The sequence below is a fragment of the Pinus tabuliformis genome, chromosome 5_2 (assembly GCF_031772625.1).
Source record: "Pinus tabuliformis cultivar Carrire ecotype Pingquan chromosome 5_2, CPIR1, whole genome shotgun sequence".
Classification (NCBI taxonomy): domain Eukaryota; kingdom Viridiplantae; phylum Streptophyta; class Pinopsida; order Pinales; family Pinaceae; genus Pinus; species Pinus tabuliformis.
The window spans coordinates 651,643,586-651,787,764 of NC_142306.1; the positions used below are offsets into that span (position 1 = coordinate 651,643,586).

Consider the following 144,179-nt stretch of genomic DNA (forward strand, 5'->3'; position numbering starts at 1 on the left):
TCTGCAATCCTGCATAAGATTCAATGCGCCCCCTAGCCTTCCAGTACAACAAGTCATTAGAGAAATTGAGTAAATGAGCTTACCAACCATAGAGCACAGGTGGGGAATTCATAATGGTCTACCCTTCCACAATGGGCTTCGGGATGTGCCAATGTCTCCCAAACTCCAAATGTGGTTAACCAAGTATCATATTAAGTGGTTTCTACTTCTAAAGGGGATAATATGTTCAAGGTACATGCTTTAAAAGGTGGTGGTATGTGATAGATAAGTGAATGAAATACGGGATGAAAAGGCGCAGCTCTGGGCCATATGCTAGGGTGCAAGGGTAGCTAATAAAAGGAAAGCTCGTACTTAGGTTTATAATGTATAGGAGAGAGAAATCGTGGTACATGAGGTGCCCCGACCTTGATTTTTCCACCCTTCTTTATATGCCTTTTGCTTTTTTATGATTTTTATTTTATTAATTGCTCGAAGTTCAAGGGGTAAGAGCATGATGTGTGAGATATAGCAGTGAATACCCCATTTTTAAGGTAGGGAGGTTCATTACCCACCAGGGGTTGGGACAGTGATGGGTTCCTATATGATGAAGGAGGCTCATAGAACTTGTAGGAACCAAGGTGATGGCCATGACGATAGGGTAAAGCTCATGTATTAAGTTTTTCCCATGTGCTAAATGTGTTTGTCCCAGCCATATTTTGTTTTTTTTGTGGTACATTTTCCTGTTGAATGTAGCCAATTATATTTTATCTTTCTTTTTAGCTGCATCAACCTCTGGAGCATCATTCCAAGCCTAACCCAAGGTGTGGGCAAGGGGAAGGGGAAAGCTAACCTTATGTGAACCCAGTGGAGGAATGTGGACCCAGGTGGGAAAAATGATGAATGGGGTAATAATGAGTGGAAAGGGGGGAATATGTGTGAATGAGGAAGCGGGCCCAGGCAACCAAAATCAGGGTTTCCCGTGAAATACCATCCCTAAAGCCAAATGGTCAGTAAAAGATATCCCACGGGACTAGAATCCAAGGTTTATATCCAAAAGGGGTCTAGGGGACAAGAGCACAGACCTAGCCCATTCTTTCCGCAGAATCCCCCCATTAATCCATGCCCAGAAGTGTCCATTATAAGCAAACTACAATACTCAATTACCAAATGACAAGGTATGCCTTTAGATTCGAGAGGCCCACCTTCAAACATGCAATCATGGCAGATGGGAGAGGGACCACATCGCTGACTCGGGTGGCAGAGAAATGGCACAATGAGCTAGCTAGTGGCTCGTGGCTGCCAACTGAGAACCATCTTGGAGAAAAAAATTCTCCTAGGGGTATCACCCACAAAATGGTGTGGTACAAGCATATAGCCAGAGACAACCATACCCAAACTCAAATCTGTAGGCAGAGACATAGAAGCCCCTAAGCATGCCTTTGGTTGGTGGCCTTCCTTAAACCACCGCAGGTTGCAGACCTCCCTTTTCTAGGTTGAAGGTCTCCCTCTTCAAAGCATTAAAGAGCACTTCCTCTAACATAAGACTTCAACTTCTTGCTAGATTTGGAAGAGTTCAGGGAATCGCACTCAGCATTCCTTTGGTTGGTGGCCTTCTTTAAACTGTAGACATTCCTTCTTGCAAGTTGAAGGTCTCCCTCTTCAAAGCATTAAAGAGCACTTCCTCTAGCAGAAGGCTTTAGCTTCTTGCTAGATCTACAAGACTTCCGAGAACTGCACTAAGCGTTCCAATGTCGGTGCTCATCATCGGTTGAGACCTCAAGTTCTCCCACCTTATATCTTCATTTCAGAGAGCTCATTCAACATATTTCCATCATGCATTATTGTATTTTTTATTATAGCTCTCTTCTTGGAGGGAAATACACCTTTGGATTAAGGGGGAAAATGTTGAACACCTAATTCGTTAAGAGTTACGGTGTGGAAGTTGAATAGTCAAAAGAAGTCCAAGAGACCTTGGAAAATGAATCCAAGAGTCATATCAATGTATTATAAATGTACATCAATGTAAATAATAAATGCAATTTCATGTTTTATCTTTCATAGTTTGTCTTCTACATGTGTGCTTAACACGTATCCATCATAGGATTACATGCAACAAATTTCATTATTCATGTGTTTATAAGGTTTCAAAGTATCTTTAAGGTTTCACATGTAAGTGGTTTCTATGGTTCGATAGAAAGATAAAGGAAATGCTAGTGGACTAGATAATATTTATTTTGAATAAATTTCAAATATTACAGATTATGATAAAAAGACCTTCACTATGTCAATGGAAGTTAAAAGCCCATGTGGTGCTACTAACAAATTTTCATTGAACACATTCATGAAGGTATCAAATAATGACTGTCCAAAAATTGAATCAAGAAAACACAAGTTGCAATGGCAACTTATCTAACACTCTAACCACATAAGCCATTATTGCAACTCATCTAACACTCTAACCACATAAGCCATCATATATAACTATAAGCTTAATAGGTTCAACACCACTAAAAACAAAACTTAGTTTATATTTCAGAATATCGTAGCTCCAATGGGGCTTGTTTCCAGAAGCAAACTGAGATTTACAGTTTAAAAACTCAATCATATCTCTGATAATACAATTTTGAAAACAATCTAAAAGGGATGTAGCCTTTTACAATGCAACACTATTGTTTGAATGTCTTATTGCGTCATTTCGTCAAACAATGCAACATCAAAAGTAGCTCATCAAGTAAATGAATCACATTGTTAAATGGAAATGTAACCTTCCTCTAACCATGCTTTAAGGAGAGGCCACAATGCATATAAAATACATTACATAATAATAACAACAATATATTCAGAAGTCATATATTTTGAGTGTGACCATCAATGTACGTATAATGCTATATGTATTGTACAAGACATCATTCATTCATTATTCATTAACAGATACATGGTCATTCTCTGTTTCATGGAAACCAGTCCCGACCTCTATTATATTTGTTCCCAACATTCTCGCGTTCCGGAGCTTGGGAACGGGTACAAAACATTCAAAATCAGGCGAGAACAGTTCTAGGAAGTGGAAGCTAAATTGGAACATCCAACCTCTGAACTTGGGAGCTTGGGAAAGGAATTTGAGGTGTTTCCTTCATTGGAAGCTTATACAATTATCTATAACTTCTACAACATGCTCTCGTATCATATCAATCAATTTTAGATTTCATGATTCAAGACTATCGAGGATTAAAGGAGGTGCTAATCAGTTTGCTGTCCAACTTAGCAGAGCCCATCCAATATTTAGGATGCTGGACTAGTAGTAAGACCTTTCCTGCCTAGTTGTCTCGGTTGGCCAACTATCCTCCTTGCCACTATTGGTATCTCTATGGCCCATGATGACTTATTTTCCTTGGATGAAGGGTGAATGCTCAGTCGAGCTAACCCATCCATCCACTGTAAGGAATTGATACAAAGGATTAGGCGCAATAACCTATGAATGTCAGCCAACATGATCCATGGGCAGTCCTACTATTCTTCCATTGGGATAAACCCTCACATAGCTATATCATATTTATCCTATACAAATACTTCACTCCATTCTGATTCATAACAGTTCATGTGCAGGTGGGCAGACGGTTGACTCCCAACTCAATAGAAATGAAGGGAAGAGGCAGTGGTCAACCTCAAAGATCAAAAGGTGAGCACCTGAAATAGACAAAGTAACTAGCCGGACCACTGAGGTTAAGCAGCTTTCCGCAAATCTCACGTCACACCATGTGATTTATACAAAGGCTTCGATTTGATTGTTATTGCACTTTGTATTAATACCCTTCAAACAGTCCTTCACATTTAGTTCTTTCTAGATTTAGTACGTGTGACTTTTTATTATTAAATATTTCATCTTAAACTATTTATAATACATATTTATCTGTAATACATGTCTATTTTTATATTTGATATGTTTTTTCAATTATATCATTGATGCTATTTCTCCGTAATACAAGACTATTTTCATAATTTTTTGTGTTTTCAATATACCCTATTGCCACACCCAATCTGTCATTCCCTGCAAATTTAGGAGAAGCTTTTCGTCATATCAGATACTTGTACTCACATACCCAACGTACCAGCATTCCAGAAAGTCGTGCAACATAGCTTTTATCCTTTATGGAGTTCACCTATTTGTCCTACTTGTGTTGGATACTTTTTGCTTAATGGATGAGTAATTTCATTTCAATCTGATCCCTTCCCGGAAGGGGTGATTGACTCCCATATAAAATTGCACTAGAATTATCAACAAATAATGCTAAAGTTAATATATTTCTAGCTTTTGAAAGTGCTTCAAATAAACTTGACAGAAGCATTACAACTCATCCAAAAGCATTACCTCTGGTTTGAAAGCATTACAATTGGCCTAAAGAGATCAATGGCCACAAGCAACCCAGTTGCATGGGTGCAATGAAACTCAAGGGCGAATTGCTGACCTCAAGCACTTCTGTTCAGCTAGGTGGCTGTGAGAGGGGGTACTATTCCATCAATAGCAATCAGAGGAAGTGCATACTGCTGTCGCCAGCTGATGATAATATACATTGTACAAAAAGCTTTTTTCTACACAATTTATCCATTAACCGGTTTTGGTCCGGAGTCGAGTCTTTAAAGTTTATCGCCTCAACACAAAATCAGCTTCCAATGACTATTATCAATTTGAAGGAACAACTCATAATATAGATTTCCATATCCTTCCCGTATTACATCTCATATATTTCTGGTAAAATGTCTTCTCTTCTGTTACAAATAATAGATAAAAATCTAAAGAAAAGGGCCAGCAATAAGCATAAAAATATATTTTTTAAGATAAGGGAAAGCTAGAACCTTAAAAATTACAAATTAATATCAAGACGTCACAAGACCAACTCAGAATAGTTTTGCCAGGAATATGCTTTCCACAGATGGAATATAATCTATCAAGAATTGGCAACATGTGAATAAGAATTGATTGTAGCAACTTAACGCCAAATGGATAGAGGCATTGAAATTGGTCTCTGTAAAAGAAAGAGTAAAATGAACTCCATCTTCTTAAAACGTCTATCATACATGCTGCAACTGAACAACGATACAGCAGGAGAAAAGCTTCCAATTATCATCTGAAAATTGTGGGCTATAGCACAATATACAGAAAAGGGATTACAAAGAGCCTAACGTATTCAGCTATGTTGAACATGAACTTCTGAGAAAAAGATAGAAAATGTTGCAAATCATTTTGTATTATTGTACATTAGCTCTGGTTGAAAACCTATGTGGGTGCATGATATTCATGAGTGACTTCATTTCACCTTGTGCAAAAGAAGTAAAGACAGGGAGTCCACCATGCACTTGGTATGCCTTATTTCACTTACATATGATGAAGATGTGATATGGTAATCAGCTTTGTTACGTCCTGGGATGATCTTATTGGCAACGACTAGAAAATGAAGCCAGCCCTAAAGCGTTCCGTCACCTTTCTGCAGAACAATTTACTCATATGCATACAACATAAGAGCTCCATATCATCTGTAATTCGAGTGATGAATCATCAGAACTGTAAACAAGATGCATGGCTGTATGTACAGTTAGTAGTTTCATATTAAACACACTATCAAGATTACCAATGATTAAGTATCATTCCAATCATCATCATCCTCATAATCTTCATCACTTCCAGCAAAAGCCTGAAATTCACAAGGCAAGAAAATTCAAGGTCAACACAAATAGCAACTAAAGGATTTACAGAGCTGAAAGTATTTAGCAAAACAAAACTGGCACAAGGAACACCATAAATATCTTCCATCTCACCTGCCGTATTGCATTTGCTTTTTCCAAAATAGCAGCCACATTAATGTTTGTTTGAGGCCTAGGAATATTCTGCTTTACCACAGAAGTGCGTCTCAAGTTGAATGACTGACAATCAGTACAATACCATATCAGCTAAAAGTTGAAACACCAAAAAGGGAACTTACCAACATAAGTTAAAGATAAATTCTGGTGTGTATATAGAAGGATACTGATACGAACCCGGGTCCTTATTTGCTCAAGCAGAACTTCTCTTTCATCTAAGGGCTTGGCACTTATCGAACGGATCTCTTTTGGAACTTTCTTAAGCTGCAGATGACATTTAAAATGATATAAGAAAGCAACCTGTAGGAATGATACATTTGTGTATAGCATCCAGACTCTAGACTCAAAAGCAGTACTAAAATAAAGGCCAGCTATGGAAAAGGAATTTTTACCATGCTTTTGTCATGTGAAGCAATGGCTTCAATGAGTGAATCCTTTCGTTCAATGGGGCCTTTTCGTATGACAGGCACCGAATGTGGAGTTGCTGCATCCTGCATAGAACTCTCAGTCCTTGACAGGGGAGGAAGTGCCGGAGGAACTGGAGGCTCAACTGCTTCAATGGGGCCTTTTCGTATGACAGGCACCAAACGTGGAGTTGTTGCTTCCTGCATAGAACTCTCAGCACTTGACAGGGGAGGAAGTGCCAGAGGAATTGGAGGCTCAACTGCTTCAATGGGGCCCTTTTCATTGAGAGGCACCAAATGTGGACTGGCTGCATCTTGCATAGAACCCTCGGCCATTGATGGAGGAGAAAGTGCAGGAGGAGCTGCAGGCTCAACTCCTTCCAATAGTAATAAGGAAGACTTCTCACGGGGCTTCATAATCCGCCACTCTAAAGGAGGAAGAGGAGGTGGTGGTGGCATCTCATGCAAATCACTTCCTTGACTAGGTTCTAATGTTGAAGTGGTTGCAACTAATACGCCAGTCTCTAAAGCAGTTGATTGGCTGCTGGAAAGATACTGAATTTCCTGATGAGTTTCTTCAACAGACACAGGGGAGTAGGGTCCACTAAATATGGGAGACCTTGGGGATGACCCTATAGATATACTGCGCGAGTGTGATGAACTTGATCCTGCCTCTGCACTGCTGCCTTTGAGGTTCAATAAAGAATTCTTAGTCTCTGGACTTAATGAGCTTGACATAAAGGTTCTGGATGAATCTCCTAGAGAACCTGTGTCTACATCACTGACATCATTCCTGCCAGAAAATACTGCTAATTCTTCAGTAGGTTCAAGAGGTTGATTAAAAAATTCATGAGAAAAATTTGGAGAGCACTTCCTGAATTCCACCAAATCTCCATTTTCAGAATCATCACTTGTATTTATCATTTTCGAGAGCATTTCATCCGAGTTGTTTACAGGGGCCTTCCTCTGTCTATGTAATGACAAGGAACCCATAATCCCAAAGTTCTGATCTTCATCTGCTTGTTGCAATGGAATTGCAGGTTCAGGTAATAAATGGAAAGAAGATAACAGGTCATCTGTTTTGCTTTCAAACTGCTGACACTTTTCAGGACATGAAGACTCTGAAACATGATCAGTGCTTGTAGACGACATAGAGAGCGGCGAATCAGCACTTGGTTGGAAGGATATCTTGATATGCTCAAGAGGAGGTGAAGGAGGTTCGTCTTCAATCACTTCTTTGTTGGAAATGTTTGATGGTGACTCTGAAGATGGGATAGCACCAGCAGGCTCAAGAGGAGGTGAAGGAGGTTCACCTTCAACCACTTCTTTGTTGGAAATGTTTGATTGTGACTCTGCAGGTAGGATAGCACCAGCAGGCTTTGTTGGTCGTATAACATTTAGAAGTTCTGTGCCTGGGAGGAAATCTGCATTAGTTTTATCAACGAATAAATTTACAGGAGATGGAACATTGAACACTTCGGCAGGTGTTCCAGCAATCTGTTCTTTGTGGGACTCCATATCATTAATGTTTTCAAATGATCCAGCATCAAGTTCAGGAGACGAGGAAAGCTGGAAGGTAGCAGGAAGCACTATGTTAGTAATGCAATCCTGTGTAGCAAGAAAACTATATGATTGAGCTTCAGTAAGTTCATTAGATAGCCCTTCTTTCTTAGCATTATCTGGTACAGTGGCAGGAAAAGGCAATTCAACAGTGGTATCACCAGCAGGTACAACCTGTTCTGAATGAGTGGATGCTTCCTTCAAAGTGATATCATCTTTGGAATTCGTCTTGAGCACATTTGAGCTTTGAAAACTATCAATCAAATTATCTCCTGCGAAATCAAGAGATGATTTTATGATTGAATCCTTTGCAGGTAACGTGTCAATTGAGTAAGCCTGAGTCATTTGCTCTGTTTCATCATCATATGACGCACTCAACTTAGTAGGGATATCCAAGAGTCTTGCATCAGATATTGATTCAGTGCATTTAGTGTCTGCAAGATCATCACTCTCTTGCAAATCTACTATGGATTCAGTGCACGTATGTTCTCTATGTCCTTCATTTTCTTGTGTGTCCGTTGCTGATTTTAAAGCTATGACACCATCAATCCAAGTGTCTATACAACCTTGGTTGTCCATTAACATGGCATCCATGCTAGGTTCAATGAATTCAGAATGTACAGAATCTTGGGGCATGCTTTGAGTGGTATAATCACCATGTCCAATAAATGTGTTAGATTCAACAGATATTTGTCCAACTGACTTTGGAGATGAAAAACTAGTCAGCATTTCAGCATGCTGAAAATATGAAGCTTCAATCATTGCAGGTTCAGGTACTCCATTTTCTACATTATTAGTTTGTGACTCAATGTCTTCATCATCATCTTGCACTACAGCATTCTCAATGCCAGCATCCAACTCAGAGATAACTGCTGACTCATTTATATTAGAACCAGAAAGGAACAAATGCAACTCAGGAGAGGACATTTGTGACTTAGCACCAACCACAATCTCCTCAAAGGCTTCATCCTTGGTCACTGGTTCTTCATATGGAGTTGTGAGCAATTTTACATCAGGGCCAAAAAGAGATGATTGTGGAGTTGGGACTCTCGCATCCACTGCTCCATTGTCAACTCCAGCAGAAGATGCAGCATTTACAAAACTATCCATGTTAGCAACATTTTCAAACTCTGAGAATGACTTTCTTTTTACACCATTTGTCTCAATGCTGTCAATCATTTCATGGGATATGACATCTTCAGCAACTGGAGGCAGCATATCAGTATTAAGCACCTCCTCATTTGCAGGCATACCAGTGCCACTCTGCATCCTCTCATTTACAAGTATCTGGCCATTCTCAAGACCTTCAGAGGACAACAATTTTAATATGCCATGGTTGAAATCAGCAAATACTTCCTCCTTGGATCCTCCAACAGGCATGGACACAGAATCAAGCCTTCTATGTAGATCCACATTCACAGAATCACATTGTGATGTCGCATGATTCTCAGTGTGTGCTGTTGATTCTACATTAGAAATAACATTTACTGGATGGTTATTCAAAAGCCTCGATGAAGTCTCTAATTTCAAAGATTCATCAGATGAGTCAGAGTTGTAAAAGGCAGTAGCTTCAGCATCAGCAAGGTCAGAACACTGACCATCCTTCTCATGTAACTGTCCTGTTGTTTCAATACCTGTTTCCTTATGTTCTGAATTGAAATCTGAATCAAAATCATGTTTGGCCCTGCCATCCGAATCTGTTTCCATTTCTGATTCCATGGTAGTAAGAGCATCCATATAATTGTCTACCTCACTAGCTACATCATCATTCTCATCCTTAAATGCATGGACTTCTGGTCTGCTTTCACCATTGACTGACAAGTCCTTTTGTTCCACTTGAATAAAATTCTCAGAAATTCTCTCTGCATCCTTATCTGCAGTGACCCTCGGTGAATGAGAATGAGTTTCTGGAGTAGAGGCTGTGGTAAGATTATCCATCAACTTAACTCCCTTGACATTTCTTACTGCAGGCTTTTCCTCCCACTCTTGAGAAAATGAATTATGTGTATCTTCCTTAAATAATGATGATTTGTAAGGGACCTGCACATAGTGACTTCCCATTACTTGATCCTGGAGAGGAGATGTATTCTTTTGTTTAGAGTTCAATGTTTCATCCAAAGTACTTGATAAATTCTCAAGCACATGCTCATCTTCTTTAGACAAAGACATATTTAATGGAGCGTGCCTAAACTTTCTTCCACTGGCTTGATTCAGAAAAGGAGATTCATGCACCTGTTTAGACTTCAACTTTTGATTCAAAGTGTTCATAGTGACTTCAGGAACATAGTTTGGACGATCAAGATCCAGAGATGAATACCTAACCCTGCACTTAAACAAACCAAAACCAATTAACTTTAACATGTGATCAGTAAACTGAACAATTCCCTTTAAAATATAATTAACATAAAATGGACCAGGATAGAGCTGTAAAGATGCCGTACACAATTATCTGTGCTGAGACATGGCCAAAAACCAACAAAACTATCATGTAATGAACAATATCCGATTAAATAGACTTAAAATTAAAATACGCCGTGTAAAGCTGTAATGGTACCATAAAAAGATGTATGCTCATACACACCATTTTACTACCTTGTCTATGACATTTGAAAGAGAAACAAAATTCATACCTAGCATTCATTGGAGTAACATCTGGGGTTTCACCATTCCTTCGCCTCCGTCCCTTTTTCTGATATTTCAAAATAAAGGAAGGAAAACTAAGATGATTTGCATTTGGAGGAGGAACAAATAACTTCAAGAAAAAATAGGAATCCTACAGAAGAACAATATCAATAGGAAAAGTTAAACTGACTAATTCCTACTATCTCGTGAAGAACGATGTGATGGTCACTCAATAACTTGCAAGTATTATTAAAATTGAGGACTGATATGTACAGGTATCAAATTCAGAGTGTGGACAGTGTTACCCATCAATCTGGCATGGGTTTTAATGTGGAAAATGTTGGATGGTTTGATGACATTCAATTGGATACTGCAATCAAGAAGAGTGCTAAGAAATTGCTAGTATCTCCATTTGATATTGGTAAAGCTGATATTGTGCCAAATTCACAGTTGAGAGCTAGTTTAAATCATGCAGTTATCAAGAAAACAAAAGGGCTTTAAAAGACATGGAATGTGCAAAGTCTTCAGGTTTGCAAACCCTTGGTAGGAGTTACCCAGGAGAAGAAAATCATAACATTGAGACAAGATTGTCTGATGAAGTAGTACCAACTGACAAAAGGTGTAAAGTTTCTGAGATTGCGGGAGCATTGCCGAAGAATTTATGGATGCACGCGTGGGGTTCCTATACTCAGCAGACTTATAAAGTCAGTAATTCTTTTCCTTTCAAATGGATCAGTAAAAGTGGAAGGAGGGATCTTATGATATATCAGTGACAACTGCTGGGGGTCTATTGGGTGAAGTCATGTCTCGAAATGCAGGGTTCTCAGATCAGGTTGTGGAACTTGATTTTATCTGAGTGAAGGCATTCATAGACATTGAGAGAATGGTTATAGGATAACTGTCACTGCTGCAACCTGTGATCAAACTGCTCTCATCCTGAGTCTGCCAAAGACAAAACTAACAGATGAAACACAAGAAACACTTTGAACATCAGCTTTTCCTAGTACCCATGTAAAGGAGAAACGGTCCAAGAATCTTTATATTGCTGCAGTATGTTATGGACACAGTATCCTGGTCCTATTTATTTCATTGGATGTTGTATCCCGATTCCCTTTAGTAATTTGTGAAGCAATGCACTGCCAAAAACATAAATAGTAGGCTGGTTGTAAATTCTTAGAAGACCATGGGCAGGTTGCCTAGGCAAGATTACCAGCTACAATGAATTTTCAAACTACCAGGGCTACTAGATCTAGCGCTTTTGTTGATAATATTGATATGAAAGTAATGTGTTGATGTCATCTCATGATGCTATTACAGGCATTGCAGATTTGCAAGCCATTGGTGTTAGAAGCAATGAATCTATAGGGAAGGTGAAGAAGGCGAGGTGCCCAAAGAACTTCAGCATGCTAAGTTACAAAATGAGATGGGCAAGGATTTGCAAGAACTAGACAAACACCTAGAGTAGAAAGGGGCAGAAATGAAATTGTTTGACAAGGCTGACACTACACTGCTCAAGCCACGTTATGAGGAAAGTCTATGAAGCTTGAAGAAGATGAATCCAATAGCAAACTCATTTTGGCACGGTCAGAAGAAAGTTGGGGTGCTTACTATTTCTACTTTGGACAGCAGATCATATATATATATTCTTAGACGCTTGAGCCAACTTTTGTGAGTTTTGATGTTGAAATGGATTTGAGGGGCACCTCTTGAGTTGTTTGTTGGAAATTTTCCACCATTTGTAAGGCTACATGTAATTTGAAGGCCCACATATCCACATATGGAGGAAGATTTCGAGGATTACTTCACTTCATTCCATGGCACGTGGCACAAACAACCCTTCTTTAAGTATTTTGAATTAATTAATTAGAGAAGAGTGTTTTACCCAGTGTTTTTAAAACCGGAACCGGTGACCGGACCGGTCCACCTAATGAACCGGTTTACCGACCGGAACCGGTCTAACCGGGACTGGTTTGGTCTAAACGAACCGGTTTTAGAAAATACATTAAATAATTATTTTTTAATGAAAAAAACTATTTTTAAGATTTAAAACCATGATTCCAAGCCAATAGAGACAAAATATGCAAAGATTGCTCATTGATATACCATGTAAAGCCTTAAAGGTGAATATATCAAAATGGCACCGAGTGCAATACATATCATCGACAAAATACATAAGCAATGAGGCTCTAAATGGCCACTAGAGTGCAAAAATAAAGCCTACAAACTATGGGGCCAGTGGCCTACTACAAGACTTCAGTCTAGACTCTACATATATGATAATAGTAATACTATAATAGTGATCAACATTATCACTTGAAGTTGAAACTTCTCATGAGTCTCAGTCATCATGATCAAACTCAGTTGGTTGAGTCTCGACTCCCAAACTGTGTAGCCACAAACTTCTCTATTGGTTCAGTGACTTGAGTCTCAAACTTCTGAAGGTATTCTGCCCTAATATGCCCTATTATTTCATTTGGTGCTCCACATGGCTTTACATGGCCTCCTATCCCAGCCAAGTGTTGCTTGAACCCGTTAATACCCCCTCCTTGAATGGATTTTTGGCAATATTTGCAGATCATTTTGCCATCAATCATATCACAATGAGCCCATGCAGTATCTTCGGCTTTTGGAGGCATGATGACTCCCTGGATGGTAGATCATAGAAGTGAGAAGTTTATAACACAAAAAAAAAAATCATGGACAGCAGACTCAAATGAGGAATTATCAAGTGCAAATCCTTACCTGGAAATGCAAACTAGCTCCCTTAGCCTCCTCTTGAAGATGGCAACTCCACTGACAGCTACACACTATCTCCAAAATAGCTCCAACTCCAACTCCAAGATGACTACTTCAGCAAAAACTCCACACTCTCCAAGCTCACAAACAAACTCACAAACACTCCAAATCAGTTGTGTGAGACAAATGAGAGTGAGAGGGGTCTCTTATAGCAAGTGTGAGGGTGCTTTTGGAGGGAAAATACCTTTCCCTCACCCCCAAAACCCCTAAACCACAAAACCACAGTGCTTTTTGTCATAATTCGGCGGGCTGTCCATAAACCAGCCGGTTTAGGACGGAACCGGCCGTTTTGCTACAAACCGGCTGGTTCCGCCCTAAACCGGCCGGTTTTGACCGGTTAGGACCAGATTTCGGTCACATGAGGCATCTAACCCGGTTTTTAGGCCGGTTCGGACCGGCCAGGCCTCTAACCGGCCGGTTAGACCGGTTACCGGTTTTTGTGGCCGGTTTTTAAAACTATGGTTTTACCCCTCCATAGGTTAGTTTACGGCTTTTTCTTAAACTATTAATATTTTATTGTAAAGGAAGTTGAGTTTCTCTCTATAACTAGAGCTGCACTTCCTCATTATTTTTCACAGTTGGATTGGGAGAGAAATATTTAGCAAATTCTGAAATTTCAGAAATTTTGATGGAGATCTTCTGTTCTTTAATTGGAGCTATGGAAGGAAGAATAAATGCACCTCATTGAGGAGATGATTTGTTGATGATTATGCAACTCTATGAATTTTCATGGCTAGGGTTTATGGGTGAACAATGGTTTCTTAGCTAAGTGTTCTCTCTAAGTCTTGTGGATATATTTATGAATGTTATTAAGTGTAAATGTACGTATACAGTGGTAAGGGTGCATTCTCTTTATATTATTCTTCGATAGATCCTTTCTTTTAATCCATAGGAAGATTTCTAGTGGGAAATCTTCCCTCAAAATTTATCTTGAAGCTTGTGAAAGTATTAGGTGGATCTTCTAGGGTTTGTAGTGGACAACCCTAGCAATCACCCTAGATCCACTTATAATTTATATCTTTTCAAGGGAGATTTTAGTTGACCCCGTGTCCCCAGTGAAAAGGCACTAGCATCTGGTCTTGCCATCACTCTATCTTTTTGAACAAACTTCAAACCACTCTTCATATAACCTTGAAACTTATTGCCTTAAATCCCAACAATCTTAACGTAGGGAATCCCCCCTTGAGCCAAAGAAGAGCCAGCCTAAAGTGAAGAAGAGGGTTCGTGAAGTGGCAGTGGTCTCCTGCTTAGTTTCACTCAAACGCACTTAAGTTTTTGGACTTAATCTCAAGAGGTGTGAGTTTGTTTGATAACAAGCATGACACCATTTATCTACTAGAAAAGAGTGAATAAAGAAGATGAGTTGAAGATATGAGAATGAGGTTTATAAAATTTCCTTGCAATTTGCCTCTAGTTTACTCAAGTTTGACCTTAAGTAGAGTAAAAGGATAAAATGGAGGTATCTTGGGTTCAGAATTAAATTTTAAGACATTTTGCATGGGTTCCTCTATCCTCCCTATCCATAGCCATATCTGCCATACCACTAATGACCTCCTCCTTTAGAAAGGAAAATAACCATACCCTGCACACATAGTTCAATTTTTATTCTTATCATGTGATATCCAAAGTGTTAAATTATGGTATGTTCTATGCTTAGAGCAGTTTACTTCTTTTCTTCTTATTAGCCACAAATTAGCAATCACATATACATTAAGTAAAGTGCAGATAGAACATTAAACGATCAACAGAAAACAAGCCAAGGCAAGAGACACAAGATGTGGCAGCTAGCCAGGGACAAACCCCAATGTGGGGAAACCCTTTGATCAAATCTTCTTTTATCTTCAATAGTTCAGTAGAGATAAATAGTACAAAATCAGAATTCTGTAATTTTATATCAGCAGCAGCAAACCCTAGATCAGTGAAGTCAAACTTGGTCAAACGAGTTGTAATTGACTTCCAATATACTTGGTCAATTTCCGGTCAACTAGCCCTCGAACAACCTGAAGAAACAGTCCTTGAACAGCCCCAAAAACACAGTCAAAATGCTGTTGACTGAAGTCAACCTGCTGCCCAAAACTAGGGCAGTCAATGCTGGTCAAACCTGTGGACAGATTGCCCCAATTTTTGTGCCAAAATCTGCAGCCTGCCTAGGAGAGGCAGCCATACCAAAACCACACCCTTGATGGGTCAACACAGGTCAAAGAGACCTTCAGCAGCTTGCATCCTCCTTTCAGCGTCCTTGCCCTAATGCGTCCTCCTTCTTCCCACATGTGAGCTGCTCCTTGTATAACCCAAACCTAAGGAGAGAGAGAGAAGAATGAGTGAGATGAGATGATGAGAAAATGAATCAACCTCTCTTGTATTTATATGATTCACTGGGCATGTGTGCCACACATTTCACTGTTGACCGACCTTGACAATTTGTCCAATAAATACAAATAAATTCATATCTCCATAAATACTTGTTGGAATTGGATGATCTTTAGATCAATCCTACACGTCTCGACAAGAGGGATCTAGGAAAAATATCAGCTGCCATAAATGAGGTGACCCACATGGAGTTTGGCCCTAGTTTCCAACTTTAACACTCCCTCTCAACTAGAGAGAACTCCATCTGTCTGACCGGCACTACTATCCCAGCCATCAAATGCACTGCCCTGCACTACTTAGCCCTGCTTTGCTCTGCTCGAACTATGAAGAAGATGAAATGATCAAGGATGTATCATACCATCCTCCACTGACCCGAAGTCAGTTTCAGAGTGTGTCATACCACTCTCACTAATCCCAGATCAATGGAGGTCATCCTAGCATAGGGAGTCCCAGAATGCATGGGTAGGATGCCTCGACAGGAGAACTAATCATCCTGTCCACAGGAGAACGAATCATCCTGTCCAACAATGGCCACAGGAGAACCAATCATCCTGGCCCACAGGAGAACTAATCATCCTGTTCCACAATCACCACGCAGAACTAATCATCCTAGCCCACAGGAGACCTAATCATCATGTCCTACAGTCGCCACGGGGTGTCACAGGGGAAGGTTGAACTTTTCACCCTGTACATAGTGCACCACCAGGGGATGGTGAGTGGCCCTGTGGCCGCATGTTGCTCCAAGAAGTACCTCGCGCCCCCCTGGAGCTCCCAGAACTCAATACATCATACTCAACCCTCATAAGAGGGTCTCTGAATGACACCAAGTCATTCTCGAAAAGTCAAGAATTTGACCTTTCCCAGGGGCTTCGTCAAAATGTCGGTGACCTGTTCATCTATATCGATATGTTGGAGCCTTATTGCTCCCCACTGCACCATATCCCGAATATAGTGGTACCTAATATCAATATGCTTAGAGCGATCATGAAATACGAGATTCTCTGATAAATGAATCCCACTCTGGTTGTCACACAGGATCACGATGGCATCCAATGTAAATCCAAACAACTCACTGAACAGCTTTCACAACTAGACCACCTCACAAGAGGCCATACTAGTAGCAATGTACTCTACCTCAGCAGTGCTCAAGCCACTAACTTCTACTTCCGGCTCATCCAGGATATCGAGGTAGATCCCAAAGAGAAACAACACCTGGAAGTGCTCTTTCAGTCCACCACACTGCCCGCCCAATCAGCATCGGTACATCCAAGTAGTCTCACATCTTCAGCAGTGTATCTCAACCCCTGAGTGATTGTGCCACGAAGATATCTCAACAGATTCTTGGCACCAATCCAATGTGTGTGGTGAGGCTCAACCATATGTTGACTCAACATGTTGACTGCAAAGCATATATCCGGACAAGAGTTCGCCAAGAACACCAATGCTCCGACGAGTTGACGATACTCGGTAGCATTTCGTAAAACAAGTCCGGCAGCACTACCGCTTAACTTCTTGAAGTCAAGCTCCATCGGGGTAGTCACGCGCTTGCAGTCCACCATACCGAATCTCTCCAATATTTTCACCACGTATTTTCCTTGAGATAGAAAAATCTCCCCTGGTTTCTTCCAGTCCTAGGAAATAGTGCATCAGTCCTAGGTCTTTCATCTCGAACTCGGAAGCCAACTCCCTCTTACATTTGAGAATGAGAGGGTCTGCACCTATTAGAAAGAGGTCGTCAACATACAGCACCAGTATGAGAGGATTGTCATCTTCAACCTTAAAGTAAACGTTAGGGTCGGCTTCACTCCTAGTGAACCCCAGCTTCATCAAGTAGCTATCGATCCTCTCATAGCACGCTCAGAGTGCTTGCTTCAGCCCTTCTTCAACCTGCACACATGAGATTCTCGATCATGAATCTCAAATCCTTCGAGTTGCTCCACATAGACCTCCTCTTTGATCGAACCATGCAAGAACGCAGTCTTGAAATCCATCTGATGTAGGTTCCATCCTTGCGAAGCAGCAAGGGCTATGATCAAGCGAATGGTGGTATATCCGAAAACAGGTGCAAATATCTCATCATAGTTTATACCTTCCTTCTGAGAGAAGCCACGAGCAACAAAACAAGCCTTATACTTTTCCACACTTCCATCAATTGCATGCTTTATCTTGTAAAGCCATTTCGAAGTAACAACTGCTTTGTCCTGGGGTCTGGAGACCACATCCCAGACATCGTTTTTCATGATGGACTCATATTCCTCAGTCATAGCATCCTTCCATACTTAATGCTTGACAGCTTCTGCGAATGACGAAGGATCATTTTGGATGATCGTGCTCATGACGGTCAAGTATCCCTGATACCTGGTCGGCTTCTTACTTTCCTAGAAGGTTCTCCTTGGTGCAACGTGCCCTTCAGCATCATCAAGTGTCCCCCTAAGCCATGAAGACTCGAAGGCTCTTGCGGAGGGGGATCAATAGAATTCATAGGTTCTTCCACATCAGGCATCGTCTCATCTTCCTTTCCCTTGGGTTCCCTAGTGTCAGCTTCTTTAGATCCCCTTTGAATAGGAAGATTGTCAACTTTGCTAAGAGCCATATCTTCATCAAAGGTCACATCATGGCTAATCTCGATTTCCCTTTGACCAGCCACATAGATTCTATAGCCCTTAGTGTTTTCGCTACAGCCCACGAAGATTGCACCCAATTTGTTCCTCTTCTCCTTCGGCACATGAAAATATATCGGACTTTCAAAAATTCTAAAATGAGATACATTAGGTTTCTTACCAGTGAACATCTCCTCGGGAGTCTTGGAACCCAATGCTTGATAAGGGCATCGGTTTTGCACATATACGGCGGTATCCGCAACTTCGGCCCAAAGAAACTTCGGAAGTCTTTGATCATGAAGCATAGCACGGACAGCTTCCACAATCGTACGATTCTTCCTTTCCGCCACACCATTCTGCTCAGGAGTATATGGTGTTGCAGTCTCCCTCTTAATGCCAGCCTCTTTGCAAAATTCATGGAACTCATTGGATTCATACTCAGTCCCATTATTATTCCTTAAGATCTTGATCTTATTTTCGGTTTGATTCTCGACCAAGGCTTTGAAGTGATGAAACCAAGTGAACACTTCATCCTTCTTTCTCAAGATGTATATCCAAGTCTTGCGAGAATAATCATCTGTAAAAGTGAGGTAATATAAATATCCTCCCAAAGAGTTCACAGGCATCATACTAGATATGTCTAAGTGAACCAACTGCATTATATCGAAGGTCTTGCTTTGGCTTGAGGGGAATGGTCCCCTTTTGAGCTTTCCTTCGGCACATCCAGGACATACACCTTCTTGCTCTACTTGGAATTCGGGCATCCCTGTCACCATTTGTCTTGCATTGGGTAGAGCTCTATAATGAAGCTGAGCAAACCTCCAATGCCATAGTTCAGACTAAAGTGATGTGTCACAAGACATGACACCCAACGGACTTCCTCTGACCTGATATAATGAATCGACTCGAAATCCAAGAGTGAAAGCTTCCTTAAAATTCTTTTTCCATACACGTACATTGCCATCGATGAAGGTTACCTTGTAGCCTTTGTCCTCCATAGCCGAAACGGACACCAGGTTCTTTTGTAGATCAGGTACATATAGGACTTCTTGCAAATGAATTGTATTACCCTGATTCAATTGAAGGGTGACATTCCCTACGCCTTTCACGGGATATTTTGTGTTGTCCTCAAGAACAATTTCCAAGTTGGTCTCCTTTTCTATCAAATTGGAGAGAGCTTCTTTGTAACCAGTGAAGTGCCTTGAGGCACCACTATCAATAAGCCAATTTCCCAGCGAGTCTGGGGGAGCAGCAATAGAGAGGGCCGCTGATGGACATTATTCATCTTGCTTGTTGTTAACAACATTAGATTCATACCTGGAGTTTCTTGCCTTCTTGAAGGGTTGTTCTCTTCCTTGATTTACGACATTTCTTTTACCTCTACCATTGGACCTGCCATTCCTTTGATTGCCTTGAGAGTGATTTTGGTCATCGTCATGGTGTAGTCCCTTTTATCAGGGCACTCCCTCGCATAGTGGCCCATTTTGTTGCAATTGTACCAACGACCTTTTCTTCCACCCTTTGGTTCAGCCTTTCCTTTGGATTTAGCCCCAGAATTGTTTCTTCTTTTAGCATGAGAAGAAAAGGCAAAGGGATGGCCTTTAAGTGCAGGCATTTCTTGCTCTTCTATCCTTGTCTCTTCTTGAATACATCTAGCCATCAATTCCTCAAATCTTGGGATGACATTATTGTTGAGAAGAGTAGTCCTGAATATGTACCATTCAGGTGGCAGTTCTCCAAGAGTTGTGATAGTCATTTCCCTGTCAAGAACTACTTCACCAATAGATAGGAGATCATTCTTGATCTCGGTGATCCTTAAGAAATATGCTTGCATACTCTCATCTTTGCGCTTCTTAATTTCCTTAAGCTTATTTCTAAGGAACGGAACTTAATTTGCATCATTAACTTTAAAAAAATTCACCAGTCTATCGTAGATTTCCTTGGAGGTTGTTAGCTCGGAAACATAGGCCACCAGGCGCTTGTCAATAGAGCCTTGGATGATCTTCCTTGCTTTGACTTCTCCCTTGGACCACTTGCTTTTGGCAGCGACGGATGCATTTGATGGAGGCGCAACAATATTGCCTCTCACATGGTCCAACACTTCCTAATCTTCTAAAGTCAGATCGAGAGACATCTTCCATCCGTGATAGTCAAACTTCTCACAGAGCTTGTCTTCGGCAGGGAAGAGTGTTGAGGACCCCATGAAGTTTTTATGATAGCCTTGCCAACCTTCTCCTCAGTGATTTCTCTTGCTCTTTCTTGGGCTTTGTCTTCACCTCAGCTCTGATACCATGTTAAATTATGGTATGTTCTATGCTTAGAGCAGTTTACTTCTTTTTTACTTATTAGCCACAGATTAGCAATCACGTATACATTAAGTAAAGTGCAGATAGAACATTAAAAGATCAACAAAAAACAAGCCAAGACAAGAGACACAAGATGTGGCGGCTAGCCAAGGACAAACCCCAATGCGGGGAAACCCTTTGATCAAATCTTCTTTTATCTTCAATAGTTCAGTAGAAAGAAAGTACAAAATCAGAATTCTGTAATTTTATATCAGCAGCAGCAAACCCTAGATCAGCGAAGTCAAACTTGGTCAAACAAGTTGGAATTGACCTCCAATATGATTGGTCAATTTCCAGTCAACTAGCCCCTGAATAGGCTGAGGAAACAGCCCTTGAACAGCCCCAAAAACACAGTCAAGCTGTTGTTCACTGAAGTCAACCTGCTGCCCAAAACTAGGGCAGTCAACATTGGTCAAACCTGTGGACGGATTGCCTTGATTTTTGTGCCAAAATCTGCGGCCTGCCTAGGAGAGGCAGCCACACCAAAACCGCACCCTTGATGAGTCAACGCTTGGTCAACGCAGGTCAAAGAGACCTTCAGCAGCTTCTGCGTCCTCCTTTCAGCGTCCTCCTTGCCCTAATGTGTCCTCCTCCTTCCCACGTGTGAGTTGCTCCTTGTATAGCCCAAAGCTAAGGAGAGAGAGAGAGGAATGAGTGAGATGAGATGATGAAAAAATGAATCAGCCTCTCTTGTATTTATATGATTCACTGGGCATGTGTGCCACACATTTAATTGTTGGCCGACATTGACAATTTTTGTCAAGTAAATACAAATAAATTCATATCTCCATAAATACTTGTCGGAATTGGATGATCTTTAGATCAATCCTACACCTCTCAACATGAGGGATCTAGTAAAAATATCAGCTGCCATAAATGAGGTGACCCACATGGAGTTTGGCCCTAGTTGCCAATTTTAACACAAAGACACACACACACCCATACGGAGAACCATACAACATGGTTTTCAAATAATTCCATCACAGTTCCAAAGTATCTAGGGTCATGGTTCATCTCTTTTTGCATTGTGACTTGCTCGTGTGATAAAATTTGAAGGTTGATACCAATATGCCATGTTACTTTGCATATATGTTGACACAGCTCTATTGGTCAAATGATTATTAATAGCAATCTGCTGCTTCCTGTTGTTGAAATATGGGCAGCTATGGGACGAATTTTCGATAGCCCTAAAAGAAGCCTATCATGCCCCAACTAGAATGATCAAATATATATTATTATTGAAGGGAAAATTTATTTGGGCGAATAATTTCAAAGGGGATTGTCAATTGTATTTGAATAATAATTGAATTTGACTCTACAAATCGGTTTTCATATTGCTCACGTCGGCCTCCCTAATGGATGCGACTTTTCACATATTGAAACAACTAAATTTCCCATCAATATGCCTCATTTGAACACAAGGCTCTGCAATTTATATGTTCTATTTTTTGTGGTAATTCGCATATGGGTTTTATTGGCTCAGTTCTATGGCACACATTCTATGGATTAGTTCTGTGGCACGCTTTCTATGGATTGTTACTATGGCTTGTAGCTCGCACTCTATGGTTTAGTTTTGTGGCTTGCTCCTCATTACAATATGGTTGCATACATTATAGCAGTGTTGATAATATCGCAGATATTTGAAAATATCGCTATATTTTCGGCAAAACAATATATCACAGAGTAAATATCACCGATATATTGCCAAAATATCGCACAACAATGTAAAATATCATCGAGCGCGCAGGGGCCGAGCTACAAAAGTGTTTTTTGTGGTTTTTTTTGTCGTTTTGCTTTGTTGGTCTTGGAGAAGGAAGGGGAAGAGCTTTGTTGTGGTTTTCAAGGAGGGTTGAAGATCAAACAACCATTATCATCACCAACCAAAAAAAATTGTGGGTCAAAGATTCAAGAACAGTGAGACAAACTTCATTTTTTCCATTAACAGGTATGTTCTTAAAAACCCATATGTTAAATATTTTTTTCATAGATTTAGGGTTATGCTTGCTTGCCTCTTTGCCTACCAACATTTTGCTTCATTGTTCAATTGCTATGATTTTCATGCCCATGAGCCAATGCAAGGGTTTTCTCCATATTTGGACAACAAGCTTAATTTTTCATTTTTTAACTTTCTTATGCACCCTCTTATTGCCATTATTCATTGCAAGTAATGTAGTAAAAAATATATATTTTTTAAATGAGGTGGTTGTTATTTTTTAATGCCAATTTTTTTTGGTGCCCTAGGTTTGAATTAATCCACTACAAATATGCCAAAGCCCTTGGACCTATTTTGGGAGTATGGGGAACCTGATGGTGGGACAAATCGGGCATATCTAACATGCAAATTGTGTGGGGACAAGATGACAGGAGGGGTTACGCAATTGAAATACCATCTGGCTAGACTCCCTGGACATGAAGTTGGGCTTTGTTTGGAATCTAGTGCGGAGCTTATACAAAAATCTCTTCAAGCAATTGAGGAAAAAGATAGAAAGAAAGAAGAGGCAGAAAGAAACAAGGTTGAACGTGCAGGTAAATCTTTTGGGATATCTCCTTCCAATTTTGAGGTTGAGGGTAGTGGGATGGGCTCCACAGTGTTACCTGCTAGTGCTAATGTTACTGGGAGTGGGAGGTCATCCTTATTTGTTCCACGAACTGAACATGGAGCACAACCTTCCATAAAATCAGTTGTTAAAAAACAACAGAAGCAAGAAGAAAATAGAGTTATGGGGAGGTGTCTTTTTTGGAGCGACTTGCCTCTCAGCATCACCAAAACCAATCCATTTTGGCAACCAATGTGTAATGCTATTTCTATTGTGGGCCCAGGGTCCAAAAGTTCTACATATGAGGAGTTGCGGGGGCCAATCCTTCAAGCAGAAAAGCAAGACATCAACTCTAGATTGGCGGAGTTGAAATAGACATGGGAGGTGTCTGGAAGCACAGTGTTGTATGATGGTTGGATAGATAGGAAGGGTAGGACCCTCCTAAATTTCTTGGTACATCGTCCTAAAGGTACCATGTTTATTAAATCAGTGGATGCATCAAATGAAACAATGATATGTGAGTTGTTAGATGGGTTCATCCAAGAGATTGGTGTGCAGAATGTGGTGCAAGTCGTAACAAATAATGCAGCTAATTATGTGTATGCCGGCAGGATGCATAAGGGGAGGCACCGCACATTGTTCTGGACTCCATGTGCACCACATTGTATCAATTTGTTTCTTGAGGATATGGGGAAACCATACTTCATCAAGGAGGTCATTGATATGGCTAGGAGCGTCCCCAAGTTTATATATAACCATGCTTTTGTTCTTAGCCTCATGAGGGGATACACTAGAGACAAGGAGTTGCGGCATCCTACAATCACATGTTTTTCCACCAACTTTATTACTCTTCAGTCTTTGCCTCGATGCCAGTTTGAGTTGAAGCAAATGTTTATTTTTTATGAGTGACATGATTGTAGATACAACAAGAGACAGAAAGGGAGAGTAAATGCAAAAGTGGTGTACACTGACATGTTTTGGCATGCAGTAGAAGAAGTGTGCTCAATTAGTGAAACTATAGTAAAGGTTTTGAGATTGGTAGATGGGGACAAGCCTGTAATGGCTTATTTGTATGAGGCCATGGATAGGGCCAAGGAGGTCATTCGTGCTTATTATGCATACAAGGGTTTTGTTGGGTTTAATAGACAAATGATGTTATGGGATGTGATTGATAGACGTTGGACAGGGATGCTTCATCGACCCATTCATGCAGCAACTCTCTATCCCAACCTCGCATTTTCATACAAATGCGGCTTCGATTTTGGTGGCGAGGTGATGGAAGGGCTCCATTCCTATATTCATAGGATGGTACCTAACCCTGAGCTTCGTAACAAAATCAATCGCGAGATACGGTTTTATCGAGATTGTGTTGGCCTATTTGGCTTTAATGATGCTATTAGGGAAAGGACACTCTTCATGCCACGTAAGTGACAAGTCATGACTCACTAGAATTTTCAATTTAGAATTACTTTTTTATAATTCTAGATTTTTAAAATTCAATTATGTTTTATTTGGAAGTTTAATTATATTTTAACTTTTTAACTTTTTATTTCTTTATTTTGTTGTAGATATTTGGTGGCTAAGTTATGGTGCAAGGGCACCAAATTTGCAAAAATTGACCATAAGAATCCTGAGTCAAACATGTAGCTCTTTAAGGTGTGAGCGCAATTGGAGTGTATTTGAGAAAATCACTCAAAAGAGAGCAATAGGTATAACTTTGAGCTCCAACCTTCAATTGAGCAATTACATTTATTGTAATTTTAATTTATGACCCTCAAGTGTCAAGAGTCAAGACTCGTTAGTTTTTTTAACACCCTTACAGGTTGGAATTCTCATGCGTCAATGATTTAGTGTATGTGCATTACAATATCTGACTTTGAGTGAAGCAAATAGAAAAACCAATGGATCTAGATGTCATTTCCTTAGGTAATATTGATGTATTGTCCCAGTGGAGGGTGGAGTCTGCGGTGCCCATCTTGGAGGAGTCACCTACATGGTTAGAGGAACCATTAGAATAATGGAAACAAGAGGAGGAGGACTCGATGGAGGAGCAACATGAGGAGGAGGAGCAAGAGGAAGAGGAGGAGGAGGAGGACACTATGGGAGTGTCAACGTCAACACTATCTGCTATAGATATAGGAGAGCACAATCACATACCCAACAATCATTATTTGACATTAGGTTCAGGATCAGGACCTTCTACTGCTAGGGGCAGGCGTAGCAAACAGCCCATCATGTTCTCCCATAAAAGGGGGAGCGGGAGCTGATCTCAGATAGCTAGCTGCTAGTTTTATTTGTTTTATTACATATCACTCATGATGATGAGATACTTTTATATATGTGATGTTATTTTGTATTGGTTCTCTACATTTGAGTCCTTGATTGGACAATTATCAAGGATCAACGGGATTTGGTATCCCCTTTGATCAATGTTCCACGGGGACGCGTCCCCCAGGGTCGGGTACGCGCACCCCTCGCACCCGGGACGGGGGGACGTCTGGGGAAACATTTCCCCACGTCCCCCTTTTGGGGAGACGCGAGGAGACACAGGGGGGATGTTTCCCTAGTGTGGGGGACGCCTGGGCGTCCCTCCTCAATATGGGTTATGCGTCCCCTGTTAAATTTACTTGTAAACAATGATTTATGACAGGGAAAACCTAGTATTTGACCATATTTCCCTACAAATGCTATGCAATTCATGGTAATGTTAAATTCTTAACGTAAAAGTGACATTCTCCTTTATCTTTCATTTTCATCCTTTTACTTAAATTTTTAACATTACCATGAAATGACTCAGGATGTTTGAGAGTGGTTCCGAACTCATTGGATTTCATATGGAGAAAGTAGAATTTTAGATCTCACTCAAAATCCAGCGGACTTAACAGTTTTTCAAGAATTCAAGATTCGATGGATTGCAATGTTTCCATTGCATTTTGTCATGTACAAGGGTATGGATTTAGTATTTAATCAAGAGCACCAAGCCCTCTTTGTACTTTAGAGTGACTTTTAGACTCATCACTCCACTGTTTTTGAGTTTTAGTTATATCAATTTACTATTCCAGTATTCAGATTTCAGTATCTATTATAGTCTATTTTGTTTAGTACTAATTAGATTCTAGAATGATGAATGATGAGTTCTAATGTTAAATCAATTTAGAATCTAGAATGACGAATGATGAATTTAATTTTTAAATCAATGTAGATTCTAGAATGGTGAATAATGAATATGGATTGGAGTATTTCACATTGAATCTCGTGGTCTATGGATGAATCATGTATGTATTAGTAAGGATGATGAGCATGGATCAATGTATTTCATTATTTAATTCAATTATGTATGTATCATTACATTTATGCTTTCATTATTGATTATGAATTTGAAATATATATATATATATATATATATATATATATATATATATATATTAAAAAGGAAAAATTATATATATACCCTGAAGTCCCCCCATCCCCCTTAAATTTCCCTAAAATTTGAGCGTACTCCCACACGTCCCCCTTGTGCGTCTCCCCACACCCGCGTCTCCCCGTCCCGGAGTCTTGGTGGAACATTGCCTTTGATGTATCATTTTTATTTTACATCCACTATATCATATATATATTAGTGCTTTCTTCATATTTATGTGCCAGTCTGTTTATTTCATGTTGATATTGCTTTATATGTTTAAAAAACTAAAACAAAATGAATATATTATGCATTTTTATGTTGATATTTTGTCGATATTTTCGCCGATAAGATGTTTTCAGGACCCCCCCCCCCCCCATATTTTGCCTATACTAATATTTTCAACACTGCATTATAGTATGGCTCTTATATATTACAGTATGGTCGTATATATTATGGTATGGCTTGCACACATTTCAGTTTGACCCGCAACATTACAGTATGGTCACATACATTATAGTATGGCTCATATATATTACAGTATGGTTGCATACATTATAGTATGGCTCGTATATATTACAGTATGGTCACATATATATGGTACATCTCGCACACATTTCAGTTTGACCTACAACATTAAAGTATTGTTGCATATAATATGGTATGGCTCGCACAAATTTCAATTTGACACACAACATTACAAAATGGTCGCATCTATTACAGTATGGCTAGCAATTATTTGTAATTCATATTCTATTAGATAACACATATCACAATGGATCATAGATGGCTCACGTGTAATAATCTAGGGCAATTTTTTGCACAAGATAATAGGGTTTTTTTACCCAATTTTTCCCAATATGCAATAATTCATCGCAATTAATAGAATTCTACAGTTAATCCTCTTATTGGTGCGACAGACTGAACAAACCTTAATTAAATGACAAAATGAACAGATCAATATGACACATGAGGAATTCAAATTTTTCAATAATCTTACATAAACATAATATCGTCCCCACAGTTATGAAGCGTCGATCTGCTAAATATATTTCAAGACAAATGTTTGATTTCCTAACCAAACTCCTAACACAAGTAATTCTACATCTAAGTTATTTCGACTATCACGTACTGGGCCTTTTGATACTAGCTATTCCGTTCAAGAAGTTCGTAGTGCGCATTGCTTCAGCAAAGTGTTGACTTGGTTGACCACAAACTAATGCCCATCATCGTCCACACTAGGCCACAGAAATTAATCTCAATTTGACCAAGAATTCAACTTCAAGGATTTTCATTCTCCCGTAATATGTGAAGCGGATTTCACGGATTCCTTATGGACTTCACAGCGTTTATGAATTGGACAACCTGCAACCCAAAGACAGAGATCTTCAAATACCTTAGAGGAATTTGATTCTTCAACAGGTTGCCCTTTTTACCATGCGAATACCGAGATTGTGTTTCAAAATGCAACTGAACTGTCATAAAGCCCTTCGGAATTCCTCTTCCTTCAATTTGGATAACAACCTGTAGCGAGAACAAAGATCAAATAATGATACCCTTCACTACCTGAAGCAGAGAGTTCATGCGGTCAGATAAGATCAACAAAAGGCTTTGCTAACTTTTCAAGGAGCGTCCTGTGCCAAAAACCAAAATCCAGATCCCATAAAAATTTCGTTGTTTTTCCAGATGATATTTCCTATGATTAGAGCAAAGAGAAAAGGCAAAATGTTGTCAACTAGGGTGGAATCTTTCACCACTGAAATTGACAAGAAGATAGGGGTCTTAAAACCCTCACAGCTAATGTGCAAAAACAAAATAAGATGATCACACTTGATGTCCCAAAAAGAAGCCAATCCTCCTTTATCTATAAGCTTCCTTGAGGGGTTTCATCTTCATAAACGGTTGAGTAAATCTTACTCAAAACCCCAATTCTTGGGTTTTCCCCCTAGCTACCCCAAAACTTGCCCAACAATGGGTAATTTTGGGGGTTTTCCCCATTTTAGGTGGACTATAGCCTACAGGGAAGGATAGGCTAATGAGTCTTATTTTGTCCTCAATTCGTTGAGGATATCACAGTCCCCCCTGCCCGAAATTGCTTTCCCTCAAGCAATTGCAAGTTCGAGTGCTGCAAAATCCGCTCTCCTTCCCATGTCACATCCTCCTTTGGTAAATTCTTCCATCTGATGAGATATTTTGGAATTACTCTTCCCCTTAACTTCTTTTCCCTCATGGCCATGATTGTTTCCAGAATCAGTTCCAGTTGACCCTCTTCATCTAATGGTGGCAATTCGACAAAGGTGCTGACCTATTGACCCACTACCTTCTTGAGGAATGATACAAGGAATACATTGTGGATTTTGCTGTCACTTGGTAGCTCCAACTCATATGCCATCTCGCCCACTCTACAGATAACTTTGTAAGGCCCATAAAACCTCAACTTCAATTTTTGTGCTCCACTCTTCTTGAGAGTAGACTATCTATAGGGCTACAATCGGAAGAAAACAAGATCTCCTATCTCAAAGTTGTACTTTGTTCTATGTTAGTCGACGTACAACTTCTGCCAATTTTGAGCAACTTGTATGTTTTCCTTGAGTACCCTAAGAATATCCTGACTCTCCTACATCCAGTCTTTGGCAAGAGGTTCTTTGTTGTCTCCAAAAATTTTGTTGATGAAAAATGGTGCATCATATCCATATAGAGCTTTGAAGGGAGTCATCCCAATGGATAAGTGGTAGGTGGCATTGTAACAACGCTCCCCAAGGTACGACCACTTAATCCATGCCTTTTGCTGACTAGTCACATAGTTGTGTAAGTACCCTTCAATCCACTTATCCACAATTTTTGCCTAACCGTCAATTTGAGGGTGATAGCTAGTGCTAGGGGTCAGTTCAGTTCCCACTTAGCCTGAAAACCTCTTGCCAAAATGCGCCCATAAGTCTACTGTCAGGATCCCTGACTATATCCTTTGGCATCCCATGCAGTGCAAAGACTTCTTTGGAAACAATTATGCCACTTGTTTGGTCGAATAATCAACAGAGATGGAAAAAAAGTGTGCAAATTTAGTAAGCCTGCCTACCACTATATAAATGCAGTCCTTCCCTTGCGTTTTGGGTAACCCTGTGATGAAATCCATCAAGATGTTGCCCCATTTTTGTTACGGGATTGGTAGGTGTTGGAGAAGACTTGCAGGGTGTGTATGCTCAACCTTATCTCGTTGGCATTTCATGCATTTCTTGACGTATTTCATCACATCTTCCTTGAGCCCTTTCCATGAGAATCGTTCCCAAATTTGTTGATATGTCTTGAAAAATCATTGTTGCCCAGCCAAAGGAAAATCATGTGTAGCCTTCAAAATCTTTTCCTTAAGTGTAGATTCAGGAACCAAGTATATCATGTCTTTATAATAAATGACTCCATCAATTATTTTGTATCTATCATCCCAAATGATCTCATCGATTAGTGTGCAAGCAAACTGGTTATTGGCATATTCTCTATGAGGTGTGCCTTCCAATCTTCTGTGAGTTCCATGAGGGCACATGCAACTGCTTCCTGGAAAGTGCATCGGCCACAACATTCTTCTTTCCCTTCACATACTCAATATTAAAGTCATAAGCTTGGATCTTTCTTACCCATTTCTGTTGTCGCTCGTTAAGGTCCTTTTGCCCCAAGAAATGACACAAGTTGTTGTGGTCTATCTTGAGTATGAACCTATTTCCAACCAAATATTGTCTGAACTTTGCCAAAGCATGCATGATAGCCAACATCTCCTTGTCATATATGGATTAAAGTTTGTCTGTGTCCTGAAGCTTCCGACTTTCGAATGCGATAGGGTAACCATTTTTCATTAAGACAACCCCTATTCCTTCCCTCGACGCATTGCATTCCAATGTGAATGGTTGACAAAAGTTAAGAAGAGCCAAGACTGGACATGAGCTCATTATTTCTTTGAACTAGTTAAACATCTTGTCAGATTCTTCAGTCCACCTAAATGCTCCTCTTTTGGTTAATCCTGTCAAGGGTGCACTTAACTAAGAGAAACCCTTAATGAATTGTCGGTAGTAGCTGCAAATCCCAAGGAATTCATGTAATTCTGTTAGGGTTTTGGGTGTGGGCCAATACAATATTGCCTAAATTTTCTCCTGATGAACTTGTACTTCCATTGCACTGATTATGTGTCCTAAATAAAGAATCTTCGTCAACCCAAACTCACATTTTGACACCTTGGCATAGAGAGATGGCTCCCGCACAATGCTCAAAATTGTATCCAAATGCCTCAAATGATCATCCCATGTCTTGCTGTAAATGAGAAGGTTGTCAAAGAACACTAATAAAAACTTCCTTAGTTGTGTTATGAATATAATTCATATAATAATAATAATTAATAATTAATTAACTAATGGTTAGTTAGTTAGTAATGAAGAGGCATGTCTTAGAGACATGACCATTCATGAAATGGCACTTGCCTAGGGTATATAAGCAGGCCCTCGGTCTCATTTGTAATCATCTCATATCTTACATCAATTCAATATACAATATACAATATACAGTTACATGTCTTACAATGGACATTTACGTCTTTAAAGTATTTTAAAGATTTTTGTTGTGTTTACGACTTTTGGTCATTATATTGGTATCAGAGTTGTTTGATCCTCTGGACACTCAACCGCTAAAGAGAACCAGTTTGATCCGGCCTTTGGCCATTAATCCTTCGCCAACCTTGTTGTCGTCACAATTGAAGCGTTTCACTACACAAAGTTGGAGTTTCTCTATTTCGCCAGTTTTGTAAAAAAAAAGAAATAAAAAAAGAAGACAGTCAAAGAAAGCCTTTCCAAAGTAAGCCAATTAGAAGGGAAGGAACTAATTTGGGCGCTAAAACCAGCTATGCTTGCTCTCATACAACCCAAATTCTTGGAGGAAACATGTGAAGGGATTAGACTTCCCGTTGCATCTTGTCTCAGTAACATCATGAGACTAACCACCCCTATAGTGCCTTACACTAATTGTGTTATGAGGAGAGTGTTCAGGCTGATAGTAGAAACTTTCCAGGACTTGGACCACAGTGCAATCTCTACCTTTGGGAAGAAGCTTGATATTCTAGGTGGCATGGCTATGACTAGAACTTATGAGATCTTGTTTGATCTGGAGTATGACGATTTGATCTTGCAGATGTTCCAATGCTTCTTCAGCATTAGGAAACATCATCCTGACAGAGTCATAGCACACATGCAGTCCATCTTGTCTTCATGTATGAGAGGTTGTGATGCCATCTGTCGAGAGTTGCAGTCTCGATTGTTGTTTGTTTGGAGGAGAGAGCAGTTGGTCTCACTTGTTGCTTATGCTCTAGCTAAGAGGTTGGTTGAGAAGAACATTGGGTTGTTCAGGAGACAGTTGACCAGGGAGGAGCAGCTCAGTTTTGGAGGCTCATGCAGCAAGAATGAGATGAGGAGGAAGGGACTTTACTTCATTTGCAAAGGACCTTGGGGACCCGACCACTCATGCTTGAGTGACACTGAGGAGATGACAACAGTAGAACAGGGAGACATTCTTTTTGTTTGTCAGGATGAGGATTCTTCGTTGGACGAGTCCATAGGTTCATACGATGATACCTTAGAGGAGCACGAGCAATCATATGGAGTTGATGACAGTAGCCCAGATATGCATCCATGTGTGGTAAAGGAGTACAAGGAGCGGCTGATGATTCAACATAGAGAGCACATAAAGGAGCTTGAGTCATGGTGATTCATTAACATCAGGCCAGACTCATATAGAGACATTCAAGATAGTGTGTCACAAGTGATGAGTCAGCATGAGCAGCATATGATGGAGCATGGGTCAGCTAAGGAGGATGAGGCGCACAGTATGCATGATGAGCCTTTTTGGGAGATCCAGCTGGAGGTTCATATTGAACCCATGATGATGGAGGATGAACAACCACCCTTGGGGTCAGTCGTTGATGAGGAGCAAATAGATGTACAGACAACTAGCAAGGTGACGATGCTCGCGATGCTGGAGTATGACAGGACAATTTGGCAAGAGATTAGTGGATTGGAAGAGCGTGGAGTTTCCTATCACGCGAGGGAGATGGCAGTGCATCCATCTTTGGGTCTACCCATTGATAAGGTGCAAACAGATGTTGTGACAGCAAGCCGAGCTGTAGCATTTTCAAGCAACAACCTTCTCCAGGAGTACATAGACAAGACTTGCAACAAATTTTGGCCACGTGTACCCATTATAGGGAGAGAGGCAGGCTTTTCTCAATGGATGTTGTTGACCCACCAAGTAGAGCAGGTAACCACGCCTTATTTCACTAATTTTACAAGAAAAAGCCCTAAAATTGTTTACTTGAGCATTCAACTAGGTCAAAGGTCACACGCCGACCTTGAAATAGCTTTAAAACATAACAAAATGCCATAAATAGCCCACACATGTGGGAGAAAAATGGTCTTCGTCATGATGTCATCCTCCAAAATAGGCAATGAGACATCAAGAAACTAGGGCAAGGGTCCATGAGTGCTCCTCACTCCAAGAAAGTCTCAAATTGTGTGCGTACATCTCCAAAAGGTCCTTCCTTCACCATGACAACGTCCAAGAGAGGCCCTACATCACCATTTGCATGCATATCCTAGTGACATGGCACCTCTAAAGGCAAGTGTTGGCATCAAAGATGGGCATGCTAGCCCTCTCAACTCATCTTAGTGATAACCATCCTCATTTGGGCTTCAGAACAAGGTATCATACAACAAATAGGGTTAAGGCCAACTTGGGGGCATCTTGGGTCCATCTGAGCACAACATCAAATAGTCCAACACCCAAGCATTCAAGCTCATCGTTTCAACATCTAGAGGCTCAGCGAAAATTGTAATATCATGTGGAAGCTACTCAAGGCCTAATGCTCATCTTTGAAGGGGTAATGTTGGGGCCACAAGGTCATGTCTATATAGTCTATATGTCATTTCGTGTTTTTCTATATTGTATTCATTTTTCTCTCCTATTAGGAATGCCACATCCAGCACATATTTTTGCTATAAATACTTTCTCTACTCAGTCCCTTTGACTTGTTAGCACCCAAAGTGGATTTTCCCAAAATCCATCTGGGTCACTCATCAAAGATGGGTTGTGGGCATATTAGCAGAGGGATTGATTGGTCAATCCATCATTGGACGTTGACAATTTATAAGCGGCACATTAGGGGAGGGAATCGGGATTGGTTGGTTCATCCATCATTTGGCATTGACAATTTGTGAGTGACATCCAGACTTGGCACTTGATCACAGTTTTTTATACGTTAGAGTGTTAACAGTTGGAAATGTTTTAGGGAAAGAAGTTCACAAACAAGTATACCTAGAGCACATGCCACAATTATATTTTCATGTCAATTAAGCAGGTTTTCAGTGGCAATAGGTGCCGCATACCAACAAATTCATTGTACCATTATGGGTAGGTATGGAAGGTCAAAGACCCCTAAATGGAAGTGGTCAGATCAATGTCTTCTTCACTTTCTTGATTTCAAAATTTGATTCCTTGAAATCATCTTCTTCTGAATCTAATCATATATTTGGTGACCCATTATGAAGATAGGCATGTGGTTCAAATTTGAGGAAAATAAGAGAAGTTACTATTTTTAAATAAAAAATCTATTTTCTGAGCATTTCTTATTTAGAAATTGGTCCAAATGGCAAGGTAGTTACATTTTAATTTTTTGGAGACCTAGAAATGGAGATATGTTCAAGGCTCAAATTGCAATAGAATCCGAGGCCATGGCATATTTTTAGCATTCCATTTTTAGCAAGGTGATCATATTTTGGGAAGACTAGTATGCATACAGTATCAATGTCAAATTTTAGATCATTACAAAATGTTTGATTTTCAGGGTCCTGATTTGCTCTTGAAACCTCTTGACAGTTCTTGGTGGGTCTTGCAGATGGTGCACTTATTACTTTTGGAAACATAAGGCACATGAGCCTAGAAGGCTTCAACAGGTCAATATGGGCTTTGATCTAAAGGTGCTTTTGTAAAGGAAGCTTCCTCACACTCTCTTATGGCTCTCTTCAATAATATTTCTAACCTAGGAGATTGCAAAGATTTCAACATAGATTCAATGCAATTGAAAAGTGAACCAATTATGTAATGATGTGAAAAAACAAAGAAAGTAATTACATGATCTCTGTTTATAATTAATGCACCAACTTGTTGGAAAACCTTAGAAAGAATGCAATAAGATTAATATACACATGGATGTTCCTTCTGATAAGGAGGATTAGACAAGGAAAATTCAAAAAGTCGAACTAGGTTTTCTTTAAAGTAAGCAAGTCAACAAAGTCCAAACCTATCACCAGGTAGACACAATACGGCACTAAGCCTGACAAGTCAGACATTTTTTATCTTTTCAATGGAGGGTGTCATAGCTGGAAAATAAAGTTAATGCTGAGGATAGGAAACACAAATTTCTGGAAAATAATGTCAAATTGTTTACTAGGAGTATATCTTTTTCAAGAGCAACGATCATTGTCGGAATGCGAAAACAAATACTGTATAAATCACTGCTACTTCCTATCAAACATCAACAGTGAGTGCAGAAACTGTTTGATCGAGTTCTTCCATATAGAAACTAGTACCTTCACTTTGCGTGCTTTCTTTTCTCTTTGAGCTTTTTCAGCTTTAATCAGTTCGGAGCTAGCCCATTCCATTTTAAAAAAAGAAGGGTCTGTGTATCTTTTCAAACAAGCTCCAGCACCAGCAACATCAAACCTGAAAGTATACAAAAACGCCCACTTGTTTAAGTACTTGTGGTAAGCCAAACTCAGTGCCATTAACATGCACATTAAAGAGACTTTGTCCATAAAATGGTAAATTTTTAAGAGAAACGTATCTATAAGAATGAATATAACATCATACTTGTCCAATAAAAATAGTCGTGGAGGCCCTCTACATTCCTCATATGAGTTGAGAATAAATCGGGGCAAGTCACCTTGAGTTAGATGATTCTGATCATTACGAATACTAGCATGCCAGTCAACACCTGCAAGTCAAGCATTTACATTGGTCGTCAAACCTGAATAGTATTTCCCAAGGAACATAAGAACAATTTGCTAAGAATCTGATTTCAAAAACATAAGATAAGTCTGTTTTCACCACAAAGTATCAACTCATCTTGAACCAATTGTAAGGATTTATTACTCATAAAGATTGGATTATTTTGACTGTATTAAGGTTCAAAAAAACAAGGAAATGCTTTTGCACATACATAAGTGTACAGAATTAACAAAATAATAATATTTATTGTGTTCAATGAAACGTAATATTCAAAGTTGCAGGATATGGCAGCATTTAAGAAGAGAATGCAAGAGATGCTTTATCAAGGAGCTTCAACTGTGAACAAATTGCATCATCACGCCCTAAATTGAAAAGAGTTTCTATGTCTCAATACTCAAAAGTGGTCAAATATCAGTAGTCAGGCCAACAAAAATGTTCAGAATTCCTGTCTTATGTATTTCCATTCTTGCTTGAGTGGATTTGAACATAACCAATCATATTCAAGATAATGAATTTTCGGATCATATTCAAGATAATGAGGTTTTCGATCATATTTCAAACAAAAAAGACTATTGATATGACTTCTCATTAAAACTTAATGTTTATCCATTCATTATTCCTAATAACTTATCATACTCAATGTACCCTCATGTATTTAAAAAAAGCCATGATATAATGTCATATGTGCTTAAGTATTCTTGATGGTTATCCATGTGTCATACAATGGACAACATGCGTCTTACATGCATGAATGAAAGTTTGTATAAAAATAGTGTATGTCATATACCACTTCTGAATTTATTGTGGAGTTGACTAATCAAAATTTTGTATTTGTATATGGTAAGACTAATTTACCAGTCCATGGGAATGTGGTCTAGCAGCAAGCAGCAAGGTGATTGAGCATATATTTAACACACAGAATCATGTCCAAAACCTGCCAAGTGGATGTCAATGAGGCCAGGTCCATGTCATGGGTGATTATGATGGCATAGAAACACTCCTCAACAGGCAACAGCTTACCCAAAGGGACAGCTGTAAGTTAATGCAGTATTCCACCCTCCCAAAAAATCTACACGCCAACCCTTGTTGATCGTGTGTATATGCCATTTCTAGCTCTTTTTTCCCACATTCTGCTGTAAGAGCCTAATTGAGACAAGTAGGTTTATAGCCCAACACAAACACGAAGGTCAGTGCTAGAGGTCAACATTCCACTTTAGATTCGTATAGGCACTAGTGAGGGCCACACCATCAAGAGAAGAGACGTTTCAGGAGGAGGTCATGGTCACATAAAGACATGAAGAGGTTTGAGGGTCATTACAGGCCACAGTCTGCCTGTGACTGGAATCAGCACAATGTCATACCACAATACAAGGCCTGCTACAGGATGATTCATAGGGTTAGGAGCAAAGCCACGGCAAGCTGTATATTGGGACGCAGGTTCTTAATACAAGCGACTGGCCAAAATAAAGCTGCAATAGCTGTACAGGTTAAGAATATGCATTTCTTCTTCCCTATACAATCTTCATAATGGCTAATGTAAACAATTTACTTAATTCCTCAACAGAAAAACTTGTGGCCACTGAAAATTATGGCACTTGGAAACATGAGGTTAGAAATCTAAAGATGTTGCAAGATCTTTGGAGTTTGTTGATGGTACTTTGGTAACAACCACCACTCATATTGCAGCTCATGCGGATTATGATTAAAAGAAAAGCAGGACTGCGCTAACATTGCTAAATTTGTTTGTTGGATGAAATTTTACTCATAATGTTCAATACAAAGAATCCTAGTGAACCATGGCTGTCAGTTACAGCATTATATGAAAACACGAATGATGCTATGGTCTTAATGCGGCAGAATCAGCATTACAGCCTTCAGTTATCAAGTTCAACATCTGAACATGTCCAAATGATGCAAGGATCGAGAATCAGCTTTCCAAAATGGGAGAAACAGCCTCAAACAAAGAGCTGATCATAGAAAACCCCCAGAGCTTGCCTGAATCCTACAAAAACTTTGCTACAAGTTTTACACTAACTTGGAAGATTAGGACAGTGACCTACAATGTGCAACACACCCAGCCTTTTAATGACCTATTAAGGCTGCAGGGTATCCAAACCCAACCCCCAAGGTAACTTTATGGAGATGGGAGTTACCAAATTTCCTCTTTCTTTACCCACCTCAAAACTTATTTATGACATTGTCATCATCTTCTGCTCATCAAGAGCTTTCCAACAATATAAATTTCATCCCTATCTGAGTCTTGTTGTCGCTCAAATTGTACAGGCACCACGACAACGACTCAGGACGGGGGTTGTCACTCTGATCACCGCCCACTCCGTTCTAGCAGTCTCCCAACAGCAAGCTATAGGGGTTAGACCCTATGAAAATGAGAAGATGAAAGACAAGTTGGGAACCAACTTATCCGTGTTGAGAAATCTAGGGCATTAGGATTAGGTGATTTCTCTTCAAGATGATCACTGCTTTTGAATGCTTTTTACTTATTTAGATTAGGTTCTTGTCTGTGCTTAGATTATTATAGTGTTCTTCATCATCAAACAGCAACCAAAGCATAAACAGTAAGGAAACAAGACACACAGAATGTAGGCGATCAGCCAGGGCCAAAACCTCTCCAACTTGAGAGGAAAACCCAAAACGAATTCTTCTTCTTATAGAGACTTCAAATGACGAATACCAAGACCAAGACCCTTGACACAACAACCTCTCCAAGACCAAGTCACAAGCCTTCTAAGTTCGACTCCTTCCTTGAGTTAACGATGGTTAAACTTCCTCCTCTTCCCACTATCTCAGCTATCCTTCAAATTTTCGTCCCTTGGTTCAGATTTGCAACTCTTGGTCCTTCTTCAGAAACCCTAGTTGCAGCATGAGAGAGAGATTAACACCTTGATTCCCTTCGCTAGGATGTAGTCATCCCTTTCTGCAATTCGGCTTGTATTATTGACTTGGTTTTCTCCTTAATTCGGTCTTCTAAGTTGACTGTGATGACTTCGGCTTCCTGCAATAGATGACACCTATTTTTCCGCACGTGTGAAGGATATCTTGCCCAAAAATAGATCAATACAATTCGTCTCCTTGACTTCCTTCTCCTTGCTTGATGTGAGGCTTCTTCTCCTAGGTTTCTCGCACCTTCTCTTCTATTTTAGATCCTTGATCGAGTTGTTCCCTAAGTGAGGCCGAACTACCCTATATATAGTGGTTTGTCCATCAAAATAAGTCGGCTTCTAATTGTGCAAGGCCGACATGCCTTTCCAAAATCATCCATAGGCCGACTTCAAGGAGAACTTCTGACATGGTCTTGGAGCGTTAACAAATTTTCTCTTACCATGAATTACATGCCCAAATGGGTCTTCAATTTTTGGCATTGACTCAATAGACTTTATGATGATTAACTAAAAAAATAAAATTATTTGATCATGAAACCCATGATTCAAGCATTACAAAAATAATTTTATTTTCTTCTTTACATCAACTAAATAAAATCATAGCTACACAAGTCATTATGAAGATCGAACCTAGTTACACTTTTCAACAATCCAAGAGACAGTTGAGTGGCCTAGCTACTCTATTTAATTTAGCAAGACTTATGGATCGATTAGATGTAGAAACGAGACCAGTGTCTTATGGAGTCCAAATTCTTGCTTAGTACAAAACAAGCCCAAGTAACCGGATGGACAACTACTGCTTAAATGATCAACAAACCTGCATGAGATGCAAGTCCTAGAAACTAGATGTAATGCAAGGATCTTAGTTAATTTTAAATTATATGCCTAGTCTAAATGGAACCTCCCTCTTAAAATGTTTTGAGATCAGTCTTTAGGTTGTGGGATGGAAGCCAACATGAAGCAAGCAGAGGCTTGATTACCGATACCTCCCCCAGTGTTCCAACCACCCAGTGCCTCCGGCACTATAGAGACTGTGGCTCTGACAACTGCAATGTCACTGTGTTAACCACTAGAAAGGGTTGAATCTCTCAAGCTAGATGAGAAAAGGAGTCTATCAACCAAAATTATGCCTGGAGGTAAGTTATTAGTGCAATTTAAGCCTAGAATGCTTATGCAATGATTGTGAGTGAGGTTCTTAGTTAAGATTGCTAAAAGTTCAAGTACTTAAGTTTATGATGAATCTTTAGAGACAAGAGTACTTGTAAATCAAAATGCAATCTTACAACCAAGAAAGTGTCGATTTATTTAGTGCCAATATCAAATCCACAAGATACCAATTACTCAAGATATTCAATTTAACAATCTTATGTTCTTAGACAATGCCAAAAAAAATCTCAATTAAAATAAAATGCCAATTGCTCAAGATAGACAATAGAATTAAACCAAGGCACAAGATTATGAGCTTAACTTAGAGCACTTATTCCACAATGCTTCAACCACAATATTAATTAGATCTTAAATGCCCAAAGTGACTTAGTTCAGCAACAAGGTTAGGAGATATGGAAATTAGATGTTTGAGTGATTTTAATGCCAAGTTAACAAATTCTCAAATCTAACATAAAACAAGCAATTGTTAGAACTTAACATAAACCACCATGAACCAAATAAATCATGAAAGAGTTCCTTGTGATGAAACTAGGACAGCAGTAAGTATATCACTTTAAACCAAGGAACTAATGAGCATGTGAAACTGAAAATGTCCAACAAGCAATCCAATGACTTGCCAATGTAAATATGTGAATTTTAGACCTCTTAAGATGTTATGTTCAATATATATCAGATCTGAAATCAATTGTTACAGCAGTGAAAAAATTAATAACCAATGAGCTAAGTCACATGACACGAGGACACGAGACACGAAGAACACGTAAATACGAGTATTCGACAAGAGACACAAGGACCTTAGAAACAAGACACGAGGGACACATTTTATATACACGAGGACACGAGACACGGAGAACACGTAAATATGAGTATTCGACAAGAGACACAAGGACCCCAGAAACAAGACACGAGTGACACGTTTTATATATATCGTGTCATGTGACTTATCTATATATATATATATATTAAAAAAATATTGAAATATAGTGCCTGATCCATATAGATATGAATCATGATGATATCTATTTAGTATTTAGTATACACTATTTACTATTTAGTAATTTACTAGTTTGTTTATTATCTTCTTACATAAGTGATGTTCACAGTTCAATGCTCATTGTTCATGTTATAACTTTCGTTATTAACTTCATATAGGTTCGATCATGTTCAAACTTCACATAAGGCAGTTTATAAATTATAAATTTATATGTGTTCAAACTTCACTATTGACCAGAGTGTTAATCGAGCTTTCCCTCCCTTTAGACCTTGAAGGTGTAGTGAGTAGTGAGCACATGATGGGGAGCCGGGCTTTTTATTTCAACACACAATCTATACATGGTCACTGGTGTATAATAAAGTTAAGTTCCATAGGCTATAACACAACTTACAGGAAATTTAACTGCTCCAAACTCTCAACAAAGCACGTGAACACTCTTCTCCTGCATCTCCAGGTCCAGGTCGATGTGAAGTTGTGCACTATGCTCTCAGTGTGAAGTTGTGAGCATTGTGCTTGAATTTGATGGAATTCCTCACACTGCACAACAAATTTGATTTCGGCAGCGAGCAAACTTGACTTCGCTAACGAACAATGACAAAATAACCCAAAAATAAACCATGTTGCAGGTTTTAAATGTCACTTTTCATGGGACGTGTCCTAAGAGCTAAAAACGTCAAGGCAAGTTTTCGCCAAGTCCAAAACATGTGTCTTGATTGGAGGACACGAAGAAAAACGTTTTTGACACATTTTAGGGCACATTTAGTGTCTGACACGTGAAATACGGGACACAAGACCCTGAGGGACGTGTCCTGTGACTTAGCCAATGAGCTATTAATGCAATAACATGTGACAAAAAGTGTCCAATACTTATCAAATGTTAGAACCAGTTTTCCAAACTAAAAAATTAAAATTAAAAAAAATACCAAAAAAAAATGATTCTTAAGCTCTTTATGATGCAATATTCAGAAAATATCAAATCTGATTATTCAGTCATGCAAAGATATTCCAGCAAGCTAACAAGTAGATCTAGGCTAGATATTTAATACCCAAGTGGCCAAAACACTAGCAAATTTTATCCATGAAATTATTAAAGTGTTAAGACTACTTAGATGTGATTTTAGGGAACTTATATCACTGCTATGAGTAATTTATTACAGCTGAAGTAAGACAGAAACGAAGTGAGGGTTTGGAGAGCAAACCCTAGGTCTAAGGCCTTGTAGCACACTTGCCACTTTGCCAAAATTTCTTTAATGATTTTTCCACCTGAAAACAGCAACTTAGGGCCAAATTTCCTGCAAAACACACCAAGTTTCAATCCCAAAAAATTTCAGAGATGAAGAGAGGTCAATTTAGGGCCAAGAGAGGGCCACGCTAAGCCCAGTAGGGCTAGCATTGGGCAAGAGAGGGGCTAGAAGGCCAAGGAAGAGGCAAAGGAGGCGGGAAAAGGCCAAGAAGGCTTGACGTTGGAGGGAGGAATCCCTCTAAGGGCTAGTAGCTAGGGTTTGAGGTTGAAAGAGGACTAAAAAGGGCCAAAAGGAGGGCCGAAAAGGAAATCGAAGAGCAGAAAGGGAGGATGCAGGAAGCTGAGAAGAGGACGGAGGAGGAAGAGGGCTTAAAATCCCACGGCAAGCCCCCTAGGGTAGCCGTCTAGGGTAAAGGAGTGTGGTCAAGGCCTCCTAGGCCCACAGTCAGACCTCAAAAGGCCTAAAAAATGGCATTGTGGCCTCTAAGGCTGACGCAGGGGCTAGAGAGGGAAACACTAGCCTTGGAAAGGCTAGATCCGAGCCCAGGAGGGCTAACACTTGAGATCCTTGCTTCAGAAAAAAATAATTTGCTTCAGATCTAAATTTTACTACAAATTCTTCAATGGTTGGCCATGCGACAAAAAAATTGAGGCTAGATCTTACCCTCAAGGGCCTAGATCTAGCTCTATTCCAGCTCTTCTTGCTTGATCACACCTGCAAAAATAAATTCATAAGTACCCAAAACCCCAATATATACAAAAATTCTCAAAACCCCAAAACTGCAATTAGAAAAATTATTTACAAATATACAAGGCTTTTGAAAGAAATTTTGAGAAATATTTCTTTCTAGAAATTTTTTGATAAATGGCTAAGTGTATTTCTAAGAATAGATGCAAGCTATAGCCTTAGCGAAATTAAATAAACCATATAAATATTCGGAGTCCAAACAAGGTCAGCCTACGTCCACAGTTTGTGAACTTGGAGCCCAAGGACTAGGGATCCTACAAACACTATATATTTTCGTCGAGAACGCTTGTTAGACATGGAAAATCAAATCACCTAAGATAAACCCAAAATCTACCAATAGAATGATCTTATCCCCATCTAATGAAGAACAAACTTTAAAAATATTAAGCACAATATAGGAATGTCCGTACCAAGCATGTACCACAAATCAGTAGATAATAAACACCATGAACTGCACCCCAAAGTCTTTATTATGATTCAAATAATGTTCCCAGTGGGACAATAGCATTACATCAGTGTTTCTGCAGAATTTCTTTAGCCAAACATTTGATAGCTTGAGACTCAAATGACTCTCTAATTTATAAATAAACCCTCCAAGTGGAAAAATAACAGCTAGTTGGTTTGATCCTCGTCAAATTAATCTCGGTCGTTGATTAATCTTTGATGATCTTTTAATCTCTACTGCTAAAATAATTGTTTTTGAGGAATGTTCGAATTTCTCATTAAACCCATTTTTTATTAGCTCAAAATTAATTATTTTGAGCTAATTTCCTCAAAATTTTGTCTTTGACTTAACCACCAAGGTCCAAGGGTCCACTTTTTCTTAAATTTCCAATATTCCCTCGGTGGAGGACCTCCAAAATTTAATTCCTTCGAGACCCACGAATTTTTCCACTTGAAAAATTTAATTTCTCTTGACATTTAATTTTAACTCTAAATAATTAAATCTGGCTTAGGATTTTAATTTATTCTTTGCCAGAAAATTTAATTAATTGACACTTGAGGGGATTAATAATTTTTCCACCCTCTAATATTTTAGCCATGGTGTCTAAATATGATGGATCATGCACTAAAATATTATTTAAATAAGATTTTACAATTCAACCCTCAAAGGTGATACACCCATTCGGTATAGTCCATCAAATTACATACCCAACTTTGCGATACAATATGATCTTGCAGATAAGTGATTTGTAATAAAATAATTTGGCCAACTAGCTTAAATTATTCCTAAATCACTTTTACATAAGACTTGACTAAAACACTAGGACTCACCTAAAATTTTGATGAATAATTCCACCCTAGCTTTGAGGTAAGGTTGGATGGAAAAACTTTGTCGACCATCTGTGTTTAGAAAAACAGATGAGTCAGTGAGACGAAAAACCTCCTATACGATGAAACTCTTGTCAAAATAATAGGCTTACCTATGTTGTTACATACATATACAGTCTTTCGAGCATCATTTACATTAAAAATTTACAAAATGGGTTTACAATGACACAAAATGCCAACAGTTGATGACCTCGATCCTTCGAAAAAATAGGTACATCTGCTTCCTCGGAACTTTGACAAAATGTGTGCAACAAGTCCTAGAGACGATGATATGCCCATTTGAAGATTGTCCTCCAAATGCAACGTAGCATCATTTGTTGAAATTGGCAACTACAGGATGAATTTACCCAAGAGGAAGCCCAACTACCCCAAAGAAGAACCACTTCTCTTCAAAAAAAAAAATGGTCAAAGAAAATTTATATTTTAAGTTTGACAGATTGGACTAATGAAAGTACAAGTCGGCCCCACTATGAGTAATTGGTCCTCCTAAAACACATATAGGTACATCATCATTGACTCCTCATTTAGCATCATCCATCACATCACATGAGTTTGATCTGATCTAAAATTCACAGGTTGATTTCACACATGCAAAGGAGGAGAAAGAGACAGAGTTCGGACCTGCTTTAACTTTTTTGTTTTGTGACTGTTTTGACCAACATTGACCTACTTTGACTTAGGTTGTTGTTCTTCTATTTGACTGAGATTTTTTGTTTGGCTGTAGGCCGAAATTTGTAGGAGAGTTTGACTATGTTTGGCCACCGAATTTTGGGCCATTGACTGAGGTTGACCACTGGTCCAGTCTAGGGTTTTGACTACGGAGTTGACTGGTATCTTTGACCAATATTTTGCTATTGTTTTGACTGGCCTTGACTAAACAAGGAAAGCCAAGTTTTCTGTTGGGTTGACTGAAATTTTTTGGGCAGGTCGACCATTGACTTTAACTAGTTAGGGAAGACCATTCACTGTTGTTGAAAGCTCCTTCATAGGCCAAAAAATGCAGCCTTATTTATTTGACTAGATTTGACTTTACGTCTTTTTATCTATTGTTTTGGATTGGTTGACTTGTTGAGTCAAAGCCTGACTTTGATTGGTTATTGGATGTACTACTGCTCTGATGTGTCTCATGTTGAACATTGATTTAATAGGAGAAGAAGAATTGATTAAAGGGTTTTCCTTCTTGTGAGGGTTTTCCCTAGTCTTTGACCAAATCTGTGTGTCTCGGTGTGCTTGGCTATCTTCTATTGTGCATTTATTGTTTATTGTTCTATCTATAATTGCTTATATGTTATTGAGGTGATTGAAATTGGAAGAATTTGTTTAAAGTGATTATAACAACATAGAACACTGTGAAAATTAACATCGTATCAAAGCTGAGGTGAAGGTTAGCCTAAGGAGAGCAAAGAGCACCCCTTGAGACAGTCTTTTTACTGATTGGTGATCTAATTTTGGGCAAGATGACTACATCCTATTTCAAGATTGAAGAAAAGTCGAATGATGCCTCCAACTTTGCAACTTGGAGGGCTAGATTGGATCACGCAATGGAAGATATTGATGTGATGGAATATGTGCAGGGTTAAGTAGTTTAGCCTACTGAGAATGCTAGACTGCCAGTGCCAAAAACAAGTACAAGAAGAGTGCAATCAAGGCCAAGAAAATCATCATTAACTCTCTTAGAGATCATCTCATCACCTATGTGTCTAAGATGAAGAAGTCAAAGGAGATGTATGACAAATTGATTGGAATGTATGAATACAGCAATCTAAGCCAAGTCATCTCTTTGAAGAATCAACTCAATGACATCAGGATGAACAAGTCTGAACCTATTACAGCCCACTTCATGAGGACCTTTCAAATAAGAGATCAACTTCTTTCGATTAGAGAAGTCATACCTGATAGAGAGCTTGTGCAGATGACTCTTGGAGGGCTCCCCATGTCTTGGGAGACATTCATCACAAGCATTAGTTGCTAGAAAGAGCTCCCTACTTTTGATAAGCTTTTGGGTGATTGTACTCAAGAGGAATCTAGACTCATCTCTAGAGGGAGAGTCCAAAGACAAGAAGAAGGAGAGCCTATAGCCTTTGTAGCCAATGTGAAGAAGGGAAAATAAAAAGGAAAAGGGAAACCTTTCAAGAGAAGTCAAAGAAACCAACCCCACCATTCAACAACAATCGAAGGGACTATTCAAGAGTCGAATGCTACAAGTGTGACAAATTTGGCCACATTGCTCGAGATTGTCCTGATAGAAGAAACGCTCAAATGCCTAATAGCAATAACTACAATGGTAAGAACAACTTCAATAATATAAGGTGAGGAAAAGATCTTGCATCCCATGCAAGTTTTGAAGAGCCCCAACGCCCTCAAAAGAGAATCAGAAACACAAGGTATGCTAATAATGTTGCAAGCTCTCAATCTAAATATGTTCTTGTTGTTGCTCTTTCTAGCTCTTTTTCAAATAGCATTGATACTTGGCTAGTGGATAGTGGGGCATCCACACATTTTACAGGGTATTGTGAAGTCCTCACAAATTTGGCTAAGAGGGGGACCAATTTGAAAATTTTACTTGGGGATAACTCTTCTCATGATGTTAAAGGGTCTGGCTCTACTTCTTTTCATTTGAACTTTGTTCAAGCCATTCATCTACATGATGTATTATATGTGCCAAGTTTGAAGAAGAATCTTGTCTCCACATCTACCATGGAAGACAAGGGATTTAGATTTGCATTCATAAATGGAAGTCCTTGCTTGGCCAAGGGGATCTTCACTGTTGGTATTAGAAAATCAAGGCCTTTACAAGGTTTGTGGACGACCAATTCAAGCATTAGTCCATGACACTACCAATCGTTGTGAACTTTAGCACTGGAGATTTTCTCACTTCATTACAAAGCCTTACCTGACTTGAGCAGGGTACTTACAGGGATAGCCAGGATTTGGGTGGATCATGAAGGTGTATGTCAAGGATGTGCTAGTGGAAAGAACATCAAGGGTAGTAGCAACAAATCTAAGGAGATTCTTCATCTTATTCATTATGATCTTTGTGGGCACATGTCGGTGAAATCTCTTGGAGGATATTTATACTATACAATCTTTGTTGATGACTCTGCTCGCAAAACTTGGATCGTATACTTCAAGACCAAGGATCAGGTTTTCAATGTGTTCAGGGATTTCAAGGCTCTTGTGGAAAATCAAACAGGAAAGAAGATCAAGATCCTGAGGACAAATAATGGAGGAGAATATACTTCAAATGAGTTTAAATATTTCTGCAGAGAGACTAGGATTAAGAGGGAGGTCATGGCTCCATACAATCCACAAGAAAATGGAGTTGTTGAGATGAAGAACAGGTCCATCATGGAAGCAGACAAACCATGATTCATGATCAAAAGCTTCCTATGTTCCTGTGGGGAGAAGCTACGAATATTGTAGTATATGTCCCAAAGAAGAGTCCTCATCATGCCTTGGGAGGCATGACTCCTAAAAAAGCATTTACATGTGTGCAACTAAAAGTTGGACACTTGAGAATCTTTGGCTACCTTGTCTACTTTCATGTACCGAAGGAAAAGAGGTAAAAGTTGGAGGCTTCAGCAAAGAAAGGTACATTTGTTGGTTACTATGAAAATTCTAAGGCTTACGAGATATATGTGCCAAGTCAGAGGAACATTGATTTTAGTCGGGATGCGACTTTTGATGAGGATGTTGCTTTTGGGAAAGCCAGGGACTCTCCCATCCGTACCATCTCTGAGAGAAGAGATGATACTATGGATGTAAATGTTGAGCCATCCCTACCCGAGTCGGACCTGGCAAATGAGCCTATGGCACCCATGGATCCTTTGGATCCTCCTCCATGTGATCCTCCCCATGGAAGAGACCTCTCTAGCTTCGTGATACATTACAAGATGCAAAGAGACATTTAGCCCCAAGGGGCACTTTCAAAGAGAGAAAGTAGCCACGCAGATATCAAGGATATGTTGCCTTGATTAGTGACATCATATAGTCTGGACTCTGAACCTTGTAGCTTTGAAGATGCAGCGAAGGAACAAATTTGGAAAGACGCCATGGTCGAAGAGTATGAGTCCATCATGAAAAATGATGTATGGGAGGTGGTTCTGAGACCCAAAGGGAAGTCTATTATGACTTCCAAGTGGTTATACAAAACCAAACATGCAGTTGATAGTAGCATTGAGAAGTTCAAGGTGAGATTTGTGGCTAGAGGATTCTCCCAAAAAGAGGGGAAAATTATAACGAAATATTTGCACCTGTTGCTCGATACACTACCATCTGGTCCATCATTGCTCTTGTGATAATTAGGGTTGGAGTCTTCACCAGATGGATGTGAAGACAACCTTTCTTCATGGCATACTTAAGGGAGAGGTGTACCTGGAACAACCACATGGCTTTGAGGAGCATGATAGGGAAACCCATGTTTGCAGATTGAAGAAAGCCCTCTATGGTTTGAAGCAAGCCCCCAAGGTTTGGTATGCTCGAATCGATGGATACCTGGTGAAGTTGGGATTCACTAGAAGTAGTGTCAATCCGAACCTCTATTCAAATTTGTCCAAGGTATGCCTTTGATTTTGGTTTTATATGTTGATGATTTATTCTTGACAGGAGAAAAGCCTCTGATCAAACAATGTAAGATCTTGTGTTAATGCACTACTTCCTGGGATTAGAGGTGTGGTAGAGACCTGGTGAGATTTTCCTTAACGAAGGAATATATGTTGTCACAATCTTGGAGAGATTTGGGATAGTGGATTGCAAATCGATGGCCACACCAATGGAGGCAAACTTCAAGAAGTTATGTGGTCAAGATGCGGAACCAACTCTAGCAAATCCTTCTATGTACCAGCAGCTAATTGGGGCTCTGATGTTTATGGTAAACACAAGACCAGACATATGTTTTGCTATTAACACCTCGAGCTAGTTCATGGTGGAACCTTTGCATGCTCATGGTGGCAATGTGGTTGCAGAAACTCTTTGCAGAGGTGTTTGAGCAAGTGCTTGATACGATTGTGATATACAATGACAATCAAAGCAGGATCCGACTTTTAGAGAATCCAGTATTCCCTGACAGGTTGAGGCACATCGAGATAAAGTACCACCTTATCAAAGATATGGTACTACGAGGAGCAGTGAGGCTCCAACACATCTCAACAGGTGAGTAGGTTGCAAACATTCTCACCAAGTCGTTGCGAAAAGCAAAGTTCATATTCTTCAGAGTGTAACTTGGAGAGCGAGAGAATGTATCCCTGCCTGAGAGGGAAAACTGTTGATCGAGAACACTGAGCTATGCTCAGGCCCCCAGTATGTTGACTAGCCATGGACTTGGTAAGGGGGGAAGAGCATGAGAGCTCCTGGGTAAGGGTACTCCTTAAAGCCATGGACTTGGTTGAGTACATACCCCAGTATGCATCCTACCCACAAGTCACCCTTATATAGGGGTCATGGACTCAGTTAAGCTTGTTGGGATTGCCTCCCATATTGGCCACATGGGAGAGGAGACTTAGGTGTGTGTGATATTTACCAAGGGCAAACGCGCCTACCATGGACTTGGTTGTGGTAAACTGATCTACCCTAAGTATTGGATGGAGGTGTTCTACCACTGGATTAGTGAGGATCAAGTTGGGAGAGGGTCAATTAGTGGCAATAGGGAATGTGATCTTTACCAAGGTCGTTTATGAATGCCATGGACTTGGTTGTGGTAAATCGATCTCCCCTATTGTCGTGTGGATCATTCTTCTTCTTCTAAGGATTGAGTCATCAATTGTTCAGTTGAAATGAGATGAGATAAAACGAGATGGGCTTCTCCTATGTTGAGACATGTACATCTAAGATGTATCTTATGGTGCAGCTGGAAATTCCTCCCTAGCTAAGAGGTAGTGTTAAAATTGGCAGCTACAAGATGAAATTGCCCAAGAAGAAGCCTAGTTACCCCAAAGAAGAACCAATTCTCTTCAAAAGAAATTTCAAATTGGTCAAAGAAAATATATATTTTAAGTTTGACAAGTCAGCCCAATGAAAGTACAAGTCGGCCCCACCATGGGTAATTGGTCCTAATATACATACACATATAAGTAGACCATAGTATTGGATGCAGGTGTTCAGACACTTAATTAGTGAGGATCACGTTGGGAGAGGGTCAATTAGAGGCAATACGGAGTGTGATCTTTACCAAGGTCGTTTATGAATGCCATAGACTTGGTTGTGGTAAATCGATTTCCCATATTGTCGTGTGGATCATTCTTCTTATTATAAGGATTGAGTCATCAATTGTGTTGAAATTTCTAAGTCTATCCGTTATAAATTTAATCTGTATTCTTCTGGTTTATTTCTTCTAATTGTTAAATTTGAACAAGTTATTTAAAACATATAAATAACGAAATAAACACAATACAATCTCAACATCTACAAATCATCAGCTGAAAGAAAACAAACACACAAGTGACACCGTCATTTTTGAACAAATGTCCCCGGAAAAAACCAATGCGGGAAAACTAGTGCAGTTATTCTGAAGGTTTACTATTATACAGTATTTCCTCGAGTACAACTAGGTGCCAAACTAGCTCACCCAACAGAGAAAAAATAATTGGCAGCAATACCTCTCTATTCGGAAACAGGGATTCAAAAAACTTGTCCCACGAAACCCTCTCCAGCAACTCTGAAGCACTGCGCTTGCCCTTCTGGCCTCTGCGTCAACCCTCTAAGGCACTAAGCAGCCTCTGGGACCCTCTACATCACTCCAGCTGCTCTCTGCATGGATGCGCAATCCCTCTGGCCTCTGCATTGTCTCTGTTGGGCTCTGTGTGGCCTACTTTGACTGCTGCTTCTCGCTCTCTGCCTCTTCGCTGGTCTCTTGGCACTATCTCTGCCTCTCTATCCAGTACTCACTACCCTTCATTGCTGATCATTGATTTGACTTTGCTTAGCAACCCCGCTCTAGCAAATCAAATGACTGATCACTTTGGTGTGTTCTCCAACTGACCCTCAAGCCCCCTCTTATACTTTTCTTGATGATCCTTCCACGGCCAAGATTAAATCTATAATCAACGGCTAAGATTAGATTGGGCTTGATCCATGACTTTTGGAACCTTCTAGCCCAGTTTTATATTAATACCCATTAATATTTTATTTTTCCTAAGTTTAGACTTAGGAACTCCATTAAAAATATTAATTATTTTAATATCTCCCAACCCGGGTACAATCTGTCCAAACCATTTATGGGCCTTGGAGATCTCATGTGCTTTAGTCTCTCCACCAATTTTCTTGGCTAGAGCACATCTGATGCTACCCCAAATCAACAAATTGTTCAGTTGAGATGAGATGAGATAAAACGAAATGAGCTTCTCCTATGTTGAGACATGTACATCTAAGATGAGACTTATGGTGCAGCTGGAAATTCCTCCCAAGCTAAGAGGGAGTGTTAAAATTGGCAGCTACAGGATGAATTTGCCCAAGAAGAAGCCTAGTTACTCCAAAGAAGAACCAATTCTCCTCAAAAGAAATTTCAAAATTGGTCAAGGAAAGTACAAGTCGGCCCCACCATGAGTAATTGGTCCTAATATACATACACATATAAGTAGACCATAGTTTTCATTTGGCATCATCCATCACAGCACGAGTTTGATTTGATCTAAAATTCACATGTTGACTTCACACATGCAAAGGAGAGAGAGAGTTCGGACCTACTTTGACTCTTCTATTTTTGGACTATTTTGACTAGCATTGACCTACTTTGACTTGGGTTGTTCTTATGTTTGACCGAGATTTTCCTATTTGGTTTGAGGCCAAAATTTGTAAGAGTTTGACTATGTTTGAAAACCGAATTATGGGTTGTTGACTAAGCTTGACCGCGAGTCTAGTCTAGGGTTTTGAGTTTTGACCACAGAGTTGACTAGCATCTTTGATGGAGATTTTGCTATTTTTTTATTGGGTTTGACTGAGCAAGGAAGGTTGAGTTTTCTGCTAGGTTGCCCAAACTTTTCTAGGCATGTTGACCATTGACTTTGACTAATTAGGGTAGACTGATGATTATTATTGATTGTTCCTTCACAAGCCGAAAATTGCAAACTAATCTATTTGACGAGATTTGATTTTATCTCTCTTTAGCTATTATTTTTGGATTGGTTGACTTGGTGAGTAAAAGCTTGACTTTGACTAGTTATTGGGTGTACTACTGAATTGATGTATCTCATGTTGAACATTGATTGACTAATAGAAGAAGAATTGACCAAGGAGTTTCCCCCTTGTGGAGTTTTTCCCTGGTCTTTAACCAAATCTTTGTGTCTCATTATGCTTGGCTATCTTCTACTGTGCATTTATTGTTTATTGTTCTAGCTATAATTGATTATATGTTATTAGGGTGATTGAAATTGGAAGAATTCTTTTACAGTGATTATAACAACATGAAACACCGGAAAATTAACATCAATACCACTTCCACATGGAAAACATGTGGCATCCCTTGCCCATGTGTCATCATTGTGTGAAACAATGTCACTAGCACATGGTAGCCCTCACCATGTCATCGGCCACCTGAGATGCCACATCAAGGTTCTTATCGGGTTTTGGCAAATTGGGGAAAAAGACCTAATAGAATTGCTTCAACCTCCCAACAGGGCTTCATTTTCTGTTAGTATCAGGAGGTAAAGCCCAATACGAAGGTCTTTTAAAATTGGCAACTAGGGCCAAACTCCACATGGGTCATCTTATTTATGACAGCTAATATTTTTCTTGGATTCCTCTCTTCGAGAGGTGTAGGATTGATCTAAATATCATCTGATTCTGACATGTACAAATGAAGTTATGAATTTATTTTGATTATGATCAAATTGTCAAGGTCGGCCAACAAACTTATGTAGGATTAGAAGCCCAACAGTGACGTTTATTCATCCTCAATGTTGCATATAAATAGAAGGTGACTTAGCCTCATTTGGACACACTCATCTTCACACTTCTCTCTCTCTCTCCCCTCATTGATTAGGTACAAATTTCTGGGCCTCTCTCTCCACACGTCTGAAATTTCAAGAGAGCGAAATTTCAAGAGGCTGAAATTTCACGAGAGCGAAATTTCAGGAGGCCGAAATTCAGGAGGCCGAAATTTCAGGAGACTGAATTTTTGGACAATTTGACCAAGAGTTGACCAGCATTTTTAACCTCCTTTGACTGTGTTTTTGTGAAGGCTATCTCTGTTTGGGAAGGCCACATTTTTGGGCACAAAAATCGAGGCTAAACGTTGACTGTTGACAAATGTTGATTGCAATTGGGGCTGACCACAGGTGGGTTATTTGACCAAACTTTGACTGGCTGAATTTGATTGTTTTGAGGGTTGCTTTATCTTGTTGTTTGGAGGCCGAAGTTGACTGAAGTTGATCGATTTGTTGAGGGTCAAATCTGCCTTGTTGACCAGCGTTGATTTTTCTAGTTAGGGCTCTTTTGCTGCTATTATAAATTATCAGATTTGTAAATTGTACTATCTCTCTCTGTTGAACTGTTGAAGACTAAAAGAAGATTTGATCAAGGGTTTCCCCACATTCGGGTTTGTCCCTGGTTGGTGCCACATCTTGTGTCCTCTTGTCTTGGCTTGTCTTCTACTGTTTATGTTTATGTTCTATCCGCATTTTACTATCATGTTGATGTGATTGCTAATCTGAATATTGATGTTCGGCTAATAAAGAAACTAAAGTAAAATTGCTCTAAAGCATAGAACATACCATTGTTGCCAAAAATTAACATGGTATCAGAGCTGAGGTGAAGACAAAGCCCAAGCAAGAGTGAAAGAGAAATCACCAAAGACAGTTGGACAAGGACAAAAGGTTCAACGGGTTCCTCATCCTACTTCCCGGTTGAAGACAAGCTCCATGATAAATCTGAGTATCATGGATGGAAGATGTCTCTTGATTTGACCTTGGAAGAAAAAGTGATGGACTATGTGCAGGGTAAAATCCCTGAATCTCCTTCAAATGCACCGGTTGCTGCGAAGACCAAGTACAATAGGGTTGAAGTAAGCAAAGAAGATTATCAGGGATTCCATTGACAAGCATCTGGTGGCCTACATCTCCGAATTGAAGACCTCCAAAGAGATCTACGACAGTTGGTCAGCATGTACAAGGTTAGTAATGCTAATCAAATTCTATTTCTCAATAATAAGTTGAAGAATATTAAGAAGGGCAAGAGCAAGGATATTCAATCCTATTTCTTGAGGATTACTAAGATCAAGAATTATCTACTCTCGATTAGAGAAGTCATTCCTAACAGGGAACTTACTCTCACCACCCTTGGAGGACTCCCACCTGAGTGGTATGTATTTAGAACCATCATCCTCAACAATGATCGAATTGCAAGGTTTGAAGAATTGATGTCGAGATGCATTCAAGAAGAAACAAGAATGGTGGAGCAAGAAATGTCTTCTAATAGAAGCAACCCCACTGCATTCTCCGCTCATGCCAAAAGGAGAATAATGCAGGGTCTAAAGGTTATTTCCATGGAAAGCCTGGATCTAAGGGAGGAAGGAAGTGCAAGTGCTTTGTTTGCAATAAGTTTGGCCACTATGCAAGGGAGTGTCCAAATAGAAGGGAAACATCGCATGATGATGATCACAATCATTACAAGGAAAACTTCAACAACAACGATCAAAAGAATGACATGTCCAATGGCAAAGGAAAAAGGAATGAGGAACACCAAGGAAATGGTCAACCCTCCAAGAAATCAAGGAACTCTAGATATGAAGAATCAAATGTTGTTAACAATAAGAAAAAAGAGTACTATCTTCTATCGGCCCTCTCCACTGCCTCTACTCCGGACACTTGGGGAAATTGGCTGATTGATAGTGGTGCCTCAAGGCACTTCACCGGATACAAGGAAGCCCTCTCTAATCTAATAGAAAAGGAGACAAACTTGGAGATCATCCTTGGAGACGATGCCACCTATCCCGCGAAGGGAATAAGGAATGTTACCCTTTAATTGAATCAAGGTAACACTATTCATTTGCAAGAAGTACTATATGTACTTGATCTCCAGAAGAACCTGGTGTCCATTTCAGCCATGGAGGACAAAGGATTCAAGGCAGCATTCATCGACGGAAAGGTACGTGTTTGGAAAAGAAATTTTAAAGATGCTTTTACTCTTGGGTTCAGGGTTTACAATTTGTATCAAGTTAGAGGAAGGCCATTGGGAGCCATGTCTTGCGACATATCTCTACAATCTGAACTAAGCACCGGAGGTTTGCACATCTTCATTATAAGGCCCTACCGAATGTGAGACAGATGGTGACAAGTATGCCTGAGTTCAAAGTAGAGCATGAAGGTATATGACCGGGATGTGCCGAAGGAAAACTTACAAAGGGGCCATTCCCCTCAAGTAATAGCAAGACCACAGATGTATTACAATTTATCCACTCTAATATATCTGGTATGATGCCCGTAAACTCTTTGGGAGGATACTTATATTATCTCACCTTTACGGATGATTATTCTTGCAAGACCTAGATCTACTTCTTGAAGAAGGATGAAGTGTTCAACTGACTGTAATACTTCAAAGCCTTGATCGAAAACCAATCCGAGAAGAAAATCAAGATATTGAGGACTGATAATGGGACCGAGTACAAATCCAATGAATTCCAAGATTATTGTAGAGAAGTTAACATTAAGAGGGAGACTACAATGCCATACACTCCTTAGCAGAATGGCGTGGCTGAAAGGAAGAATTGCTCTATCGTAGAAGCAGTCTGTGCCATGTTTCATGATCAAGGCCTTCCAAAGTTCCTATGGGCTAGTTTGGGAAATTGGTTGATTGATAGTGGTGCCTCAAGGCACTTCACCAGGTACAAGGAAGCTCTTTCAAATCTGATAGAGAAGGATACAAATTTGGAAATTATCCTTGGAGATAATACCACCTATCTCGTGAAAGGAATTGGGAATGTTACCCTTCAATTGAATCAATGTAACACCGTTCATCTTCAAGAAGTACTATATGTACCTGATCTAAAGAAGAATCTAGTGTCTATCTCGGCGATGGAAGACAAAGGATTCAAGATGGCATTCATCAGTGGCTCTACCCGATGCAAGGAAGATGGTTACACGTATGCCCGAATTCAAAATAGAGCATCAAGGTGTATGTCAGGGATGTGCAGAGGGAAAACATACAAGGGGACCATTCCCCTCAAGTGATAGCAAGGCCACAGACATTTTGCAATTGGTTCATTCTGATCCATCCGGTATGTTGCCTGTAACATCATTAGGAGGATATTTATATTATGCTGTCTTTGTGGATGACTTCTCTCGCAAAACTTGGATATATTTCTTGAAGAAGAAGGACGAAATATTCTCATGGTTTCGTGCCTTCAAAGCCTTGGTGGATAATCAAACAGGGAAGAAGATCAAGATATTGAGGATCGATAATGGAACCAAGAATGAGTTAGATTGTGCCCAAACCATTTATGGGTCTTGGATATCTCATGTGCTATAGCCTCTCCACCAATTTTCGTGGCTAGAGCACATTCGACGCTACCCCAAATCAACAATGTTAACTAGTCTAGGCCATTCTTTTATAGCTTTGATCTTATTAGGATCTACTTTTACTCCTTCCTTGGATATTATGTGTCTGATGTACTCTACCTCTCCCTTTCCAAAGGTGCACTTGGACATCTTTGCATAGAACTGATGTTCTTCTAATATAGTGAGAACTTGCTCCAGATGTTGTAGATGCTCCTTTCATGTTTTATTATAAATTAGAATATCATTAAAGAACACTAACATGAACTTCTTTAGATATGCATGGAATACCTCATTCATGTTAGCCTGGAAGGTTGTTGGAGCATATGCTAATCCGAAGGGCATTACCTTAAATTTATAATGACCTTCATGTGTTCAAAAGTCAGTGTTCGCTATGTCCTCTAGCCTTATTCTGATTTGGTAATAACCGGATCTCAAGTCCAATTTTGAAAAATATTGGGCTCCATGAAGATCATCTAGAATTTCGTCTAGAACGAGAAACAGAAACTTATTCTTAATCACTATCTTGTTTAGCCCTCGATAATCTACGTATAACATAAATGATCCATCTTTCTTTCGGACTAGAACCAACGAAGCCACAAAAGGGCTTCTACTTTTTGTGATGATACCACACTTTAAAAGATCTTGGACTAATCTTTCGATTTCAATTTTTTGATGATGTGGATACCTATTGATGCTGACAAGGTTTGACCTTGATTTGACTTTGATTATGTGCTCGATTTCTCTTTCAGGAGGCATCTCCATTGGAAGATATTGGAACACCTTTTTGTGTTTTTGAATTAGTTCCTGAACTTCAGGTGGTACTTCGCTAACCAATTTCGAGGCCAGCGTTTCCACTTGATGTCACTGCACTACATATGTTGGTCCTCCTTTTCGAATCAGCTTCATCATCCAATAGGATGATACAATTTGATTTTGAGGTGCTTCATCACTTGTATTTCTGCCCCTCCCATCTAAACTTTCTAAATTGTTTTTAACGGTTGGCAGAATATGTGCCTAGGGTTTGTAGCCATTAGATACCTAGGACCACATCGACTCCTCCCAACGGCACAGTGTAGAATGGGGATTCTAGATTGTAGTCTTGAATCTGCAATTTGACCTTACAGCATTTTCCTACTTTTTCAATTTTCTTTCCATCAGCTACTATCACTTTCACATTAGGCACTGGATATGGGAAGATGTTGAGCCTTTTTGCAATATTTGAGTCCAAAAAGTTTTAACAATTATGTTGCTCTTTTTGATATGTCCTTTTAACTTTAATGTCTGGCACTGAGATATTCTTGTCAGGGTTGATAATGATACTTGCAGAATATTTTTGTCATCTGAATCTGGGGTAAAATGTGGAGAATCTTCAACTTCTTATATGTCTGATTCTTCATTATCTGAATCATTGGTTGATTCACATGTATACAAGTTCTTGGTCTCTTTTCCTTTAACACATTTATGTTTAGAATCCCATTTTTCGCCACAATGTTTGCACTTACCCTCTTTCATTCTTTGCATTTCCAAATTAGTTTTTCCTCCTTCACATAGTTGTGGTAGAACATACTTTGTATTCTCCATGTTAGTAGTTTGGGGAAATCTTCACCTCAAATATACTCTTTTAACTTTTGGCAGTTGTATTCTTTTGAGCTTCTTTCTTGTGGCTTTTGCTTTCTGTCTTGCTTCTTCTATAGAGGTGATGTCATGAAGCTTAAGCTCATCCTGGAGATGTGGTTCAACTCCTATGACGTATGATTGAATAAGACGAGTTTTTGATAACCCAGTTACTCATGTAGCTAGAGTTTCCCATTCTCTAGTATATCCGTCCACATCTCCTTTTTGTTGTAGCCTAGTGAGTGTCGTGAAGAACTCTTCTTCTTTTACTCTTCTTGAATGGGCACAACTGCAAGTTGCTAAGAAGAAATCCGATTTGACGTTTCTCAAAAGATGTAGGGATGCATCATTGATTCCAGTGTTTGCCTGTATCTAATTTTACACGGCTAACCCTGAACAATGATGCATCCATGCTATTTATTCTCTCAGATCGATTGATTTCTCACCTTGTCCCGAGGATGAACCACATTAGTTGGTTCGAAACGTCGACCCAATCCTACCGATGTGATTAATTCGAAAGACTGATTTCTACATTATGGATCACAAAAGTCTTAGATCTAACCTTGGAACCTCTTAAAGAATGCATTTCTAAGTTTCCTCCAACTGATAACATGTGTCGTTTTCTTCCACCACATATACTAATTATATGTTTTGCCTTCCATTTGCAAGGATGCATAATTGATTCTTTCATCGTCATTGTCAATACCGTAAATCTCGAAATATTCTTCTACTTTATTAAACCATACAACATTGTATTGCTCTTTACTATCAAATTTAGAAAGCTCAAGTTTTGCTCTTTATTAATATGTAGCAATCAGTGGAGCGAAGAAAGGGTATTGGGTCGAGAGTTGTATATTTTGAAAATTTGTGTTACTATTTTGTGGGTTGGGTATGTACAATGCTTTTGGAGATTCAGGGATATAATGTTAGTCTAATGAGTTTGATGAATTTCAAGGATTTGGGTGTTGAGTAGCTCCATTTTTATGGGGAAGTTGATCAACTATAATTTTCAACTTTTCACAAATAAAGTTTGGCGCCACCATTGCATCATTATGATTTCGATCAACCTTATTTGAAAGGGCTGAATGTTCCATTTTAAATTCGTTATGATTTTGCTCGAGTTGATTCTTTATTCTCTTTGTCATGCCCTCGAGCTCCTTGATTTCTTCGGCATGTCCGGTGACCTTATTCTCAAATTCTATCAATTTTTTACTAAAGTCGCTCATCGTCATTGACGACGACATTGATCGAGTGTGTGGTGGTGTATATTTATCCATCTTAACTTGAAAAAAAATTATTTACTTATTATCATTATTATTATTTATAATATATATTTCTTTTACGCTTTATGTTAAATATAATAGGTTAACTATATAATGAGGTATTATATAATTTAATATAATGAAATATATAAATTATATAATAATAACTATATAATTACTATTATGTATTAATAGGCCTACATGATATGGGTGAAACACTGTGCGTTTTGACTTGGCACGAGGCCCAAAGAAGTAGTGTCAGGGAAGGCATCGGTTGGACAGTCGAGGCGGCGTCTGGTAGTGGAGAAGAAGCACGTGGAAACAACAATGGAGGTCAGCAAGTCATAGAGATATTTGGATGAGCAATTGGTTTTGATTATCCAACAGAACGTGGGCACTAAGGAACATGGTTGGGGATGAAAACAAGGCACAAACAAGACGATGAGCAAGGGAAGAAGCAAACAGCATAGTTGTTGCAAGATGGTGGTCGATGAGTCAGCAAGCAACGTGGATGCAGTCAATCGAGGGAATGAGGGGCAATTGATACGATGGATGAGGCATGGAGTAAGCAGCAGCGTACAAAAGATGAGCAACAATGGAATGTACGAGCTGTGATAGAATTGACACAATGTGCAGCAGTTGCCAGAGGTCTGAGAGGCTCTAATACCAGATGGAGCAAATAATCAGCTCTATAATTGATAGATACAAATATATATATTTATTAAGAATTAAATGACGAAATATAATGGTGGAAGCCCTGGCTTAAATACAGCTTGGGTGCCATTACATGACAGGGCATAATCTCTGATCGTGCCCCTTAATTTAAACATTAAATTAAATTAATTTTATACATAACAAAACCCTAATGGCATCTCAATCATCTCTATCAACGTCAAACTCTAAATCAATAACTCTACTCAACATACATATTATGAAGGTGCCAAAAACTCTCACAGCATCATTACATCAAGCTGCCAAGCCCTAGGTACTCAATGACAAACCCTAGCAGTTGCTTCAACCATATTAGTCATCAAGAACAAGTCAACAAACAACCTTTCTTAGACTGTAATACATGTGTTGAACCTTAGTACATGTAATTGCATCAACAACTTAGAGCAACTTGGTCAATGCAACATACCCAAAAATTATCTAATGTGTATAATATTATTGACATGCAAACAATTTCCTCTTTTTAGTAGTGTCTATTTTTAGGCATACTATATATGGCAAGGTTCCCCTATCTATTCTAGACATTTTTTTCTTATCTTTTAGGGGCCTACTATTTTTGGCATGTCTATTTATAGCAGTATAACATGTGGCAATCTTAAAGGTTGACATGTTGCAACTGTTGAATGTAGGTCTTAACCCTGTATAGAAATTACCTGCAAACGAATTCTTAAAACAGAAAATATATAATGGCGAGAACATAAAACAAATATACACAAAGATTTCCCCTAGATCCCAAAACCGGGACTACCAAATTGATTTTTCATTATATTCTTTTTAATGTTACAATACATATATATATACATGTCAAAGCATTCATATACCCCAATCCACTAACCCTAGATTAGAACATAACTGTATTTCCTTTGACCTCTACAAAATACGAGGGCAGAAAACGATCATGCCCAAAACCCATGCACAAAACCATGGGTAGTTCCTCCCACCGTCTTTGGGTCTGCCCCCCATCATTGGGTCTGCCCAACTATTATTGGGTCCACATAAAAAAAATCTCAGGGCGCTACCCCGAACCCTGTTCAAGGGGGCTACCACCCCCCTGCAAACCCCCCAACAAGGGGGCCTGTCGCACCCCCTGTGACCCCCCCACTACATCCGGCGCAACGTACAACAACTATTTCTAGTCATGGAAAGAATATAACACATACCCAACACTGAAGTGGACAAATGGTGATGCGTCATCAAAGATGTGGCAAAGCACATTAGTAATTTGCTTGCATGGAAGGAGGTGCATTGTGGCACTTATGATAATTTATTTTGATTCCCTCCACTCTATTTTCTCTCTCCGAATGCACATCACCAAAAAATTACGAAAGGATATTTTTAATCCAATTCAAATTATCCAAAATTACCTAAGGATATTTTTATCTTGTTCAAATTACCCGAGGATATTTTTATCAAGTCGACTTTGCCAAATTACTCCAGAGATATTTTTATATTAGGTCGAATTTACTCAAAATACTCAAAGATAATTTTTACCCAAGTCGAATTTGCTAAAATTATGCTCAAAGATATTTTGATCTCACAACTCAAAACTAGTTTAGTGGAACTCAAACATGTGCCACTTACACTCAATTTTTTCCTCCAGCTAAGTTCAGTTCAATTAGATGGCAAGTCAACTCTACCTCAATATTTTGATCTCACAAATCAAAACTAGTTTAATGGAACTCAAGCATGTGCCACTTACACTCAATTTTTCCCTCCAGCTAAATTCAGTTCAATTAGATGGCAAGTCAACTCTACCTCAATAACTTAGTGCACATTGGTTTTCCTTTTGAGAAGTTCAACCTCCTATTTTCTTAGTATGCATTGGAGGAAATAAGGGTGGGAGAGGATTATAAATACAGGTGGAAGCTATGGTTTCAAATCGAATTGTCTTGAGTAACAGCAGCATTACTATCTCTCTCTTGTCTCCATTTCTTTCCTCTTCTAGCTTACACTCTATTGTGTCTGAGTATCCTTGTCAATGGTTCTGTAGTCGGATCATCTTGGCACAGCCAACCTTCTGGCCTTTGCAGAATAAAGCTCAGTTTTGATTTATACTATCTCTCTGGGTTGTTCGATGTCTTAATGTATGTTTTACGCGATATTGTAAAAGTTTCCGAGCCATTTTCACTGGTTTAAATCTGCCATTTTAATGCACTTTCTGTATATTTTATTTTCCATTAAAAAACAGATGCTAGAGAATATTCCACTATTTAAAACACAGGATTTTATAAACTCATTCGGCCACTAACTTGCTGGTCAAACAGCCATTGCATTATTGTTTTTTCTATTTTGCATATTTTTAGGTGGAAACAGTACATGCTAGACCAGGGACACTCCCCTGTAACTGGCAAGCACCAGCCTAAACGGACAGGGTGATTGATTTGCAAGTGACACGAAGGGCAAATTTTCCTATATGTTGCCCGGAATTTTATTATCTCAGGTTCATCAGATAATTTAATTTTTGAAGGAGTAAATATCTATGCAAACAAGTCTAAAAGATGCATGCTCTAAAATTTGAAATCTGTTTATGAATCTGCAATGCAAGTTTGAGGATGTGTGGTATATAAATACTAAATCTGATCTTAACACTCAAACTCAGCAATCAGCATAATAATTTCATATGGCCTTTTCTTGTATACTATTTCATTTTCGTTTCTGATATCTAAAACCTGCAATCGTGGTGAACAATCACTATTAGCATTAGATTGTGATATCTGCATTCACCACAACATTTTCGCTGCCACTTTTGCCAAGCAAATCATGCATCTACGTGGCCAACAGATATTCTACATATTAACTGCTATGTATTTTAAAGATTTCACTAGTGACAAGAATGCATAAACAGCACTGCCATACAAGATAAAAACACCTAGAAAAATGTAGTTCCTTGAAAGCCGTCTTAACAAGGCACCATTAGATAAGCAAGAAATTAATCTCGTCACCATGGCAAGGTCAGGTTGTTATTATCTCCTTGCAGTTGCAGCTTGCTAATAAATATCTAGAAAAGAAGGGAGCCACTAGTATGTTACTTGAGTTTCTCTTCATTTATCCAGTATATAATTAACCTGTTGTATATGCAAAACGAACTTGATTAGTTTCAGACATCAGAGCCTTCTCAACTGAAGGAAACTCAGCTTCAAGTTGTTGAACACGTATCATGAGTCCATGCCCTCTTGCAGCAGTTGCCATGACTTCTTCATGCAAATCATGAAAGACCTCAGCAGCAAACCTGTCATATTTCAAGAACTGCTTTTAGAAGCAGAATCACATTATAAAAATAAAGATAAGATTAATTGAACAGCAGTAGCAAAAGGGGAATTCAATGTCCATAAGGAACTTTGGACAAACATACAAATATAGTGCAAGAACACTGACTTCGAGGAAGAGAATTTTTATAGCATTGAGGAAAACATTAAATCATCTTGTTGTTCACTGTTGGAGATGATTAAGTTCATCTCAAAAGAAAAGAAAGGCATTATAATGATGTCCATGAATGACCAATGTTGTTCAATGGAACTCAAAATTACATCCAGCAGAATAGAAAATAGTTAACCAATAAGATATTTGGGCACAATATGTTGAAGGATGTAACTAGTGTCAGTTTTCATAATTGTACTTGTCAATATAAAATTACTATTAAAGAAAAATATCTTATTAAAGCATGGGTTTCATGCTTGGATCAATGTTTTCTAAGTCAAAGCCTCCATTGAAGGCTTCTAGGTTTTATGTTGAGTCATTAGAGTCATTGTCATTTTTATTAGACCCTTCTTGGGCTTTTGTGTCATGTAAAAAGAATTATTTTTGAGTCAAAAAGGTTATTTGTCATCTCCACACCAAGTTAGCCCTATCGCCATGAAGTCGACCTACATTAGGGCAATTCGACCCAGCAGAAAGGCTATATAAGGAGAGGCAATTCGACCTATTTGGAGCATTCACTCAACAAGTTCGATCTTCAAGGAAGAGAGGCAGAAAAGAGAGCAAAGTAGCTGGAGAAGGACGAAATTTGTTGGGAAGACCTAATTCGAGTTTCTGGGCTATCTATCTCTCACACGTGCAAAGTTTCTGGGCAGTTGCTGGGGCTAAAATTCTGTGTCTACTGCAGTTCCAAAATTCTGTTGCTTGGGGTCGAAGTTTTGCTGCTGGGGGGCCGAAATTCTAGACTGAAGCTGTTGTTTGGGAGCTGTCACTTGGAGACTTTGACAGGGATCATCTATTGAAGGGAAGGGCTGACTTGGTGGTTGGAGGAGGTCTTTGTCTAGGTCTAAAAAGTTTGGAAGTGTCTCATCTTGATTTGAATCTACTGAAGGATGAATTTGACTGGATTTTCCCCTTGTAGGGGTTTTGCCCTGGCTGAGCACCTACATCTTGTGTCTCTTGTTCTTGTGGTCTTCATATACATATAATTTGGTAATTGCTTGAAAGATAAACTAATAAAGAAGTAAATGAAGCCAACATAATTCACAAGTAATTATCAAGAAAGAGGAATCAAACCCTAACTCCTATAAGCATTTATTTCTCAACACAACAAAGAGTGGAACATGTAATTATGTAGCTTCAGTCTATATATTTGCTCAGTAAAGTCCTTGATAAGAATGGGCATTAATTATCTCGCAGTATCGCTGAACTACATTTAGGTGTCATAGAAGACCAGGTAAAACAACAATATACATAGACAAGCAGGTAATGTCCTAGTAGCTTTACTAATACAAGTGATTTCAGCTCATCTCTTAAAGAAGTTGCAGAAGGTGTTTCAGATTCGAATTTCTTTATGCACAATAATTTCCATTATCCTAATCAGTGTTACATATATTGTCAATATATCCCCTGTATGCGATATATCATGACTGGTTCCCCAAGCTAATATTATTAGTGGTAAATATCACGATATTTCAAGCAAATATTGCAAGTAAATAGAATATATCACCCTGTCTCCACCAACTTCTTCTTGTAACAGGAATTTCAGTCTTTTGATCTTCATTTTGCAAAAAGGAGTTAGGGGATTGAACTCTAAGGAGATTGTTACCATTTTCCATCAAGCAAAAGGGGAAAACCAGTGTTTTCATTGCCGTTAGCCAAGCCATTGTCAAGTGGGAATTTATTCTGATCTACAAGATCCATATTCCCAGGTATGTATAAAATTTTATCAATGCATTCTCTTCATTTTTCAAGATTTAGTATAGGGTTTGCAATGTCCATTAGATATACCTCTTTTTATTCCTTTTTAATGTGGGATTTAACACTTATCTAGCTGTCAGCATTCTTTTGTGTTGATTTCCCCATGTGCTTTGTCTTAGATGTTTAATCAATGCCCTACAAAAATCCAAAGCCATTGGACCTGTTACCATGCAACCCAGCATTTGGACCCAAATAGGCATTCCTTCATATTTATGTGATTAATTCACTACATCAAAGAAAGGGGGGCCCCTCCTAAAGCTTACATCATGCATATTGTAAAACGTATTTTCAGCCTTAATAGTCAGGGGCACAAGGGCACCAACTAAGGAGGGGCAGCGATCCCATTGGGACCCACCATTGAGTTTATCTTGGTCACTAAAAAAGAAAAGGGTGCAGTTGTGTTTAGGGCCCCACAAAAAGTTAGTTTAATGTAATATTTTCAGGGACACTTTCTAGTGGACCCAACTTTGAGAAAAAACTGGGCCCAATTTTCCATGAATGTAGCTGATAGAAATTGACTGTTGGTGGGGTGCGAGGGGGGGGGGGGGGGGGTGTTTGAAGTTGGGCTTCTTTATTCAGCTCGCCTTGCCATTATTATGGTTGTTGAAGGAGATAAAACTAGAACTCTGCATTTTTTCCCTCTGATTTTCTGAGTACAAAGCTTGTGGATGGTCTCTATGTGCACCTTACAAGCTGAGTTCACCCTTCTCTTGTGCTCATAATTTCTGGAAAGCTTTCATCAGTGGTTGTACATCAAATTTCACTGGTAAAGCTGATTTAAATATTACAGATGTTTAATAAATTGGAATGATTTCTCGTCTTTTCTCTCAGCTCATGGTGATAAAAAGTAGAACTATTTCTTGATTGTGTTCAAATTGTATAATCATTTCTCCTTGTCTATCTTAGCAAAGAAATATGGTGAAAGATCTCTAGGTTTCTTGTTGAAATATAGGAAAGGGCTGTTCTTTGTATTTATTTCTCAACAGGGGCCCCCTTTTCCTTCATTGGAGCAATCTCCCTTCTTGGTGCCAAAGAGCCCATTTGACCAAGAAACTTCAAAGCACTGGTAAACTTCTTCAACATAGATTTTACTTTTTAACTCAGGTTTTTCCGGACATAGATTTGGAGGTCACCCAGCTTGTAAAACTATAAGAAATCTGTTGTCTTGAAGCCTAGCCCCTGCCCTGTCATAGTTACAAATCTGAAGGCACTGGCACCTTTAATCATGGCACTGGTCTAAGACCATACTTACAGCAGATCTGAAAGGAAGAAAAATCATCCTACACCTACAGTCACAATTTTTTGATGGGTGATATTGGTACTGTGTTTCCATAAGTCTGTTTGGAATTGATGTTTACTAATTTTTCTTGCAGCAGTGGCATGTTTAAAATGCATATTTCTGAGTTGACTCTCATAAACATTACTTACAAATCCACACTAAGAAAACCATAAAATGCTGCCCATACGCTAATGGATATGAGGATGTTCACTAACTGTATGCATGAGTAAAAAAATTTGCATCAGCATAACAGTGATTGATTTTTATATTGCATTTTGTGTTGGACTCACAACTGTAAGCCAGGAAACATTGTTTTAGTCTAGGTTGCATGAAAGGACGGAACATTTCAGAGTTTCCGAAACGGGTACATTTAGAAATGTCACCTCCCAAAAATGGAAACATCAGCCGAAACGTTAGCTGAAACATCATATATGTATATAAACATATACATTTTTTATAAATAAGTGAATAACACATTATCTTGCAAGAAAAAGGGGAATAACACCCATAGAAGACAATTTGAAGGAAAACCAAGTCTATATTAACTCTCATATGATGGTCGAGTTTCGGCTGAGTTTCAGTGGAGTTTCAGAGTTTCGGGTACGGGTATGACCCAAAACGCTGGGTTACTAGAAGTTTCGTGTAACATAGGTTTTAGTGCTTGAAAATCATGGCATATCAACACAAGGTATACGTCCTAATACCCGTGATCCTAATCCTAAGAATCTGAGTTCTGTTCCAGTCTGCACACAAATTGTTTGAATCAGTGTTGCACACATCGCGATCGGGATTTAATCGGCGCCGGGAAAAAAGCGGAAAAAATCGTTAAAATCGGGAAAAAATCGGAAAAAAGCGGGAAAAAATCGTTTGGCACAAAAATATTCATTTTTTTTCAATTTTTTTCAATTTTTTTAATATCTAAACCATCTACAACATAAAATAAATACATTGACACATAAATATGATAAAAAAACTAATATATAAGATGTTTAATATCATTTCTAGCGCTAAAATCACACATAACATTGAATCATGTCCTGAATAGTAAGTCCTGAGTCCCAAGTCCAACTCAGCCTCAAAATATCAACAAAAAATATGATAATGTATCTCATCATGTCATAATGTCATATACAATAAAATGAAAGTCTAATCCTATTGATTTCCTCTGCCCCTCTTGCGAGAAAATGGCACAACTTTCTCTTTCCCTCTAGATGTAGAAGCTGGTGCCTGTGGTGGTGGAAATGGCAGTGGAGTCTGACGTGCTCTAGAAGCTGAAGAACTAGTAGTAGCAGCTATAGGAGGCTGAGGTGGACGGAGACCACGTCCTCTACTGGTGGTAGTGGTAGCCCGGGTAGCCCGGGTAGGCGGTGTCACCTCCTCCTCCTGCTCCTCCAACTCCTCCTCCTCCTGCTCCTGCTCCTGCTCCTCCTCCTCCTCCTCCTCCCCCTCCTCCTCCCCCTCATCCTACACTAACCAATCCTCAGTGGGATCCATGAGAGGCCTCTCGGTCTCAACCCTCCATTCAGCAGTGGTGTCAATCCCATCCAATGAGATGGCTTCCGTATCAGGTGTCTTCTCTAGTTGTTTCACCCACAATCGAAGATTGTAGTAGACATAGACCATGTCATTAAGTCTATGGGACTCCAACCTGTACAAAGTTCATGAAATAATAAATTAATAATTAATAATTAATATTATAAAAAAAATATTGTTTAAAACTTTAATGAATTCAAAAATTTATTTGGAAATTTGCAATATTTTAAATGTTTAAGTGTTAACCTATTGCGCTTCTTGTTGTGCATTTTTTCAAATACACTCCAATTGCGCTCACATCCCGAGGAGCTGCATGTTTGGCTGAGGATGCGTATGGCAAGATTTTGCAAAAGGGGTACTCTGCCACCATACATCTTCCACCATGCGTCTACAACAAAATTACAAATAAAATTTTAAATAAACATAAGAAAAAAATGGAATTTGAAGAAACAATGAAATTTGAAACAAAGTTACAAAGTACATACTGCAAACTAAAAAATACCTGGCATTTTAACCGTCCTATCAATGACAGCCATATCAAAGCCAAATAAGCCACCTGACAACTTATATTGCTCAATTTGTCTAGAGATCTCCATACGTTCTTCTGAAGATCTCACCATCTTCTGGACACAGGTTAATAATCCTTCCACGACCTCAACATCAAAATTAAACCCACATGCATAAGAAAATGCAGGGTTCAGGAAAAGCCCAGCAGCATGAATGGGACGATGGAGTGTGTTGTTCCATCGCTCATCAATGACCTTCCATAGAAGGAGTTGTCTCTGGAACCCATCATCTCCCTTGTCATCATAGTAGGACCGAATGGCTTCTTTGGCCCTGTCCATGGCTTCATACAAATAGCCCATTGCGGGCTTCTCACCATCTACCAACCGAAGAACCTTTACCAAAGGTTCAGTGACAGCGCACACCTCCTGCACTCCCGCCCAGAAGTCTTCTTGGTATGAAACAAGTCTGCAGACGGCCTCTCCTTCTGGTTTGTGGCTCATTGGCGAAGAACGCCACTCCTCTGAAACAAACATTCTCTTCAAATCCCACATAGAATTCAAGAGGGATTGAAGAGATATGAAACTCGTCGCAAACCGTGTAATGGCGGGGCGCACCAACTCTTTGTTGTTGGTGCATTTTCTCATCAAGCTAAGCACAGATGTGTGATTGTAAATAAATTTTGTGATGGTTTTTGATGAGTCAACAGCCTCTTTGACAAAGGGAATTTTCCCTATGTCCTCTAACATCAAATCAATACAATGGGCAGCACAAGGTGTCCAAAATAAAGTAGGATGCCTGTCCATAAGCATTCTACCAGCAGCAACATAATTTGCAGCGTTGTCCGTTATGACTTGGACAACATTTTCTGCACCCACCTCCAAAATAAACACATCCAGCAAATCACATAAATTTTTTGCATCTTTGATTTGATGAGTTGCATCAACAGATTTGATAAACATAGTCCCCAAGGGACAACTAACCAAGAAGTTTATAAGGGTTCTCCCCTTTTGGTCAGTCCAACCATCTGACATAACAGTGCATCCTGTTTGTGCCCATGATGCCCTAAAATCCTCCAATCTTTGGGTGCAGTCACGCTTTTCATCTTGAAGAAGCCGGCCTCTGAAATCATGAAGAGAAGGGAGTTTGTACCCCGGGCCAACACTGGCAACAGCATCAAGAGTAGGTTGGAAAAATGGATTATTCCTTATAATGCTGAAAGGAATATCACTCCAGAGGAGAAATTTTGTCATCAACTTGTCAGCTTTTTCTTTTTCAGTTCTTTTCATCATTGAACCGATAGTTGGTTGTGAACCAGGTGTGGTTCGAGGAACAAAATATGATGATGCAGCAAACGGATTGACTGACGCTGCAGTAGAACCTATGCCACTTGGCCCACTTCCTTCAACTGACCTTTTTAGTTGCCTTTTGAGTTCTTCTTTGGCGTCTCTAGTGTGCTCTAATTCTCCCAATGCTCTCATGGCTTTTTGGATAATTTCAGCATTTGTCTTTAGACAGGGCCCCACATCACGTCCAGGGATTTGTGCAAGGTGGAACTTCAACCTGTACACCCCCCCGAATATTTCCTTTCCACACAACTTGCAATACAAGTTTTGTCTATCATTCGGAGTTTTAGGGTCACCATATTCCCAGAAAGGATCCAATTTCCTTGGCATGTTTGTTTTTGAATTTTGAATTTGCAAACCTATGGAAAAATAAGGATTAGGAAATAGGAATTTAGGATTACATAAATGATAATAGTAAATACAAATTACAATTTAGCATTTGCAAAATTACAAGCTAATTATTTCCAAAATCCCAATTTCTAAACCCAAGTCACCCAACCAAATGCCAAAAAACAATGAAAAATCAAAAAAAATAAACAACGTTTAAAGAAAATGAGAAAATAAAAATCAAAAATTGGTTCTCATAGTCATAACAAATAACCCATCCCAAATCAATGAAAAATTTCCAAAAATTCTTTAAAAACAATGAAAAACAAAGTTTTTATTGAACCAAAACAAAAAAAAATTAATCTACATACCTGGTTTATGGACAAATTGGCGATCTTGGCTTGGATTCCTCCTAAAATCGCTTCGATTCGCTCCCACAACCGACGGCAACCCTCTCCCTCCCTTCTTCTCCTTCTCCTCCGCGGCGGACTGCTGAATGAATAAAAAAAAAATCGTTTTTTCCATATAAAACCCCGCTGCCCGCGCCCCCCGCGATTTTAACCGAAAAAATCGCGATTTTTTCAAAAAATCGCGATTTTTTCGATAAAAATCGCTATAAAAAAAATGGGCGATTTTTTCGATAAAAATCGCGCTTTGAATCGGCAAATTTAAAAAATCGCGATTTTCCAATTTTATCGCGATTTTATCGCGATGTGTGCAACACTGGTTTGAATAAATGCTTCTATGGAAATTTTCTAAAATGATCTAACAGCCTCGGTATTTTCCATGTACATTGCTGGTCTTGAAGTACATCAGCAAGTCAGAATTTGGCTGCATGCAAACTGTTCGAAGGAATTCCTCAATGAAGTTCTATATACACATACAGCAGCCCTCACTTCTGTCCATTGCAAGTTGGTCACAGACTCACATGTGATAGATGGATGTATCGTTTGTGCCCAGATTTACAAGGTACTGTAACGTAAGAAGCATCAACATCAGATATGGTTTATAGTCTCATAATTTTGAGTCTGGTTTCAAGCTTTCAGGCTGTCACACAACTCTTTGACTAAATGACTAAATGGGATTTCTCATATTTCTTTGATAGATTCTATATTTTTGCTTGCATATTGGCTTATAGATTGTGATTGTAAGAAGGGAGAACTATGATTAATAGTTATATGATTTTCACATCCCAGATTTGTGTATGAGGAAACCTTCCTGTGTATTACAAGGTGGAAACAAACACACAACAATCCATTATAATACCCACAGTAATGCAGGCTGAGGTGACATCCCTTACCAATGAAATTAATGTCATTGTGAGATCAACCAGATTTGAAGCATGTTGAGTCTATCCCTGATCCATATGCTGGAAATACACAAATAAATGAGACCGGTTATGTGTGCTTAAGAGCTGTCATCTCCAATCTCTAGCTTAACCAGAACTCATAAAAGAGCAGTCTAGTAACACTTTGAAAGCTCCTATTTAATAGTCCTGTAGTCTAGCTAGGAAAAATTCCGTTTGTGTGGGGAAAGGAGAACCATGAACTTCTGAGGTGTAATCTGATGTATGCCAGAATGCAACATGATGGTCCACTGAAGATATGTATTGGTGGATAATTTTAGATATGTATTACTGCTTTTTTGTATGTTGTCTAAATGCTGATTGCAAAGCTGTGATTGTGAGTGAAAAGGTTTGCTTATCATTCTTGAAAGCTCATGTTTGTAATTTCACCCAAGAAATCCCTATTTCTTGAAATGAGGCAGTGACAAGGAAAACTCCTCAAATTTTCCTTTCGAGCTTGCCAACATTTCACAATTGATGTTGTTGCAACCACCTGCGTCGCTTTCTTCGTCTTCTTCTTGTATGGACACTGCCTCACTTAATGACCAGTCTTGTGACATGCAAAGCATTTCACTTTACTCATGTCCTTCTTAGAAGCAAATCACCCACTTCCCTTTACCTTGCTTTTGCCCTTTGCAGCAATAGCAACATTCTGCAAATCATCCCCACCATCGTGTTGGTCTGCATTTTTGGAACATCTCCTAGTATCTTCCTATTCGAAATCATCCCACACTCTATCCAAACTAGGAAAATTTTCCTGTGCAACAATCCCATCAACAAAGACATCCCATTTTGGAAGAAAACCACTCAAAGTTGATCTGACCAACTCTTCACTATCAATGGTTTACCCCACTCCTGCCAAATCATCTCTAATCTAAGTGATATTGGTTAGGTATGATGCAACTGCGTCAATTTCAAACATCTTGGTGTTTCTCAGTTTCTCGTTCAACACCATGTTTCCGTTTTGGTTTGGACTCTGGTATAACTTGGTTATAAATGTCCACATCTCAAAGGCATTCTTCTTCCTTGTCACATGAGAGAAAATATGGTCTTTAATGGAGTAGAGGATTATTCTCTTGGCCTTCATGTTCCCTTTATTAAGCTTAGCCAACTGAGTAGAATCTGTAGGAATAATGACAACCTTCTCTACAATGTCCCACAACTCCTACTCCTTAAACAGCAAAACAATTTGCTCCTTCCACGGGCTATATTTTCTTGCCCCATACAACCTATCCTCATAAAGCAACCCAATATCCATCACAAACCCCACCAACAGTAACTCTGCTATCACTTTTCCTATTACAACCGGTTAGTTGCACAGATTCTCGTGACTGCACCCCTGTTGCCTCTACACTCACTTGCATGTTGATTTGTCGATCAATCCCGACGCACCATGATCCTGATCCATTAGCCTGATCTTTGTGGTTTGTAGCCTTGCCACATTGTTGGCCTCTAGTGTTTGTGCACTAATATTCTCAATGGCTATGTCGGCCACTCCGGCTGGCTCTACGCATTCGACTTCTCTCTGGATTATCGGCATGCGTCTCACCTCTATTGCCTCCACTTGCTTGTAATCTCGATCGGCTTCAACTGATGTTTTCTTGTGTGTTGATCGTAGATCACTCAAAACTGCGACTCACAACTACACTTCCTTACCGATTTTGTGTGGCAGCTCTGTTCACCACCCATTTGTGCTTGCCCCGTTAGCTAAGATTTGTCGCATAGTCGCTAATGGTTGTCTATGTGACTATGCTTGAGCCCACAGCCCACCTGCACATAGTCCAGAACCTACAATTGTGTTCAGCCCCAACTTTGCAAGACGTTTGTGCCTACCACCCCAAACAACCTCTGTCTCACTGGTATCCTCGCAGGCGGCTGAGATATTGTGCGGCCCATCGATTTGTCTGCAACCCAACCGTGTTTACCACTATTGCGCCATCCAACCCGCATGAGCTTCAGACCACTTCGCTTGTTCCCTACTGTGTGGAACGTCGACTGGCTTGGTAGAGGTTGTTGGGCTCAAGCCTGTCGGCCACGACCCCACCCCCTTTTTTGAGAAAATTTTGTGCCCTCACTAAACAAACTCAACCCAAACAAAAATAATAATAATAATTTGGTTTGTCAATCCCAGCCAAACTTGGCTCTGACGATCTAATATGAACCCAGAATCCAGTGTTTACTTCTTAGTAGTTAATAATTGAACAAATACACGATTAAGTTCCTAACACAAAAAATTCAGTGGAAGAAAAATTCAATCTAAATCACATAAACATAAACAAATTTTTGCCCAAATAAATCAGTTCTTCATTAATAAGAATTTTGAACTTACTTGGGCTCCCATCCTGGGATAATGGCCCAACTGAGGAATTACAAATTACAAAACTCTAGATATGATCCAGCAGATCTGCTCTCCCTCACAGATCTAGATCTCCAACCCCTTTGCACTCTCTCGACCCCAGCACATGCTCACTGAGATGTCGCTCTCAATATTGTGTTGTTGTTGTGTCTTCTCCTCACCTGAGCCTTGCATTTATAATTTTAAGTAGACCCAAAACCCTAACCCTAACCCTACTCCTAAGCTCAAAGTGATTGATGGACGAGATTAGATCTCACCTCACTTGAGATCGATGACAAAGATTAAAATTTATGAAAGTAAATAATTCGTTTTTTCTACGTTTTACTTTAGCTCAACAATCCAACATATTAATGTGTTTTTCCTAAGTTGAACCTAGGCTAAGTTATGTTGGAACTCGGGAATATTGTAGCCATGGTCAATATTTTCATCATGTGAAGAAATTGTGAAATTGAAAATTTGAATTTATGATTTGCCTCCAAAAAACTTCAAAGTCGGCTTCACGATATTCCAAGTTGGCTAGGCCCCAAAAGGCACCCATTGGACCTCCATCAAAAGTCTATATAAAGGAGACCTCTCCCTCTCATTTGCACACATTGATTGGTCTTGCTCACCTCTGATCCAGCGAAGAAGGAAGTCTGAAATGGAGGGTTGAAAAATCAGGAGGGTTTGGGATTTCATCTTGGTCTTGAATATCGATTTGGCTATTCTCTTGATATTGTTTTTGATCTATTGATGAACTATGTAAACCTGTGTTTCACGGGTACCCGCACCCGGGGGTGGGGTTCTCGAACCCGTCCCGGGTTCCCGCACCCAAGTACCGGATTCGAGTACGGGTTCTTCCCAAATGAACCCAGAAGAACCGGGTTCTTCCATGAAGAACCGGGTTCTTCAAAAAAAAAATTAGGTTCTTTTCCTTTAACGGGTTCTTGGGTTCTTCGGGTGCTTGGGTTCTTGGGTTCTTCGGGTTCTTCGGGTTGGGTTCTTTGGGTTCTTTGGGTTCTTCATAAAAAAACTATATTAAAAATTTAATTTTCAAATAATTTTTTTTTATTGAAATTTAAAAAATAACTTATAACAAAGGTAAAACTTATAACAAAACCTAAAAAACCCTAAATCAATTTTTGTAAATCAATTTGGAATGAAACATTCTTCCATGGTCCTTACCATCAAAACTTGTGTTGCATGGGTACCCGCACCTGGTTTTTTAAGTTTTTTACAAGTCTTGTTTTTTAAGAATTCTTGTAAATCAATTTGGAATGAAACATTCATTCCCGAGCCAAATAACCATCAAATTATAAACTGTAAATGCACACATACAGGTTCAGACATTTTCCGTCAAATAGAAAGTAGGATTGAGACCAGCCATAAGCTGTAATCAGCTAATGTTGTTAAATGGCGAAGGGCTATTTTGGACAATGGCTAAATTAAGTATCAAAATCTGCCAATTTCTCACAGCATTCTGATAACATCATGTTAAGATTAAAACTAGGAAAACATGCCTAAATCATATATGGTCTCTACAGACTTGTACACCAAGTAATCTCTAAAAACTGCGAAGATGTTTTATGTTTAGATAATTAATATTCAGGCAAAGCTTTGCACTCAAAGACAAACTATCCCTCAAGCCATCAGATGGCTGCTGTGCATTTTATTGGGAAACAAAGACTGATAAGCGTGTTTTGTGGAAGGGTAAGGCTGGCACTGTTTTTGGGATTGCTTTACCACAGAGCACACCATGCATGGGGCAGGTGGATGATTAGACATCAAGAAAATTCTAGACCACTATCAGGTTGAGAAGAGTCTCCTATGAAAAAATTGTGTTTTTATATGGAAGAGACTAAACATTCAAAGCAAAGTTACAAGCTCAAGCTCCAGCCAGAATGAGCAATTTCAATAAGGAGAGAAGTTGTCTTGAAATTAGAGCAGGAGGCAGAAATGCTAACACTCCTTGGTTGTGTAGGAGGAAGGGTCTTTACAACCACAGCCTGATTCATTGATAGGCATCCTTGCAAATGAACCTAAGCTGCATAGTTATTTTAAAGCCTGTGTGTGACAAAATCTGTCCCAAGTTTCACTAAAATAGCTGAGTCTAGCATTTATCCTAGTATGTATTTTGAATTTTCAGTTTTAGTAGTAGCCTTGAGCTCTCTCACATAGCTGTCACAGTGTCATGGTTACATGGAAAAGATTCAAAAGAACAGTTTTTTGGTGATAAATTTTGAAATTTCAATGTCAATGTTGAATGTTCAATGATGTGCATGTTTAAATGATTATCATTAAAGTTTTCTTGTTTAAAGTTGAAAAAATATACAAATTCAAATTTCATATATATTATTAATTATAAATTTATAATTTATAAAATATAATTATTAAAATTTAATATTATTATATTACCCGACGAACCCACGCACCCTGTTTCCAAAAATGTCGTCCCCGTCCCCATCCCCGCACCCACGTTTCCTAGCAACATAGATGTAAACTCTCTCTCTCATAAGGAAGAATTTCTGGATTTTCCCCTTGTGGGTTTTGCCTTGGCCTCAAGCCTAATTTTTGTGTCTCTTGTCTCATGGTTTCATGGTTATTTTTCACCGCTCTTTCATGGTTTTAATGGTTGAATTCTCTTCTGTAGGATACTTCCACTTATTTCTGCCCTTCAAACTGTCCCAAAAACGAAACCTTTCCTTGCCAAAACAAGCACACAAGATGATAACCTAGTCTCAATCTGCTACCGCATGTGTGGATAGACTTCTTGCTATTTCAAATGGTAAAACAGACTCCTTTTTCTTGCTAACCTGCGGCTCCTTGTCTTGACCATTTCCTTGCACCTTGATCTCTGATTTTGACCGAGTTCTTGAGTATGAGAGAGTGACCGAATTGATATCCTTGACTGAGGTAATAGGGGTCCTTTTATAGTCTTCTTGTGATGCCTCATTAGGCCGACTTGATATCTATCCCTAAGCCGACTTGAAACCTGCCTTGAAGCCATCTTCTATCAATGCATGTGTAAGCCTTCTTTGTGCCAAATTAATAGCTCTTTTGCCTTACTTTTGGAGGAGGAATTTTACATGGTTATTGCCCTTGATCTTCGAGACACAACTTCTCATTTTGACATATTATTTACAAGTGTAACAATTACAATAATGACACAATCCTATCACCTAGCCTAGAGTTCACAATGGGAGCTACTAAAACAATTTTGAGCAAGAAACCCATGACGCAAATTTTACAAAATAATTTGGTAGATACAAATTTACATCATGTGTCATTATAAATACCGAACCTAGTTACACTTTCTTCAACATTGCCTCTTGACTAGGGAGATATTTATACATACATGGTACTTGGACAATTTTTCAAGTTCTCAAAAGAATTCTCATAAGAAGATCGGATTTTCAATCCATTTGTTATAGCGTCATTTCAACCAACATTGTTTTCATTTAGCAAGGCCTTGACTAACAGCTCTATCTCTCACTTCGATCAGAGCACACAATGTTGGCGAGACCAATGACTGATAGACACGCATCATCATTGTCTCTCTTAGGGTCATACCCACCCGGGTGTTCTCCGAGTATGCCCTACTAAGACTATTCTCAACTTGGGTTCCCAGCCCTCAAGAGTATCGGCCCTCTTGCCCACTCTTGTCTTGGATGCCCTACCACATCCTCAAAGTCTGTCGGAGGCCAAATGACTACAAAATCCTCCATTCTTTTTTCCAAACTGAAGACAATAATGTCGTGTCTAACTCTCCCTCTTAACCAGGGATGAGTTCCAAGTTTCACCTTACTCAAAAACTTGTTCAATTTCCTTTCCTCATAGAAGCTTTCCAGAGCTCCCTCTCAAACAGGGACTCTTTCATCAGCACTTTATAGGGTCTTATAGTTGCTTGATGATCCATAACCTTGATGTCATCACTTTCTTCATAATGTAGGGTCCAACCATCCATCACTTTCCTTCATCATGTCATTCCTTCTTTCCCGGAAAGTATCCTTCTTGGCTTTATATCTGGAGCTTTCTTCATATGGCCAACTATCTTCGCTTTTCCTTCAACGGTGATTGCTTTAAATCAGTGTTGCACACATCGCGATCGGGATTTAATCGGCGCCGGGAAAAAAGCGGAAAAAATCGTTAAAATCGGGAAAAAATCGGAAAAAAGCGGGAAAAAATCGTTTGGCACAAAAATATTCATTTTTTAAAAAAAATTGAAAAAAATTGAAAAAAAATGAATATTTTTGTGCCAAACGATTTTTTCCCGCTTTTTCCGATTTTTTCCCGATTTTAACGATTTTTTCCCGATTTTAACGATTTTTTCCCGCTTTTTTCCGATTTTTTCAAAAAATCGCGATTTTTTCGATAAAAATCGTTATAAAAAAAAGTGGCGATTTTTATGTATAAAAATCGCGATTTTTATGTATAAAAATCGCGATTTGAATCGGCTAAATGAAAAAATCGCGCTTTTACGATAAAATCGCGATTTTATCGCGATTTTAACAACACTGCTTTAAATCATAAGGAACATGGTTGTCCTTCACAACTCTTCTTGCCATGGCCTTACAAACATGTACAGACCTTCTCCAAGAAGTCAGAAACCAAAACAAATCACATATTACCTTTTGGTGATGACCTTTTCTAGAGACATCTTGTACCAATATCCTGCATGCTCCTATCTCCAAGGTTGTTCAAGTGTCAAAGGGTCTTCTTCTTCTTTTACAGTGCTTCATGCCTTCTATCGGGAGATGTCATATTTCTTGGATATTGAATTCTTAAGATCATGGTATCTTCTTGGATCTCTTTCTTCCTCTTTACTACAGAGCTCCACCTCATGTCTCAAATGAGGCCATATGTTCACCTGCACAAACTAGAGAAAGAGATCTTCTATACCAAAAACAACTGACATGATATCTTAAAATACAATAACATACATACCTTATCAATCTTGAATCATACCATGATTCTTGCAGCAGACTTCTTGAAGGATCTTTGACCTGCAACAAAGTTGACTTGACTCTTGCAGCTTCTCTTAGTACCATCATTCTTAATTTCATGAACATGGATTCTTTACAGAGAATATTTGCCTATAAAACCCTTCAGAGATTCAGAGAACCAAAGTGTTCTCATCTTAGGGTTTCCTACAAATTGTAATTCATTCTTTCTAGAATACTTTCATAAAGAAATTCCTATACAACACACTTGTTTCATGACTTTAACAGTTCTTTCAGAGGATTCAACATATCCTTGTACATCAATTGTTTCTCTATGAATGGTACAAAATACAATGTACATAGTCAAACAAAATATCCTTCAAGGAACTACTAACCATTAAGAATGTTCATGAATTTCAATATGTCACAAAATGCATATGCAATCTATCATGCAACTAAGATATATGTTAGAAAGAAGGAGGTGATCTTTCAATCATAGTAAAGATCTTGTGAGTCCTCCTTTTTCGGCTTCTTTTCATTGTCTTATATTTCCTAGGTGACATGTGTTGCTTCATGTTTCCTCTTGCCATTCTTCTTTCACTTGGGACAATCTCTCCGGTAGTGTCCATAATCGTGACATTCAAAGCATTGAATCTTTGACATGTCTTTCTTGGGATGTTGTTGGTGACCAGACCTTTCAAATTTTCCGAACTTCCCTTTTCTCTTGAACCTGGCAGCAAATGCTTGCTCCTTGGGTCCAACTACAATGTCTTCCTTGGCCTTCAATCTAGCTTCTTCCACTTTGCATATCAACCACAGATCATTGAGTGAGGATGCCTTCTTTCTAGCCCATATGTTGGTTGTAAAGTTTCCCCAATCCTCAGGTAGTGCATTCAGCACTATAGTAGTCATTTCTTGATCAAACATGATTTCTCCACGATCCTGTAACTAGTCTCTTATTTTAGAAACCCTCATAAGGTACGGAGCTATACCTTCTTCTTTATTGATTTTCATCTTGTACAACTCCTTTCTTAAAGAGATCCCTTCTCCTGCAGTGTTGACGGAGAATAGTTCTATCAATTTGTCATAGATTTCCTTGGTTGTTTCAAGTTTGGCCCCATAGGGAATCAAAAAATCTTTCATAGATTCTATGAGAATCTTTTGAGCTCTTATTTCATTCTTGTTGTACTTGGCCAATTCTTGACTATCAGTATGAATAGAAATTTTCTTTTCCACATGTTCCATAACTTCTTCTTCTTTTAAGTTGATGTCAATTCTCTTCTTCCAAGAAAGGAAGTTGGCAACCCCAACTAACTTATTGCTTTCCTTGCAAGAGGACATCTTTTCAAGATTAGTTTTGCTCATAAAATAAGATACTTGATATGATGATCCTTGAAGCTTGTCTTTGGATCGCTGCCTTGAGGAAGCTTGTATGTGCCTTGAGGAAGCTTGTATGTCTGTCCTTCAACTTGAATGTGAGGGAACTTGATATCTTATCCTTGAGGATCTGCTCTTCAACTGGAGTGTGAGGATGCTTGTTGCCTTCCTCTTATAGATCTTCCCTTTAGAATAGTAGCTCTTGCCTTCCCTTTGATAGATCTAGGGTTTTGGAATGTAGATCTAGTTCTTGTTTTGCCTTCAACTTCAACTGCCTTGCCTCTTCTTTAATGTTCTTTGTCAGCCCTTCCTTGACGTGCTACCATACGCTCTAAAACCATGTTGAGAAATCTAGGGCTTTGATATGTTAATGATTTCTCGATCTAGGTAACTACTTGTGAAGTTCTTTTTAACTTTTTATTTATACAAACAATTTATTCTTTATGTGTGTTCATTAACTTCATCAACCAGCTACCATGAACAATAAACAAAAGAACAATAACACAAGATATAGGCAGCAGCCAGGGAAAAACCTCTCCAAGACCTTGAGAGGAAAACCCATGAAAATCTTCTTATAGAATCTTCACTTGACAAAATTTCCAAGACCTAGACACATACCCTTTGACTGATGTGTCTCCAGGATCAAGGCAAGTACCTTTGACTGCTGCTGTCCTCTTACTGCTATTGTCCTCTAACTGCTGTACAGTGAACTGGATCAGCTTCTAGATGAGCTAGGACCAGTTTCTACCTTCCTTGTACCTTTCCTCAAATTGTACTTGTTTCAAGGGTGATTACAAATCAAGTTTTTACCCAACAACTTGATCTTCCTCTTGCAATTTCAGTCAGCCCTGTAAGTCTGCAATTTTACTGTGAATGACTTCACTAGATGTCAAGGAGTGGCTCTCCTAGCCCTCCTATATCTTCACTTTCCTTAAGGATTAGTCTTGTGTATCAAGATCCTTACTCTTGACCTTAGAACGAACCTTTTGGAGACCTTGTGGATGACTGTCCTAGCAGCCCTAAATCAGAGAAGAACAGATCTGCAATTCAAGTTCACATGTGGGAGAGGTTTAGGGCTCTTTTAGCCCACCTAAACCTTCTTCTAGTAGGATACTTCCACTTATTTCTGCCCTTTAAACTGTCCCAAAAACGAACCCTTTCCTTGCCAAAACGAGCACACAAGATGATGCCCTAGTCTCAATCTGTTGCCGCGACTTCTTACTATTTCGGATGGCAGAACAGACTCCATTTTCTCGCTGACCTGCGGCTCCTTGTCTTGACCTTTTCCTTGCACCTTTATCTCTGATTTTGACCGAGTTCTTGAGTATGAGAGAGTGACCGAATTGATGTCCTTGAATAAGATGAGAGGGGTCCTTTTATAGTCTTCTTGTGATGCCTCATTAGGCCGACTTGATAACTGTCCCTAAGCTGACTTGAAATCTGCCTTGAAGCCGTCTTCTATCAATGCATGTGTAAGCCTTCTTTGTGCCAAATTAATGGCTCTTTTGCCTTGCTTTTGGAGGAGGAATTTTACATGGTTATTGCCCTTGATCTTCGAGACACAACTTCTCATTTTGACATATTATTTACAAGTGTAACAATTACAATAATGACACAATCCTATCACCTAGCCTAGAGCTCACAATGGGAGCTACTAAAACAATTTTGAGCATGAAACCCATGACTCAAATTTTACAAAATAATTTGCTAGATACAAATTTACATAGTTACACTTTCTTCAACAGTCTTGTGATGTTATCTGCGTCCGTTATGATGAGACATGTACATATGAGAGGGAATGAAAATACCTCCTTGGCTAAGAGGGAGTGTTGGAAATATTGTAGCCATGGTCGATATTTTTATCATGTGAAGAAATTGTGAAATTGAAAATTTGAATTTACGAGTTGCCTCCAAAATATTTCAAAGCCAGCCTCACATTATTCCAAGTCGGCTAGGCCCCAAAAGGCACCCATTCAACCTCCTTCAAAAGTCTATATAAAAGAGACCTCTCCTTATCATTTGCACACATCAACTTGGTCTTGCTCATCTCTAATCAAACAAAGAAGCAAGTCTGAAATGGAGGGCCAAAATTTCAGGAGGAGGGTTTGGGATTTCATCTTGGTCTTAGATATTGGTTTTTTTATTCTCTTGATGTTGTTTCTGATGTATTGATGAACTATGAGCTCTCTCTCTCTCATAAGAAAGAATTTTTGGGTTTCCCCTTGTGGGTTTTGCCTGGCCTTAGGCCTAATTTCTATGTCTCTTGTCATATGGTTTCATGGTTATTTTTCATCACTGTTTCATGCTTTTAATGGTTGGATTTTCTTCTGTATAACTGCTTAATGATTATGAATTAATGATATGTGAATTGAATGTTGGTTGAATAATTGAAAGTAGTTATCATGCAGAACAAAAACTAATTCTAGTTTGTGCCCTAGAAATTCAACAAGTTACATCAGAAACTTGCTCGACCAAGAGCAAGTGTTCTAAGGTGACATGTGGGCGACTTCTACATGCCAAGACACAAGGCTCGTGCAAAAGTTCCTGCCCGAGCTACAAACTTCAACAACTGACTGCCTAAAAAAATTACTGGAGGTGGTTCTTGATGGTCCTGGTCACTTGTATTTTGTGGACTAGGTGTTGGCTTTTGATAAACTAAGGGTTGTGCCATTAAAGCATCTACTTTTTCAGTTACTCGATTAATTTGTTCACCTTGGTAGTTAAGTGTCTTGGTAGTTTTCTCCTTGTCATCATTCTTCATTCTTAACGCAGTTTGCCATCAATCCTCAGACTTTGCAAATAGATTATCAATTCTATTTCCCTTCTCTATTAGTTGATTCATCTTCTCAAATAACACCTTTTGTCCTTCCCTGAACTCTGTCTACACCTTTTCAACATTGCAGATACAATGTCTTACGTTATTGACTTCATCTCTATATTGATTAATATCTACAAGAATTTCTTTGTTGCGAACCATTTTTTTTCTCACATATATATATATATATGATTTTCCCTTTTTCCCCTTTTCCCCTTTTTAACTTATTTACTTAATTTATGAGGCAATTAATAATTGCATAATTAATTATATAATAATTATTAATTAACTATTAAAAATAAATAAAATTAATAACTAATATGTAATAAAAAATAATTATTAATAGTTAAAATTAATAACAATAATTAATAAAAGTCAACTCTTAATAATTTTAAAAAAAAATTGAATCACCCATACGACATCTGTACGATTTTCTGCATGCAAGTTGGCAACAACGGAAGGTGACTGCAGGGACAGGCACTGACATGGAGTGCAGCAATAGAATGCAACTGAGAACTGGCAACGACAGGCAAAAAATGAAGCGACAGCAACAGACAAAACTAGCGGTAGCTAATAACACAACGATGGCACACTGGGCAATAGAGGCATAGTGTATAGTGGAAACCATAGTAGCCTACATCAGGTTCTAATACCATTGTAACCAATAAATACTTGGAGATAATATGTATTATTATTGAATAAGGATATGAATTGATGGTTTACAATATCACTTGGACGATGTGCTATATATCATTGATTGGTCATGAGTGAGAGGGTACATATGCACCCTTTACTAACTAATTATTTATCATTTATTATTTTATTTTTGCCATAGTTAATTATTTATTATTTTATTTGTATCAGTTGGAGTTTTTGCCCCATCGATGATCGAGGAAATGTTTTACGTTTCACGATGGACAAATTTTGGATTTCATTGGTGGCTAATGAAACCTTTGACACTGTAGAATTTAGCATGTGGGTTTTGTTCCCAGGTGAGTTGTACGTGCACTTGGGTTGGTTTATAACACAATAATGGCATGTCACTTAGATGTATTTTTATTATTTGAAATATTAATATGATATATATAGTAAATAATAAAATTCAATCTAAGAACCCATTTGTATAATTAATTGTAAAGTAATTTAATTAGGGCCAGTGGATGACATGGCAAGGAGAAGTGACCATGGTGCTAAATTGGTGCCACCCCTATGGAGACATGTGGACTTGGGGTGCCATATCATCTACCATGTGTCAATTGTATGGTCTTTGCTAACATGGCATCAAGCATAAAAATTTCAAATGACCATAACTTGGTGAGCTTGGCTCGGATTTTGATAAAATTTATACCACCAAAAAGCTCTCAATGAACAGAAGGCAATGGTGGCCTCAAAAATGAGGTTTGACCTAAGTAATAAAAGTGAAAATTCAATAACCCCACATCCTTAAGGTGAGCCTCAATGTCAGGTGTGTTGTGGGTGTTACAGTGTGGTTACAAAGCTAATAATGGTATTGGTAAAGGAAAAAAAATTGGTACCCTAAACCTTTAGTAAGATCAAAGAGGACTGTGTATGTTACACTAGAGATAATGAATAGCTAAAGCTCTAATGAAGGAAACCAAAGCACCCTAAATATTTGTGCTTCCTTTTATTACTTGAATAGCTATTTGATTAAAGAGAATGATGCACAATGGATTCTTAAATTCTCTACCAATTTTCAAGAGTCCTACACCAATCAGTGTTATATATAGCAAATACTTCCGTATGCCTTCGCTTTGTTGATACATTCAACATGCTAATTTGTATTACCAACGTGTGAACTCAAGACTACAGTGACATTAGAATTTGTTAGATATGAAAGGGCCCCATTTACATAAAATGTTATAATGCAAATACATATAAAAACCAGAAAGTGTACACAATGTACACCAATGTCAGTGTGGAGTACAACTTCAAAATCGAAAAGAGAGATAAGTCACACAGTAACTCCTTAAATAATAGGAGAACCTCCAAATAATCAATAACTTTATACATCCAAATCACGTCCTCCATAATGACTACATGATCTCTATATATACTTATTCACACATTTAACCCATATATGCCCTAACTTGGGGTAACCGTAATATCATATACATTGAACCCCATATATGCCCCCCTTAGGGTCATATCATCAAAGTTGAATTGTATATGAAAGAGCATTTCAACAGCATCACCTGGTCATGATAAACAACTAAAGCTCTGAAGAAGGAAGCCAAAAGGCCCCTTCATAAGTTAGTTTTTGGTTGCTCCACATTGTTCTCCTAGGAAGAGGCAACATTAGTGTAGAAGGAGATTCACTGTGTTGGAAATATCAGCAATATTGAGAGCCCGTGAAACAGTATTGAGCACCTTTAGAACATTTTACTTCCCAAGCAGTCAAAAACTTCTATGTAAGAGAACATCAACATAATAAACATCAAATATACATGGAAACTTATTTATATAGTTTCAATTTATTTACAAGCTACAACTTGGAGGCTACAACCCCCTGGTTTACCAGCACCCACTAGAAGGAGGTGACAACCTGCTGAAGGAAGCTACAACTTCCTTGCCTAGCACCACACTGCCACCCATAATAATAAAAGCTAGAACAAGAATTTTGGGCTCCCGTACCAGGGATAGTGACCCAATTACAACAATACACAATCACTATTGTCTCTGCTAAGTCATTTACAACTTTAGCTTTGCCCCTTCAATTTGACATGTCCAACTCACATGTTGTAACTCAATTTGCAATCTTAAAGATAAACAGTCCAACAACAAGAGGAAGATTCTAACTCATACCTCAGATATCAGTTTGGAGAAATCTGGTCATGCTACAGAAGAGAATGAGCTTTGACTTACTGTCTCTGTGTTGTGTCTCATTGTTTTGCTTTTGGAGTTCGGCTTAACAGGCCTTAGATATTGCCTTTAACCAAGTCCAAATCTTCCTTTTGACAGCTGCTAGATCTTATCAAAATTGTGTCCTCAGTAGCCTCAAAGATGGCCCTTAAACACCTCTTTATTCTGTGGTCAAAACAGGACAATTTTTTACTATTCCTCAGCTGCTTCCATGGGGCTTTTTTGGCCCTTGTTTTGAGGCCTAGATAGGTCTGAAATTTGACCCTCCTGCAGCTTGAAACAGGCCCAAATTTCAGCCTCTATGCGGTCTGTAACAGGCCCAAATTTCGGCCTCTCTGTGGTCTGCTACAGGGCTAGCTTTGGTTCTGGGCTGAGGCTATTACAGGGCTTGTAACAGAACCGAATTTTGCCTTAATTAGACCAAGTTTTCTTTTTTTCTGCTCCTCGACAGGTCTGAATTACTCACACTTGCTTCACCGAATGCCTTGGACAAATGGGAGAGGGAAAAGCCTATTTATAGGCCTCGTTGACTCCCTAACGGGGCCAACTTAACCTAAGTAAGGCCGACCTGATTTGTAGGAGGGTCAACTTGACTAGGGCCAAAGAAAATTAACTTTTGACTTGAAAAATACATATTTCCTCAACCAAGAGGAGTTAGAGAGCGAGCCATACCTTGTTGGAAAGGTCTTGGCGAGCACCACGAGATGGTGTAATCCATTCTTGTGTTTGCAACTTTGCATTGATTCTATCTACCAAAAACTTGATTTTCTTCAGGGGCTATTTATGGCCTATTCACCCTTTGACACCAATGATAACATTCTTTCAACACACTGTAGGATAGGTGTGCCATTCAACACTTGCTAATTTGCATTATCAATGTGAAATTGTTTCTAGAGAAGTGAACTCAGACTCATGTAAAATTTAAAGTTGTTGGATATGAAAGGGATATGAAAAAGCCCCATATAAATAAAAGTTGGATTTTATATGAAAGGCAGTTCAACAGCACCAACTGAATGTAATAAACAGTTAAAGCTCTGATGAAGGATGCCAAAAGGCTCCTAGGAAGAGGGCACATGAGTGTTGAAGGAGATTCACTGTAGGATGGGTGGACCACATGGGAGAGATTCCCTCACCCCACAATGACAGATTCCTCACACTTTATGACACTTGGTGTAATGGACCTTCTAAGAAAATTACCCTTAGGTTCAGAAAGAGCACATGACAAAATTGTATTCTATACTAGTATCACAATATCCCTTCAATTTTGCAAACAGAGATGATACTAAATACACAAACAGTGTGAACAAGTAGTTGATTTTACCAACAATTCATACAATAAAGCCAATTTCAACAATGCATAACAAGATATAATTCCACAATCCTTCCAATAACACATTGTAGTTTAGATTTACAAATTAATGTTGTTACATCAACAGATCATATTGTCCGTATACCAATGGTTTGACCTTACAACCCACTACAGCTTTGGTGCCCTTAGTCACTTGTTGTCTTGGATTTGGTCTTGTTAGTTGCCTGAGATGTATTTGTCCTATCTGCTTTGGACCCAATCCCTCCTAATTCTCATAGCCCTCTGTTTCAACTATAATATCCCTTTTTGATGCCATTGGCCTCAGGAATGGCCCCTCGATCCTCCACTATCACAGAGGACTTATCCTCAGCTCCCCTTTCCTCATGCAGACCCCGTTGTTACTGAGAGAGAGGCTCCACCCTCTACGCTACCCTAGAATGTTGCTTCACAAGGTTGACACCAACCCTCGCTGACATAGTCAACTCAACAGAGTCTTGCTAGAAACAAATCGTTGCCACAACCATGCCTCAGAGGTGCCCAGATATTATTTGTTGTCATGATCACAGTTTCAGAAATGATTTGTTGCCACAATAGTTCTTTAGACATACCCTGTCGCTAAGGACCAGACCTTAGAAAGGATCCGTTGTCACAGACTTGGCCTCAGAATGATACGTTGCCACAGACAAGGCCCTAAAAGTATCCATTGTCACAGACTTGGCCTCAGAATTGTAGGATACCACAGACAAGGAACTAGAAAGGATCTGTTGTTTCAGATTAGGCCTCAGAATAATAAGGCCCTAGAAAGGATTCATTGTCACAGACTTGGCCTCATAATGGTACATTGTCACAAACAAGGCCCTACAAAGGATTTGTTGTCTCAGATTTGACCTTAGAATGATACACTGCCACAGACAAGGCCCCAGAAATAATCTGCCGCCACACATAAAGCCTTAGAAACCCTCACTGCCGAGAATTGTTGCCTCAGAAATTATGCCAAACAGAGTTTGGTCTTGTAGTAAAAGAGAAACATGGATTGGCTAGGGTGGAATCTTTCACCATCGACACCAGCCAGAGAAAAAGGGTCTTAAAACCCTCTAAAAGCCTCAGCCCAAAAATCATAAAGATAAACAATCCATGACGATCAAAACAAATCTCCTCCCTCCTTTTTATAAATTTCCTTTGGGATTTTTCCCTCCTAATTTTAATTTTTAGTGGCTCACTAGTTTCCCTCCATTTGCCCCAAATTTGACTTCTATTACAAGTTTCCCTCCATTTGCCCCAAATTTGACTTCTATTACAAGTTTCCCTCCATTTGCCCCAAATTATCTAATGTTACCCTAGTAACATTATATAATGGGTTCCTCTTTACAAATGACTATAGCTTATGGGGTTAAGTAGGCTACTACATCCTCCTTTGGCAATTTAATTTGAGGAGAACATTACAGTCCCCCCTTCCCAACATTGCTTTCCCTCAAGCAATTGCAAATTAGAGTGCTGCAAGATTTCCCCCCCTTCCCACATGGTGTCCTCTTTAGGCAAATCCTTCCACTTGATAAGATATTCTGAGATCATCCTGCACCTCAATCTCCTCTCTCGGACAGCCACGATAACCTTTAGAATTAATATAAATTGTCCCTCCATTATCCCTCTCTCTTTAATCTCTTCATGATTCTTGCTCTTTGTTCCATCCACGACAATCTTTACAAGAGTATCAACTTCATCTAATTCTATGCACGCTTCATCTACGCTGGTAATTGAGCCGAAAGGGATAGATTTTGTCTTCAGTCTGTTGTGACTCCATCTTGCTCTGATATTCTTTCACCTCAACTTTGAAATGTTGAAGTTGCCCATTCAATAAAATATAGGGTCTTGATGATAAAAAAATGGTTCTCATCCTTCACAGTTTTTGCATAAGTTCTACCAGCCTTTAAATTTTCATCTTTTCTTCGTGTGCTTCTTGTAGCTCTAGCAGTTTGCTTGTTGCTAACATCTTGGTGACTTCCCATGCTGCTGCTATGTCCTCCAGCTCCGTATTCTTATCCCCTGACTTGTCCTCCGTATCATTTTCATTTTCTAGATGTAGCATTGTATTGATGTTCCAAGTGTTGCAACCCTCTGCGTTTTCAAGCTTACCGGCTTGCGCCTGCTTTCTTCAAGATCTATTGTAGTCTTCACTAGATCACATGTCAACTATTTTATAGTAAACTAATCACTTGCATGGCTAATTGGAAACATTTGAACCTCATTTGCAACATGCATGTGTTTTGAGTGAAATGCATCCATTGTTGGCCGCAATTCTTTGACTTCTTGTCTTAATCCATCATCCATTTTTAGTAGTTGTTTGCTAGACTCATCTATGGTTAGCCTTCCCCCAAAGACTCAAGGGCAGTTCCTCATTTTTGGCTCTTTGATCATCAATTGCTTCTACTAAACACTTCAACATGTTCACGGTTGAAGCATGACTTAAATCAAGAGCTTGTTCAACATTAGTAAAATCATTTGCTCCATTGTTTTCAGTTGTACCTTGTACTTTGTGGAACATTTTACCATCACTATGATGAGGCTGCATATCCATGTTTGTGATATAAGTTTGTGGAGCAATGCCCAAGGCCCCCTTATCACTTTTATCCACTCCTAGAGGCAAGGGAGCACCTTTGAGGCATCGAATACTAGAAGCAGGGTTGACTATTTCAATTGATTCTTTGTCTTGTTTAGAAAGAATTTCTCTCAAGTGTTGCCTCCTCCTTTTGGCATTCCCATATATAAGCTCTGGAATTGGCGCAGTTGTAGCAATCCTACAGGAGTATGCCTAAGCTTATTCTGTTGACAAGTCATGCACTCCCTTACATGCCTCAACACATCATCCTTGAGTGTTAAAATTGGCAACCAGGGCAAAACTTCATCTGGGTCATCTTATTCATGGTTGATAATATTTTTATTAGATTCCTCTCGTCAAGAGGTGTAGGATTGATATAAAGATCATCCAATTCCGATAAGTATTCATGGAGATATGAATTTATTTTGATTATGGAATTATTATCAAGCCGACCTACAACTCATGTAAGCTCAGAAGCCCAACAGTCGCATCTATTCACCCACCAACGTTGTGTATAAATATAAGAGGACTTTTTCTCATTTGAACTCACTCATCTCATCACATCTCTCTCTCTCTCTACTGCGCAGAAATGAGTCTCTTCTCTACTACGCTGAAATGGGTCTCTCTCTCACACATGTGAAGCCGGAAGCTGTTGAATTTGAAGCTGTAACTGCAGAAGTAAAGATTGACTTGCGTGGCCTAGAAGATCTCCTCATCTGAACTGCGTTGTAGGTTCATCTGAACCTCCTCTAAAAGTCGCAACTTTTGGTGGTGGAATGAAGTCAATTCGACGAACGGTTTTCAAGATATCGACTGCCCTAGTTTGAAGCCGGAAACTGCTGAAACTGAAGCTGCAACTGCAGAAGTAAAGATTGACTTGCGTGGCTAGAAGATCTCCTCATCTGAACTACGTTGTAGGTTCATCTGAACCTCCTCTGGAAGCCGAAACTTTTGGTGGTGGAATGAAGTCAATCCGACGGTCGGTTTGTGAGATATGGTCTGCCCTAGTTTGATAATGAAGCCGCTAATGCTGATGCTGCTGATCTAGGGTTTGCTACTGCTGATATGAATCAGATTTATTGTACTATTTCTCTCTGCTGAATTATTGAAGATAAAAGAAGATTTGATCAAAGGGTTTCCCCACACATTGTGGGGTTTGTCCCTGGCTAGCCGCCACATCTTGTGTCTCTTGTCTTGGCTTGTTTTCTGTCGATCGTTTAATGTTCTATCTGCACTTTACTTTATGTACATGTGATTGCTAATCGGTGGAATATAATAAGAAAAAGAAGTAAACTGTTATAAGCATAGAACATACCATAACTTAACATGGTATCAGAGTTGAGGTGAAGACAAAGCCCGAGCAAGAGCAAGAGCAATCATCGAAGAGAAGATTGGCAAGGCTATCCTAAAAGAACTATGGGGTCCTCAACACTCTTTCCTGCTGAAGACAAGCTCCGTGAGAAAGCTGACTATCACGAATGGAAGATGTCTATCGATCTAACCCTTGAGAATCAAGGAGTGTTGGATCATGTGAGAGGCAATATTGTTGAGCCTCCATCAAATGCATCCGCTGCTGCCTGGAACAAATGAAAAAATGGAGAAGTCAAAACAATAGAAGATCATCCGGGACTCTATCAACAAGCACTTGGTGGCCTGCATCTCTGAACTGGACACCTCCAAGGAAATATACGATAGACTGGTGAGTTTATTTAAAGTTAATGATGCAAATCAAGTTTTGTTTCTTAGAAATAAGCTGAGGGAAATCAAGAAGGGTAAAGATCAAAGTATGCAAGCATACTTCTTAAGAATCACCGAGATCAAGAACGATCTCCTATCTATTGGGGAAACTATTACTGACAGAGAAATGGCACTCACAACTCTCGGAGGATTACCATTTGAATGGTATGTGTTCAAGACTACTCTTTTGAACTATAATGTAATTCCTAGTTTCGAGGAATTAATGGCTAGATGCATTCAAGAAGAAACAAGGGAAGAAGTGCAAGAAATGCCCATGCCTAAAGGTCCTCCTGCTGCCTTTTCTTCTCATGCAAAGAAAAGAAATAATTCTGGGACTAAATCAAAAGGAAAGGCTGGACCTAAGGCTAGAAGAAAATGACGATGTTACATTTGCGATAAAGCAAGTCACTGTGTATGAGATCATGAGCATCATGATGAATGAGATCATGGACATAAAGGGCAACATGAGATCATGGACATATATGATAGCATGATGATGATGCACACTAGTTTGAGCAGCATTATGATGGATAAAATCATGGACATGGGCAGCATGATGATAATCATGATTAGAGAAGCATGGTACAGTATGCAGTGGTGCAACTCGAAATCCCTCTGATGGCAATCAAAGGAATGACAAATTCAACAGCAAAGGTAAGAGGAGAGTTGGGAATCAAGGAAGAGGACAAGCATTCAAGAAGGCTAGAAATTCTAGGATGTATTAAATGCACCTGACCTCAAAAGGAACCTAGTGTCCATCTTGGCAATGGAAGACAGAGGCTACAAGGTAACCTTCAGCAATGGCAAGGTATGTATATGGAAAAATAATGTTAAAGATGCCTTTACTCTTGGGTTTAGTGTTGATTCATTATATCAGGTCGATGGAAGTCTGCTAGGTGTCATGTCTTGTGACACAACTCTTTAGTCCAAACTTTGGCATCGGAGGTTTGCCCACCTTCATTACAAAGCTCTACCCGATGTAAGACAGATGGTAACAGGGATGCCCGAATTCCAAGTAGAGAAAGGTGTATGTCCAGGATGTGCCAAAGGAAAGCTCAAAAGGGGACCATTCCCCTCAAGCCAAAGCAAGACCTCCGATATATTACAGTTGGTTTACTCAGGCATACCTGAGGTTGGCATTAAGAGGGAGACTACTACACCACATACTCCTGAGCAGAATGGTGTGGTGGGAAGGAAGAACCACACGATGATGGAAGCTGTCCGGGCCATGCTACATGATCAAAGACTTCCAAAGTTTCTATGGGCTGAAACTACAATCACCGCCGTATATGTACAAAATCGATGCCCTCATCAAGCATTGGGTTCCTAAACTCCTAAAGAAATGTTCACCACCGGTCAAAGGGAAGTCGTGATTAGTCATGATGTCACCTTTGACAAAGATATGGCTCTCAGCAAGGTGGACAATCTGCTGACTTTGAGTAGCTCTCAAGAAGCCGACACCAGGGAACCGAAAGAAAAGGATGATGAATCAATGCCTGATGTAGAAGAACCCATGGATCCGATTGATCCTCATCCACATGAGCCTTCCTCTTCTAGGAAGAGGCCTTCATGGCTTAGGGGGATACTTGATGATGCTGAAGGACATGCTGCACCCTGAGGAACCTTCCATCAAAGTAAGAAACTTAACAGGTATCAGGGATACCTGACCATCATGAGCACGATCATACAAAATGAACCTTCATCATTCTCAGATGTCATCTGGAAGGATGCTATGACCATAGAATATGAGTCTATTATGGAGAATGATGTCTGGGAAGTAGTTCCCAGACCCTGGACAAGACAATTGTTACTTCAAAATGGCTTTACAACATAAAGCATGCAGCAAATGGAAGTATGGAAAAGTATAAGGTTCATTTTGTTGCTCGTGGTTTATCCCAGAAGGGAGGTATAGACTATGATATTTGCACCTGTTGCCAGATATACGACCATCCGCTTGATCATAGCCCTTGTGGCTTCACAAGGATGGAACCTTCATCAGATGGATGTTAAGACCGCGTTCTTGCATGGTTCTATCAAAGAAGAGGTCTATGTGGAGCAACCTGAAGGATTTGAGATTTATGATTGAAAATCTCATGTATGCAGGTTGAAGAAGGCTCTCTATGGGCTGAAGCAAGCACCCCGAGCATGGTATGAGAGGATCGATAGCTACTTGATGAAGCTGGGATTCACTAGGAGTGAAGCTGATCCTAACCTTTACTTTAAGGTTGAAGATGACAAGCCTCTCATACTGGTGTTGTATGTGGATGACCTCTTTCTAACAGGTGCAAACCCTCTCATTCACAAATGTAAGAGGGAGATGGCTTCTGAATTTGAAATGAAGGACCAAGAACTTGAAGTGTGGCAGAATCCAAGGGAGATTTTCCTATCTCAAGGAAAATATGTGGTAAAGATATTGGAAAGATTCGGTATGATGGACTGCAAGCCTGTGACTACCTCGAGGATCTTAACTTTTAGAAGTTATATGGTAGTGATGTCGGACCAGACTTGGGAAATGCCTCTGAGTTTCAAAAACTCATTCGCATTGATGTTCTTGGTGAACCTCCGTCCGAACATATGTTTTGCAGTTAGCATTGTGAGCTCATATTTGGTTGAGCCTCACTAGATTGATGCCAGAAATCCTCTGAGATGTCTTCAGGACACAATCTCTCATGGATTAAGATACACTGTCGGAGATGTGAGACTACTTGGATATACTGATGTTGATTGGGCAGGCAGTGTGGTGGACCGTAAGAGCACTTCCGGGTACTGTTTCACCTTGGGATTTGCTTCGATATCTTGGATGAGCAGGAAGCAGAAGTCGGTGGCTTTGAGCACCGCCGAAGCAAGATATATTGTTGCTAGCATAACCTCGTGTGAGGCAGTCTGATTGCGAAAGCTCTTCAGTGAGCTGTTTGGATTTACATTGGATACCACTGTGATTCTCTGTAACAACCAGAGGTGGGATTCGATTATTGAGGAATCCCGTATTCGTCAATTGCTCCAGCAGATAGACATCATCTGGGATATGGTAAGTCGATGAGCAAGGAAGCTCCATCACATTAAGATGATGTACAGGTTGATACACCTTGTCAAAGCCCCAAGGAAAGATCTAATCTGTGATTTTCCCAAACGACTTGGAGTCAGCAAGAAACCCTTGTACAAGGGTCCTGCATGTTGCATACATTGAGCTCTGGGAGCTCTGAGGGCTTGCGGTTCCTACTGGAGCAACATATGACCACAGGGTGACTCACCCTCCCCTGGTGGTGCACACTGGAACAAGATGATTCGCTCTCTTGTGGGACAAGATGATTTGCTCTCTTGTGGAACAGGATGATTCGCTCTCCTGTGCAGCAGGATGATTAGTTCTCCTGTGAGGCCTGGATTTATGTGTTCTCCATGGCAGCCTGGATTGATGTGTTCTCCACAGCGATTGTAGCAGGATTGATGTGTTCTCCTGTGAGGACAGGATTGATTAGTTCTCCTGCCGAGGCATCCTACCCATGCAGTCTGGGACTCATGGGAAGTACCTCTCATCTGATCAATGAGCAGGGAAATGAAGTTAGGGACCATAGTAGTACCGATGGACGCATCGTTGTATTTACCGTACTCCCTACGCTAGGATGACCTCCATTGATCTGGGATCAATGATGCTGGTTTGGGACCAGTGGTAGGAGTTGTACCATACTATGACGTTGACTTCGGGTCGGTTGAGACTGGTCTGGGACCAGTGGTACATACTCCGAGACTGACTTCGTGTCAGTGTAGTACTGGTCTGGGACCAGTGAGAGTGGTACATACTATGACGCTGACTTCGGGTCGGTTGAGACTGGTCTGGGACCAGTGGTACACTCTCTGAGACTGCGATATTGGTCTGGGACCAGTGGTAGGAGTGGTATTTACTATGAAGCTGACTTCGAGTCGGCTGAGACTGGTCTGGGACCAGTGGTACGCACTCTGAGACTGACTTTGAGTCAGTGGAGGATGAACCAGTGGAGTTGTACTCACTATGATGCTGACTTCGGGTTGGTTGAGACTGGTCTGGGACCAGTGGTACATACTCTGAGACTGACTTTGAGTCAGTATGATACATCCTCGATCATTTCTTCTTCTTCATAATTCGGACAAAAGCAGAGCAGAACAGAACAATGCAAGAGCAGAGCAGAACAGAGCAAAACAGTACAGATCAGTGCAGGGCAGAACAAGACAAAGCAAAACAGGCAGAATAGAGCAGAGCAGGGCAAGGGTCAGGCTGTACAGGGCAGTACATTTGATGGATGAATAGTAACGACCGATAGACAGATTGCAGATGAAGTTCTCCATGGTTGAGAGGGAGTGTTAAAATTGGCAACCAGGGCAAAACTTCATGTGGGTCATCTTATTCATGGCTGATAATATTTTTATTAGATTCCTCTCGTCGAGAGGTGTAGGATTGATATAAAGATCATCCGATTCCGATAAGTATTCATGGAGATATGAATTTATTTTGATTATGGAATTATTATCAAGCCGACCTACAACTCATGTAGGCTCAGAAGCCCAACAGTCGCATCTATTCACCCACCAACGTTGTGTATAAATATAAGAGGACTTTTCCTCATTTGAACTCACTCATCTCATCACATCTCTCTCTCTCTACTGCGCAGAAATTAGTCTCTTCTCTACTACGTTGAAATGGGTCTCTCTCTCACACATGTGAAGCCGGAAGCTGTTGAATTTGAAGCTGTAACTGCAGAAGATTGACTTGCGTGGCCTAGAAGATCTCCTCATCTGAACTGCGCTGTAGGTTCATCTGAACCTCCTCTAAAAGCCGCAACTTTTGGTGGTGGAATGAAGTCAATCCGACGAACGGTTTGCAAGATATCGACTGCCCTAGTTTGAAGCCGGAAACTGCTGAAACTGAAGCTGCAACTGCAGAAGTAAAGATTGACTTGCGTGGCCTAGAAGATCTCCTCATCTGAACTGCGTTGTAGGTTCATCTGAACCTCCTCTGGAAGCCGAAACTTTTGGTGGTGGAATGAAGTCAATCCGACAGTCGGTTTGTGAGATATGGTCTGCCCTAGTTTGATAATGAAGCCGCTAATGCTGATGTTGCTGATCTAGGGTTTGCTACTGCTGATATGAATCAGATTTATTGTACTATTTCTCTCTGCTGAATTATTGAAGATAAAAGAAGATTTGATCAAAGGGTTTCCCCACACATTGTGGGGATTGTCCCTGGCTAGCCGCCACATCTTGTGTCTCTTGTCTTGGCTTGTTTTCTGTCGATCGTTTAATGTTCTATCTGCACTTTACTTTATGTACATGTGATTGCTAATCGGTGGAATATAATAAAAAAAGAAGTAAACTGTTATAAGCATAGAACATACCATAACTTAACATTGAGGCCTTTTCAAGGAAATCTTTCTCTGATCTCCCTGTACGTTTTGAAGAACCCTTGATGTCCTACTAGTTGAATGTCATGTGCGGCCTTTAAGATCTTCTCCTTGAGTGTAGATTCTGGGACCAAAAATAACCTGTCTTTAAACCTCATATACTACTTTGTACCTGTCATTGAGATCGTCCATTAACTTGCAAGCAATCTTGTTTTTGGAATATCCTACCAGGAGGTGAGCTTTCCAATCTCCGTTGGTTTCCATGATTGAACACGCGATTGGGTTCCTAAAAAGTGCATTATCCACAACGTTGTTCTTGAACTCAATACCAAAATCATAGGTTTGATACTGGTGGCTGCTATCTGATGACTTCTCACTCGTAATCAAACATTCTGCTACGCGAGGTACATCTCCATGCCTATATATAGCCTCCATTTTCATTGTTGATATAGTTCGAGGACCACTATTGGACATACCTCTCAACACTACCTTATTGCCATTTGAGGCCTTGAATTCCATCTCCAACACCTGGTAGTTCATTAAAAAATTTCCTAACGAGTACAATCACTATACCCCGAACACAACATTGGTATCTGCAAGATGTACTTTGTAGAAATCATCGGTGAATGTGTAACTACCCAGTGTCACTCTCGAGAGTAGAATCTTCTGTGTGCATGTCATGTTGTACCCATCAGCCACCATTGTGCTAAAGCCCTCAAAAATTTTGTGGGAATACCTCTCTTTGCTACCATAGTTGCATCGATGAAATTAAGAGTTGCTCCGCCATCGACCAAAGTTGTGACTCGTTATCCTTGTACGACCCCCCTAATCCTGAAGATGTAAATCTAGGGACTCCAAAAAGAGTGGCAATAGTACCACCCTTGATTCCAATACGAGGTCTTTCATCTCCTTTTGCTTCCCCATGGAACTACTACTCTTCAAAGCTGTTGTTGCCCTTGAGTCAGCAATTGAGCTATCTATTATTGCCCTTGTGCCATTTGTTGGGATAACTACTATTGCCCCCTTGCTAGCTCCTCCAAGATATCAAATGGGTTAGCTTTCGGTGGCTGTTCTTCCCTTTCTGCCATGATTGACTTGTGGGTACCCTCCCTTTTCCTGACTATAACATTTTACCTATCCTCCAAAAGCATCTAGAATTCATATGTTCACAGGCTGGCAAGATGCACAACTCTGATGCCACTATAATGGCCCTCACTACCACGGTAAACTCAATAAAGTCTTGCTAAAAACAGATCGCTACCACAACTATGCCTTAGAGGTGCCCAGATATTATCCATCGCCACGGTCAAAGCTTCAAAAATGATTTGCTACCACAATAGTACCTTAGACCAATGTTGTGAAAATCGCGATAAAATCAAAAAAAATTTCCTGACTGATAAAATCAGTGATTTTTTCAGCTTGAAAAAATCGTGTTCCGATAAGTAAAAACTGTCAGGTCACGTAGCAAAGCGATTTTAAACATCAAAATTTGTTTTAACTTTTTCTCTCATTTTGCAGACAGAGGACAGAGGTGAGAGCTAAGGAGGAAGAGAACTCATCTAGAAGGGTAAGATAGGAGAAAAGTGTAGGAATTTAGCATCCCAAGCAAACAAAAAAAAAAAAAATGGACCAAGTTTCTTCACCAAGGCGTCAAATTTGGCCCTATTTCTTTGTTCTTTTCTTATTTTTCTTTGGGTTTCTATCACCCATATATTTTCCATGATTTTTGCTTGGATTTGAATGTGTTTTTTTGTCTTTTTTGTTGCATTTAGTGGAGAGGATTTTTTGTTAAAAAATTGCAAAATCTTGATTGTTAGTTATATTTGTTTAATTTCTTCTTGTGCCCTAGTTTTTTCCATGATTTTTGCTTGGGTTTGAATATGTTTTTTCCCATTTTTGTCAAAAATTCAAAATGTTGTATGTAAATTTTAATTTCATTTGTTTAACTTGCATTTTTGCTTGTGCCCTAGGTTCAAAACTTCAAACTTCAAACTTCAATCTTACATTAAAACTTAAGATTCAACAAAATTACAAACATGCCAAGGAAATTGGACCCCCTTTGTGGAAATTTGGTGAACCTGATGGAGGGCTTGACAGATCAAATTTGAGTTGCTAGTTATGTGGGCATCATATGACGGGGGGGTATACAGATTGAAGTTCCACCTTGCACAAATTCCTGGACATGAGGTAGGGCCTTGCATAAACACAAATCCAGAAATCATTCGTAGAGCCATCAAATCATTGGAAGAAAGAGAAACAACCAAAGTGACCAAGGCAGCTTTGAAGAGTCAAATGGCAGGGGATGGAGTGGCGGGATTGGGAGGTGACCGTGAGAGTGGTATTGGTTCTTCTTTAGCATCAACATCTACACTCAACCCCATAGTTGCCTCATCATTTTTTATTCCTAGAACCACACCTGGAGCACAACCATCTATCACGTCAGCTCTTAAAAAAAAGGAGAAGGAAGAAGTTGACAAGTTGTTGGGCAAGTGTCTTCTTTAGAGTGATATTCCTTTCAACATTGCCAGGAACAATCCATTTTTCCAACCTGCAATTGATGTTATTGCTATTGTTGGCCTGGGACAAAGCCCCTTTAGAAGGCACATTCTTCAAAATGAAAAGGCTGAATGCACTAAGAGATTGGAGTTTAGGGGCTCATGGGCACGCATTGGATGCACTATGATGTCAAAAGGTTGGACTGATCAAAAGGGTAGAACCTTATTAACTTCTTGGTTAATTGTCCCAACGGAACAATTTTTATGAAATATGTTGATGCATCTACACAAATCAAAGATGCATAGTTATTTTGTGATTTGTTGGACGTGTTCATTCAGGAGGTGGGTCCACAACATGTTGTCCAAGTCATAACGAGCAATGCAGCAAATTATGTTGTTGCTGGCAGGATGCTTATAGAGAGGTATCCTAACTTATTTTGGACACCTTGTGTTGCACACTGCATTGATTTGATGCTAGACATAGGAAAAAATCCTTTTGTCAGGGATATTGTTGAATCATCAAAAAACATTACAAAATTTATATATAATCATGCATTTGTGCTTAATTTGATGAGAACATTCACCAACAACAAGGAGTTGGTGCGCCCTGCCATTACACGGTTTGCCACTAGCTTCATATCTCTTCAATCCCTCCTGAATTCTATGTGGGATGTGAAGAGAATGTTTCTTTCAGAGGAGTGGCGTGTTTTGCCATATAGTCACAAACCAGAGGGAGAGGCCATATGCTGGCTAGTTTCATACCAAAAAATCTTATGGGCAGTAGTGCAGGAGTTGTGTAGCATTACTGAACCTTTGGTAAAGGTACTTTGATTAGTTGATGAAGACAAGCCCGCAATGGGCTACTTGTATGAGGCCATGGATAGGGCCAAAGAATCCATTCGCAACTACTATGATGATAAGGGGGATGAGGGATTTCAGATACAACAACTCATATGGGAAGTGATTGATGAGCAATGGAACAATACACTCCATCGTCCCGTTCATGTTGCAGGGATCTAACTAAAACCCGCATTTTCTTACTCCTGTGGCTTCTTATTTAATGCTAACGTCATGGATGGATTCTTCACTTTTGTTCAGAAGATGGTGCCATCTCCAGCAGAACGTGCAGAAATCTCCAAAGAAATGGAGATATACAGAATGGTAGGTGGCACATTTAGCTTTGACATGGCTATTGTGGATAGGAAGACTAAAATGCCAGGTAAGTTTTATTGTTTTAGTTTGTTTCAAATTTTATCGTCTCTTCATACTTTGCTTCAACTTTCAAATTCCAATTTTTTTCTTATGTTTATCTTATTTGTTGTAGATGCATGGTGGAGAAACTATGGTGGCAAAATACCCAATTTCCAAAGGCCTGCCATTCGAGTGTTCAGCCAAACATGTAGCTCCTCCGAATGTGAGCGCAATTGGAGTGTATTTGAAAAAATACACACCAAAAAGCGCAACAGATTAAAAATATTCCAATTAATTTTTTGAATTCATTAAATAATATTTTTTATAATTATTAATTTATTATTTATAATTTATTAATTTATAACCTTTGTACAGGTTAGAGTCCTAGCGACTTAATGACATGGTCTACATCTACTGCAATCTTCGATTGTGGGTGAGGCAACTTGAGAAGACATCTGATGTGGAGGCCATCTCATTGGATGGGATTGACACCACTGCTGCATGGAGGGTTGAGGCCAAGATGCCTGTCATGGAGTCATCCCCTAATTGGTTAGAGGAGGAGGGGGAGGTGACACCACTTACCATGGTCACCAGTAGAGGACGTGGTCTACTTCCTATAGCTTCTTCAGCTTCTAGAGCACATCAAATTCCATTGCCAATGCCAGCCCCAATGCCTTCTTCATCTAGAGGGAATGTTGTTATATTTTCTCACAAGTGGGGCAGAGGAAATCAATAGTATAAGTTATTTGGTTCATTTCATTGTATATGACATTATGCCTCATGATATGAGATACATTATTATATTTTTTGTTGATATTTTGAGGTTGAGTTGGGCCCCAGGACATGATTCGTTGTTATGTGTGATGTAGCACTAAACATAATATTACACATCTAACATATTAGTTCTCTTTTCATATTTATGTGTCAATGCATTTATTTTATGTTGTGGATGCTTTAGATATTAAAAATAAAAAATGAAACAAAAATGATATTTTTTGTATTTGCCAATTTTTTCCTGATTTTTACCAATTTTTATGATTTTTTCCAATTTTGGACCCTTGTCGATTTAATCTCGATTGTGATTATCACAACATTGCCCTAGACATCCGTTGGCACAAACTAGGCCTTCAAAAGGATCATTTGTCACAGACTTCGCCTCAGAATGATATGTTGCCACAAACAAGGCCCTAGAAACGATCCATTGTCATAGACTTGGCCTCAAAATGATACGCTGCCACAAACAAGGCTCTAGAAAGGATTCGTTGTCACAGACTTAGCCTCAAAATGATACATTGCCACAAACAAGGACCTAGAAAGGATCAACTATCTCGAATTTGGCCTCAGAATGATACCTTACCACATACAAGGCCCTAGAAAGCATTTGTTGTCAGACTTGGTCTTAGAATGGCATGTTGTCAAACAAAGCCCTATAAAGGATTCCTTGTCTCAAATTTGGCCTCAAAATGATACACTGCCACAAACAAGGCCCTAGAAATAATCCACTACCACAAATAAAGCCTCAAAAACCCTTGCTGCCCAAAACTGCTGCCTCAAAAATTATGCCAAACAGAGTTCAGTCCTATAGTAAAAGAGAAAGGTGGATTGGCTAAGGTGGAATCTTTCACCACCGAAACCACCCAGAGAAAAGGGGTCTTAAAACCCTCCAAGAGCCTCAGCCCAAAAATCAAAAGGATCAACAATCCATGATGATCAAAATGAATCTCCTCCCTCCTTTTTATAGATTTCCTTTGGGTTTTTCCCTCCTAATTTTAGTTTTTAGTGGCTCACAAATTTCCCTCCATTTGGCCCAAATTATCTAATGTTACCCTAGTAACATCAAATAATGGGATCCCCCTTGACCAATGACTATAGCCCAGTGATGTGCGAAACGCCCCCCTCCCCCCCGGATCAAAACCCTGAAACACGACCCGTACGGATCTGTGGGTGATCCGCCGCACTAAACGCATCCCGAAAATTCCAAAACACGGATCAGGCCAGAAAAGACACTTCCTCCCTTATGGAAACCGTCCAGCCCAATCCGTGTTTCGGAATTGCTGGGACGCGTTTCAAGCAGCGAATCACCCAACTAAAACACTGCGTTTCGGAATTGTTGGGACGCGTTTCGGGCAGCGAATCACCCAATTGAAACGCCACGTTTCATAATTGCTAGGACGCGTTTCGGGCAGCGAATCACCCAACTGAAACGCCGCGTTTCGGGGCCGGATCCATATGAATCGCGACAGATTCCGTGGCAGACTGCCAGTTCTGTCGTGCGGCCCCACAAAAACGTTTTTATTTATTTTTTATCTAGTGGTCAAGGTGGGTCCACATTGGGTTAGGGAAGGGAATGAAGGGATTAAAAGGCTCTTTCACCTCTCATTTGCTCACTTGTATTTTTTTGAGAGCTTAGAGAAGAGATCTTGGAGACGAGAGGAGAAAGAGAGGAGAGAATTGAGAAGCGCTTGGAGGATTGAAGAAAGAGGAGCTTGGAGGAGTAAAGAAGGGCTTCTATCTACAAGAGCTAAAGAGGTAAGTGTTGATTTTTGGTAGCATCAGATGTGCTCTAGCCATGAAAGTTGGTGGAGAGGCGAAGGCACATGAGATCTCCAAGACCTAGTAATCGTTTGCAGAAATTCCACCTGGATGAAGAGATATTAAAATAATTAATATTTTTTATGAGTTCCTAAGTCTAAACTTAGGAAAATAAAAATATTAATGTGTATTAATATAATATGGGTGAGAAAGATATTTTTAATGAATTCCTAAGTCTAAACTTAGGAAAATAAAAATATTAACGTGTATTAATATAATATGGGTGAGAAAGTTCTAAGTAACGAGCATCAAGCCAGTTCTAAACTTAGTCGTTGATTAGGGACTTAATCTCGATCGTTGAATCGTCAATAGAAAAAGTATAAGAGGAGGCTTGAGGGTCAGTTGTAGACACACCAAGAGAGATCAAGAATTCGATTTTTTGGGGCTGGGTTTGCAGAGGAAATCGAGTTAGAGATCAGTTGAAGTGAGGGGCAGTTCAACAAGGGATTTCGATCCAAGGCTGAAGAATACATATCAGAGAGGCAGCAAAGTGCCAGAAGAGGCAGTGCAGAGCCTCGAAGGGCTGACGCAAAGGCTAAGTAGGCCAGCACAGAGGACGTAGAGGGTCGTAGACGCTGACACAGAAGCCATAGAGGCTGACACAGAAGCCGTAGAGGCTGACGCAGAAGTCGAAGAGGGCTTCAGAGGTGGCGCTGGGAGTGTCTGTGGGGCAGACTTCGAGCTGATCAACTGACGCAAAGCCGAGGAAGGGTGACGCAGTTCTAGAGGAGTGCTTGGAGTAGCTTTCACTATCCAACACAAGGAACAATCGGAGTCACTGTGGGATTGTTGATCAGGTTGCTGATTTGCCGGAATATCTATCTCCAGATAGATGTACTACTGTGAAGGATATTCTCTGAAGGGAAAGCCATTTCTGGCACCCTAGTTGTATTCAGAAATCTACTTAATAATAAAACCCTCATATATGCTACACCGATTTTCCCGAATTGGGTTTTTCCGGAGACGATTGTCCAAAAATAACGGTGTCCCTTGTGTTTTCTCAGTTTATTTCAGTTGTTGATATGTATATTTGTGAAGGCTGCAATTGTGTTTACTTCGATGTTTATGTTATTAAATAACTTGTTAATATAAAGAACAAGTAGGAGATAGTAAACCAAATATTGCAGTAGGGTTTCTGATATGTTGGATTCAGAAATTTTCACATGGTACCAGAGCGACTGCAGATCAAGGAGGACTGAAGACACCAGCCAAAGAAATCTGAGGATTTGCAGTAGAGAAGCAGTTGTCCCAAGAAGACAGTGTTGCTCCAGAGCTAAAGAGGCAAGAGGAGGAGTGACATAGTGCAAAGAGGGTGACGCATCATGCAGAGCCTGCGTCAGCATTCTGAGCCAGGAGAAGGGCCAGCGCAGAGGTAGAGAGGGGTAGAATAGGCTCACGCAGAGCCACGTCATCCTTCTCAGCCAGGAAGGATTGATGCAGTTAGTCGAGAGGAGCAGATTCAGCCTACACCGTGATTGCGCAGAGCCTGAAGGGCTCAGATTCTTCAGTTGTCGAGGCTAAGGGAGTTGTGCAGATTGTGATTTGAGGAGCTGGTGGGACATTGGTTTTGTCGGTACATAACAATGTCTAAGGAGACGAAACCAAGGTAGTGGGAAGCACTGCCTCGACGGATTTCTAGCCAAGAAATCCATATCCGAGTTGCAAAGGTAAAGGGGGATTGGAGAGGAGTGATTCGGTAGTTGGCAAGAGGATTTCCAGGAGGGAAGTCGAGACTCAAAGGGAGTCTAGAAGAGGAGCAGATGGCAGTAAACGAATTGAGGGATCAAGACAGATTGGACGAGGCTTCCAATTTTGTCATCTGGAAGGCCAGGATCCTGGCAATCCTAGATAAACATCACATCAAGGACTATGCCTTGAGAACCGTAGCTGTCCTAGTTGACCCTGATGCAAATGAGAAGTATGAGGAGGCCCAGGCAAAGGCGAAATGCATGATTTTAGATGGGTCAAGGATCATGTCATACCACATATTGCTGAGAAGAACACAGCAAGGGAGATGTGGCAGACCCTGACCACCTTATACCAGGGCTCTTCCGTGCAGCGCAATTGGAAAATCAGCTGAGGTCATATCAAATGCAAAAAGGAGAGGAGATAGATCACTTTCTTCACAGGTTACAAGGGATTCGAGACCAGCGTACTTCCGTGGGGGCTACACCGGATCCAGAGTTCATGGTCAGGACTTCCTTGAGTGCAGTCTCCGAGAAGTGGGAGACATTTGTCCAAAGCATTTTGGGCAGAGCCACTCTTCCTAGTTGGGAGGAGATGTGGGCAGCTCTTCGACAGGAAGAGCTCAGGAGATTGACCAAGACGGGGAGTAACAGCAAGGGGGCTCAAAACAAGAAAGAGGACAAGGAGGATGCGGCTCTAGCATTTGCGGGACAACAGGGGGTTCAGAAGAGGAAGAAGGACATCTCCAAGGTCAAGTGCTTCAACATTGGGGAGTTGGGACATTACGCCTCTCAGTGCCCCAGGAAGAAAGGCAAGGGAGAAGCTTCTGACTCAAAAGCAGCTCCAACAAAGGCAGAGAAGGATGTCGAGACTGATGACGATTGTGCCATGAGTGCTCATGCGCCTCTAGAGAAGAGGTGGGGAGACATAGAGTTGTAGTCGAGAGGACTACAAAAGAAGGGGCGAGATCCTTGAGGTACCCAAACTGTTGGATCACATCAGGTTACGGGAGCCCTTAACGACAGTAGCATGATGACAAGTGTCGGGTGGAGCAAGGTGTGATGGAGCAACAAGGCAATGCTAGAGTGCAAAAGTCTGTAGCAACGCAGTGGACGTTGCAGCAGTGCGAAAGGCACAGAAGAGGTTGCAGCAGCACAATGGCAACAAAGGGAGCACAAAATAGCAGCAAAGGTGGCTTCAGCATCACGAGTGTCACGCCCCTACACTGGCGGTGATCTTTCAACCGCTCTATAGCGAGGTGCGGCACCACCGACCCTTTCTTTTCACCAATACTCACGGTCATGGACTACGCCTAACATTCGTACTTAGTTTATTTTTCGTTACCAAGTATTAGTTTATCCTTTATACACGATGAAAACCATGAACATTCATCATAAACAGCAATAACATGAACAATTGCACAACAGTATAAAGGGAGGGGCAACTCCCCGATGTGAGTCTGCCCGAATCAATATATATAATCTTCAATTTTCAAAGTATAAGTTAAATCTTGGAGGAAACCCCAAATTTACACTTAGCCAAATTTTCACAATTTCGGCAAACTCGGTTGCCCAACTCGTTGGCACCTCCGAACAGTCGCCGCATGGCTTGCCCAACCCTTCATTCACCTGTCGCACGTTCGTGTCATTTGCCCAACTCGGGCGCGCCCTTCGTTTACGTGTCGCCCAACTTGGGCGCCCTCCGCACGAGTCACACCTCCGTTCACCAACCTCAACACAACCTTTGTTCACACCGTACACGGCGCGCCCAACCACGGGTCGCCCGTTGCACCTCCGTGTCAACCGCACCAACCAATCGCACTTCACCCGGTCGCTCCTCCGCCCGTTCACCGCCCGGTTCGACCGCACCTTCGCACAACCTGCCAACCTTTGCACTGCTCGTTCAGCCCGGGCTCATGTGTCCACCGTTTTGCGCCTAACCGCAATCCCCACGCACTTAGTTGGCACTTCGGTTGATTTGCGTTGTGTGAATGATGATCCGATGGTAAACTCCGTCGTTTCCACCGTGTATATATATGGGTGGTGGGTCGTGCCAACCGGCCGACCCACACATGTTTTGTTAATCGGCCGACCCATCTCATATGTTGTAACTCTTGTGTTTTACATGGTCAGCCCGCCCCAACTCGTGAGTGGCCGCCCCTCCACACATGTTTCCTTCATATCAGCTCAAGTCGGCCAACGGGTTCGAGCTTAGCTCGCCCGCTATAAGTCCATAGCCGCCACACTTGCATCGCCCACACTTCGTTTCCTTCACGTGTCTCGCCCGTGAGTCGTCGCTCGCCTATTTCCTCATGTCTCACGCTCGTCCGCTCGTTCGGTGAGTCACCCATCCGTCGCACGGATCTCAGGGCGTTACAACAAGGCTTCCAGACTGACCAAGATGTCAGTGTTTGGGAGAAGTCAGTTACTTACTTCTTGGTAACTGAGTTGCGGTGCAGCAATTAGCAGTGGGAGTGCTATGGGCAACATGAGGCAGCATTTTGTGACGGGGCTGCAGTACAAATGTAGGCAGTGTCATGGGCAGCAGTACAGGAAGCAGCGGTGCAATGGATATGGGGAAGCAAGCCAAGCATCAACGCAGAGGACCGATGTGGAAGATCAGTGTAATACTTCCATGGTGAGGCATTACTAGAGCACATTCCTCGCTAAAAGGGAGTGTTGATTTTTGGTAGCACTGGATGTGCTCTGGCCATGAAATTTGGTGGAGAGGCTAAGGCACATGAGATCTCCAAGACCGAGAAATAGTTTGGAGAAATTCCACCCGGATGAAGAGATATTAAAATAATTAATATTTTTAATGAGTTCCTAAGTCTAAAATTAGGAAATAAAAATATTAATGTGTATTAATATAATATGGGTGAGAAAGTTCTAAGTAACGAGGATCAAGCCAATTCTAACCTTAGCTGTTGATTAGAGACTTAATCTCTGTCGTTGAATCGTCAACAGGAAAAGTATAAGAGGAGGCTTGAAGGTCAGTTGGAGACACACCCAGAGAGATCAAGAATTTGATTTTCTAGGGCTGGGTTTGCTGAGGAAATCGAGTTAGAGATTAATTGAAATGAGGGGCAGTTCAGCAAGGGATTTCGATCCAAGGCTGAAGAATACATATCAGAGAGGTAGCAAAGTGTCAGAAGAGGCAACGCCAAGCCTAGAAGGGCTGACGCAAAAGCTAAGGAGGCTAGCGCAGAGGACGCAAAAGGTCGTAGAGGCTGACGCAGAAGCCATAGAGGTTGACACAGAAGTCGAAGAGGGCTTCAGAGGCAGCATTGGGAGTGTCTGTGGGGCAAATTGGGAGTTGATCAGCTGACGCATAGCCGAGGAAGGGTGACGCAGTTCCTAAAGGGTGAAACAGTTCTAAAGGAGTGCTTGGAGCAGCTTTCGTTGTCCAGCACAAGGAACAGCGTGAGTCACTGTGGGATTGTTCATTCAATTGTTGAATTGCCGAAATATCTGTCTCTAAATAGAGGTACTATTGCCAAGGATATTCTCTGAAGGGTGAGCCATTTCTGGCACCCTAGTTGTATTCAGAAATATGCTTAATAATAAAACCCTCATATATGAGGCACCGTTTTCCTGAATTGGGGTTTTCTGGAGACGATTGTCAAAAAATAACGGTGTCTCTTGTGATGTCTTAGTTTATTTCAGTTGTTGATTTGTATATTTGTGAAGGTTGCAATTGTGTTTACTTTGATGTTTATGTTATTAAATAACTTGTTAATGTAAAGAACAAGTAGGAGATAGTAAACTAGATATTGCAGTAGGGGTTTCTGATGTGTTGGATTCAGAAATTTTCACAGTAAGTGCAAACCCCAAACTCCCTCATTTTTTTGTCATTGATTTTTGTATTTTTCTCCTCCCTCTCCTACTCTTTCCCATTCTTTCTTCTTGCTCATTTAATTGCAGATTTTCCACCACCTATATTCATATTCCAAGATGGCATTCTTTTGGCTTATATGTATCATTCCACTTTTGGTTTTCATGATAGCAAGGAGGAGTAGGAATAGAAGGGAAGAAGAACTAGAGGATAGTGGTCCCCATATGAGTGACCCAATGTATGATGAAGAGGAAGGGTTTGAAGAAGAAGGGGATGAACTTGAAGGGAACATTGAAACACTAGAAGGGAAAGCTACATTGACACCCTTGTGGAACTATGTAACCAAACTTGAAGGAGGAAAAGGTGGTGGAAGCTACAAATTTTTGTGCCCTTATGGTTGTCATGGAGGACAACCATTTAGTGGTTCATATACTCATGTGAGGAGGCATCTCTGTGGGGTGGTGGACAATGATGATAAAAAGGTTGTTGTGGGGATACAAATTTGCCCAAACATTTCAGCTGAAAAAAGAAGAAAATACATCCAAATAGAGGAGGTTGCACAACAAAAAAGCAAGAAACAAAAACTCAGTCTGAATCAAGTGCAACCTCTAGATTTGGTAGCTCATCTCCTCATGGTACTTCTGCAAGCTCTGGAGGTAAAAGAACAATAGGGGATTTCCTAAATGTTGTTGGTAGGGATGATGTGGATGGAAAGATAGTCTGATTTCTTTGTGTTTGCGGTGTACCATTCAATGTGCTTCGCTCTCTCTATTGGCATGAAATAGTAAAGGTCACCAATGAAGCCCCAAGACAATACAATGCCCCCAACTATGAGAAAGCGAGAACAGTGTTATTAGAAAGAGAAAAAGCAAAGGTTCAAAGACTTTGGCACGTTTTACAAATGAGTGGGTGGATTGTGGGGTATCCATTGTATCAGATGGGTGGACAAATATTAGAAACCAACATTTGATAAATGTTCTTGGTGTTTCTGCTAGTGGTGCAGCATTTATTACATGTCATGACTCCTCCTCCATCAGTGCAACTTCCCAAAACATTGTAGATCTCCAAATGCAATCAATCAGAGATGTTGGTCCAAATAATGTGGTTCAAGTGATCACAGATAATGCAACAAATTGTAAGGTGGCAAGAAAAGTTATTGAGCGTACTCATCCACACATTTTTTGGTCTGGGTGCTTGGTGCACACGTTGAACCTTTTGATGCATGATATTGTGAAGCATAAAGAATCTGGATGGATTAATGAGCTTTACAGGAGAGGGAAGCAACTCATTAAATTTATCACAGGGCATACAAAGGTAAACTACTTCTATGACAATCTCTCCAAGTTGCAGTTGCTTAAACTTGCAAAAACAAGATTTACAAGTTATTACCTCAACTATTGGCGGCTAGTGGAGGTGAGACAAGCTTTAACTAATATGGTGACCTCTGAATCATGGGAGGAAATTAGCACTGATAGAGATGGCGCTAATGTAGCCAAGGACACTATTCTTGACATGTTCTTTTGGTCACAAGTTAAATATGTTTTGCAAATCACCAAACCAATTTATTACATGATCAAGTTTGCAGATTTAGAGCGGCCAATAATTGGGGAGGTGTATGAGCAAATGGATTGCATGTTGGAGCATATTAAAGACATTGTTGAGCCTAGAGATATCACCTTGTACAATTATATTCGTGCAAAGGTGGAAAACCGATGGGAAATGCTAAATGTTCCATTGCATGCATTAGCATATGTTTTGACACCTAAATACTACCATCCATCATGGCTTTCAACACCAGCACCTGGGGGGAGCAGGAGAAAACCACACCTAGATCCAAAGGTTCTAGAAAAATATATGATTGCATTGGATAAATTAATCCCTGATGAGGAGGAGGTTGCCATGGTACAGAAACAGTTGAGCAATTTAAAGCTTAGCACTGGTCCATTTGGGAGCATGCATGGAATTAGATATCAAGAGAGTTTTTCTTCTCGAGTGGTGCAACATGCATGGAGGTGCTAATCCACTTCTACAGACTTTGGCATTGTGGGTGTTGTCACAGGTGGTAAGCACTTCTTCTGCAAAGAGGTGTTGGAGCTCTTATTCTTTCATCCACTATGTTAAGAGGAACAGGTTGAGTTTAGATCGGGCAGAGAGCTTGGTTTATGTTCATTACAACTTGCGATTGTTGTCCCATTACTGTGATGATGCAAAGACTAATAAAGACCTTAAGGTTTGGAACAAGAATCTAGAGGAGCCCAATTTGGAGGATGGAGTGTTGTGATTAGAGCAATTAGAGGATTCTCTATTCCAGGTATGTCCATTGTGGTATGAATTTCAAAATTCAGTCAATAAGTGGTATGTCCATTGAATTCAAATGTGTCAATTTTGCTTATAAAGCATTTCTCTAATACTTGTTTTTTACTTTTTTTGTTAACTAGTGGTTTTTTTGGTATGAGTGATTTCAAGATGATGACGATCGAGTTGAGATGCCACCCCCATCTGGTCCCTTGGCTCCTAGATTCCATGGTTCAACACCAACAGTAGGGGCTTCATCTTCATCAGGTTCAGTGCCACAACTTCCACACGCACCATCTTCTTCATTGCTACCACGTGGAGGCCCACTGCCACGTACTCTTCGTGGTGGAAGGAGGAGATATTAGTAGATATATTCACAATTTACTACTTTTGTCATAGATTAGTCATTAGACTTGTAGGCTTGTTGTGAATTTGAACCTTTTTGTCTTGGTGGTGGCCAAGTAGCCTATTTTGTAAACATTATTATTTGATGACTAATGTTGACAGTTGCTCACTTGCCAAGTAATATACTTTATGTTTTATGTTTTATAATATGCTTAAATGTTTTATGTTTTATAATATGCTTAAAAATTTGATGTATGTTCGTAATTGCTAGATTATAGATGGCTGATGCTCAAATAATTAATCATTGATGTACAATGGAATCATGGATGCCATATCTATCTTGATTTATGTAAAAATATGCATGTTTTCATGTTTTCTACAACTAATTTGGGATTTGGGATTTTTGTTTTGAATATAAATGCAAAAAAATATAAAAATATAAAATATAATATAGTAGACACTTCCGAGACACTTTGCTTCCTAGATTTTTAGAAAATGGCGCTTCCGCATCCCCGCTTCCAAAAAACATCCTCATTTCGTCCCCGCTTCGTGCAACGTTGCTATAGCCTACAAGGTTAAATAAGCTACTACGTCCTCCTTTAGGCAATTTAATTTGAAGAGGACATTAAACTTGGCATGTTCTATTTTTGGTCAGTGTATAGTGAACAGTTATGGCAGATTCCTCTTACACATTGTGACATATATATGATGGGAGCTATGCATGCTAAGTACGGTGCATCCCTTGAGGAGAGGTTCCTTGATTACATGGGGCAGATGATTCCTTTTATGAAAGATATTATTAGAGATTATTTTCGTAACCACTCTTCCCTCTCTTATCAAGTTTGACTTAGTAAGGCCGCACATACTAGTTAGGCTTATATTAAGTGGGCTTAAGTAGAGTGATTCTACTTCTAAGAGAGTGCTTCAGGTTTGTGAGAAGCAATTGTAATTCCTCGAGAACAATATTGTATCTTTTCTATTGTGTGCATAACAAGATATCAGTTGCTGTCCCAAGCTTCTGTTTGCTATCCAGTATATTCGTGATGCTGATTTATTGAATCTAGTCTCTATCTGTTTGCAGGGTTGATCTCGTCTTTTTATATGCAGCGTTTATACTCTCGACTTCACAATTCAGCAGCTGTGTTTATGCAGATCTGAGATTTTGATTGGTCTTCCAGTCTTTTAATTTTAGCCGTAGGTTAATTCAATAAGTGTATATCTGTGTATCAAGTGGATGTCTTCCTTCTTTTCCCTTTTCAGGCCAATATTAATAGTACCAAGATCTTCCTGCATTACTACTATTTTTTATTTTGAACTTCTTCCTACATAACTTCCTGCACTCCTTCCTACTGATCCTCCAATGGCACTTTTAATGTTGAAGCTTCTTGTCAACATTCAGAATGACAAAATCACTGCCCTCCAAGGAGCTAGCGCTCTTTGGAGGATCATCTTGCTGAAATCTTGATCCCCTCAAGAACTATGTCACACCACTTGGGTTCGAGTTAAGGTTCAGCAATGATAAAGCTTGATTCGAATTTGAATTTTCCAACAAGGTTCAGATGGGGTTCACCATTAAATTCAACTATATACATGTTTCAACACACACACACACCATATATACGCGCGTGTGTGTGGAATATAGCATAAAATAATAAGAAATCAATATCAATAAATATACATGAATAAGAATCATAACCGGAGTAACAAATATTAAGTAACAGTTGCCTGTACAGTGTACACCTATTACTCCGATGATGATTCGTACTCATACACACACATACACTATCAATTGGGTTTAGCTTGGGTGGTTTGGAGAAATGTTGTTATTCTCCCTGCCCAAGTTCAATTCCTGCATGTGACATGTTCAGCTCATAATGGATATTTATTGTAATGGCTTCAAGCCTGGTTGTTTGAGCAACCTCTTGAGAACTTAAACATATATGTTACAAATGGAATATAAGGATATTTCTCGTGGAAAAAAATTAATATATATAGTTGGATTGCAGAACCGGAGGATAACTCACAATGTCCATTTTTTTTTATGATTGATATTTCAAATCTAAAACAAAATTCATCATCAGGACCAAATGTCGAGGGGAGAGCTGCAAGAGGCTAGAAATATGTTCAGGGGGAGAACCTACACCAGACCATGTTGGCCAATTAATTAACCTTGTTTTTCTAGGGTTTTCCTTTAGGTTTTTTGCCCTCTTGTTTTTCCCTGGCAGACACACTATGGTGTGGATTCTCCACCTGTACATATTCCTAGCCTCTTGCAGCTCTTCCCTTGACATTTTATCTTGATAATGAATCTTGTTTTAGATTCAAAATGTCAATCATAAAAAGATGGGCATTGTAGGTTATTCTTCGGTTCTGCAACCCAACAATAATGCTAACCACAGAAATCTACAAATGAAAATATACATACATACATACATACATACATATATCATAGAATAATAATAAGAAATCAACATCAATAAAGATATATGAGTAAGAATCATGATGAAAGTTACACGTATACAAGTAAGAATTGTACAACAAACTAAAGGCATATACTGGTCTTACTACTAGAATCCTCGCAAAGAAACATGAGGGAGCAGAGATAAAAGTGAAGTTGAATGAATTTTTTGAGGTTCACCAAATTTTGAACCTCAAGGTAAATTCGGCGAACCCTATGACATTGTTCAGGGAAGGTCACATTTGATCTTACTTTCATCTTCTTCAATGAATTGTTCTTCTTTCAAATCCACTTCTTGAACCATGGTAAACCTATCTCCCTTAAAGGAGGAGTTGGCCAGTTGACCCTCCCTTCTGTTTATTTGCTTCTCTTTAACCACAATCAGCCCAACTAAATTATTCCCCCTCCCACACTCTTTTGCCTCCTTGTCTTCAAGCAATCTCTATAGAAAATTAGAAATGTCAATAATCAAAGCATATCTCTGAAAGTAAAAATCATTTTCATAACCTAACAGTTAAGTCCAGACAATACCATAAAGCTCTGAACAGCCTTTTCTTCCCTTTAACATCATGAAACTGCCTAGATGCTTCCACCCCTTGACATACACACCTTCATTTGTTGGAGTTCACATATCCAAAAATCTTCCAGTGTTCTCCACCGACCTATATTTCACTCACGCACCTAGCTTACTGGCCACAACATTTTCAACGGACCGTTCTAAGATTCTCCTGTAATTTTTAGAACCTTTCAATCCTTTTTAATGCTGTGTACCTTGCTCCTTGGGATTGGAACAAGGTGAAACATTATATTCTATAATCTCAGGAAATGGCTATTTTTCCTATTTCTTGAAAATTAGATTCATATATTGGAAAATATTTTCCAACACATTAGCCATTTTTTCTTATATAATATACGATGAGTAGTGCTATGTTTTTATACCAGTGCAGAGTCATTGTTTATAATTTATATAGTTCCTATTCTATAAAATTGAATGACTCCCAACTATACCATACCAATACAAAACAATTCAATCCTTCGAGTTTGCCATTGTTGTCCTTCCTGACATAACTTCCTCCTCTTCCTTTTTATACATCCTGTGAGCAATCATTTTTAAGAATTTTATGAACCAGCCAACTAGATTAGTCAGTTCAACATATAAAATTAGGATATTACTGTAATTTTTTTAATCATTTATCAATGTCAAGAATATTGCCTATTCTATTGACATTTTGAAACCAACCCGCCTAACATATATCACACACTTCAAACAACCAAAACTCAAGCACAATAATGAATAAGCGACCTTTTCCAATGTCTGCTTTCTTACTACAGTCGTCTTCCTTGCACTTATGTTCCAACTATCATGTTTTGCCTCAATATCAATTACTTCAATCTTTTTCTGCACCAAACACTTTTTTTGTGACTTAGTAAAAGCTCTGTCGACTCTTTCAAGAATTCTTGCTACTATGATAGCCATTTGTCTGGCTTGACAGATCTAATTAGTAATTACCTGCAAGTTTAGGTTGGCATAAACAACCTATTTCCATGCAAATTAGCAAGAAAGATACACTAACAGTTAGAATACAAGTCATAAGTTTTCAAAAATAAAAAAGGACACACAACTAATTTCTTGTCATTATTATGAGCCATGACTTGTTCCTGTATGAACTTCTCTCCCGCCGAACAGCAGCTGAAACTGAACATGCAGCATCATTGCAAACAAAAAGGACATGCCAACAAACTGAACTGATACGTGATATAACATGCAAATAAAATCTCCTGAGACAAAATGGGCATATGCAGACAAGAAATACAATAACCCTACTGAACATGATAGTCAACAACCAGATTCATATTCAAAGTGATCTTATCAAACTAACCAAACCTCTAACCAGATTCCTAATCATAGTTAGTCCACTGTCACGGCAATCACATTGTTTATATTCATCTTCAAAGATTTGAGTACATACATAAGCGTGACAAAGACCCTAATTTTGTAAGTCCTAATAAACTGCAATTAGCCTCATTTGTCATTAAGAAGATCGGTTTATTAAAATACCCGAAAATAAAAGGCCACACCTGTAGCTGTTAGAACTCAGAGCCATCAATAAATTAACAATGATACATAAAGAAAATAAAGACACTGATTCAATGAAGTATACATACCTACGATAAAGTAAAACACACCAATACTAAGAACAAGAAAATAAAATAAAACAAGACAATGAATAGAATTAGGGGAATAACTGAAATGACCTAATAGAGTTGTAAAGATAGCTCCCCTTAAAGTCCACTGAAAAATGTCTAGCAGCAACCATGTCTGAAGAGAGAAAAGTTTAAACATAGGAAAAAAAAGGAAAAGGTTCAATCTGACAATAAGAATATGAAGAAAAATAGTGCCAAAATGACCACATATGTACTAAATAGTTGGTAGTCCCATTATCTCATGTCACTTTCACATTTTGAAGAAATTGTTGGCATTCAAAAGGAAATCTTTCCATTTCCTTCCGTCAATGTTTTGTTCCTGATCACAGTGGAATCTTAATTCTATCTAAGTGATGGGAAGCAAAATGTGTTTACAGCAACAGTCATTTGACAATAACAGTGAGTCTACACAATCTACTGGAACTGGAATCTCCTCCAAATATCTGTGGAGAAAAGCATGACAGAATGATCATGTAGAAAGAGCCAAACCAGTGAGAATCTAAATCACAGTAGCATAAAACAGCATACTTTGCTTCTATCAAAGAAAGTGATTTATCAAAACATTTTCACCTTAAATCCATTCCTGCAGAATCTACTTAAGTTCAATTTCTGGTGTACGAAGCAGCTAAAAAATAATGCCGTTGTAGGAAAATCAGCTATTTTTATTCCAACCATTTTTGTAGATCCATGAACAATGAAGGCCGATTTGCATGCATGGAAAAAGTCCGTAAATTTTTCGCTCTTTCCCTATTCTCAGATTACCCCTTCTAAGAGTCAAGTGTAAGCATGTTGGAATTTTCGTTCCCCCATTTTGGAATGGATTGGAATTGTATGTTGCAATTGTTCTGATCTGCTAAGAGTTGATTGTATCCATGGGTCCAAGTTCATTATCATAAGTGATATCCAAAAAGTTAAAAACTAAGCACCGGGAACTGAGAATGTTTCAATTTTTTCTGTCATCATAGAAATAGTTTCACAGATATGGCGGAAAATACCTATGTAACATTAAGAAAAAGATCAAAGATACTTACTCTGCTAGGTCACCCAATTGACGTATAATGCCAACCAAACCTGCCATCGCCACTCCTTCCAACAAGGCCCCAGGATCATCCTTGCCAGCTGATCTGTACAACTCTGGATTTGCAAGACTGTACTCATTTCTAATTTCATATCTCACCAAAGGCATGGCGCTTTCTACTTAATCCTTTGAAATGTGGCTATTCTAGCTGAAGCATCCCGGTATCATCAGTTCATCCATCGATAACGTCAATCAAAAGCAAGCAGGCTGCTCTTCATAGATTGTGAGTAGGCAAAGTGCACTGGATAGAAAATCAAATTTGCAATGTCAGCATGAAAATGGCAGCTAAGCTAAAAGATGCTAGAAGTTTGATCCACGTAATTTTTTCATGAAAATTTGCACAACAAATCGTTTGAACTGACAACCAATAAAGAGGACTAATCCACAATCCCAAAGACAGTACTAAGAAAAAATAGGATTAAATTTGACATCTCAAGATCCAGAGCCTGTTAAGTCCTGTTGATCTTGAGACGTCAATATTTCTGCATAATGTTGAAAACACCCAGAGCTGTTAAGCCCTGCCAAGCGACTTGAGCCTTCTTCCAACCCAAACATAATACCGTGATAGTTATTTATTGATCCTTATTAATCACATTAAATTCATTGCATAATTCTAACAAAAAAGGCTTAGGATCAGGATGCAGAAGTCCACAGTCAACCAGTTCGGCTTTGGCTGCCTAGCTCCTTAAGCTTAATCTAGCCCTATTGATGTTTTGCTATATAAAACTGTTCAAAATTGAAATTTAGCCAACGGGGCCTTGGCTCACTAGTGAGGTGGACAGAGTATTGAGCCATCCGCCAGCAGTCCATTCTCACTGTGGTCTACCACCAAATGGAATGCCAGAAAAGGATTAAATCAGGTACAAGTCCCGGACGACTTTGGTAGAATTAACCCTTAGGCCTGGCACCTAAACCATAGGAAGTCTGTGTTATGTCATACGTTGCATCGCTCGACCTCGGGGCATCTTCTCGAGGCAATTTGCAAGAAAAACAAATAAATTGATATTTTCCTTGTTGATAGAGTCCTAGATCTATTATCACAACCACTTCCATCAAAATTATAGCAGGAAATGTCTTACGAAGCATTCGCGGGATCAGAACTTACTCAAAACCTTGTAATTTCTAATTTGACCAATCACTAACCAAATTAACTAATCTGTACTCCTATTATAACCCTAAATGTTTCCGAATACGGAAAGAAAATGCTTCTCCAGATTTGCTAGATGTCGCGCTATTTAATTAATGTTCGGCTGTTTAAATTTTAAACCCTTTGCATTCAACGGAGACTGTTCACTTGTTCAAATTCCCTCGAGGCATTAACGGGACGACCCAACAACCCAAAATAATTAAATATATAAATAGCTCACCTGCAAGTGTAATACATGTGTAGCTCCGAAAGGCCCAAATCCAAAATCTTCAAAATGTAGTCCAAGGCACCGCTATTGAACCGATTTTCTTCGAGGGTTCGATTATATACCCTTGCTGTGACTGAAATTCCGGCAAATGACCCGAAGCCGCTGAACTTCGGCTGATGAGAGGTTCGAAACCAGCTAAGATCTCGTCCTAAATCTTCGAAAACTTTGCAGCCCAATCAGCGGAGTCCTGTAGCTCGATCCTCGTTCTTTGGAGCTGATCCAGAGCTCGTTTCGTTGAATGAAAATGTCGGGTCGGAGTGAGGATTGTTGAAGAGCTCTGAGAAGCCGAAACGTGCAGTTTAATCTCTCGTTTGTTGCGGAGCACCAGCGCATAGTTACCGCAAAGTTGTCTATTACCACAGGAAATCATCCAAGTTGGGTGTTTATGAATTAATTAATTAAATAGATAAATTATTTATCTTTATTATCGAATGTAGAAATTGGCCGGTCAATCACGGGAACGACTTAGGGAGAACGGCCGGGAATTCTTTGGCGGCGGCAGTTAATGCTGCAAAAGTTTTCTTCCGAACGGGGGATTTGATGAGACGATTGTGACTGTTCGGCCATGGAAGCTTGAGATCCGCTCTTGAAATGTTACTTCACCAGTTAAACGTTATGATGTGGAATAAGGGGTATTTTTGTTTTCCAAAAATGGGAAGAATTTTGTTACAAGTTAAAGTTTTATTTCATTATTGCACATTATAATTGCAAGTTTTATAGAAATTTTGAAATTTATTTTTTTTCAAAATGTTACTCTAATGGATATGAGGCAATTTAGATACCTCTTAACTACAAATGTTTAATTTAAATTTATATGATTACTAAATTGTGATTGTTTTATTTTTAAAATTCATGTAATAATAATTTTTTATTTATAAATAATTAATTTTTAATATTTTTGGATTATAATATTGAACAAATAAGGTGCTTATCCCAAAGACTTACACAATAGTATAGTTGCGCAAAGTGATGAAGTCACCGCCAGCCACATCCCTCAATAATTATCCATGGTACATGTGGTAATGGCCTTAACTCAAGTATTGAACATGGCTATCATGTGCCTCGAAGGTCTCAATCTGAATGTTTTTCACATCAAACTTCTACTTCTCGCAATGTATTTTTGCCCTGCATCCATCCTCACCTCCCACAAATGTCATTGACACTACTCCCTCCCCTTATCAATTCAAGCTCCTGGCTTTTGTTACTCGCTTTGTTCCATCTCTCTAGTCTTTCGGTCGAATTATCAGGGAAGGCCCAGGTCCTTCTGACTTGGCCTTCCCCTACTCGCCATCCTTTCCCTTTCCCATAACCCTGAGTCCCCTTACACACTATAGCGGCAAGGTGGAAATCAAAATTGGGAGTGTTTGCTTCAAGGGAGCATGTTACGTGGTCTTCCAACATTTGTGTAGTACTCGTGTTCCAACTCAACATCAAGGTATCAACTCGTGCTACGAGGTCCTTATCGTGCATTTAATTTGTCACTCTAGGGCACCCCTAGTAACTCGTGGCCAAGTCTTCAGTATTACGTTGTCTTCGCAATTTTGGGCACAAGTCATTACCTCTTCAGAGGTTGGCTTCCCGCTTGCCATTGGCTCGTCTCTTTGCCAGGATACTTCTTGCTTTCGGAACCTCGACTCTCTATTTTTAATGCTACCATAACCCTCCTTTCTGTTGAAGAAAATGTAACTGGGTTCGGTCTTCATAATGACATGTTCTTTGTAAATGATGAAATAAAAGGAATAAAAATATTTTTGTATGCCTTGTTACATGGGTTTCATGAGCAAGAGGTTTATTTGTTAGTGGCTCCCATTGAGAGCCTTATGATTAATTATTGAGTTAAAGAATCAATGTCATATGAAGAAGCTCTTCTTGAGCCTATGTTTAATGTATACAAGTCTATAGAAATGTCTAGAAGCCCTCCAAAGACAAGCATAATCCCTCTTGAAGAAGTTGACCTACAAATTGAATTAAAAGAAGTCATGTCAGCTCACCTATAGTGACACACCCGTTCAGCATGTCATTTCGACTCAAATGTAAAGGCAGACCACTATATATATGCAACTAGGGTCACCACAGAAAACACAGAACTCAGATTCATCTGAAGTTTTTGGAAGGTTGTCACAGGGAGATTTCAGATGTCACAGGAAGAGAGGGCAATCACATGAAGATTTCGGATGTCATATAGGAGGTTTGTCCACAATACAAAGGAACTCTCGACCTCCTCACAGTCTTAGAGGTTGTTGTCTTGGCATATTTGTGATGAAGGAAGATCTAGGTGATCTCACAATGATATTCTCTCAGCATACACTCTAGACACAGTTACAGTTTCAACATAGTTGTGATGAGGATGATCTTGGTGTGACATACATTCTAGACACATTGATGATCTCGACTTAGTTGCAATCATGGTCTCAGTGATAATCGTGATGAAGATCTCGGTGTAGCTCTCATGTCTCATTGCAGAGATCTCATTGTTATGATAAAGATCTCGGTGGTACAACAATGATGTAGCATTGATCTCAGTGCAGCAAGGTGCAGCTATGATGCAACAATGATAATCTCAGTGGTGCAGTAGTGAAGGCCTCAGTGTTGCAACAGTGATGACTTCAGTAGCAGTAATGATGATCTCAGCAACGACGAAGAAGAGGATTGGTGTCTTGGTCTTGGAGTGGCTAAATAGGTCAAGGGTCATGGTCTTGGTATTCATCAATTGGAATCTCTATAAGAAGAATTTATGCACGTTTTCCACTTAAAGAGTGAGAGGTTTTGGCCCTGGCAGAAAGCCAATAACTTGTGTTCTTGTCTCTTTTTCTTTTAGTAACTATTTGATGAAGTAAGAAAACACACTCTAATAATAACAAGAGAAGATTGTGATAATAAGAAAAAAGTAAAAAGTACCTCACAAATAGTTATCATCGTGAGAAGAATCATATTAACCTAAATTCCCTATATTCTTCAACATGGTATCAAAGCTAAGGTGTTGAAGTCAAAGAAAGGGCAGCAAAGAGACATTCAAGGATCAAGTTTCAAGAAGGGCATCAAAGCAAGTTGAAGGTTATCAAAGAAAAGGATCAAGATCTACATTGAAGATTCAAACCCTAGATCGACAAAGCAGTCTACTACAACAAGAGATTTTATTTCTAAAGTCATCATCAAAACGCCACCAAGACCCTCATCAAGTTGTCTACAAAGCAAGGTAGCTCGAAGGACCTCAAAAACGAAGATCACGTCATCTTGAAGAAAGTCGAAACCCTAGAAACAGTTCTAATATACACTACAAAAGAAGGTGAATCATATTGAAGGTGAGAAGGCATTGTCATCATCTTCAAGGTTATAAACCAAGCAAGGATCAACTCCTTGCCCTAGAAGAATATCTTCCAAGGAAGCAACAAATCATCCTCATCAAAAGGAGTAAACTTTTCCATTGGAGAAAGGCTTTTTCATTTGAAAGAAGATCATCCAAGAAGAAGATCTAATACATCTTCTCAACCAGTGATCAAGCAAGAGAGTTCATCTTCGCTTGTCAAGTAAGTATATTTCATTCATTAATTTATTTGGTAAAATGACTTCATGGTTGCAAGAAGATCTATAAGTTGGATAGGTCATCAAAACCCCTTGCATAAGAAAGGAGGATAGATATAGTCAAGCATTGTCATTGATATCTATGGAAAAGTATTTGAAGGTCAAGCATTGTTTGAATGCATGGAAAAGGATCAAGGGACTCATAAGATCCTTGTGAAATCAATCAAAGGTCCTCTCATCCCTATGTAGCAGAGGAGACATCAAAGAGATATATGAAATGTTAGAAAATATATTCTCTAGAAATGCAGTAAAGAAGGTCATATCACTTAGACCTTATCTACATGAAATTGAAGATATCAAAGAATGAAGGGATATCTTTATAAGATCTCAATTGGGAGCTCTGGGAGAGATGATAAGAAGATAATCATGATTGTTCTTAAATACACTAACTGATAAGCAAGGCAACTAAGTCCATAGACAAGGAAGTTACCTCATCCGACAATTGGTCTTTATGCTAGATAGAAAAATACAAGTTGAAGGCAAAAGTGTTGAAGGTTAAAGGAATCAAACATTTGCAACAAGGAAAGGGAAGTTTGGTCCTCAAGCAAGACAAAAAAGTGCTATGAAAAAATATGAAAAGAAAGCTCATGTTGCCAGAAAGATGGAGGAAGCTGAAGAAAAGGGTCAAGGAAAGAGGGAGTAACAGATCTCTACTATGATTGAGATGGTATCCCGCACAAAAGGGCCCTATCATAAGCTCCTAAAACTTTTGTTATAGATATGGTCGTGATAATAAGATGCATCATGGCATCATGGAAGCATTAAAAACAAGAGCTCGTGACATCACCATGGGAATCATGAAGGACAAAATCCATGGCAGTCAAACATGAAGGATATAGCTCTTGGGACCTCATTGGACATTGAAGGAAATGATGAAGTCATATAGGACAAGGCTCATCATACATCAAGCCAAAAAGGAAACATTTGCCAGATGGGGATATGCTAGATTCTCTGATGGAATCCTCATCAAAGGGATCACTAATCTAGAGAGGAAGAAAGTGTTTTATTAGGAACTCCAACTTATGAAATTCACGGGATGATGGTATGATGAAGCAGATCAAGGGATTGAAGATCTCTTCAATCAAGGAAGCTGCTGAAAGAAGCCTAGATGACCTAAAGGTAAAATGAGGTATGTATACTTGTATTTAATATTATAAAGTCATGTTGTATGGTTGCAGGTAGCATGGATCACTACTTCTATCTTAAGAAGCATGATCAAGAGAAAAAGGATCTCCTCCTCTGAAAGGATGCAGGAAGGCATAAGTCACACTAGATAAAATCAACATAATATGTCCTCATATGAAGTATGAGGTGGTTGACTACAATTAAGAAACTCTGATTGAGAACTCTTGGGAATGGAATGTGGGGAAGGAATAGATTTTGAGATATGCAACCATGATAAAGGAAATCAATATCCAAATACCAAGAAGAGTTGACTAGGAAATCTCCAGGAAAGATATGAAGACTCTAATGGAAGTTTGAAAAAGATGAAGACCCTTAACAATGGATATCTTTAGGAGATGTGTCAACATGTATGCAGGATGTTGATACATGCAGGAAGATGTCATGATGAAGAACCATCTCACAAGGTACGATTTGATTTAATGTTATGTTTTGATTTCTTGAATAATATCTGGATGAGTTCATGCAGGGCTACTGGAACAAGAGTTGTAAGTACAAGTACAACTAGCATTCATGTGGTGGATGGAAATCAATAAAAGAAACATGATGAAGAAGTAGCCATATGACGAAGGTTCCAGATATGTATCAAGAAGGCCACTTTCCATGAAGAAAGGAATGACATGATGAACCAATAAGGAAAGTGATGGATGGCTAATGCCCTACAAGGAAGAAGCTCGACTAAATTTCTTGACATCGAGGAAATAAAATGATCAAGTAGCTGAAGGACCCATGAATAAGAATTTGTTGATGAAAAGGAGAGTCCCTAGTTAAGAGGGAGCTCTGACAAGTCCTTAATTGAGAGGGAGCTTGGGCAAGTTCCTAGTCAGAGGGAACTTGGGTACATTCCTTTACAGGAATGAGCATATATTCCCTAGTTGAGAGGGAGAGATAGACACAACATTCTTGTCTTCACTTGGGAAGAAAGAATGGAGGATTGGGTAATCATCTGGCATCTGATGCTCTTTGAGGATGTGTAGGGCATCCAAGATAAGAGTAGGCAAGAGGACCGATATTCTTTGAGGGCTGGGAACCCAAGATAAGAATAGTCCTAGAAGGTCATACTCAGTGAACACCCGGGTGGGTATGTACCTTGAGAGACAATGATGAAGGTGTCTATAGTCATTGGTCTCGCCAACATTGTGCTCTGATCTGATGAGAGATAGAGTTGTCAGCCTTGTTGTGGAAACAATGTTGGTTACTATGATGTTATACAGATGGATTACCAATCCGATTCTTCTTATGAGAAATTCTTCAGATTGAGAATGACCAAGTACCATTATGAATACCTCCCTAGTTAAGAGGGAGTGTTGAATAAAATGTAACTAGGTTCGGTCTTCATAATGACATGATCTTTGTAAATGATGAAATAAAAGGAATAAAATTATTTTTATATGCCTTGCTACATGGGTTTCATGAGCAAGAGGTTTATTTGTTAGTGGTTCCCATTGAGAGCCTTAGGATTTATTATTGAGTCAAAAAATCAATTTCATATGAAGAAGCTCTTCTTGAGCCTATGTTTAATGTATACAAGTCTTTATAAATGTCTAGAAGTCATCCAAAGACAAGCACAATCCTTATCGTGCATTTAATTTGTCACTCTAGGGCACCCCTAGTAACTTGTGGCCAAGTCTTCAGTATTACGTCGTCTTCGCAATTTTGGGCACAAGTCATTGCCTCTTCAGAGGTTGGCTTCCCGCTTTCCATTGGCTCGTCTCTTTGCCAGGATACTTCTTGCTTTCGGAACCTCGGCTCTCTATTTTTAATGCTACCATAACCCTCCTTTCTGTTGAAGAAAACGTAACTGGGTTCGGTCTTCATAATGACATGTTCTTTGTAAATGATGAAATAAAAGGAATAAAAATATTTTTGTATGCCTTGCTACATGGGTTTCATGAGCAAGAGGTTTATTTGTTAGTGGCTCCCATTGAGATCCTTATGATTTATTATTGAGTCAAAGAATCAATGTCATATGAAGAAGCTCTTCTTGAGCCTATGTTTAATGTATAAAAGTCAATAGAAATGTCTAGAAGCCCTCCAAAGACAAGCATAATCCCTCTTGAAGAAGTTGACCTACAAATTGAATTAAAAGAAGTCATGTCAGCTCACCTATAGTGACACACCCGTTCAGCATGTCATGTCGACTCAAATGTAGAGGCAGACCACTATATATATGCAACTAGGTTCACCATAGAAAACACAGAACTCAAATTCATCTGAAGTTTTTGGAAGGTTGTCACAGGGAGATTTCAGATGTCACAGGAAGAGAGGGCAATCACATGAATATTTCGGATGTTATGTAGGAGGTTTGTCCACAGTACAAAGGAACTCTCGACCTCTTCACAGTCTTAGAGGTTACTGTCGTGGCATATTTGTGATGAAGGAAGATCTAGGTGATCTCACAGTGATACTCTCTTGGCATACACTCTAGACATAGTTACAGTTTCGACATAGTTGTGATGAGGATGATCTTGGTGTGACATACATTCTAGACACATTGATGATCTCGACTTAGTTGCAATCATGGTCTCGGTGATAATCGTGATGAAGATCTCGGTGTAGCTCTCATGTCTCAGTGCAGAGATCTCATTGTTATGATAAAGATCTCGGTGGTACAACAATGATGTAGCATTGATCTCGGTGCAGCAAGGTGAAGCTATGATGCAACAGTGATAATCTCAGTGGTGCAGTAGTGAAGGCCTCGGTGTTGCAACAGTGATGACTTCAGTAGCAGTAATGATGATCTCAGCAACGACGAAGAAGAGGATTGGTGTCTTGGTCTTGGAGTGGCTAAATAGGTCAAGGGTCATGGTCTTGGTATTCGTCAATTGGAATCTCTATAAGAAGATTTTATGCACGTTTTCCTCTTAAAGAGTGAGAGGTTTTGGCCCTGGCAGAAAGCCAATACCTTGTGTTCTTGTCCCTTTTTCTTTTGGTAACTATTTGATGAAGTAAGAAAACACACCCTAATAATAACAAGAGAAGATTGTGATAATAAGAAAAAAGTAAAAAGTACCTCACAAATAGTTATCATCGTGAGAAGAATCATATTAACCTAAATTCCCTATATTCTTCAACATGGTATCAAAGCTAAGGTGTTGAAGTCAAAGAAATGGCAGCAAAGAGACATTCAAGGATCAAGTTTCAAGAAAGGCATCAAAGCAAGTTGAAGGTTATCAAAGAAAAGGATCAAGATCTACATTTGAAGATTCAAACCCTAGATCGACAAAGCAATCTACTACAACAAGAGATTTTATTTCTAAAGTCATCATCAAAACGCCACCAAGACCCTCATCAAGTTGTCTACAAAGCAAGGTAGCTCGAAGGACCTCAAAAACGAAGATCGCGTCATCTTGAAGAAAGTCGAAACCCGAGAAACAATTCTAATATACACTACAAAAGAAGGTGAATCATATTGAAGGTGAGAAGGCATTGTCATCATCTTCAAGGTTATAAACCAAGCAAGGATCAACTCCTTGCCCTAGAAGAATATCTTCCAAGGAAGCAACAAATCATCCTCATCGAAAGGAGTAAACTTTTCCATTGGAGAAAGGCTTTTTCATTTGAAAGAAGATCATCCCAGAAGAAGATCTAATACATCTTCTTCAACCAGTGATCAAGAAAAAGAGTTCATCTTCACTTTTCAAGTAAGTATATTTCATTCAATAATTTATTTGGTAAAATGACTTTATGGTTGCATGGAGATCTATAAGTTGGATAGGTCATTAAAACCCCTTGCATAAGAAAGGAGGATAGATATAGTCAAGCATTGTCATTGATATCTATGGAAAAGTCTTTGAAGGTCAAGCATTGTTTGAATGCATGGAAAAGGATCAGGGGACTCATAAGATCCTTGTGAAATAAATCAAAGGTCCTCTCATCCCTATGTAGCAGAGGAGACATCAAAGAGATATATGAAATGTTAGAAAATATATTCTCTGGAAATGCAGTAAAGAAGGTCATATCACTTAGACCTTATCTACACGAAATTGAAGATATCAAAGAATGAAGGGATATCTTTATAAGATCTCAATTGGGAGCTCTGGGAGAGATGATAAGAAGATAATCATGATTTTTCTTAAATAAACTAATTGATAATCAAGGCAACTAAGTCCACAGACAAGGAAGTTACCGCATCCGACAACTTGTGGTCTTTATGCTAGATAGAAAAGACAAGTTGAAGGCAAAAGTGTTGAAGGTTAAAGGAATCAAACATTTGCAACAAGGAAAGGGAAGTTTGGTCCTCGAGCAAGACAAAAAAGTGCTATGAAAAATTATGAAAAGAAAGCTCATGTTGCCAGAAAGATGGAGGAGTTGAAGAAAAGGGTCAAGGAAAGAGGGAGTAACAGATCTCTACTATGATTGAGATGGTATCCCGCACAAAAGGGCCCTATCATAAGCACCTAAAACTTTTGTTATAGATATGGTCATTATAATAAGATGCATCATGGCATCATGGAAGCATTAGAAACAAGAGCTTGTGACATCACGATGGGAATCATGAAGGACAAAATCCATGGCAGTCAAACATGAAGGATATAGCTCTTGGGACCTCATTGGACCTTGAAGGAAATGATGAAGTCATCTAGGACAAGGCTCATCATACATCAAGTCAAAAAGGAAACATTTGCTAGATGGGCATATGCTAGATTCTCTGATGGAATCCTCATCAGAGGGATCACTAATCTAGAGAGGAAGAAAGTGTTTTATCAGGAACTCCAATTTATGAAATTCACAAGATGATGGTATGATGAAGCAGATCAAGGGATTGAAGATCTCTTCAATCAAGGAAGCTGCTGAAAGAAGCCTAGATGACCTAAAGGTAAAATGAGGTATGTATACTTGTATTTAATATTATAAATTCATGTCGTATGGTTGCAGGTAACATGGATCACTACTTCTATCTTAAGAAGCATGATCAAGAGAAAAAGGATCTCCTCCTTTGAAAGGATGCAGGAAGGCATAAGTCACACTAGATGAAATCAACATAATATGTCCTCATATGAAGTATGAGGTGGTTGACTACAATTAAGAAACTCTGATTGAGAGCTCTTGGGAATGGAATGTGAAGAAGGAATAGATTTTGAGATATGCAACCATGATAAAGGCAATCAATATCCAAATACCAAGAAGAGTTGACTAGGAAATCTCTAGGAAAGATATGAAGACTCTGATGGAAGTCTGAAAAAGATGAAGACCCTTAACAATGGATATCTTTAGGAGATGTGTCAACATGCGATGTCATCGAGGTTCCGTTGGCAGGGAAGTCGAAAGGTCTAGAGACCACACTTGTGCCTAGAATGCTTCCCAACAATATCAAGAGGCCACTCTTGAGCATATTAGGCACATGATGTGCAATGCAATAGTTGAAACCATGGATGAAAGAGACTCACTTCCCAATGAGAACATTCTATCTCAAACTGTTGATTGGTTACCCAACCCGGACCACACTTGTGGTCATCAAAAAACAATATTTATGCATAGGAGAGCTCTATTAGCACATGAAGACCCTCATCAGAATGGCCCTTTCAAATAAAGAGGAACACAAAAGCAGGCTTTCCCTCCAACTTAGTATTCTTCAAGAAGAGATAAGGCACCTATCTTTAGAGCACTAAGAAATGGCTAGACAAGTTAACTGTATTGAGGCCCTCATCCCCAGGGGCAAAGAACCAGCTTCCTCGGGTAACCCTACAACACCCGTTGAGGTGTCTACTTCGGCATCATCAACATTTGTTTATTTGTGGATGAAAACACTCCATCCTTTTTTTATGAAATCTCTTTTAGCGCTTATATACTTTCAGCAGGGTAACAACACCCTAGTTACTTAGTTTCTTTTTTGTTATACTTTATATTTCGATGACTTTGGTCATACTCTTATATATTACAATATGTATGTAATTTGTTGGAATCGCAATCTATGTTTCTACCACTTGTCTAGTTTCCCGAGTGGCAGACTGCGACAGAAATAGTTTTAACTATGTCATTGTATATTTTTCTTGATAAGCAATAAAATCTACTTAAGTTACATAAATAAAATAAGAAGGGTTTCTTGACTCAATTTGGGAGGAGAGGAATGGTTGCGAGGGTTTCGAAACCTAGTAGTCATGCAGGCCGCACATTCTGCAGTGTTTTCGTATGCTCCTTCACAGCCTCCCAAGGCTGACAACTGTGGGGTCTCCAATGATGGCCAGCGCTCTCGTCTTACCTTCTGTGGTTTGCGCAAGGAAATCTTAGGAGAATCTGCCGAGCGATGTTTCAGAAGAGCGGCGTTGGCTGCCCGGCAAATGGAAAGGACAGGATTGCAGGGCTATAGAGTGAAGGCATTAGCTTCAGAAATCGGAAGCCATGTCACAGCTTTTAACTTCAATTTGATTATCGTTGGAGCTGGCATAGGCGGCCATGGAGCTGCTCTTCATGTAGATGCAAAGGATACCCGTGGATGTGGGTGGACAAGGGTGAGGGCCTCTGAGATCATGCTTTGTGATGGTGTTTTCTTGAGCAACAATGGAGTTATTAGAACGGACAATCGCCGACACCACCAAAGGTATGAAGAAACAATCAAACTTTCTGCATACCAGACCTTGGATTTGTACTATTATGATGCAGATCTTGATTTCCATTTGTTCGAGTGACTGCCATTGAGCCCTGATTGGGCAACATTTTCCTTGATCCGTGGCATTGTGCACAAATTGAGCCCTAGGCTTTTCAATCCAGACCCTCGTACTGTAGATCGACCCCTTTTCTGGTCAGATCTGGAAGCCTACTCACTGTATAAGTTGTTTAGAGGTGAGAAAAAGACGCAGAGTAGAATCTCAGGGTTAGATCTACCGAATACAAGATCTGGATCCCCGGTAAGAGGTTTCCAAGTATTTGTAAAAATCCCGGAAGGAAAATTGAAACTAATTTGGGTAAAAGAGATAGATTCTGTTAAGCAAATGCAGAAAATTATAATGCAACAGCTGGGATACCCCATCAGATCACAAAATCTAATACATGGGGGCAAAGTGCTACAGGACACAAAATACCTCTGGGAATACAAAATTGCACCCCTGTCAACAAGAATCCTTAATCTGAGAATAAGAGGGGGCGCAACCGTCAATAGCAGGAATCCTTACAAGGCTGAAGGAAGTGGTACTGGTTCAATAGGGAAAAAACCAGGCAGCATTTCCTTCAAAAACATCCTACAAGGGAAAAACACAGAAGGAGCAACACCGAATCAATCAGGTATGGACGCCATGCCATACATTGTGGAACAACTGAATCATACCCCATAATACAACATAGATACACCAAAAATAGATGAGCATTGCACTATATATGAAAGACAAGCAATAATATGTAGATTTAACTGCTTTTGGCCCAAACTGACTGATCTATTTCATTGGATCTTCACAAACTGGACCACACAATGCGAAATACATCTCTGTTCCAAGGGTTTTTTCATAGTGAAATTTTTATCAGCAATAGATAGAGACATAGTAATACAGGAAGGACCTTGGTTCTGGGGATCCACTGGACTCTTCATCACACCATGGTTCCCAGATTTTGATGCAAACACAATGGTCGTCTCCAAGATGCCAGTTTGGGTGCGGCTACACAATCTCCCAATACATCTCTGGAATCACCAAGTACTAGCTGGAATTGGAAATACTATTGGGCGCTACATCAAAATGGACACCCAGCGAGTGGAGGAAAGAATTTATACTTTTGCATGAATATGTGTGGAAGTAGACCTCAGCAAAGGCCTGCCAGACCAAATTCAGCTGAAGCATAGACAGAGGAGTTGGACACAGGTTCTAGATTATGAAAATACTGCATTCAGATGCCAAATTTGCCGACAAATAGGACACCTACAAAGCATGTGTCCAACAGTAAAAAAAGACAACCGCAGAAAAAAAGAAAACGGAAAAACAAGTAAAGGGGTGGAAATTTCCTCCACCTCCCTCGGATGACGAGGAGGAAGAAGAGATGGATTTTGCTAACCCCAATCAAACCAATCAGATGAACAAAGAACCAGCAGTAGAAGACACAAATCCACAGGAAAATATAGACACAGCACTGGCAAGGATATCAGATACTATGGATATGGGCAATAATAAACGTCAACACATATTAGACACATCAGATTTTGATAAAGACAATCCACAACCTGTGGCTGAAACAACGCTAGCACTTATAACTCCAACAGAGTCACAAGGGGGTTGGAGAAAAGTTGAGAAGAAAAAAGGCCGAAAAGTCTGACTTTTCCCCACCTGTACATTAATATTTTTGCTTTACTTCTTGAAATTCGTACACCCTGCATGGTGATGAAGGATCTATGCATCTTTTTTGAGCACCATTTTTGAAATCTGTTTACAGCATATGCCGAAAGGCATCTACAACATGTAATTTTTCAATCATAATGAAAGATTACGATTTTTCCAGTGGAAAAAAAATAAAAAATAAAAGAATGAATAAATAAATTGAATTTTTTTATCTTTAAAATTTATAAATAATTATAATTAAATTTTAAAATTAAAATATTAATGTTGGATTTCTAAAATATGAAATAGTAGATTAAGTAATTAAAAAAATATTTCTATTAAATTAATTTGCTTAAGTTATAAACCTATAATTATTATAGAAAACATGATCTTAAATTTTAAATTTTATATATTTAAATAAAGCATTGGTTGAATGACGATACATGTAAGATAACCTCCCTGGAATATCTTGAAAATTCCACGAAATTTCTGAGTTTCTATGGTTTAGTTCATTGTGGTATTTTCACAAACAATTGGCATACAAAGTGTTGTAGGTGATTTTCCTTGAGTTTATTTAAATGAGTAGTCATAATAACAAGTAAACGCCCATGGAGATGCTTAAAATCAACAACATTTTATTCATATAATGCTTAGAATTTACATAAACCATCTTAGAGATAGGAAGAACAACAATATGACTTCAGATCTAAGACTAAATCATAATACAAAGGTATGAGGAACGTGGTACATTTTGCCACTAGAAATTTTTGAGTGTTGAAGCCTTTCTTCCTGTAGCAACATCAATGACTTTGGGGAAAGATATATGCATATATTAGTGGCTACAACTTCAGCAAGAAAGGATGGATTCATATGCAACTTGGTGTGCACTTCTAAGAGTAAATGGACTCCTTTGGACAACAACTCGACCCCAATAACAACTCAGTTATATTTATCAGTCCTATGCTCCATTTTTAGTAATATGTTCAATAACCAATAGGGAGAAACTTGGTCTACAAAGATTAGAGGATAGATGGCCTTGAGTAGAGGTAAACTCAACCATCAATGGAGTGTGACTCGGCACCAAACAAATATGGTATACTCGTCCAACACCCAAGAACAAATTCGACCCCTTTCTCAAGGAAACTTGGTCTGAGATGACAGAGAGAACTCGACCCCTCTTGCATAGATAAACTTAGCTTCTTTAACCGACATAAATCCACTCACAACTGTAAAAAATTCGACCCCTATGACAACAAAACTTAGGCACTTTAGTAAGGTAACTCAACCCCCCTTTTTCTTCAACAATTCGTCCTCATATTTGGCATGGGAACTCTACCTGAAAGATGATTTAAAGAAAACACAAAGTCATAACTTAAAATCAACTCATAACACCTTGAAGTCTTACTCCAGCTTTGCATATTTTCCCCTTTGAAGCACAATGGCAAAATCTGAGTGATCTTGCTCTCAAACTAGCTAGGGTGTATGGTTTCAACACCGAAACTAGCAACCAGCAGTGAGGGTTTCCAAAAACCCTAAATTGTTCCTTAAGATTTCTACAGATATATTTTTCTCAAATGGGCAAAAGCAATAATGAGGAAAGTCTCTCCTAATTTTCCCTCTTTTATAACTAATCCACCACTTTTCCACCATTTTGCCCTTTTATTTTAATAAAGTCACTTTAGTAGGTTTTCTCATTTTATATTTTTAAAGTGGCTTTTTATTAGCTTAGGACCCTTGTCCCCTTTTCACCACTTTAACCTTTTAAATGTTTTCTCCTAGGTGAATCATGTTCCCTTGATTATTTTTTTCTGCCCTAGCCTACAGGAACCTTATTAGGATAATAGACCCCCTTCCTTATGACTCCTAAGCGGACGAGGACATATCCTCCCCGCCCAAGATTGCTTATCCTCAAGAAATTTTAGTCTCAGATGTTGAAGCACTTGTTCCCCTTTCCACGTTGCATCTTCAACTAGCAAATCTTCCCATTTCACCAAATACTCCTTTATAGTCTTGTTCCTCAATTTTTGTTCCATTACTTCCAAAATTTCCTCTGGAACTAGAATCAATTCCCCATCATTGTCTAATGGCAGAAGCTCTCTAGAAGCGACTACATGCTGACGCATGGCCTTTTCTAGGTAAGAGACAGGGAAAACATTGTGAATCTTACACCCTTTCCGGAGCTCTCGCTAATAGGCCACCTCCCCTACATGCCCCACAATATGTTAGGGTTCATAAAATTTGGGTTTAAGCTTCTCCGCCCCCTTATTCTTGAGTGTTGACTACTTGTCGGGCTGCAGACAAAGGTATACTCGGTCCCAAACCTCAAAGCTATGCTCTATTTGGTGCCTTTCTGCATAGGTTTTATGTTGGTTCTAGGCCATCTACAAAATGTCTTTGAGCACCCATAGTATATCCTGATTCTCCTGAACCCAATCCTTAGCTAGTGGAGCTTGGCTATCCACAAAAACATGATCCACGAATGTCAGAGCTTCATATCCATACAGGGATTTAAAGGGTGTCATTCCACTTGACATGTGGTAAGTGGTGTTATAACAATGCTCCCCTATATGTAACCACTTTACCCATGCTTTTTGTTTGCCAAATACATAGTTTTTGAGATATCCCTCCAGCCATTTGTTAACTATCTTGGTTTATCCACTAGTCTGTGGGTGGTCGCTAGTACTAGGCATTAGCTCCATCCCAGCTAGTTTGAACAACTGCTACAAGAATCCACCCATGAACCTGCTATCCTTGTCACTTACAATGGTTTTTGATAGCCCATGCAATCTGAATACCTCTTTGAAGAACAACTCTTCCACATGTGATACTAAATATTTGGAGGGAATAGTGAAGAAGTATGCAAATTCGTGAGCCTGCCCACCACCAAATAAATACAGTCTCTCCTCTGAACCTGGGGCAATCCTGTGATGAAATCCAGGGAAATGCTTTCCCATTTATGCTCTGAAATGGGAAGAGGTTGTAGCAACCCTACTGGGTGAGTGCACTCTGCTTTATTTTGTTAGAGACGCTGCATTCTCTAACAAATCTCAACACATTTGTATTGAGGCCCTTCCATGTGAACCTATCCCTAATCTCTCTATAGGTCTTCAAGTACCCAGGGTGCCTTACTAGGGGTGAGTTGTGTACTGACTGCATAATCTTCTCCTTGAGTTGAGACTCCAATACCAGGTAAATCTAATCTTTGTAATAGATAATGTCATCAACAACACGGTACCTATCATCCTAGATTGGCCCATTTAAGATCCCACAAACAAATTTGTTTATGGAGTACTCCACCAATATAAGGTATTTCCAATCACTTGAAATCTCCATAAGAGAGAGGGTAGATAGCATTTTGGAAAGGGCATCTGCAACCACATTGTTCTTACCTTCACATATTTAATATCGAATTCGTAGCTTGGTGCTTGTTGATCCATTTATGTTTCCTTTCCCTCAAGTCATTTTTCTCCATGAGGAAACATAGGTTTTTATGATCAGTATTTACTTTAAACTTGTTCCCCACTAGGTATTGTTTGAACTTGGCTAGTGCATGCATGATGGCAAACATCTCTTTATCATAAATAGAATAATGTCACTCATAATCTTTGAGTTTGTGGATCTTGAACGTAATGGGGTGGTGATTATACATTAAAACTACTCCAATCCCTATACTTGAAGCATCACACTCAAGAACGAATGGCTGAGTGAAATCTAGTAGTGCTAGCACAGGGCATGAACTCATTACATGTTTCATCCTCTTGAAGGTTGTCTGTGCCTTATCAGACCAACTGAAACCCCCCTTATTTTTGAGGTTTGTAAGAGGTGTTTTGAGCTATGAGAACCCCTTAACAAACTTGCTATAATATGTGCAAAGGCCTAAGAAGTTCTTCAGTTCAATCACATTCTTTGGGGTAGGCCACTCTATGATTGCCCCGATCTTCTCCTGGTGCACTTGAACCCTGTTCTCCTCAATCACATGCCCCAAATAGAGCATCTCATTCATCTCAATCTTGCACTTGGACTCTTTGGCATAGAGCTCTTGTCCTTCCAAGATACCCAATACTTCATCCAAATGCCTCAAGTGATCCTCCCAAATTTTGTTGTAGAAGAGAATGTCATTAAAGAAAACCAACAAATATTTCCATAACTAATTGTTGAACATACGTTTCACGTAAGACTAAAATATTGTAGGTGCATTGGTTAACCCAAATGGCATAACCAAGAACTCACAGTGTTGATAGTGGCACTTCTAAGTAGTCTTCAAAATATCCTACTCCCAAACTTGGATCTGATGATAGCATGAGGAAAGATCTATCTTCGAAAAATATTTTACCCCTCTTAGTTCATCCATCACCTCATCAATCCTTGGAATGGGGTACTAGCTTTTTAATGTTCTTTTATCGAGTGCCCGGTAATCAATGCACACCCTCAAGGTTCCATCCTTCTTCTTGGCCATGACTACCAAAGAAGCGAAGGGCTTGGAACTAGGATGGAAGTGGCCCAATCGCAACATCTCTTTGATAGCCTTCTAGATTTTGTCCTTGTAGACCATGGGGTGACAATATGGACTGGTTATAACAACCTGCACCACCTCTTCCAATTCTATCACATTCTCAAATCTCCTGTTTGGAGGTCTACCCAGAGGAATGTTAGCAAAAACTTTTTGATGTTTGCAGATTAATACTAGAATTTTCTCTAGATATTGTCGAGGTTCCTCTGGTTATATCTTGTCTGAAATGTAGCATTCTACTTCCTTTCTATATCTCCATGCCACAACATTGCCTCCATACTCTGACATGATACTATCTTGGGTGGATACTAATGCATGGCTCTCAAAACCACCTTCTTGTCATCCCGATCTGTAAAATCCATCTCCATCCTCATCTTATCTCTAGTGTATCTCTCGATGGAGTAAAGTCATTGGACAATGAGTACTACGTTGGTGTTTGATACGTCCACCACAAATAAATCATCCGTAAAAGTGTAGTTCCACATGGTAATTTTAAGATTGGGGATCCATCTAGTGCACTCCATCTGATTTCCACCCGGTATGACTACTGTGAACCCATCAAATTCCTCCATCAAAATCTCCTTCCAATCTACCATCATTGCATCTATAAAGTTGTTGGATGCCCCACCATCAATCAACATTGTCACTTTCTAACCCAACATGACCCCACTGACTCTAAACACGTGATACATGGGAAACCATGGCATATATGCAATAATAGGGTCTTTAGCCCCTCCTTGAGATGACCCCTTTGCTGCAGTCAAATGTCCCTCCTCCTGTGCATGTCCCTGCCCTATCTCCTCATCCTCCTCATCATTATCACTGCTTGAATAGACCTCAATGTAGTGTGCTTTACCTGACTTTACCTTTCCTACACATTTGTGTCCTAGTGCCTAAGGTTCATGATAGCTGAAGCAAAGTTTCTTCTTCCTTAGCTCCTTCCGGGTCTCCTTATTCAACTTCGACTTCCTAGTGTACTCCTTTCGAAAGGGTTTAGTCTCTTTACCCTTTTGAGGGAAATATGACCTAGGAAAAAATCCACTCTTGGGAATTACATCCTGCATATATCGAGCTCTATTAACTGCATCATGTAGAGTGGTGGGTTGATAATCCCTAACCCAACCACATAAACGCTCAGATAGCCCCTTTACAAATAACATCACCAATCATGCCTTATATATGTATGTGACCATAACCACTAATCTCTAAAACTCTAAGATGTATGCCTATTGATTACATGTTTGCTTGAGCTGAGCCAACTCCCTGAAATGAATCTTCAGATCCTTCCTGTCAAATCACTCTATAAGTCTCTGAGTAAACTCAGGATATGAGGTGATGTTGGCATGACCCATGGTCACTAACCCATGATACCACCACTCATAGGCTTCCCCATCTAGATGTAATGTAGCCAACTTAATGGCACTAACCTTGGTTATCCAATGTAACTGAAAGTAGGTGTCTAGATTTTGGACCCGTGATCTAGCTGAGCATTTTGATGACCCATCAAAGCACAAAATAAACACTTTCCCCAATGTCTTTTGGAGCTCATTGTTTAGCCTCATTTCCTTTTGCACACCCTTAGGCTCGTTCTTCATCTGAAGGTTGAAAGTTTTTTTGAAGCTCATGACAGCTTGGAAGTCTCGCCCCAACCTCCTATACTCCACAAAATAATCCCCAAAGTGAATTTCCTAGTTATTCTGCTCCACTTGTTCAATTTTTGTCTCGTTGAGAAATTATGGCATGGTGGGTTTGGATGATCTGCTATATATGTGGGGTGGTTGTGTATGATTGTGTGTGAATGGATAGATTCTCCATTATTAGATCCATCACCACTATTGGGATCCTTATTATGCTACTCCCCCATTGGAGTTTCGGTGGAACCCCCCTTGCTACCCAAGTTTTTCATCAACTCCACCATCTCCTTTTGGCCCCTAGCCAAGTCATTTAGGACACTAAGAAAGTTGTTAAACTCTTGTTTTTCCTTATCCCCCATGATCGCCTTCTCTTTTTCAGAGGGTAATTCTTCTCATTTCCCCTTGTTAGGTGTTTCTTCTTCTTCTTCTTCCCACAAAGGAGTGGGCTCTCTAACTTGGTAACTCCTTCTGTAAGTGATACCACTAAAGCATTATTCTTCGTGACTCATCAAACCTCTGTCAAAGTCTTTCCCTCAAACCACACAACTATCCAAGACCATGCTATGATACCATTTTAAGATACACTCCCCGAAATATCTTGAAAACTCCTCAAATTTTTTGAGTTTGTATGGTTTAGTTCACTGCAGTATTTTAATAAATAGTTGGCATACAAAGTGTCGTAGGTGATTTTCCTTGAGTTTATTTAAATGAGCAGTCATAGTAACAAGTAAGCACCTATGGAGATGCTTCAAACCAACAACATTTTATTCATATAACGCTGAGAATTTACACAGACCATCTCAGAGATAGGAAAGACAACAATATGAATTCAAACCTAAGGTATGAGGAACTTGGTACATTCTGCCACTAGAAATTTCTGAGTGATGAAGTCTTTCTTCTTGTAGCAACAACAACGACTTTGGACCAAGGTATATGCATATATTAGTGGCCACGACTTCAACAAGCAATGTTGGGCTCATATTCAACTTGGGTGTGCACTTATGAGAGTAAATCAACCTCCTTTGGACAACAATTCGACCCCATTAACAGCTCAACTATATTTATCAGTCCTTTGTTCCATCTTTAACAATATATTCAGCTGCCAATAGGGAGAAGCTCGACTTGCCAAGATTATAGGATAGACAACCCTGAGTAAAGGTAAACTCGTCCAACACCTGAGAAAAAATACAACCCTTTTGTCAAGGAAACTCGGTCTGAGATGACAGAGAGAAATCAGCCCCTCTTGCAGAGATAAACTTAGCTTCTTTAACCCACGAAACTCCACTCACAATTGTAAAAATTTGGCCTCTGTGAGAGCAAAACTCGATGACTTCAGTAAGGTAACTCGACCCCATTTCTATTTAACAACTCATCCTCATATTTGGCACGGGAACACCACATTAAATATGGTTCATGGAGAATAGAAAGTCATAGCTTAAAATCAACTGATAACACCTTGATGTCTCACTCCTACTCTGCTATATTTCCCCTTCGAAGGACAATGGTGAAATATAAGTGATCTCACTCTCATTCTAGCTAGGGTGTATGGTTTCAACAATGAAACTAGCAACCAACAGTGAGGGTTTTAAAAAACCCTAAACTATTCCTTAAGAGTCTTTCAATTTTTTTTTCTCAAATGGGCAAAAGCAAGAACAATGAGAGTCTCCTAATTTTCCTTCTTTTATAACTCATCTGCCACTTTTGCCACTGTTTTACCCTTTTATTTTAATAAAGTCACTTTAGTGGGTTTTCTCATTTTATATTTTTTAAAGTGACTTTTCATTAGCCTTGGACCCTTGTCCCTTTTTCACCACTTTAGCTTTTTAAACTTTTTCTCTTAGGCGAATCATGTTCCCTTGATTAATTTTTTCTGCCCTAGCCTAAGGGAACCTTATTAGGCTATCATATCCCTTTCCTTATGATTCCTAAGCTGATGGGGACATTACAATACACTATTTAATGTAAGAAAAAAAATAAAACCTCTAGATTATACAATTTTAAATTAGGTTGGAAGGAAATGATTTCTTATGTAACAAAAGTAAAAGCTAAGTGGAAAATAAAGGTATATGAGATAATTATGATTTTTTTATTGCTTGTCTTTTGCAATAATGTCTTGACTTATGTTTGTTGACAAGAAAGAAGTAAAGTTTAACTATATATTATTTATGCGAGAAGCAAAAAAAACAATGGATATTTAGTGATTTAGTGTCCTTATGCAAAAATATAGAATATTTGATTAACTGTCTTAATATTTAGGATGACATGATTATGGAACAAAGCTTGAGAAGTTCACGAGGAAGTTATTGAAGGGTTGTAGAAATTTTCCTTGTTTAATACTTTAAATTATTTGGCTTGGTTATAGTGGTAACTTATTTAATGATAAATAGATGACAACATTGTAGGGGGTCTCTCATAGATTTATGCAATATCCAAGGTTGTAATGTGAGGTAATAGTAAGGGTTTCAAGATAATTAAGAGAGTTGGTGATTGACAATTTTTTCCTATTTTTTTAGATGGAATCAAGCAAGGTCTCCATAACTTTTGTAATGTTGGAGGTAGTCTCCATAACTTTCGTAATGTTGGAGGTATATTATTTTTTTTCATGTAGTTATTTGTTGAGTTTGAATCACGTTTTGGCACATGTACTAATAATATTGTTGAACTTATGCATTTGGGATGTCTCCTTAAATTTAAAATGGAGAAAGGAATTTTACGTTGCAAATATGGAGACTTGTCTATTGTGATAAACTAGATAAAAGGTATTTTTTTGATTTATAATGCCATTCTCAAATTTTTAGCGGATCAACTAAGGAGATTTTAACACAACTTCAAAACACTTTATTGACATCTATTCATAGAAAATTAAACACTATAGCTTGTACTTTTTTAAAGCAAGATCAACAAATCGAAAACATGGAGTCATACATTTAAAGGAATCTTTAGATACAGTCCTCTTTTTATCGACCCATTCTATTTTAGATTATATGTCTAGGAATCTTTAGATATAATCCACTCTTTATTAACCCATCCTATTTTATATTACATGTCTATAAATTTTTAGATAGAGTCATCACTTTATCGACCCATTATATTTTTTATTATATATTTATATTTTGTTCACAAATATACTGTAATTTATGCTTTTCATGTAAGACAATGTACAAAGAATTTTATAACTTTTTAAGTCTACTTTGTTACAAAATTATATTATATAAACTAACTAGTTACAAAATTATATTATATAAACTAACTTAATGTTTAGAACTTAATATGATATGTGAGAAGTATGTTTATAATTTTTTTTGATAATTTTTGTATAGATTATATACAAACTTCGTGAACACAAAAAAAAACGTAATGCTCCATTCAACCAATATAAATTAAGTTTAAAAATAATAATAAAATACTCACTTATATAACTAAATATAAATTTACAAAAATTAAAAATTAAAGTTATATTATTTACATTGATAATCTTAAATCAAATTAAACCATATAGGTTTAATCATGATCTTTTTAAAATAAATAACAAAATCATAATAAGTCAACAAACCATATAAATATAGTTTATTAAAAGTTTTTAAAATTGGTACTATTTATTACAAAGATAATATTATTATAAACATTACTTCTAGTTTTATAGCAAAGAATATAATACAGGAGTTTGGAATCCATATTTAAAGTATCTAAAATTACAAATTAAGATGTAAGTTTTTAACATTGATTTGTAATATTTTCGTTGGGGTAATGGAGCATAGTAATCAACAGGGGCCTGTGTTAGGTGGTCGTTCCCACTGCATTTAATGTGCCATGATCCCAAGGGCCCGACGTGATATTTAGAGCTTGGGTGAGTGGAACTCTAGAAGCATCGAGGTGGTGAATCTTCGATGGTTAACTTCATAACGAGGAAAGGTAATGGTCTTTTATTGTTGGATGGGAGACATCGGTTTAGTTCCGGGAGCAATTGAGTGTGGCCAAACTGGTCTCCAGGAGGCATTGGAGAAGCAATGGCTTAGCGTGGGGGTTAAATTTGCATGGTGTGGGGGTGCTTTGGGGAGATGTGGACGTTTGTTGTGGTTTTGGACTTGGGACCCAAGACCGACAGGAGAGTTGTTTTCCGGGTGGTTGTGTATGTGCGTGGAGGTTCCACGGCATAATTAGGAGGTAAGCGGGCTCCCTCGTTTCTGTTGTTTTTGTCCTAGTTTTGGGTTTGGAGAAAGCTACGTGGGCCTATGTAGTTATAGGGTGTTTGGGCACTCCACTAGTTGGAAGTCGGTTTCTTTAGATTTGTGATGTGTTCTCGCGGTGTTGTTGGCTCAAGACAACATGTGCTTCACTTACCTTTGGTGGTTCAAGTATGAAAATAGGAGGGCTAAATCTTTGACCCTTGCTCAGTGTTGGTCTGACGTTTGTGGAAAAGTTGGGACAAATAATCTTCTCAGTACCTTGGTTGGTGGGAGAGTTGGGGTCAATTTCTCTCTTGGTTGGGCGACACTGGGATGGTGCAGGTCTCTATGTGTTGCCCTGGGGTTTGTGGTTCCCTCGTGTGGTGGTTGCCCTTTATAGAGTTGGGGTGCAGTCGAAACTTGAGTGTGATATTGGTATGGGGTTGTGACTATCTGCGTTGTCTCGGTTGTGTAGTCTGGAGGCCCATCTCTACACACTGGTGGTATTGGTGTTTCATATCATTGGGTTGGGTCGGCTACGGGTTGTTGCTTATGCATCATTCTGGTGCAAGCGATCCTAAAAAATAGAGGTGGGTTCTGGCGAAATTGAGGACCTGGCTGTGGTCTAGTGCGAAGCTTGTGTTGGAAGGAGACATTTCGTGTTGTTTCGGGTTGGTGGAGGGGATTACTCCTTCTGGTATTTGGTGGTGCTGGTGCTTTGTGACGTCTTGTGGGTCTGCTTTGGTTGCTTGGTTATCTATGCAGCGTCGGCGGGTTCAACGTGCAGGGGCTCACTTAGGCAGTATGGTTGGACGTGACGCTCGACCTCGTGGTGCCATTCCAAATGACCTTGTTGATGAGGTGCAGGAGGGAGAGTTGGTGCAGGAGGTTCTGCCAACATCCTCGTCAATAATAGCTCCTCCGACCCTTGATTTTATTGCGAGACAAGTTAACAAAATTATGGCTCTACTTGTGGACATGGGGAGATAGATGCAGGAACAATAGGTTGAGGCTTTGGGCTTCATGGAGGATATTCATTAGGCCCAATGGGACTAGCTGGATCGCCTTGCGTCTCTCAAAAGGAACCAACGTCGTCTCCATGCTCGACTGGAAAGACTCGAGGCCAGAATCGAGCACCTGGAATTTCATGTGCATGGACAACCTCCTGACTCACCTCCAATGGGTAGAGACCCCCCTTGAAAATTTCTGATGACTGTGGGTTTTGTTTACATTCTAAATGTATTTTGGAGCCTACATGACTGTTTTTTTGTAAACTTTTTTGGTTTATGGCATATGGATGACTGTAAAGATCTCTCTTATGGCCAACAAATCTAGTAGGAGTGAGGCTGGAAGAGTAGACAATCATGGAAACTCCTTCTGTAAAATTTTGACTATCTAATAAAAATCATTTTGATCGACAAAAAAAATATTAATATGTAATAAATATATGATTTAATATATTAATAGCTGAAATAGATTTATTTATAAATGAGGTTTTATTTGAAAACAAAAATGTAAAATAATTTATTTGAGTAAAATAATTATATTTTAAATAAAATGAATAATGTATTAAAATTATAACTTTAGTAATATAGTTGTAATGATAATAAATGTGGTAATGCTCAACCTTTGATATTGTTATCCTTTGTGTTGCAACCATTTTTCTATTTTCACATTATTTGTGATGGTTTATATATCACATTTTTCTTCTATTAGTGGACCCAAAGTTCGTAATATTGTTGCAATGTGTTCATGTGAAGTGTAAAGCCTTTACGAATATTATAATTTCTTTATATTGTTTGGAAAAATATATGAATGTCATTAATGTTGTGATATAGTACATTTTAATTCTTATTTGTATATTCAAAGCTTTTTATTGGTGTTAGGCTATGTTCTCAAGCATTGCCAAATTTTTATCTTAAAAAAAAAAGATATAAGTAAGGAATTTCTATTTAAAAATAAAGTGTTGAAAAAAAAATATTGAAATGATGTTGATATATTGATTATCTCATAATAATTCAATAAATCAAATCCATCAAAACATGTTATGTTAATGTATTTTTAATAAAGTAAAATAAAATAGAAAATGGTTTACATATATTGGAGATAGTAAAATCAAGGTTGTATAGTTAGCGTTCTCTACCGCTTAGTAAAAAAATAGTGGAACTATAAGATCATTATTGTTAGTTAATCTGTTTTGTAAAATTAATCTTTTGGCTCATGCTTAACAATGAAATACATACTTATATTGTATTGGCAAAAATAAATCCATGGTAGTAGAAATTACACAACAATCGAATTGTTTTGAATTGTGTTAAATAAGAATGTTATTATGCTCGTGGATGAGGAGTTGCCATCCAACCAAATTTCTGTTTGTGTGCTACTCATATACCATCTAGCAATAACTTAAACCATGCACTGAAATGTC

The 144,179-nt window shown here is 39.3% G+C and overlaps 1 protein-coding gene across 8 annotated transcripts; it reads right to left on the reverse strand.

Moving 5' to 3' along the window:
• Nucleotides 1-4,683: 4,683 nt before the first annotated feature.
• Nucleotides 4,684-118,812, reverse strand: SCAR2 (SCAR homolog 2). Of its 8 annotated transcripts, none has more exons than XR_016261809.1 (12): nt 118,390-118,812; nt 116,976-117,263; nt 63,039-63,202; nt 35,362-35,485; nt 35,082-35,214; nt 10,427-10,485; nt 6,225-10,119; nt 6,010-6,096; nt 5,791-5,895; nt 5,604-5,666; nt 5,355-5,459; nt 4,684-5,061 (listed from the first exon to the last, which is right to left on the reverse strand). XR_016261809.1 is itself a non-coding variant. In XM_089436793.1 (12 exons), exons 2-11 carry the CDS (start codon nt 117,128-117,130, stop codon nt 5,610-5,612), a joined length of 4,587 nt encoding a protein of 1,528 aa, XP_089292919.1. In that variant the 5' UTR covers nt 117,131-117,263; nt 118,390-118,811; the 3' UTR covers nt 4,684-5,508; nt 5,604-5,609. The 8 variants fall into 8 exon arrangements, 4 of the variants coding, with proteins under 4 accessions (XP_089292919.1, XP_089292918.1, XP_089292917.1 ...); XR_016261808.1 differs by having other exon boundaries at nt 4,684-5,116; XR_016261807.1 differs by having other exon boundaries at nt 5,355-5,508; nt 118,390-118,811.
• Nucleotides 118,813-144,179: the final 25,367 nt, after the last annotated feature.

What these genes read in the sequence shown, in the direction of transcription:
- SCAR2 (XM_089436791.1), bottom strand. Translation starts at nt 117,130, where the DNA reads ATGCCTTTGGTGAGATATGAAATTAGAAATGAGTACAGTCTTGCAAAT. An exon ending in CTTCACATGACAAAAGCATG is followed by an intron (nt 6,097 to 6,224) that starts GTAAAAATTCCT and finishes TGTCATCTGCAG; the next exon opens with CTTAAGAAAGTTCCAAAAGA. An exon ending in AAGCAAATGCAATACGGCAG is followed by an intron (nt 5,667 to 5,790) that starts GTGAGATGGAAG and finishes TGTGAATTTCAG; the next exon opens with GCTTTTGCTGGAAGTGATGA.